General features: G+C 31.2%; 2 protein-coding genes across 4 annotated transcripts; both read left to right on the forward strand.

Annotated features, from left to right (window-relative positions):
* Positions 1 to 2,565: 2,565 nt before the first annotated feature.
* LOC127709082 (rRNA methyltransferase 2, mitochondrial-like) lies at positions 2,566 to 12,902 on the forward strand. Its single transcript, XM_052214432.1, has 2 exons — positions 2,566 to 2,873; positions 11,641 to 12,902. Exons 1-2 carry the CDS (start codon positions 2,609 to 2,611, stop codon positions 12,066 to 12,068), a joined length of 693 nt encoding a protein of 230 aa, XP_052070392.1. The 5' UTR covers positions 2,566 to 2,608; the 3' UTR covers positions 12,069 to 12,902.
* A 3,340-nt stretch (positions 12,903 to 16,242) lies between these two features.
* Positions 16,243 to 99,285, forward strand: LOC127709077 (calcium-activated potassium channel slowpoke-like). 3 transcript variants are annotated; one of them, XM_052214423.1, is made up of 27 exons: positions 16,243 to 17,242; positions 23,009 to 23,070; positions 28,056 to 28,152; positions 30,725 to 30,836; positions 44,235 to 44,386; positions 44,813 to 44,983; positions 47,048 to 47,139; positions 48,004 to 48,114; positions 53,608 to 53,713; positions 54,522 to 54,674; positions 58,093 to 58,248; positions 64,065 to 64,177; positions 64,810 to 64,968; positions 66,183 to 66,259; positions 68,197 to 68,232; positions 74,114 to 74,161; positions 75,398 to 75,473; positions 78,624 to 78,662; positions 80,454 to 80,613; positions 81,857 to 82,081; positions 82,691 to 82,898; positions 83,598 to 83,696; positions 84,574 to 84,704; positions 85,484 to 85,678; positions 86,439 to 86,609; positions 88,042 to 88,102; positions 94,505 to 99,285. In XM_052214423.1, exons 1-27 carry the CDS (start codon positions 16,895 to 16,897, stop codon positions 94,564 to 94,566), a joined length of 3,420 nt encoding a protein of 1,139 aa, XP_052070383.1. In that variant the 5' UTR covers positions 16,243 to 16,894; the 3' UTR covers positions 94,567 to 99,285. The 3 variants fall into 3 exon arrangements, with proteins under 3 accessions (XP_052070383.1, XP_052070384.1, XP_052070385.1); XM_052214424.1 differs by lacking the exon at positions 78,624 to 78,662 and adding an exon at positions 79,293 to 79,307 and having other exon boundaries at positions 16,244 to 17,242; XM_052214425.1 differs by lacking the exon at positions 74,114 to 74,161 and having other exon boundaries at positions 16,245 to 17,242.
* Positions 99,286 to 104,377: the final 5,092 nt, after the last annotated feature.

Here is a 104,377-nt window from a genome sequence, read left to right on the forward strand (position 1 = left end):
CAATGCAATGAACGAAAAACAAATACGATAAACAGCAACAAACGGCAACCACTGAGTTACCTGTAGGCTCCTGACTTGGAACAGGCACATACAGATTATGGCGGGGTTAAACTAGTTTGCTGGCGCCAAACCCTTTCCCAAACCCGTGACAGTGGCGTAACAGTACAGCTTAAGAACAAACAATAAAAATCAGTTGAAAGGGGCTTAACTCATCTTCAACTTCATTACTCGTCAAAATCCATACTGGACATCTAATAACAAGGACTTGTGTACATGTGAGTAGTTTGGTGGGCGCAAACAATCCAATAAAAATTTATCTCTGGTGATTAAAAAGATAACAAGTATGTAAACAATACAAAAGTTCAAGCTCTATAATTGATGTTGGTTCTCCTTGGTTGGTGCTCTTGGAGGGGTGATTTGAAGGCCTCTAATGATGGTGCGAGCACAGCCGATTCTGACTGTTCCAGACGGTAACTGTTCTAGGGAAAATGCATGTTGGTATCTGTTGATTCTGCAGTGGCATGGCAAGAATTTTCAACTATGGCTGTTTCTAGATCTTATTACAGTAGCTGGTATTAGAATGTATAGTACTGGTATAGCTATTACTTGGTGAACTACTTTGTACATGAGGGTGGCATCTGCCATGATTTTTCTTTGTTCCAGTGTGTCCCAATATGCCTGTAGTTTAAAGTTTTGGTTGGCTTGCTTGATTTGTTTGTGTAAATGTTTGCTCAAGCATTGTAATTAAGATTGACATCTCAGCAATCAATAGATAGGCGGGGCTTCAGCTTGTATACATTATATTTAAATGTTATTGGATGTAAAGTATAATGCAGACATGCAGAGTATAATGTATACAAGCTGAAGCCCCGCCTGTCTATTGATTGCAGATGTCAATATTAATTACAATGCTTGAGTAAACATTTAGCAAGCCAACCAAACCTTTAAACTACAAGCATTAGGAAAATAGTTCTAATGCTTTTGTTATTTTGGAAATCTTGGTATTGATGATAGATATATATTGAAATTATCATACCCTCAGAGAAGAATTTTAACCAGATTTAGAATTGGAGCTCATAAATTTGAAATAGACAAGGAACGCTTATTCAATATCAAAATAGAAAATAGAAAACGTGAACTTTGTCATGAGGAAAAAGAAGACGAGATACATTCTTTAAAACTTGTAAAACTTGTGAAAGAAAGTTCCCTTCTATTGAACTAAACAATCAGAATATTTTAAATTTTGATAAATAATCTTTTTGTTATAATGAATGACGAAGACAAAAACTTTGACAAAAAAATTGAAAAGGTTTGTTATGATTATCAATGAGACAACTATTCACTTTTAAAAGACCATAGATCAAGAATGTTAACAACTTTGTTGATATATATCCACACATTCTGCAAATGAAAATAAAAAATATAGAAGTAAGCTGTCCAGTTGGTCTGTACATTCAAATACCATTCAATAGTATTAGATAATTGGTCATTGCACAAACATAGGCTTAATATAATATGATATTATTATCGTTACTTGTTTTATTTGCTTTAGAATTAAATGTTGACCAATCGAATCAATAAATAACCGCGTCCTACAATCTATGTTATTAGGTTTAGATAATTTGTATTGAAATAGGCAAATAAAATATTTGTTGCTCAATCTAATTAAAAAATAGATCTCTGATTTCATTATGCTCATATATTCGACGAGCATACGAGTTCCGATAGAACTGATTTGTTGCTGCTGCTGTTGTTGTGTCTTTCTGTTACTGTCTATTATACATTTCCTTTTATTCATTCAAAATTTGGCAACACTATCTCAATCTGTTGATTTATTTTGGAGAAATGACGATGTTATAAGATAAAATAAGATAAGATAAGATAAGATATTTTTATTCCAATTAAAGGGCCCATGAAGAGCAAAGTAATTTATTACAATGATTTTGATAATTGACACAATAATTTTGATAATCATATATAAATATGAATATAATCATCTGAATTCTAAGATCTTAAACCGCAGCCAGACCAGAGCCATACACATATAAGTAAAAAAGCATAACAGTTATGTATAATATTAACAGGCAAATATTCTTTATGGGTTACATATAAACATATCTGTACTATATTGATAGTTTTTTTGAGGGGACATTGACAAATGAAATGTTCCTCGTCTTCAACTTTATCCAACGTGCAATTTTCACATAATCTTTGTGATTTATCTATATAGTTTGTTGTATATCTATCCGTCTTTATTTTTAGGGGGTGTGCACTTATTCTGATCTTGCATAGTGCTTGTCTGAGTCTCTCTTTAAATTCTTTTAATTCCAGATATTTTTCTGTACCAAAAAAAAAATAATTGAAAAATAAGTCAAGAGTTTACCTTTATCTGATTTAACAGTATTTTTTCTAAATCTCTCCAATAAATCAGAATACTTTTTCATATTATTCTTGACTATAGTACATAATCGGACAAAACTTGATAACGTTTTGTACCGTATCTTTTGCTTATTTATGATTGTACCGGGACCAACAGTTTTAACTTAGTAACCTTTTATTCCGAATGAAGGGGGATTTCCAATGTAAATAATAAACAAATGCACGTGTAATGCATCATTTTAGAGTTTTTGTGATAATCAAACGTTATTACGGCAAAAAACATAGCTCAAACCTTTGGTTAGAAAGGCAATCTAGAGATCCATACGTTAAAAGGGCACGTGAAGAGGATTGGCGGTGTCGAAGCGCATTCAAGTTATTGGAAATTGATGCAAAACACAAGTTACTGAAACCTGGTCAACTTGTTATTGATTGTGGGTGTGCTCCGGGATCTTGGACGCAAGTTATTGTGCAGAAGATCAATGCAAATGATAATGGTAAGTTTAAAGAATCATAGAATATTTGATAACGAATTTCCAATGAATAGACAATAGACAATATTTATGAGCGCAAACCAGCAATTATAACAATAGGTAAAGGCTGAATACAAAATACATTGTATAATAATTATATAATACATAAAATATATGATTGGCAATTATAATACAATATTGCAATAGGTTGTATTATTAACTGCATGTTATGTAATTTGTAATACATCATTTCTAACTATACAGTAGAGGATTTGTTAGATTAAATAGCTTACTATATACACGTCATATACAGTAGTAATGATCATTACAACCATCATAATATGTGGCAGTTGCAACCTGATAAGGCTCCCGAAGGTTTGTATAGGTGGACGTCTGTACTGGCTACGATTACGTTGAAATGTAACAATAATACAATATAAAAATAACACAATATAGCTGAGAGGGTGATAGAGCAGATTGTTACCCTGAGAAAACATTGTCAACTGAGGCGAAGCCAAGATTGACAATGTCTTTTCGAGGGATAACAATCTGCTCTATCACCCTCTCAGATATGAGTTATTTAATTTATTATACTGAATGTTCTGTTATTACTGTCTATTAAATTTTAAATTCAAAGTAGTAAACTATGACGTCCTGTACATAACAATCCGGCATCCGTATTTATTAAAGCGCACACTTGATCAAGCGTCTCCGTGAAGGGTAATAGAGTATTTGCCATGGGATAGAGTAAATTGTCTCCCTCTTATCAACCAATCAAAATCTGGCATCTTGACATGAAGTATAATAAAAGTTATTGTTACATTGGAATTTAATTGCCGGGATGCTAGGTTGGGTAAGGAACCGATTAATTACGAACGTAACAATAAAACTTGTGTCTACGGTTGCGTTGTGTTATTGTTACTTTAATGCACTTCAATGTATGCTGGGACTAGTAATATGTATTAAAATGCAACTTGGAAACGTTCATTCGTAAACACTGCAATGCTACAATATTGCATACAGATTTTTTATTTTATTTACACTGATGGCAGCTTCTACAATCCAGTGTGTGCTTTCAAGTTGGGAGCATGTTTTAGTCCGACGCAAACGAGTGATGCAGCAATTTGCACGTCGGTTTTGCAGACTAAATAGTTCCACTTTGCAATATACCTTTTTAAAGTTATAGCAACTTTCAATATCTGATCATATCTGCTATGCTTCAGGTGAAAAATATTTTTTTACTCTTGAAATGTTATTATTTTCGTCCTAAATTTTTGTTGGAAACATGTGAGGTTGTTTTATGTTGTCTTTTAATATTATTTCATTTCCGTCCTTTTCTGATGTTATATGCTCATCTCTGATTTCAATATCCTACTTAGCATGGATGAGATGGGGGGAAAACCCAATAAAACTTGAAAATACAAGTCGAGAAATATTTGTGAGTGCAATTGAATTTGACATTTGCCGATATGTGTCAACAGTGTTTAGCTGAAGATGAACCAATTTTCATTTTCAGAGCCCAGTTGTTCGGTGATCGAATTTTCGTTCTTATTGGCGACAGTACAAACCTGTTCTTTTGAACAGTGCATCAAGAATTAATTAATTAATAGTGCCATTACATTAAAAAATGTTCACTCTTCTTTTTTTATTTTTTTTTCAGCTTGCTTCAATATATACTGTCCCATATTTTTGTAATCAAATTATTGACCTTCTTTTTCATGTGACCGTCTTTTGAGAAACGACAAGCCGAATCTTTTTGTTCTTCTGGGCAATCCAACGACTGTCATTTCTGCACCTTTCGATCTTTTAGTTCACTGCTGTCAAACTTTGCTTTTGATGTATCTATAATAATAATAATAATAAATTCTTTATTTAAAGAGGGTAACTCAATTAGAAGTAGTCTAATTTTCATTGAGGCCCTCCAACAAAATACATGTATACAGTTAACATTCATACATTCATACATTAAAATACAATATATATTACTAGTATATACACAATTCAATCATTCAAACATATAAATGGCAATAATTGGTAAAGTTTTGATTAAATTTTCTTATTCTTACAATAAAAGAAAGAAAACAAATTACTTAGTATTGGACTTGCATAGAAATTTCAAGAAAATGATTATAACAATGTTTCTTAAATAATTCCACATTTCCAGAGTTCTCAAAATCTTATTTTCCTAGATGGTCCTTGAAGAAATTCTGCTGATCCTCGCTATCATTTCTATTACAAAATTCCGAAATTATGTCGGTCCTGAGCAGTTTTTGGTGGTCAAAACCTTAGGACCACCACTTTTCGAGAACTCTGCATTTCGACAATTTTTTATTTTGAGTGGTAAATTATTCCATACCTTTGTTGCAGAATAATGAAAAGATTTTTTATAAAAATTTGTATTTGGTCTTGGAACAAATAGATCATTATTAGAGACAGATCGTAAGTTGTGGTGTTGCACATCATTAATATTTAGCATTGTTAAGTAATCAGGTGTTAGTCCATTTACAATTTTATAAATTAGAATTGATTGTTGGTATTTTATTCTTTTTGTAAAAGATAGCATTAGATGAAAACATAAAATTAGATGGAACAGAAATAGCGCATTCAAGTATAATTCTTGCTACTCTTTTTTGAAGTTTTATGATTCTATCTGAATCTTTTTGTAATAAATTTCCCCAAACTGAACTACAATAGTCTATATATGGTAGAATATATGCATTATAAAATAGTTGTCTTGTGTGTATAGGCAAATATACTTTAATTTTATACAAAAGTGATATTTTAGATGAGATAATCTTGCATATACGATCAACATGATCCTCCCAGCCTAAATTTTCACCAATGTCAATTCCAAGTAATTTGAAAGAATTGACATGTTCAATACATGTTTCATTGGCGGTAATACATAATTCTGATAGTTGTGTAAGTTTTTGTTTTGAACCCAATTTCATACACTTTGTTTTTTGTGCATTCATTTTCATACTGTTATTGTTACACCAAGATTGTATAGCATTTAAATCATTTTGCAATATGCTGTTTATTTTTTCAATGTTTTTATTATGAAAATGCAATGTTGAATCATCAGCATATAAATCCATGTCGGATTGTTTAACATGAAGTGGTAAATCATTTATATAAATTAAAAATAACAGAGGACCTAAAATAGAACCTTGAGGTACTCCATATTTTACAAACGATTTATCAGATTTAATGTTAGCGTATTGAACTTCTTGTTGTCTCTCAGACAAATATAATTTTATCGAATCTATATGATAAAATTTTAACTTTTCTAACAGTATGGCATGGTTTATAAGGTCAAAAGCCTTACTGAAATCTAAAAACACAGTACCAACTATTTCTCCATTGTCTAAATATTTTAACCATTCATCAATTAGTTTAGTCAGTGCTGTTTGACATGAATGACCTTAAATTTTCGCGAACTGCGAATAACTGTATAAAATTTGATTCTTGATATTGTTTTATTTTTTATTCAAACGCATCTAAAGTTTATTATTATTAAAATTATTTTTATTATTAATATCAAGTATATCGAAGAATTAATAAAAAAAACCTGTAGTAGGTTAAAAGTTTAATAAATCTAACGTAACAATAACGCAACGTAACCGTGGACACAGATATTATTGTTACGTTCGTAATTAATCGGTTCTTAACCCAACCTAGCATTCTGGCAAGTAGTGTCCAATGTAACATTAACTTTTTTGTTATTGTTACATTTCAACGTAATCGTTGCAAGTGCCTTTTATTTATCATCATACTTTTCGGTAATCAGATATATACATTTGCGGGAAATCGTATATAGTCCTCAGATACAAATTTGACGGAAATCGTATGCTCCATTATGATGTTTTACACGAAAAACTCGAAAAGAAAAGAAAACCGGAAACAGTTTATTGGCCACCCATGCTGTTGAACTGAGGTGTCGCAGAACCGTAGTGATATAGTTGCGGAACCGTAGCTCTTATTGGTCCTTATGGTATTTTTATGACAAATCTTTCTGACATTTTGCGGACCGTAGATATATTATCCGCAAATTTTCAAAAAAATATCACAAGGACCTAAGAGCTTCGGTTCCGCAGCTAGTAGTGGTATAGACTATAGTCTGGACTTCTACCATTTATGTTTCTTTAATTCTGGAACATATAATACGAGGCAGGTGCTACCTGATGACAAGGATTTTTATATCAAGATATCCTTGTTGAGCATCCGAAGGTTATCGATGCATGTTTGTTTTATTTATCATCATACTTTTCGGTAGTCAGATATACAAATTTGCGGGAAATTGTATGATCCCTCTTGTTGAAGTTTATTTTAGTACCAAAAAACTCATCAAAGATACCAGAGTAAGACCCCAATCGACATTTATACTTCGTAGGGAGCATACTAAGAACATGGTGAAATATCGTATTATTTCATTGTATTTTCGTGATACTTTTTATATCCTATACAAATTTGTTGGAACTTATATGCTTTACAACATGACAGCCTCCAAACATGAATGCGCAAGTGCAATTGTTAAAAAAAGACGATTTTTGAATCACTAGTATATATCGATTTTTTTTTTATTTTCCTTTTTCATGATTGATTTTCTTGCTGTAATTGGGACTTCGTCCTCTATTATTGTTATTTATAAATCATGTGGACAAAAATTCTAGATTTATTATACCATAAAGTATTTACATAGAAGATGTTTTATTTTACATCAAAATGAAAGTAGTGTGTCGTGATACATTCCTGCATTAATTGAAAGATCCATCCTTATCAGTTCAATACGTTGTACACCACCTTATACTTATGTGATTCAATAATATATCTGATCTGTTTATTCTGGTAAAAAAATATATACAAACCATAGTCCAGTATAAACTATTACTTTTTATTATTATGTTTTACAATAAACTCATAACTATTAGCCGGCATACTTACGGACAATACAATGATATGCTTAATATTTAAGAATTCTGTATTGAAAGAATATATTTATGATCACAATAATCCCTTTCAGTGTATATTCAATTAAGTCTCCCACATGAGGTCTTTCTCAGCAGCACGAAATGGCCCGTGGCGGTTATCAGATACCGTAAGTCGGGCCGGTATTTCAAAACTAGGGTTTGTTTCCTTATTTGTGTTAAGCTTTGGAGATTGTGGGGTTTTAATGTGTATTTGGGGATACGATGGTTATAAGACGTATCTTTTATTCCTGCATTAGTTGGAACCAAAATTTCACTGGATCATACTTGGTAGAATGACGAGCTCGTTCAGTACAATTTCCCTTGCAATTCCACGTTTGGTAATTTTCCTGATGATGACTCTCAGATACAGTGACGTATGTAGTGGTAGTCGGATAAAACATGATTACAAATAAACCACCCTCTTGATAATATGATCTAAATATTTTTGTTATTTAGATACAATTTTTGAAATTTTAATTTCACTGGTAGAGTGCTACACTTTTGGACTACTAAAATCAAAAATACAAAATTGTCAGATTTGTTTAACTACATTCATGGTGTTTGATTTAGGAACAATAAAATTATCGGTTGATAAAAGTCTAGTACTGTATGATTGTTTACAGACACAACCAGATTACTAGTACCGGTATATATCTAATATTTGCTCCAATATTGATGTTTTTATGTATGCATTTAACGTTTGGTCATAATTTCTTTTATTTTCAAAACACTAGGAAAAACGTGAAAACGCGAAGTTAAAACCATTTCTCGGTTATGCGTTTTCGCCATCACGATGTCGCGTTTCGCCTTAGAAAATATCAAATTCGAAAACGCGAAATGGCAGCATATCCGTCTAGCAGAAAATGTGGAGTACACGTCAATCAGACAATTGCCCAACTACGAAAATATACAAAAGACATTAAGAGGGCATCATAGAGTCTGCAACAACAGACAGGACAGTGTCTACTATGTGTATATTTTTCTTCTTGAGCACAGATCAGAATGCTCCAAATATACCCATATAAATCCTTTTATATTCCCACATAAATCCCTTAACATTTGTCACTTGAATATAAACCATATTTTACCAAAATTTGCTGAATAGAATACTTAATTTCAGAATCCAAATCAAACACGCATATTTTGTTTGAGTGAAACATTTTTGTCAAATAGTATCAAGAATAAAGAAATAAATATTCTAGGGTACAATTATTATTTACATAGAAAAGACAGAATTGGTAAATCTGGGGGTGGGCTTTTAATTTATACTTCAAAACAAATAAATACGCTTAGACCGGATGATTTGGAAATGCAAGAAATTGAGTCAAAGTGGATAGAACTTATGTATGTTCATCAAAAGCCTATTTTACTAGGTTATATATATATATATATTTGGCCTTCCAAATACCGTTTCGATTCCTAACATCACTGAAGAGACATTAATTATCGAAATCCGGATATGGTGTACACATTTTTGCACCTCATGTTTGCGGTATACCATCTTTTCCGCAAGTTTATTGTTTCCTGTTTGGTAATAAATTATTATAAGATCCATTTTGTTACATCTGGTGATCCGTTTATTTGGCAATCGCCAATGGCAGTCAGCAGGGTTTAAGAACATCAGTTGATCGACCTGCTAGTCAAATGCGTTTTGTTAAAATATACTTTTTCACTTTTTTGGTCTTTTGGAAACTGTTGTTTGTGCTGTATTTAGACCCCTCTACCAAGAAATTTGTTTTGCATGCACACGTATAAAAATTGCGGTTTTTATCCAACGCAATCATAGGTTTGAACGTTGTTTTCAATTTAGACTTTTATATATATATATATATATATATAAGTACGTCTGAACTAGTGACAACTCTACAACAGATTTCTCGGTCGGATCACCAGCAGTGATGGTGATACATGGCTGTGTACATTCTGTATATACAACTCGTCTAAACATCAGCCCAACAACGTTAGATCTGTAAATTTGCTTTCGCAAATTTTTTTGTTCTTCCCTCGCCCCCCGGCGATTAATATTAATCTTACTTCAAACTCAAGCACCAGTTGTTCTGGAAAACTTGATAATTATATTTCAAGTCGTATACCAGAAAATGTCTTTTTTACCATACCACAAACAACCAATGAATTTGTACTCCATCAGTTAATCCAAAAGCAACAGGTCTTGATAATATCGTTGCAAAGTTTTTAAAAATGTCATCACACCTTATTTCAGTTCCATTATATCACATTTTTAATTTAAGCATCAGAAAATCAGTATACCCATCGTTATTCAAACTGGCTAAAGTTTTGACAGGTTTTTTAGAATAAAGGTTCGAAAATGATTATTTAACTACAGACCTATTGCAATTTTACTATTAATATCTAAAGTCCTTGAGTGACACGTAAAAATCATTTTCTAAACAAGTATAATCTGTTGTATGTCATGCAATCAGGTTTTTTCGTACAAACCATTCATGTCAAACTGCTATGACGTCTTTGTTGATAAATGGTTAAAAGCCATTGATGAAGGAAATTTTGTAGGGGCAGTATTTTTGGATCTGTGTAAAGCTTTTGATCTTCTAAATCATAAACTGCTCCTTCATAAATTACAGAAATATAAATGTTCTTATAATTCATTGGTTAAATTCGTATTTGGCCGATAGACATCAGGTCGTATCCATTTCAAATACTTTTTCAAATGAAACTACATTAAAAGCAGGTGTACCTCAAGGGTCAGTTTTAGGTCCCATATTATTCTTAATATTTATTAATGATTTGCCTTTATAATGTAATCCTAATCATAACACTTTGGAAAAGACAAAAGGTATATAAGTCAGGCACTAAATGCTGTATTAGAAAATATTTGTCATTAGTGTGATGAAAACAAAATGTTAGTAAATGTGTCAAAAAACGAAGACAATGTGTATAGGTTCAAAACAAAAACTGTCTGTCATGTGCAATGACACATTAAATATATTCATTAATGGCCAACATATTAATGAAAGTCACTGTGAAAAAGTCCTTGGTATTTTTTGTTGACGAAACTCTGTCTTGGTATGATCATATTAATCATATTATCAAAAAAAGTAAATTCTTCATTAGCGTTATCAAAAAAGAATCAAGAAATACTTGAATCATAATGCACGAATTCTATTTTACAATGCTTATATTCTTCCACATTTGGATTATTGTTGTTCAGTATTGGGAAACTGTAACAAGTTATTAATTGACAGTTTACTAAAATTGCAAAAAACGGCAGCTAGAATTATTTTAAACGAACACGATATTCGTAAACCATCTATTGAACTATTTAAGGAATCTGGAATTATTCCCGTTACTAAGAGAATACTTTACGACAAGTCATTATTAATGTATAAATCAAAACATGAACTGGCACCAAAATATTTATCAAATCTTATTGTACCTACAAATAGTAAACAATCGTACAATACTCGACTTTCATTATAAGATAATTTTATTGTCCCTAAATCAAATACAGAATTATATAAATCAAGTTTTTTCTTTTAGTGGTCCAAAAGTGTGGAATTCACTATCCAGTGAAATGTGTCAAGCTATAAATCGTTCAGACTATATGAGTCGTAAATAAATTGAATAGGAACAATCAAAGATCTAGCTGTCAGTAACACAACATTCTCTAAATTCTATTAGCTATAAGTCATCAATATATATAACAAAAAACAACCACTGACAAGGTTAAAACTGCTTTAAAATTAGTGGGAATATAATTCTGTTTGTGTAAGACAATAATATACAAAAGTTTATGGGTATAGTTTTATCTTGTGGAAATCCGTTAATGTGTTCATATTTTACAGATATAAAATGGCCAAAAGGGACTGCTATAGGCATTGACCTGCAACATGTGAACCCCATCACCGGTGCTATTTTACTAAGCAAGTGCGACTTTACCTCAGCTATAACACAGGCTGAAATTCTTCAGAAACTTGGTAACAAAAAGGCTGACTTGGTTCTTAGTGACATGGCACCCGCTTGTTCAGGTGACAGATCGATGGACCATGACAAAATCATTGAACTTTGTTCTTCAGTTATTAGATTTTCAACTGTGGTATTGAAAAAAGATGGAGCAGTTTTGTGTAAAATATGGATGGGTGGACAGCAGAAATTACTGGAAGATGCAATGAGAAAACTGTTTTTAAATGTGAAATATGTAAAACCGAATGCTAGTCGGGATGATTCTGCAGAAATATATTTGTTAGCTCGAAATTTTAAAGGAATGACTTGAAAAAGATAGAATCATGTCATTAAAAAAAGTCACGAGTACTTTGATGTAGCAGTCTTGACATGTGTCAACTTTACGAACATACATTCTCCATGAAATAACCAACGGTAATACAGGACAAGTTACACCACAATTTAGATATTCTTCATCTTATATTGAACCCATTAATGTATAATCTCGATATTCCATTGATGAACAGGAATTTTATAACTACATAATTAAGAAGAGCTTTCAAATCGCTATATTTTCTATATACGATCTTGCGTGTTTACTTATCATATTGGGATTTCTCAAATATATATATATGAAGGTTATTTCATGCACCACAATCGTTAAAAAGCATGTTCCCATCAAAATTCTAATTCCGTTTTATTGTTATTAATAAACCAAAATTCTTGGTAGCAACTAATTTAAAATATTATGAAGGTTTAGATATTGTCTATGTTTACTTTAATACTTAAAAAAAACTTTTAGAATCTCTAAATATTTGGAGAAAACAGGCTATTTAAAAAAACTTTACTGTAATAGAAAACTCGTTGACCCCCGACTTAGTCGTGATTTCAATAGTCATTCATTTTTGGCCCATATATGACCCTAGATATCTTTTTTTCAAAACCCCCTTAGCTGAACTGTGTTGAGAGCTGGAAGTCCAAAGTTTTATTTCATTGTCCATATACATTTTGTAATGAAGTGCTTTTTTATGAAACTGTAACAACTATTCTGTCCTTCTTGGGGGAAAACTGACAAAAAATAACCAAAATCCGGTGGGGTGGGAGTTATATGGTTGCCACTATGTCAATAGAATATAGGCGTACACAGTAATACGATTATTATAAAAAGCGTATTTTGTATACTAGTATTGCTGTTCGTGTTTCTATAACTTTTTTGTCAGATTTTTGTATGTTTGCGCAATTGATATAATAAGATCATGCCTACATGTCAGTGGCACAGCAATCAAAAAGAACAAATAATATTATAAGGCAACTAAAGGCCAACTTGAAGTGTTTACAATAGAGAAATCTAGATTTTATTTAAAGCTCTAATTTACGCAAATCGAAACAAGTTGTACTAATGGCTACAAATTCAGAGAAAAGAGATAAAACACATTTATGCTACGTGCATATAAAGAAATGACGAGAAGAACGACACAGTTGGTTCACAGTTGGTTCACAGTTGAAAAAAAACCACTTCCGCCAAATGAACAAGTATTTTATCAATATGAAATCTCGAACATTTCACCAGTTTCAAAAACTACTCGGTATATCATTTTCTAATAAAAGAAAATTGTATTGTATGTGACGAGAATAGTCCACCAGTACTTTGGTAACGAAAACAAATATTTACTGATATATAAATACCTAAGTAGCAGTATTTCTTAAATGTTCCGGGGGTATATCTTATTAAGACTTCATATTGTGCCGAGCAGCTGATATTTTACGATATTATTATTGTGTTAAAGGATGAAGATGATGAAGGCAAACTAGAATGTGTACCCTTAGAAGATATAAAAATACACAGGTACAGGACACGTAGACCTCATAATTTTGACAACACAGAAAAAAACAGCATTATTGTTGGGTGAACGCCTTGTTTAGACTCTTGGGATCTTAAAATTTTCTGTAGACGATGTCTAAATCACTGAAACGAGCTATGCCCCTTGGAAATATTAATTATATGGAAAATTGCATTGTTAGTGCTCTCGTGTGTACAATTCTTGCTAGATTTTATGAAACTTATATCATAGGTTTATACCAGCAATGTCTCGGACAAGTTCGAAAATCAGTGCCGAATAAATATTTTTAAAAGAGTTATGCATGCCCCTTGGAAATATTAATCATATCAATAATAATATATTTATTCTCATAAATATTGCAGATAGATGGTGGACTTCGGCTGTTTTCTGCTCTTTGGTCGGGTTGTTGTCTCTTTGACACATTCCCATTTCCATTCTCAATTTTACAGAGAGGGTGCAACATATGTACAGGAATATGCATCTATTTACAAACATTTATATACAATACAGTGGTTTTAGAACAATATATATTTTAGCCAGGAGGATCCACATGTTTGTTTACACACTTTATGAGCTTACATAATCTTTTTAGCTCTGACTTTTTGTATATTTGGCTCATCGATTTTTAAAACTTTAATGTATTTATTACACGAGCCAAATAGTATTATAGAAATATATATCGGAATTAGCAAATGCATTTGCTCTAAAGCCTTCATTTCTCTAAGATATTTATAAAAAGTTTTAAAGAGCAAAACAAATAAAGTTGTTTATAAGTTATTGCCAGTGGATAAATAAAATATATGCAACGCGGTGACATTGGAACTCTGTTCTTTTATTTTCCTTTAATTCTCATTTTTCTTATATTTCAATCCGTTTCGCAAGTTATACTTTTACCTTTAGATGTAGTCGTTGGTTATTGCAAAATCACTTGTTTATATCGTTGCAGGTTGCTGTCTCATGGCCCAAAGCTATATTTATATTTCCGGTTTTCGTATATATTGTCCGTTGCCGTTAGGCAGTTTGAACTATTTGTGACTGTCAAATAAAGAACGTTTACATTTAGAACAGAGTAAACAGAAATTTAAAAACAAATGTTGGATTTATCGCTCTTGAAATGTTTAAATTGCAAAATTTTCCACTTGTTAAAAAAATCACAATAGCAATATTGTATTGCCACATGATTTCTCATGTCGATATTCTGAGTTTAAATCAATATTTCAAGATTTGAAAGTTAAATTTCACTACGCCTTTGTGACTACAGGATTGAACTCTGTTATATGATACAGAGTCGATATACTGATCAATCAAATATGATTGGGATACTCATGATTCTGTTCTTTTCCTTATTGTCATCATTTGCAACTAAATGACACATATTTTACCGTAATTGAAATTCAATTTTCCAGAGGTGAATTCCTCCTTTCTTAATTATATTTTTTGTTTGTCAATTTCAGATCGGGGTTTGGGGTCATGGTAATTTATTATTGTAGGCCCACGGTCCTCCTCAAATTTAGATGTATTAGACTCCTCAAACTCTCAGATGGGTTTGAAAATCATAAAAGTCTGAAATATTGGACCATTAATTAGGAAACGGCATTTGTGAAAATATCCATGTTAATTCTTGTCGACTGGATAGGGCCCTCATCTTGTTAACGTACTCTCTTCACATTTGGATTAAGGTTTTCCCTCGTCATATAATCCTCTTATTTATTCAGCAATAAGACATATCGTTATGTAGGACAATATTATTATCTGAAATCATGAAAGAAAAAAGGAGGCGTACACTTAAAAGTAAACAATAAAAAATACAATACGCAAGTAGTATCCTATAAGTTCTTCCCCTGTATGAAAAGGGGGTGTGGATGTTTTGATCTTGCTCACTAAAAGAGCTTTCAATTGATTACTATTTAGTCCGATATAAAACTACGGGACAATCTACTTTTCTAGAAGACATGTTACAAGACAGTCTTTTTTTTTTTAGAAAGACTTCCATTTGAACCTGCCTAGTTGAAGGAATTAGAAAACTCCACTAGTAAGGGGGTTCAAATGGAAGTCTTGCCTTGATGTTTAGTGGAGATTTAAACTATCATGGCTTACATCTAAGCTCTCTGTATATTTTGTGGCTTTATTTTGTCGTAGCCAGGCTTATATATACAATTATTCTTATCAAACTGTATAGACGGGGAAAGATCCTATTTTTCAATTCCTAATTTTGACGCAAAATATCAATAAACAAGTCTCATATCGCTGATTTAGCCCTTCAATACTTTGAGGAACCACTGTGAACCTTTAATACCCGAACTCCATAGGTTTTAAATCTGTATGTACTTAGCACTGTAATAAGCTTAAATATTTATAATTTACCTCGATTAGTTAAAGATCAACCACTAGAAAATAATTGCATGCGTATTAGTAATAAGAACACAAATATGAATTAGGAATAAAACGATTTTCCAAGCTGAATTGAAATAAGAATTAAATATCAATTACAAAATTATATAAAAAAATTATTTATATTTACTAATTAATCTTGCTATGCTTACACGCTTAATTATATATGATATACTTGGACATTTTTATCAACTTTCTTATTAGGTGCAAGTTTATACTAGTAGTGGTATATTATTCAGCTGTGACATTTGATTTTCAATCATGATTTTTCCTTTAAAAATCGATCGAGCAAATCGTTATACTACAGTAACATAATATCCCAATAATGACAGAGATAATATATATCTACATGTATTTGTTGTTAAGTAGAAATATCGGATTTATATAGTACATGCTGACGACAGAACTCTTGAGCAGCAAAATGGTGAGGAAAACGTTAAGAAAATCGAAGTAGATCGATAATCAACGCTACGCCTCGGTGAAAGATAAATGATCGACTAACAAGCTTTTAATATTTATATTCCGTTATTGTGTGACAACATTACAGAAGAGAATCCGTTTCAATGAACGGAGCATATTTAATAATTGTGATTTGTCACCACACCATTTGACTGATGACATGGAAACCACAGACTGTTGATGAAGGGAGGTAGTAGACTAGTTACTATATGGAGTTCAATACGATGAATAACCACACGTGAAGAATCACTGTATATCAATTCGTTTTCTTTTCATTGACATTTGGGATTTAACAACAGTAATAGTAAATATAAACATACTACAAATTTTAGTCTTGTGTATGTAGGAATATTCAATATTCACAATGTAAGCAAATTGTTGTAACTTGTAACTTGTCACTTTAAATTTAATATGAAGAAATATCTGTGGCAGCCGTGTAGTACAGACTGAGAAGTTTTCTGTCAGGATGACAAACTCTACTGCGACAGATGACTGTCTGTCAGAAAGAAGGTGGTACATTTTCTTACTTTCCAGTCTTGTCACGTTTATTGCTGGAATTGTTGTTATTGCCGTATACCGTCTGATATTGTGGATATGTTGTCACAAAAGAAAAAAAATACCTCAAGCAAAAGTGGCAAATCATACCGGACCTTTACCTATTCCTGAAAAGAGAAAAGGCTCCCAAACAGTTGGTGGAGCTGGAGGAGGTACTATTTTCTTAAAGACCCCAGACCCAGAAATTGGATGGATGACAGAAGCAAAAGACTGGGCCGGCGAGCTTATTTCTGGCCAGACAATGACAGGAAGAATCTTGGTAAGTTGGTCTTTATTTAATTTTTAAGTTTTAGATATGCTATCATTAAATGATTCTAAAATAACTGGATTAATCATTTTTTTCATTTAAACATTGTCAAAGAAGATTTTTAAAATATTTTCTATCAAACTAATATGCTTTCATACAATTGTTTAAAGTACTTAGTATTTGCTTTCTCAAAAGATCCTTCACTTTTTAAAAGTTATATTGACAACTATAATGGTTTACTTTTATAAATTGTAACTTGGATGGAGAGTTGTCTCATTGGCACTCATACCACATCTTCCTATATCTATATACAAGTACCTAAAATGTATTTATTACTCCAACCCATGTAAAAGATGTCGTATAAACCCGAGGATAAGTAAACAAAAAAATACACGTGCAGCAATCTAAGTGTTTGGTGATTTTTATGTATTATGAATACTTGGCAACCTATCAGTCATTATTATGCAAAGAGTGATGTTTGTTACCCTAGCGATGGATGTATATGATGGAAAAGAATATATAAGTTATAACACATGTGTTCACTCAAGAATACAACAGACAATGATAGATAATTGCTCATTTGAATTCCATTCTATATATATACCACCAGCTGCTGTCACTACACAAGTCGATAGGTTCCGTTCAGCGTTGATTATAATAATAAATTCTTTATTTAACGAAGGTAACTAATTTAACATACATAGAAATTGGTACCCTAGCGATAAATGTATATGATGGAAAAGAATAATGTAATAATGTAAATAATTTAAGTTACTTGCAGTCAATATAACTTTTAAAAAGTGAAGGGTCTTTTGAGAAAATTGAATTAAAAATGTTCTTGTACAACTCATCAAAGATACCAGGCTTATAATTTGGTACGCCAAACGCGCGTTTCGTCTACATAAGACTCGTCAGTGGCGCTCGAATCTAAACAGTTTGAAGGCTAAAATCGAATACAAAGTTAAAGAGCATTTAAAATTGAAAACTCCAAGAAATTGTGCCAAATACGGTACAGGCAATCTATTCTTGGGGGTAACAAACCTTAGTATTTCGAATAATTCAATAGTTTTATAGACAATAAATCACAATATATATATATATGTGCAATAACACTTTAGTCTCTATGTTTTTATAAAGTAATACTTGTCACTTGAAGATATATGCAATTCTATGTATTTGTAAAGTAATACATGTCATTTTTATGATACTGGTAATTCAGTTTTCACATTACATATAGATTTTAGAAGTTACGTAACGGTTTCAGATGACATGCAATTGTACTTTTAAATTAATTAAGTTCGATACATAGATTCGGATTCAATATTTCATCAAAATCTTGCCATTTGAAATAATTAGATATTTGGAAGATATAGGTTTATCTACATACAAACAATGCAATTATCTATATAAAAAAAGTAAAACTGATATTTACATAAAAAATAGATACAAATGACATTTCATAATATATATATATATACAATGTATCTGTATATTTATTAAGAAACTACTACCCCTTTACAACGGGGGTACTTGCGGGCGGCGAATCCACAAATGCGTCTAACAGCATATGGAATGAATGAATATATACAAACAAGTAAGAAATATCCATATGTCATCATCAGAGTTAAAAAATTGGTACATCATAAAATAAGACAGCTTACTTGAAAGAAATAACAACATGATGTGCAACATAAAAATAGAAACTTAACTAAAAGTTACATGAATTAGGGGGATCAACCTATACACATAAAAGAATATCTTCAAATTGGACTTGAAATTTAAAAGAAAAACTGTCATATACTGTACTGGTTTAAGCCAGCCACAGTTTATGTCAATTAAAAGTCAGGCTATCTAGACTGTGTTTGTACGCATATATTTTTCGAGGAAGTCGTGTGATGGTTGTTGGGTGTAGTATGTGGTATTGTCCTGGAAATACTTTTTGTAAGTCCTCTCAATATCCCGTTCATCAGATATAAGTTTCATAGCATTAAATTATATAGTTCATAATAATGTACATATTTTCCGCTACGGCTAAGCATTGCTTAGACTTTATCTTTATACTCAAAGTCCATAAAAACTGGAACATTACCGGGCCAGTGACTGGTTAAACGCCAACATATAAAGCGTATTCAAGAAAGTAGTTAAACTCTCATCAGAAAGCTACAGAATAGCATCATAAACATATGTATCTTGTAAGATACTGGAACAGATCATCTGCGAGCACATGGTAAAACACATAGAGACTGAGTGAGCACAGAGAGCTTACATTACCGGTAACCATTGAGTTAGGTCTAGCTATCCGTGTGAAACCGAACTACTAGACACATAACATGACTTGATGAAATCATATGATGATGGTTACCAAACTGGCTTCGACGTGCTGTACTTCTCCAAGGCATTCGACACCCTATCAGACAATAAATTACTTCATAAACTAGACGAATATTGTGTAATAGGATCATTCAATAAATCATTCAGGGGCGTTTCTAGGATATTTGAAAGAGGGGGCGTAGAATCAAATGTTTCGCCGAGCGGAGCGATGCGAAAAATTTTCTGGATCTTTATTTTGCTAAAAAACATAAAATAATTGTGAAATGCACTAATGTAACAATATAAGTAGATTACGATAGTTTTTTTTTTTGAAAAGGGGGGGGGGGGGGCGTACGCCCATTACGCCCTCACCTGGACCCGCCCCTTATATGTTCCTAACTTAAGGGAAAATGAAAGTCGTTATTGATGAAGATGAATCGGAAGATGCGACAGTTGACTAATCACAAGGAAGCGTATTCGACCTCTTCTCTTCCACTATTACATGTCAACAACCTGTCAGCTCTCCGGGGAGGGGGGATTGCCGGGGACACTTCGATCCTATTGCGACAGGGTGAACAGCTGATTCATCCAGTACCTCATCCTTTCGTATTGCCAGATACAGTTTAATCAACAGTTATACTTTTGCTGATGATTATCTGCCATATAGGAACTCCCAATCACCGTGAACGTGATATACTATGATCTACTATACTACATGCAACAAGCCTTACCTGGAAAACCTAGAGAACTGGACCAAAGACTGCACGAAAAATGCAAAGAAATGGAACATTTTTACTATTAAGAACAAGAGCCTTTAAAAAAAATGACTAGTCGCTAACATCTACATCATTTAGTCCTTCAGTTAGTGGATAGTTGATAGATAAGTGATAGATCTTAGCATGTTTATATAGAAAGGAAGAGATAATTGACATAAATACAGATACACATACCTTGGTCACTTGCAGAAACATATACTACAATATATATATTGTATTAGACAAATGTCTCTGGTTGTATTATATATATGTCCTGGGACTATTATACTAATGATATATTAGCATTATTATGTCCCAGATATGTCCGAGTCTGGCCACTTGCATGCTTGTTTTCACTATTTCCGGCGCGAGTGTAACGACATTGGTTTGGAGAACAGTTTTGAGATATCCGGTTAGTTTTAGCCAAGGCAACTTGTATAGTATAATTTAATGATTTTTGTTTAAAAATCGTCTTCATCTGACCACTTTTAGTGATAACATAATTATTGAAATACAAGTTATCATAAAATTAACCATTCACATCCATTACCCTCCTCTAGGATAAGTATTACAACAGGTCCATATTTTTATAGGGGTCAACATATAAAGCGTATTCAAGAAAGTAGTTAGGGAACGACCATTTAACTTCAAAAGGGGGGGGGGGGGGGTATGGTTTTTTCCTAAAAAAATATTCTGATCCCCAATTTGATGAAAAAAATATTGTGGTCAAGCAGATGACAAAAAAAAATATTCTGAATCCAGATTTTCCCCATACTTATACCCTGTGTTAAATTTTGAAAAAAAAATAATTTGATTGATAGTGTCGAAAAACTAAATAAAAATTTTCTGACTCAGACAAAAAACCATAACCCCCCTTGAAGTTAAATGGTTGCTCCCTTAAGCTCTCATCTTCGTAAACATCATCAAGGATTGGAACAAACTGCTTCCAGATATCGTCACAGCAAAGTCTCTTGAGATATTCAAGTCTCAAGTGACCAATTCCTCTAGATCAACTCTAACCCGAATAATTCAGGTGGGGGCGGCGACGGCGGCGTAAACTATTTGTATAAAGCTTTATATTTCAGAAGGTAGAAGACCTGGATGCTTCATACTTTGTATGCAGATACCTTATGTTACGAACTTTCCGTCTGTCATATGTCCAATGTCCTTGACCTTATTTTCATGGTTCAGCGACTGCTTGAAAAAAAAGTTTAGTTTTTTTGTTATGTAAATTTCTCACTTATTATGAGTAATAGGATAACTATATTTGGTATATGGGTTCCTTGCAACGTCTACATGTCCATCAGACAGGGTTCACCTGACCTCAGCCTCATTTCATGGATCAGTGATCACGGTTAAAGTTACGTGATTAGGTCCGTTTCTCAGATACTACAAGCAGTAGGTCAGCTATATGTGGTGTATGGAATGATTATAAGGGATACATGTCAGTCTGGCAGGTTTCCTCTGACCTTGACCTCGTTTTCACGGTTCATTGGTCAATGTTAAGTTTTTGTGTTTTGGTCTGTTTTTCTAATACTATAAGCCATTGGTCAACTATATTTGGTGTATGGAATGATTGTAAGGTGTACATGTCTGTCTGGCAGGTGTCATTTGTCCTTGACCTATTTTCATGGTTCATTGGTCAATGTTAAGTTTTTGTGTTTTGGTCTGTTTTTCTAATACTATAAGCAATAGGTCAACTATATTTGGTGTATGGAATGATTGTAAGGTGTACATGTCTGACTGGCAGGTGTCATTTGTCCTTGACCTCATTTTCATGGTTCATTGGTCAATGTTAAGTTTTTGTGTTTTGGTCTGTTTTTCTAATACTATAAGCAAAAGGTCAACTATATTTGGTGTATGGAATGATTGTAAGGTGTACATGTCTGTCTGGCAGGTGTCATTTGTCCTTGACCTCATTTTCATGGTTCATTGGTCAATGTTAAGTTGCTCTTGTTCTTATACTGTATGCAATAGGTCTACTATATTTTGTGTATGGAATGATTGTAAGGTGTACATATCTAGCTGGCAGGTGTCATCTGACCTTGACCTCGTTTTCATGGTTCAGTGGTCAAAGTTAAGTTTTTGAGTTTTGGTCTTTTTTTCTAATACTATATGCAATAGGTCAACTATATTTGGTGTATGGAAATATTTTATGATCTATATGTCAGTCGCTCAGGTTTTATATGACCTTGACCTCATTTTCACGGTTCAATGCTCAGTGTTAAGTTTTTGTGTTTTGGTCTGTTTTTCTTAAACTATAAGCAATAGGTCAACTATATTTGTTATATGGAAGAATTGTCAACTGTACATGTCTGCCTGGCATGGTTCATCTGACCTTGACCTCATTTTCATGGTTCATTGGTCAATGTTTAGTTTTCTTGGTTAATGTTAAGTTTATGTGACAGTTTTAATAAAGCTTTATATATAGGACTATCAACATAATATCAATGATTAGTAAAGAAGGCGAGACATTTCAGCGTGTGCACTCTTGTTACAGTTGTGACAGTGAATAAAAGTAAAGCCATGACCATGATGACTCAAAGACCTTATCAATATTTAATCTAATCGGGATAAGTTATGAAATTTCATAACGTCACAAACCAGAAGAAGATTACTAGGTCTCTGACAATGCATTGTGCAAAAACCTTTTCAAAAGAAAAAAACATGGGAAAAAGGAACTTGACAACAATACTATTTATTTATTTTACAGGTTGGTTTGGTGTTTCTTTTGAGTATAGCATCGCTTATTATCTACTTTATAGATGCCTCAACGTAAGTAATATTTATCAATCCTCAACTTTAAGGGATCCCTAATTTATGTTTTTGTTTTGGATTTCTTAAACTATGTCCTGAAGGTATTTTATGTGAATGTTCTACTATCCAACTGAGAGTATATTTTGTCACTTCCATATATACATTCTCTAATGATCACTTTAAAAGTATAATAGAAATATTACTATTTTCGTAAGATAACATTTAGAATTGTTAATTTTTGCATTAATTGATAATGATGGAGGATATGAATAAAAGATGTCAAGGTATACATCATTTACTCACAATAAGAAACATAAAAACAAAAGGCAGCTTAAGGGCGCATACAGTCCAACAATATATATGTGTGTTTTATAATACAACATATGTCAAGCTCTAAATTGACCTGAGTAGATTGATTGATTGATTGATTGATTGTTGGTTGCTTACTGTCCAGTGGCAAGTATTTGTAGTAAAAAAAGTAGTGAATAAATTCAACAGATACAATTTTATCTGCCATCAATACCAAATCCCCCCACCCGTGCTCCAAAGGAATTTATCATATTATTATATAAACTAGCCCTGGACTCCAAATATAAATTATTGTCCATAATATATGAATTTCTTCCTAGTATTTTTGATGTAGAATTTATGGTTACTAAGGGATTACCGTACCAGTAGAAGTATAGATTACTGAATCAATGTTGAGAATAAGGTATATTCAATATAAATAGCATCAATCTTTGTATTGATATATTCATATTCTTTAATATGCTGATTTTGAATACTATTTGCTATACAGCTAGGCAAATTCTTGGACAACCATATTATTTTAAGTCCAGTTGGATTTTTTATAAGGAACCTAACTGCACGTTAAACCTTTAAAAAATCCAGTAAGTGTTGAATGCTAATACTCATATTTTTTTCTGAACATGTGAAATACTTTGCTTATTGTGATCAAATTTTTGTGAATAAGTGCTATGACTGGACCCTTTTAGAACTGTACCTGATGACTCTGATGAATCAGGCAACTATAATTGACTCTGTTTTTATAAATCTATAATTTTGAGTCAGTAGGAGCTGATTGAAACAAGCTTTTTTTCATGTTTTTCTTTTACTGTTAATGACATCTTTTCACTAAATCCATAGGATGTTGGATGTGTACTGATTGATACTTTTGTCTTAGATACATGTTTTTTCTAAAGTTGTTATTGGCTTTAAACTAGCTGTCAGTAACTGCGAGTACTCTCAGATCTGTACTTACAGACTTTTTTTGTTTTAGGGATTTATAAATACCCTGCCACGTCCTGTCTGTTTTTTTGTTACTTGTTTTTTCTGCTTTGTATCGATCTGATGAGTTAAGCCCTTTTCAACAGATTTTTATAGTTTGTTCATTTGTTGTGCTGTTACACCACTTTCCCAGGTTAGGGGTGGATTGGGTGCCCACAAACATGTTTAACCCTGCAACACTCTGTATGTGCCTGTCCCAAGTCAGGAGCCTGTAATTCAGTGGTTGTTGTTTGATGCTGTATATCATATTTGGTTTTTTTTTCATTGTTTTGTACATAAATCAGGCCGATAGTTTTCTCTAGTGAATTGTTTTACATTTGTCATTTCTGGGCCTTTTATAGCTGACTGTGGGTTTTGCTCAATGTTGAAGGTTGTACAGTTACCTATAGTTGTTAACTTCTATGTCATTTGGTCTCTGTTGGAGAGTTGCCTCATTGGCAATCATAACACCTCTTATTATTTTTTGATTGTTATGATGCAGTGTTAATTCATTATGTGTAAATGATAGATTTGAAGTTGTTTTTTTTAATTTTCGTTTAGTATACTCATTTGCTTATATTAGGAATATTCTATACTAAGCATGTTAATTTTATAGAATATATATTGTGGAAAAAAATTATAGAAAAAAAACATTTATCAGTAAATATTAAGAGGCTTTTCTTATTTGTAGTTCTGGGTAAGTTTTTGCTTTTTGAATTACATAAAGTTTTGAATGATTCATTCAATGGTGAAGTTTATAAAATATTAATTGAAAACTTAATATGTTGCTAAGGACTAGCTATTTGTGTTTGCATCACCAGTCACATATGAACACTAGATATTAAATTTCAGATTCCTGTTTCCTTCATTAATTTCCAATACTGCAAGTTATACCTATCTAATAGAATAAAAATTATTTTAAAATATTGATTGCTACTTGGAGATCAATTTCTATTGTATACAAACAATATACTGCTGTTACCTGTAGGTGAATTATAGTATTTGTATAAATGAAATGAACATAATGAATACCATTTAACATATTCAATAAAGACATCAATGGAATCAGCAAAAGCATAGACTATCATTTATCTATTACTGTTCTTAAAAAATTAAAAACAGTTGTCTTTGGAAAGGGAGGATGTATGATATACAGGGGCCATTATCTGTCCACTTAAGGTGGTACCCAACACCTTGACTAATATTAATTTGGCTTGTTTAATTTTCATAAAATTTTGACAAAATGTTTACTTTGACCCTTTGACAAAAATATAAAAAATTTTTTAAATTTCAACCAACAACTTTATCAGAAAAATTTCATTGGTTATATAGCAATTTGACAAACACTAATTTTGATCATTGAGAAGCTTAATATTTCCTTAACAATACAACGTGATTAAAACGTCTAGTTGATTTTTACAGAGTTATCTCCCTGTAGTGTTAGGTACCACCTTAAATTGTAAAAATTGTAAAATATTTTAATCCATTCAAAATCTTGATAGTTCTTTTGATAAATGAATTGGATAATATAATCTGGACACTTCAATTCAGACAGATTAGCTGTGATATCATATTGATTTCATAAACATGGTGAAATATGTGATTTCTGTTGGAGTGTCAGTCTGCGGGTTGCATCTTCCAAGTAGTCATTGCTTCTGTTCTAAGTTGATTTGAATTTTTCTTCCTGATTGCGAATTAAGTTGCAACACCCTTAGGTAAAGATGAACATGTACTGTTGATAAGGCCTATTTTTGTTTGATGTTCCTAAATGTTAAAAGTATTTGATGTTCCTAAGTATTGGTCTTCAGCATACCTGATATAACTCATACTAGATACACATGATACATGGAATATACATCAAACTAGTACCAATCATAAATATAACATAATATGAAAATAAGGAGATGTGGTATGATTGCCAATAAGACAAATATCCATCAGAGTTCAAAGGACGAAGATAAAAGCAATTATAGGTCACTATACGGCCTTCAACAATGTTGTTTCAGAAGAATCTCTACTTTCGATTGGCTGACATAAATCCAGAGGCATTCATTTCTCTCAATAAAATGCAACATTCCTGACTGCACATGCTTCCCATGACAACATCACTATGCACAGAAAAACAAACACAAAGCTTTGTATAACTCATGATTTCATGGTTGTAGCATAATGTAATTATAAGAATTGAATGCTTTTTTGGTAATTTCTAGTGTTGTCAACGGTTAATCTGTTAACCGGTTAACCGTCGAAAGGACCTAATATCGAATACTAAAAATGTTATCCGATTCACTGGACTACTTACTTTCAATTTCAATACATTTTATATAAAAGTGTCATGATATTATAAATAACAAGGGTTGATTTGAAAATTATCAACGTGATACTTAATGAAATCCATTGTCCAGTATATTGATTACTTGATTAACATGAAAACAGTCCATTTTACATAATTAATTAGCACAAAGACAAATTGTATATCAGCTTTTTGGCAAAATTTTAAGTAAACATCATTTACACGGTTATAAATATACTTTGAACAATTGCATGTAGGCTGATCAAAGATTACGATTTGGTTCATTATTTCACTTTAGTTAAATATCAAGTTGATGTAAATGTAGCATCCACATCACAGGTTTGGTCATATTTCAAACAAAGTACTGATGCAAAATATTTTAAAGACAAATTTAGTGTATACTACTCGAACCATTAACCTACCGACATGAACATTACAGAAAGATCTAGGAAAGGATGCCACAATCACCTCAATACATCTTGCCATATAAACATCTATTTGTAAAGTACTGTCAGTGAACTTTTATAGCAGTTAACCGGTTAATCGGTCAAAAGATTATCCAAGTAACCAGTTAGTTAAAGATGTTCGATTTGACAACTAGTAATTTCATAAGGGTGTTAAAGTGTTGATTGTACATACGTTTTTAGTATGAAGCACTTCACCGCTTCATACAAAATGTGCTTCGGTCAGTGCTTTTCCACACCAATATAGTTACAAAAAGAAGCATTCAATTCTTTATGGTAGATTGATTTTTTGCACCTTGTTTGGGTCATTGGGTGGGATGTTTTTTCCTTTCGTTCCTCTAGATACAAGCCTTCAGGAATATAACAGCAGGTTTTACATTTTCCAAGCTATACGTGGCTAAAGGGCAAAAATAAGTCACATTTTATTGTAGTACATAGAATCAGATACTGTGTAAATTAAGTTTTACTGTGACTGCGTTTGCTTTTGATGAACACTTGTTCTTAGTTCCTGTGTCAACATATTGTGTTTTTTTTATGAATTGTTATAATGCCTTAAGTCTTTTTATTATTCAAAACTTTTAAAATTTTTGGCCTCATTCTTCCAACTTCCAAATGTTGCCATATTTCCAGAGATAAAATATCTAGAGTAAAGATTTAGAAAATATTGGGTGGGAGTATAATTGATAACTATAAATGTATTTTGAAGTACCAGATTTCTGGCCTAATTAGATGATGATGCAAATGTTAATTATGTCAGAAAACTTTTACACAAAGTATATTTATCTGCTAATTGATGTAGTAATTTAAGTTAATCATATAGAAATTGTAGATAACCATATAAAATAATTAAATGTCTCTTATGATCATCACTGTGAAGTAACCATTGTGTGTTTCAGAGAGAAAAAATGTACGTTGTCAGATGAATATTTATATTGAATGAAAATAAAGTTAACCCTTAAAATTTTTTTTTATGTTTTCAGGGAGGAAGTAGAAAACTGTGACCCATGGGCAGACAGTCCTTCCCAGCAAGTAGACCTTGCTTTCAACGTATTTTTCATGATATATTTTTTCATCCGAGTGAGTATTTAGATTAGTTTTCCAGTTAAAGAAACAAACGGTAGTGATTTTGTCTTGGAGATTGGATTTCATTCTCAGGAGAGAGATCTTATTTCGCTTTCCTTAGAACATCAATACCACTAGAAAATTGTCTTTTCCTTTATTACAATTCTCCGGAAATTTATGTACTTGTTATGGTCTTGTTTTCAAGATCATGAGACATTTTTGGTTATATTTCCTACACAGTTTTTTTTTCAGTTTATAGGATCAGAATGATTTATAAAGTCAAACCAAGTGTAGTTGTAATTTGAGTATAAAATTTTAACAACCTAAAGCAATAACTCTTTTTAAAAAAATTCTTCACAATGGAATGAATAAGTCTCAAATTTATGTATTGATATCGTCTTGATATATAAATAAGTTGTTGCCGCAATATAGCCATTTTGTGCTGAGGAGGCGTAAAGCAACCACCAATCAATTGATATAGATATATATTATATATATATATATCTTCAGTCGTCAGATATTTAGGAATTGTTGATTTATTTGCACTACTAGAAAATACCTTTAGGATACACTTTTGATAATAAGTAATATCTATTGCCAATATTGATAATGTATTTGATTGATGAACTGTTTCAATTTTGTTGACTGTATGCCAGTGTATCTTCTAGAGCCATATCTGTTTTACTTTTGGTTTTTGTCTTGGAAAAATATTCAACTTTTCTTGTTGCTTTCATCCTTTTTATATGTAATAACTAAGAATTGTTCAATGTAATTGATATTCTACAAATGATTCAAATCTTTGACATAGATGGAAATAGATTTAATTTTTTTATAGCAAATAGTAATAGATCTGATGTATTGTTTTCAACTTGGAAATTGCTTTTCTTAGAAAATGGTGCAAAGAATTGGCAACTGTAAAATATTGAAGCAAAAATGGTTTGAAATTTTGTTCAGTTTGTATGATAATTTGATATTAAGTCAGATTTGTTACTTCTGAGAGTTGCAATAAGATGACATCTGCTTATATAGATTTTTTTTTTAATTAAATCAATTTTTGCTAATTCCACATTTCCCATTGACTATTTTTAATGATAGAATTACACAGTATGGTAGAGATTTTACATGTTGATTATTCATTTGATTACCCCTACATACAAGCTTAGGTTACTAAGATAAGGTCACAAACAATTTTATTTTTCAGATTTTATGTTGGGTCTAGCTGTCATTATGATCTCTAGTAGAGGTTCATAAAAAGTTCTGATCTTAGGCTTTGCTCCCTTTGCCTGTAGTGATTTTTGTTTAAGACTCTTTTTTTTGATGAATCACATATGTAAATATGAATGATTTGCATCCCAAATAGATGTCACATTGTTATGTGTTCTTTATATAAAAAAAAAGATATGATATTGAAGTTTTTCTTTATTGCAGCTGTTTACATTCTAACTTGTATAGTGTAAATAGAAAAAAGAAAATTTATTGTTTGTTGGTGTTCATCAATTCTTAAAATCAAATCTTTGTTTGATAAACTCATTCTTGATGTAAGATATCAATTGATCCACGATTGGTGATAGGATTGTAAACCATTGTTGTTAAAGATTATTGGAAAAAACTGTATTACAGTTTCAGTAACAATACTCCAGTTTTTATCATTGAAATAAAGTAGATTGATAACATGAATTAGATTTTCTCCTTGTCATACATAAAAGATGAGAAATGCAAATCAAGGAAAAAAGCAAAAGTATATATTGCTAAACAGCAGCCCAATTATACCCCATGTGAAATGTTAGCATCAACTTCATGTATTGTAGTATTAGCACATCCCAATTTTAAAAAATTGTTATGTTTCTAATATTCATAAATGAATATGAATTGATAACCACATTTACCACATGTTGACCTTTTAATGTCTATTTCGGTTAACTTGAGTGGTTGGGTTTCTGTCTATTTAGTGTTTAGAAAATTTCATGAAAATGAAAAAATCTTTACAATGATGAACCATCTGTAAGGATTATAATTGTATTTATATATCATATTAAATTCTGTACAGAGTAATTACGGATAACATGCAGATTTTGTCACAGTTTACCTATTTTCACCTGGTACAACCCTTAGACTTGGACAATTTACCTATTTTCACCTGGTACAACCCTTAGACTTGGACAATTTACCTATTTTCACCTGGTACAACCCTTAGACTTGGACAATTTCAAGAAAGTTATAATTTTCTTTCTTAAATATAATCAGTCTTTCTAGGAGATACAGGTCTGATCTTTGTAAATGATTAGGTAATGAGTAGTTTCACATCCAATAGTTAAGTTAATATTTATTTATTTATATTTTTGACCTTTTGCAGTTCATTTCAAGCAGGGTACAGATGTTCAATTTAATTGTTCTTGCTTGAATGCAAATAGTAATTTAAATGCATGTTACATTGAGTTTTGGTTTTCAGTAGCAACATAATGAGAATGTCTCCATCATAATTGTTACTGTACCTATTGAATTTAAAACCTATATCAAATGTGTTACAACCATCATCCATGACTTTACAATAACACATGTGTCAAAATGATATTTCTTTTTTTTTCAGTTTGTTGCAGCAAACGACAAGTTACTGTTTTGGTTAGAAATATTTTCTTTTGTGGATTATTTTACCATTCCTCCTTCATTTGTTGCCATCTATTTAGACAGAAACTGGCTAGGTAGGTACAGATGAGATCTTAAATGTATGGTCATAAAAACATTGAATAAAAGTTTCCACATTTTAATTCAATTTGTGTGGCAATGAGGTAAGCACATGTTAAGCGACCTTCAATCAATCAATCAATCAAAGCATATACTATGGCACCTTCAGTCAGTCAGTTTATCAATCAAAGCATATGTTATGGCACCTTCAATCAGTCAGTTAATCAATCAAAGCATATGTTAAGCCAATTTCCATCAATCATTCAATCAAAGCATATGTCAATAGAACTTCAACCAATCAGTCAATCAAAGCATATCTTAAGGGACCTTCAATCAATCATTCAATCAAAGCATATGTTTAGCCACCTTCGATCAATCATTCAATCAAAGCATATGTTAAGCCACCTTTGATCAATCATTCAATCAAAGCATACCTTAATAGACTTTCAACCAATCAGTCCATCAAACCATAAGCCACCTTCAATCAATCAGTCAGTCAATCAGCCAAAGCATATGAAATTTTATACATTTTCTTTAAAGCAATTTTCCAAGATCCCTGGAACGTCTAATGAAGCTAAATTTAAATGAAATGTGCATAAAAAAGTAAGAGCCTTTTATCAATAGTAATTTGTTTATCAGATCATGGTAAACCTACTGCATATGGTATTAGGCTCATACATAATAATATGAGATATGATATTTAACTCTAGACTGGCAGACTCTCTAAATTTTCAGTTAGTACACAATCTTTTCTTTTTTGAGTCTGGACAGGGATTATTTTGAATTTGAAAAGAACAATTTGGGGAATTTGGGAAAGATTGCTCACATTTAAGAAGTTGATTTCCATTAGCTCATTTTCTTTTTTAATGATTTCAAACTAAATCCAGACCCTTAACTAGAAATTTTATTGGGTTTAATGCAAACTAGACTTAATACAAAGTCTTATTTGAAGAGATAGTTTATGCATATGCATCAAGTAATTTGTTATCTTTTTTACAAAGGCTAAAGTACTGAAACAATTTTGCACTTACTGTTTTGAGACAGAACGTGACTTGTAGTAAATTGAAACAGTAAAACAAAAAATTAAAAAGTAAATTTTTCGCTTCAATATAAACTGTAACTTTTGTACTTATATCAAGTAACTTTTGTACTTATATCAAATAAAAAATTGATAGGGAGGTTCTTAACAAGTTATAATTCCCAATAAAACCTACAGCGTTCATTAGGAGAATGATGTTTGTATAGCTTGTAGTTGACTCATGGAAAAAACGCCTTGAATATTAAAATAAAATATTTCTGACTATTGTAAGTGTTGTTAGACTGTTGCTGGAATCAGAATGATACAGTATATAATGACGTTACGCACGGTGTTCAGTTTAGTAATGGTAACGTTACTTGACGTTGTTTTTCTATTATTTCAAGCGATAACTGTAAAAAACCTCAATATTATTTTTTATACAGCTGGCATTTTGATGTTTCACTATTTATAAAAAAAAAATAAATAGACAGTTAAGATGACTGATTATATATTTTTTACACATAAATCTTTATTTCATCATAATATTAACTTATTGAAAGTATATATTTCAAATATTTGTCATTGCCCAAGACTGTCAATTGTTGCAAAATATATATCCTCTAGGATGGTCAGGATTCCATCATTACAAGTATCTAAGTCTAGGTATAGATATCGCATGAAAACAGCCAGCACCAAAGCTGTTTTGTGCTTCAAGAGTTTAAATTTTATCAACCCGCCTTCAACTGTAGTTTTTAAACTACAGTTTGTGATTAATATCAGGGTCTTTCAGAATTTGGAATGAAAACTTTATTTTAGAATTGTTCATTTTATTTAAAATTAAAAAGTGATTTACAGCCTTTGAAATGAGTATTTTTCACATACGCCTGTTTATCGGATGCGTGGAAATGACTGTTAGTGTATAAAACAAACATTCGTACCAGCGGAGACATATCTGTGACTAGGTCCCAAAATCGAAAGTTTCGGTATTATTAAAGCTTGTGCTACATATACTAATCCGAAAATTTCCGATAATGTTCGCAAAATTTTACGTGAAAATTAACCCATGAATTTGAAAATTGCGTGATTATTTCAAGAGAATCATGCTTGGCAATTTTTCAACCACTCTACACGCCTTAAAACGCAAAGGTTTTGCATCAAAAATAATTAACCTTTTGCATAATATAATTATTATTTATTGGACGCCTTTAAAATCAGCACATGGTTTACAAAACTTTGATGGAAGTCAAATTTCATGTTGATTTATTACCTTAAAAGAAATTATCAAAAAATTATCTCCCAAAATAATATCATTATACAGAACGTGTCAAATGCAAATGACATGCAAGACTTTTAGTCAATGGAAAATAAAATTATATATATTAGGTTACATTGACGTTTCGTGCAAAAAACGTTCAATTTAGACGTGGTAACATATTTAGGAGACACAGACATCTTGCAGAAAATTGATGAAAAATTGACCGTTTCCTTAACATTGATGGCTTAAACAAATCTTTAAAAAAATCACGTTTCAGTAATAACATTTGTTTTCATAGTTCATTTGTCTGTCACAAATTTGAAATACCATAAATTGTCATGGTACTGAAAAATCTTGAACAATAGTTCTATGGTAACAATTAAGGGAGACACGGAAAATGCTGAAAATAATAAAATGATGTAAGTTATGTTAAAATAAAAAATGTGTTCGTAAAATCTAATAAAATCACATTTTAATGTTAAGGTGACATACCTTTTCTATAATTTATGTGAAAATATTATAATATCGAAGTGCTTGCTTTCATTTTTGTGTACTTGAATTTTCATATCTTACAGCTCTGTGGAATTTCGAAAATGGACGCTAGACTGCGAACTGACATGATATTTACCGTGACCGTTTCACGCCATGAATATGATCATATTATATCCAACCTGTACAAATTTTATTGAAATCCATTCAGCAGTTTATATTTTTTTCTTCGTTTATATTTGGATGGTTGGTTCTTGTTACGTCTTATACTGCAAAAATGGCATTATGAACACAGAATCATTGCTTAGTTATATAATAAAACATAACATTAAATTTATTAAAATCAGGTTTTATTTAATTTGATTCAAATGATGTATCCAGACAAGTTACTTTTTAATAATGCGTAGAATTGATTTGTTTTTGTCCTACTTTGCATCAAGAAATGGTCAAGTGAAAAATAGACCAAATACCGTGCGTAACGTCAACTTGTTCATCTTCAAAGTTGCCTTGTAGAAGACGTTACTAAGTTGTAAAACTTGTGTCTGATCCATTTGTCGTTTTGAACAATGCTAAAGTTGCCTTCATCCTGAATATGTATGAAATGTTAGCCATTGGATATTAAACAAACAACAATCAATCATTCATAGTTTTTACTTTCAGTCCTTTATATGATTGTCTCCCCTGACTCACTGCAATTTTGAATGATCTATGAATTATCAGAAATATATTATATACTATCAGATTATTCAATCCATCTTGTATGAGAAAGGATTTGTTGTTTAAATGTACGTTTGATATTTGAACAATAAAATACTTTGAATTAAGAATATGATTGTACAAGGAACCTTGCTTTAGTGTTGCTATGTTGTAATAGTGACCATATACCAAATATAATGCAATAGCACAGGAGTGATAGATCATCTAATAAATAGGACTGGTAACACAAGTCCATAGTTTGGAATTAAAAATTCATGAAGAAATGCTGTATACAAAGTGAAACCATAGTGTTTCTATGCAGATTGAATGCATTTGTTTGACATGCTTCATAGTAGATTTATTTTTAGTGAAAGTAAAGCAAGCCTTGGGAATATACTACTCATCTACTGTTCAGGAATTCTATAGAAAATATTGAATATGACATTTTTCAACTGACTTAAATGAGGATTTTATCATTAATTATTAACAGATGAAATTTCAATGTAACAGACAAAAATTGAACATTAGCTCATATAACATGCCATTATATTTGTTATCTGCACAGCTTTTAAAGTAAGAGATAGAATATAAAACTGAAGTAAATGGCCAAGTCTTCATTAAATAAAGACTTGGTGGGCGACTTATAAAATATAACAATAAATCTATTTTCCTCAAATGAGTAAGTGATTGGAAAACAGTAAATTGGCATCAAAATCTTCTCCATCAAAATTTTCTCCATTAAATGAGTAAGTAATGGGCAAACAGTAAAAATAGAATTTAATTGGAAAAGGGTACCTATTATGTTTTGATCATGCAGCCAATTTTTGTAGATGGTCATAGATTTTACTTATTTTCAACTTCAATTTTTGTTTCATAGAAATCAGAATCAGACACTTGGAATTAGTAATTTATGTTAAGTAAGACCTAAACACATTAAAGTTGCTTTAGAACCAACATCTATTTCTGAATAAGGCAGAAAAAGGCATTTCATCCTTTCTTTATTAGATGTCTATTATTAGATGATAATGAGCATTTTAACTGCTGAATAAACTAGTAAAATAGGTTGAACTGTACAGATTAACTTCTGACTACAGTTCATGATATATGTACTGAACTTCATACAACCTTAACTTATACAGCTCTTTTGCATTTACATTGATTAAACATTTATCCCACAGCATGTGGCTTATTTTAACATCATATCCTTTCATGTAAAATAATTCCACTTTAGGACAATAAATTACATGTTCATTTTCATAGTTATAGATTTTCTTCCTCATGAATTTTATAGACTGTGAAAAATTTATACATCTGTAAAATAATTCACTATTTGAGGAAATGAAAAGATTAAATAAGCTGCACATTTTTAGTCTCAAATATCTTCTATAAAGCCAATAAATGGAATGTTCATACTTTTTAACCTGCAGTTGTTATATTCTGCACAATATGGGAAATGTTTTCCATAGCAACATTAAAACAAAGAGGCTTTGTATCATCACACAAAGACATTTTTTTTACATCACACCTAGTAATAAAATTATTTCTACATCACACAAAACTAAAAATTTTTCTACATTACAATAAGTAATTGAATTATTTCTTCTTCACATTAAGTGATAGAATTATTTCTACTTCACACCAAGTTAGTAATACAATTATTTCTACATCACATCATGTACAATTATTTCTACAACACTTCAAGAAATAAAATAATTTCTACATCACACCAAGTAGTTAAATAATTTCTACAAACCAAGCAATAAATAATTTCTACATCACACCAAGTAGTTAAATAATTTCTACAAACCAAGCAATAAATAATTTCTACATCACACCAAGTAATAGTATAAATTCTATTGAAATAAAATGATTTCTACATCAAACCAAGTAATACAATTATATCTACATCACACCATTAGTAATTAAATAATTTCTACATTACACCAAGTAATAAAATAATTTCTCCATAACTTTTTTTTATAAAAATAAACTAGATGTTAATGAGTCATTTTAAAGCAATTATGAATGTTCAAACAAATCAGTAATAAAAAAACTTTAACCCGTCTTATTCTTTATGTGCCTGTCCCAAGTCAGGAGCCTGTAGTTCAGTGGTTGTCCTTGGTCCTATTTATTTTTTTACGAAAATTGTTTGGTTATAAATTAGGCTTTTAGTTTTCTTTTTTGAATTGTTCCACATTTTTCATGTCGCAGCCTTTTATTATCGACTATACGATTTGGGTTTATCTCATTGTTGAAGGCTGTAAGGTGGCATATAATTTTTATCACCTTCATTTGAACTCTGGTGGATAGTTGTCTCATCAGCAATCATACCACATTTCCTTATTTTAATACTGTTGATTCATTATTCATTGAATACTGCTTTAATATGTGGAGTTGGTACAGGCAGTCCACTGAAATTTGTACCAAATAGATATGAATTACTTGGTGATTAAGCAGCAGCAAATTGGAAAACTGTGAACATTTGCTTTCTGGAAACTGCTGTTATTTAATTAAAAAATATAAATCTTGAAGTTATAATACTCTTCCAATAGTAAATGTTGACTACCTTAAGCTTGCAATTGCTTTTTGTATTTTGGTAACTAAGATAGGTATTTTGGTAACTAAGATAGGTATTTTGGATTTTCATAAGCTAATTATACAAGAATTCCTTAATCAATAAAAGGCTTGTAGTTTGAAGAAAAACATCAATGTTATATAATTTGATTGCAACTCAAGAAAAAGAAATATCCTGAATAGAAAGACTTTAGCCTTATTATTTGCATATTTTTATATTGAATATATGTCAGTAAATGAAAAAGTGGTAGACAATTTCTTAGGCCATTGAGAGTACTTGAATTCATACACAATTGCATTCTTTTTAAGTTCTTTTAGTTACTATTATAATGCTAGAATTATTTAACATTCCCACCCTCTCAGTGTTATATGAAATGGTTGCTGTACTGTTGGGGTAGTGTTTTCTGTCTAATGTTTAGGTACCTGTTGTAGCACCCTAATGCTGTTATTGTATTCACAGTTTCTTTCAATTGTATTAAATATATAATGATCTTGTCATAAAAATGATTCAAGATGTATCTGATAAATGACCATCCATCCATTCTTTAAATATTATCCAGAATCGTTTTAAACATTGAAAATTAATGATAAAACCTGTAATTCAGCATTTTAAAATATAAAAAGACTCCGTAAAAAAAATAAAATTTTGTGGAGACAGAGTGCTTTCCTGCATTTACCTTCAGGAGGAACACTCATAATCAATAATTTGAAAGCCAAGGATGTTTCAATACTTGAAGAACTATATGAATAGCCAAACCCATGTTAAGGCAAATTTATGTGAGGGAGTATGAACCTTAGTTTCTTATATTGTAATATGGAGAAGACTTCATAAGTATGATTTATTTGTATCTCATCTATTTTACTCAGATTAAGCAAATAAAAAATGTTTAAACGAAACTAAGTTTCTTAATTATTTCTAAATTTATCAACAGAAAATATAAGAAATGTTTGTTATAAATGATGAGAGGTGTCAGTATATGAAGAAACTAATCTTATCCCTAAAAACTTGATTGAATGGTTACATTAGTGCTTACTTTGGATGATGTTGTACACAATATTACCAATTCTGCAGATAGTTGGGCTTGAAAGCATACCTAAAACTGAGATAAACAATTTATTTTGTATAATGTCTTCAGAGGTAAACAATTTTACATAATTAAAAAAAATCTGACCATGGGTTTGATTGTCAAATTTCTTCTTTGAGTAGGACATTTTTATCAGAACCCTCAGCTTCTTAAAAGATAATTTTGTAGGTAAGCCACCAACAGTCAATCCTTTCTGTGTTGACACGAATTAACATTTACAAAACTTTGCATTGTTCGAATGACTAAGGATTTTCTACCCTAAATACCTTAGCTGTTTTTGGTAAAACCTTTGGTAATTTTTATGCCCCCGCCGTAAAGGAGGGGGCATTAAGTTTTACCCTTGTCCGTCTGTACTTACGAACGTCCGTACGTCCCAAAATTGGTTTCCGTTCTCTAACTTTAGTTTGCCTCAACCAAATGTTATGAAACTTATACACAATGCTTATTACCACAAAACACAGATCAAGTTTGAATTTTGGTGGTGTCACTTTTACCGTTCTAGAGTTATGCCCCTTTACAGATCGAAAAATTGCTGAATTTTTCGTTTCCGTTCTCTTTACTTAAATTTGCCTCAACCAAATGTTATGAAACTTATGCACAATGCTTATTACCACAAAACACAGATCAAGTTTGAATTTTGGTGGCGTTACTTTTATCATTCTAGAGTTATGCCCCTTAACAGAAAAATTGTTTAATTTTCTCGTTTCCGTTCTCTAACTTCAGTTTGCCTCAACCAAATGTTATGAAACTTTTACACAATACTTATTACCACAAAACTCAGATCAAGTACAAATTTTGGTAGCGTCACTTTTACAGTTCTTGAGTTATGTCCCTTTATAACGTTATATGCAAAGGGGGGCATAATCTGTGTCTCATGGACACATTCCCCATTTATTTATCTTCAATTTGGTACATTTTTAGTCTTTAAGTTTTTTTATTCGAGTGGCACTGATGAGTTTTTTTAAAAATAAACTCCCCTCTGGTGTACAAAATTATAAGCCTGGTATCATTGATGAGTTTTTTCCCAGTATACCACCAGCACCCAATCCTTTTATTTGTTTAAATACACAGAATATACATATCCGTATCCAGGAAGCCAAAAATCAATATCTTGTAGATATTAAAAACCTATCCAGTCTTTACAGTAAAAAATTGATTTTTCTATCAGTGTCTTCATCTAAAATTGTCAACAGTATATTGTCACTGAGAAAAAAATGGTTAAATAGATTTTATACAAAGAATAATTCCTGAAGACTCAAGTCTCTCTGTTCCATTTGAAAACATGAAAAAAGACCAATGTTTGTAGCCTTTTTGTACATTATACATTATCAATTGCTTTGTAAATAATGAAATATTGCCTATTGAAATTTGGTAAATATTTGTTGTCCACAGAATCTCTTGTTGTCATGGAGAACCAACACTAGTAGTCATTGTAATAGAGTGTCATTTTGAAACCATTTAAAATTTGATGTAGTTAAGTTTGCTTCAAGTATCCTTTACTTTTAGCATTGATAATGATTTCACTTTTTATGTATTATTCAAATTAAATATTGTGTCTAAGTTTACAAGTTTGAAATGACAGACATAATGGTTAAGTTTTAAGTTGATGTTTGTTTTGTTCCTATTTGGTGTAACCAATATGAGCAGGAGCCATGTGATATCGTTTATTTCTTACTTCGCTGGGATTCATTATGTCTTACTTAGTTTTAGTTGGTTGGTTTTCCCATACAGGATTTCCCACCTGGGTAATACTTTGCCTACCCTGGCACTGGTATTATTGCCAATGAGACAACTCTCCACCAGAGACCAAATGACATAGAAGTTAACACGTATAGGTCACCACACGGTCTTCAACAATGAGTAAAACTGCATAGTCAGTTATAAAAGGCCCTGAAATGAAAAATGTAAAACAATTCAAACAAGAAAACTAATGGCCTGATTTATGTACAAAACAATGAACAAAAAAAAAAAATGATACACAGCAAATAAACAACAACCACTGAATTACAGGCTCCTGACTCTAGGCCAGCACACTATCACAAGACCACAGAGCCTGTTGGTATTTCCATAAGAAATATGTTAGCTATAAAATTCTAAATACAATATAATTTATCTTGGTTCTTCTGCAATTAATGCTAGACAATCAATATTAATTGGCCTGTAGATAAGTTAAATGCTATATTATCTTAAAAATCTTCAATCAATTTTCTGTACTCACTGAAAACCAATTTAGATTATAGAAATCCAGACAATAATTTGTTTAATAGAAAACAGTAAAAGTCTGCCATAACTTTATGAGATAATGTCATGTTGTCTTATCAAATCTCAACAGTATTTTATGTATATATGGGACTATTGATTTTTGCCTAAGAACAGTCATGTCCAGGTCAGCATCTAGTATAACATCATGAAAAAGATAATAGCTAATTTGTAGTCAGGTGTGACAGGGGGTTGAATAAATACTCATTGATATAAACCCCAATGCTCATGAGATAAGGATTCTGTCTTGTGAATAGAATATTTAAAGAATTGATTGCAAGGAACAAATTTGCATTGTTTGTTGTCAGTGGTATTAATCTGTGTCACTAGATAATAATAATCAAGCTAATTTTTCTGTGATGAAACATAATTTGATTTGATCTGGAAATATAGGCAAATTTATCACCAAATTATAATAAACATTTTGCTCATTAAGTATCAAGGTTGTTAAGTAGTCGAGAAAGTAGTAATTTGGTTGAATTATTATAAAATTTTAAAGTTTTAAAGCCAACTTTATTACAACTGAATTTTTATTTTTTGGGTCTGAAAAAACCCATTGAAAAAGGATTGAGATTGTTCTGAAATAAGATTAAACCTTGCTGCACAAAAGTGAAAAAATCCTGTCAAAATAATGTCAATAAGACAGCAACTCAACAACACAAATAACAGAGACATCTAGGAAAAGATTGTATATTGACCTCTCGATGTCTTTTTTTTTGCTTTTATTGTGCTGTAGGGATGTTGTCTTATTGATATTTATTCCTTATTTTTTTTCTCTAATTTTCATGCTTTTTTCACATTTCTCAATCGGTGTGAGAAAAACATTTCTTCTCTTTAGAGAAAATTTTGTTCTCGGCAAATGATTGGTCAAAATTTAATTATGACGTAAAATTTTCTTGGTTTCTTCTGAATTTCCTATTATGACGTCATGAAAAAAGACGACCATGCCTGATGACGTCACATATAAAGAACACAACTTTCTGCAAATCTTTGAAAATGAAGGCTAAACTTTGTTTAAATATCGTTAGAGAAACAGATTCCACCACCTTAACTCGTGTATTACGATATTTCTCCACTCTCAACAGTTAAATTTTAATTATTTAAAAAGCTCTGCAAGCCTCTTGCTTTAAACATTTAAATTTAACTGTCTCGAGTGGAGAAATATCGTAGCACACTTGATGCAGTGGTGGAATCTATATTTCTCTCATTTAGATACGATAATCACAAAGCACCTCAATATGATGTGTTGTATACTATCCAAGATGACCTCTTACGAATCTAACCTTGACCTTCTGACAATAAAATTAGAAAAAATATTTTTTGGGGTCCTTTTTGTTCACCTTAAATAGACTAGATATTTTGAATATGGGTACATCATCTCAAAGAGGATGTGTCAAATACTAATATGGCTGACATCTGACCTTGACCTTTGACTGCAAGTTCAAATAGAATAGATTTTGGGGGAATATTTACCTTTAAAAGAGCAACACACACAAAAACAAACATAAGGGGTAATACCAGAATGAGTGTGTTTTGCTTTTCTTTTACACAAGTAACTTCTGTAGATGACAGGGAGACAAATGATTTAGTCCACTTAAACAGTCTTCCTAGTTTAAGATACCTGTAACACTATGGAGATGGACCAATACTAACATAATATTAACTATTTCATGTACCCTTTCTCTCTTGCTCATATCTCGTGTGCGATGTCTTTTCTCTAGTTTGTTTCATTATTCCCCCACAAGCAAAGTTTTGGGGGTATATAGAAATCACCATGTCTGTCTGTCTGTCCGTCCCGCTTTGTGTCTGGCACATAACTTTTGAACTGTAAAACTTAGGTTAACAGTTGCATCATGGGCTGGGGGGTATCATATACCAAAGTCAGATCAATCTGACCTTGACTTTGACTTATGACCCCTATGAGTAAAACCTTGTCCAATTCGTGTATGGCACAAATTATCTTTTGAACCATAGAACTTGACCAAACTTTGTAAGCAGTTGCATCACGGGCTGGGGTTTATCATATAACCAAATCAGGTCCCTCTGACCTTTGTCCCCTATGTTAGTAAAACCTTGTCTTATTTGTGTCATGTGTATAACTTTTGTACCATAGAACTTTGTTGAAAAAACTTGGTATGCTGATGCATAATGGGATGGGGTATGTCATACATCAAAGTCAGGTCACTCTGACCTTGAATTTGATCTTTGACCCATATGATAGTAAAACATTGTCAGATTTGTGATTGGTGCATAACTTTTGTACTGTAGCACTTTAATAGATTGACAACACTTAGTATATAGAAGCATAATACTGAACTTGATATTGACCTTTAATTTTTAAATTTACAGTATACAAACCTCAGACTTTGTTCCTATGTCAATATAATTCTTTCATAATGACCTATCATTAACCATGTGTCAATCTAACACAGTGGCAATGATTATTTTAAATGAATGGCTGAAAGCCAGAAATCTCAATACTGAATTTCACAGCAGCAACTAAAATGCATGTACGAGGGGTATTAGTCCCACTATGCAGACAGCTCTAGTTAAGTAAGAAGTTCTAGATATCTATTCATACATTTGTATTTAAAAAATCTTTACATGATATCTGCATTATGAATTTTATTTGTAGAGATTTACACCAATTTTCATGCCCCCGACGTAGCGGTGGGGGCATCAAGTTTTACCCTTGTCTGCTGTACATACGTTTGAACGAACAAACGAATGTACGTACGTCCCAAAATTGGTTTCCGTTCTCTAACTTGAGTTTGCCTCAACCAAATGTTATGAAACTTATACACAATGCTTATTATCACAAAACACATATCAAGTTTGAATTTTGGTGACGTCACTTTAACCGTTCAAGAGTTATGCCCCTTTATAAATGGAAAAATTGCAAAATTTTTAGTTTCCGTTCTCTAACTTAAGTTTGCCCCAACCAAATGTTATGAAACTTATACACAATGCTTATTACCACAAAACACAGATCAAGTTTGAATTTTGGTGGCATCACTTTAACCGTTCTAGAGTTATGCCCCTTTTTAAATGGAATAATTGCAAAATTTTTATTTTCTTCTAAATATCAAGTAAATTTTAAAATTGGAGTTATCTTCCTTTGTCCATGATTATAGTTGAATTAACTACAACCAATGCTATATACAATGCAATGTTTAATTTTGACTTCCACTGATAAAACACAGATCAAGTTGAATTTGGGTAGTGTCACTTTAACCATTATTGAGTTATGCCCCTTTATAAATCGAAAGATTGCAAAATTTTTAGTTTTCATTCTGTAACTAAGTTTGCCCCAACCAAACATTATGAAACCTATACACAATATTAATTACCACAAAACTAAGATCAAGTACAAATTTTTTGTTTCCGTTTTGTAACTTTAGTTTGCCTCAACCAAATGTTATGAAACTTATACACAATGCTTATTACTACATAATGCAGATTAAGTATGAAATTTGATGGCGACACTTTTACCATTCTTGAGTTATGTCCCTTTATAAACGTGAAAATTACTGATTTTTTTGTTTCCGTTCTCTAACTTTAGTTTGTCTCAACCAAATGTTATAGAACTTATACACAACCGTTCTAGAGTTATGTATGTTTACAAATAGAAAAAGAAAAATTGCTGAATTTTTAGTTTCTGTTCTCTACTTAAGTTAACCTCAACCAAATGTTATGCATATTACTACAAAACTCAGATCAAGTTCAAATTTGGGTAGCTTCACTTTTACTGTTCTTCAGTTATGTCCCTTTATAACTATATGATATGCAAGTTGGGGCATCATCTGTGTCCACATGTGGATACTATCCACATTTATTTTGGTTTGTTCTGAATAACTTATTTTGCTTATATACATGATTTTTATTTCTTTAACCATATATTTTCAATTTGAGGCATGTTTTCTTGAAAATATACCAGTTTGTTTATACATTAGTAATATTTAAGAAAGTTGCTGTATTAATTTTTAGATTTAAAAACATGACTGTCAACGAGGTTTTACAATTTTTTTTGTTTTTGTAGGTTTAAGATTCTTGAGAGCTTTAAGACTAATGTCTATCCCAGATATCCTGACCTACCTGAATATGCTACAGACCAGTACAATGATCAGACTGTGTCAAATGTTAACTTACTTCATCAGTCTATGGCTCGCTTCAGGAGGGTTTTTACATTTAGTAAGTTCAAACTATTAACGAAGATATTAAAATAGTTCCAAAATTGAAGATAAAACTTGTGTTTTGAACTAAAAAAGGATGTCAATTAAAACTTAGTAATGATGCTTTGCATCAGATGAACTGTTAATATTGCAAAAGATATTTACATGACAATTGGAATTGGAGCTGATAAAAAAATATTTAAAAAGGCAAAGGATCAAATTGAATCAAGCAATTTAATTACAGCTTTCAACCTTAAAAGTGTCTAGCAAACAATATAAAGCTATCAAAATATTCTTTGAGTTACAAGTTGTTTAAAGTTTAGGGTAAATAAGAAACTATGGTAAAGCTTGAGTTATATGAAGATAAAATGTTTGAATCAGTATATCACAATGAGCAAACAATTCACAGGTTATTGACAATTCCAATAATTTTCTGTCATTTCAGGTTGAAAATTCTGGTGATCCATGGAGAAATTTTGAAAATGCTAAAAGTCTGTCTTATTGGGAATGTTTATACTTTCTATTGGTTACCATGTCAACCGTTGGATATGGTGATATTAGTGCTAAGACAGACATTGGTCGAATCTTTATTGTCATCTTCATAATGATAAGTATTGTAAGTAAAATGAAAAAAATATTGTAATACATCATGGTATTTAAACCAATGAAATATCAGATAAATTAACATTATTTTTCAATGTAAAATATTTAAGAAGTATTTGAATCTTTGAAGTATAAATTGAATAAGTACCATTATTGTCTATTTTGAATGAAGTTGGAGTATTTGTTCAATTAGTCATTTACATTATGGAGTTAATTGAAAATAGCACATTATAGATTTGATGCGCCCAAAGCACTTTTTGGCAATGCACTTTTCTGGTACCTTCATCAGGAACGCTCAAACTCAAGAAATTTTGAAAGCCAAGTGGTGTACTGGTATTTCTATAATTCTGGTAATCTTCACAGCCTATCAAATGTTTTTACTGATTCATCATCACTGAATGGAACTATTGCCTAAATAGAAACCTAGGCGTTTCTGTTATATCGATGATCCAATTCAAATATACAAACCTATTGTACCACCTCCTTCAAAGCCTACACATTACTATTCTTATTCTTCTCAAATAAATTATCTAAAAGTACAAAGTGTTCAGAAATCCATAATATCTGTACTTGAGCATGGTAATTTCTGATTTAACATTAAGGATGTATTCTTCTCATGTTTCAGTCTCGTTGAAATCTTGTTCAGGAATTATTTCCAAAACATGTGATACAAGTGAAAAATATCAGTGAATTTTAAAAATATCATAATCAAACTAAACTCTGTGAAAAAATTGTGTACTTACAACAAGTAGTTTTTGAGTAACAAAATTTTCAAAGGAGTAGGTCTAGTAAGACCCCTTTTTGGCCCCAAAATATAGCAGTTTTACAAAATTGTTAAAATGTAAACTTTTAGCTATTTATTGGAAAGTAGAATACTTCTGCTGCATAAATATGGGCTTGTTTTGACAATACAATGCACATATATCGGGTACTAGCATCATTAAGTCATGCTTAATCATGAAATCTTCACAATTTTAGCATTTGAGTTAAATTTTATACTGTTTTCGTCTTTAATGGAAGTGGCCGCATTTGTGTTCATTCTTAATATTTAAATGTAAGTTGTATTTGATGATAATACATAACATATATAAAGATTGAGAGTGAACACGGATGCGGCCACTTTCATTTTTGACAAAAACCATCTGAAAAGTGACAAATTATGGCATATTTGATAGATTTGTCATATTTAAGCTTGTATTTGAGCGTATTTAATGACTAAATCAGTTAAAATCTTTCACATAAACTAATTGAATAGACTGAAGTAGACACTTAAGTGTTTAAAAAGTGTCCAAAATCTTTCATCTGAAGAACCTGAAATTTGAGGCCAAAATCGGCCCTTACCGGACCTACTCCTTTTATAACCAATCCAGTCAGTGTCTTCAACCAAAATATTGAGAAATAGTTGAGGAGTATAAAGAAATGGTTTTACCAAAACATGTACATCCCATATCAATTTTTTTCTTTTCAAAATTCTTAGATATGTTTTTTTTCAATCATTTATAGCAAAGAAGTTGAAATAATATGCTTTTTGTTCTGAAAAAAAAAAGAGAAAAATCACAAATTTACAAAATTGACTTGACACGAAAAAGCAACAAAATTTTATAAAACTTTCTAATATTAACACCAACCTATAGTTTTTTTAAGTTAAATTTATTCAGATTGGTCCACTTCATCTTTAGTGAAAGTATTAAAAAAAAGTTTTAATTGTGTATCTGTGATTTTGTTTATGATAATAGCTCAAAAATATGTAAAAATTGATGAAAAATGGGAAAATCATTAAAAATGAGTGCTTTCAAATGGCTGTAGCAAAAAAAGAAGTGCACTACCATATGATTTTTTCTGCATCAATTACTTTCTTACAGTCATATGAACCCAAAAATCAGGTTAAGAAAAAAAGTTTAATTTTAGAAATTTTTGGCTCCTCAGAGGTGTACATCCTTAAAAGATTCATACTGCATCTTTTTTGTTCTCACTGTATATAATTTGATCATTCTGTCAACCCTATATGTTGAAACTTTTCCAAGTGGTCTCTATTTTGTTTATAAGTTGTAAAAAATATCTCATATACAATTTGTAGGGTATGTTTGCCAGTTTTGTTCCTGAATTACTTGAAATATTTGGTAGAAGACAGGTTTATGGAGGGTCATATAAAAAAGAAAGAGGCAAAAAGTAAGTGGAGTTGTATTGGAATATGATATTTTCTTTTTGCACTAACAACAAAGCATATACTGTAAATTCAGAAATTATTGCATGCATTTATTATTTTGATTTTGTCATTTTAGACTAAAATGCGATTTTAATTTTTGGGATATTGAGAAAAATCCTGTTCAATTTATATAAAAATTTCAAAATACGAGTTTAAATTATTGCGATTATAACCCTGTCTCATTTTTTGCAATAATAAAAACATTGCAATAATTTCTGAATGTACAGTATCTGACAAAGAGATAAAATTAGTCAATTATTAGCCCTCATTGGAATTCTTTGATATCAGAGTACCATCAGACATTGACAGTTTTTGTATTACAGGTAATAACAAACTTATACTTGATGAGCAATCATATTGTTTTATCTATTTTTCTACCTATTTGTAAAAAACACTACATTGAATAACCTTATTGATGTCGAGCAGTAACTGCAATGAGAAATAAAAGAATTTTAAGAAAATGTATTGAAAAAGTCATATTTTAGAACCAAATTTGGCATCATTTAATTTTTAGAGAACATTTTGTAGGGAATTTTTGTTACTCTGATGTCCAACATTTTGAAAAGTGTAAATGAAATTGTCAGTTGAAAAAGTGGTATCTGAAACTTGAAAACAAAACCAAATCTTAATAGACCAATCTTGAGTTGTTTTTCATGAATGAGTTGCACCAGTTGACCAGAGATCAATTGGTGTAAATGGCATCGTTTAACTATTGGTTCTTACTGTGAGGTAATAACAAAAGCAATGTGACATAGGAAATGTACAGGAAAATGTTCAAACTTAAAAGTCGTCTATTGGTATATTACAATTCTTCTATTTATTTTTAGGCACATAGTAGTATGTGGTCATATAACATTTGATTCAGTTTCCAACTTCCTCAATGATTTCTTACACAAAGACAGAGAAGATGTTGATGTTGAAATAGTCTTTGTTCACAAGTAAGTAGAAAACAATATCTTTGTGAAATAAAGGCAGTGTGTGATGAATATTGATGAGACTCAATAACAAAAGCAAACTAAATATGTAAGATGTCAAGCCTTTTTTTAAAAAAAGTTTATGAAAGTATAAAAATTCTAAGGTTTTCCCTCTTTTGATAAGGATTTATTGATAAATGAATAGGATGTTCAAATTTGAATTCCCCAACAGTGAATCTGTTTAAATGATATATAGTAACACCACCTTCTGTTTATGTATTCTTGAGTCCATTTGTCTGTGTCTGTTACACACTTGTTGGCATCAAAGACATCTAGTCTTCCCTCCAACTGACATGTTTTGTCCATTTCTTTGTAACAGGAATGAATTTCAAGGTCAGATGTCAGATTTCAAGTTAACGACATGACAGGAGATTGCACAGTACAGCTTTAGTCTTAGATCCTATTTTAATCAGTCATTGTCAAATGTGAGAGATTGAATCTTATTGATTGTCAAGATCAGTGGTCAAAGTCAAAGGTCACAACATGACTTACATGATGAAAGCTTATAGGCACATTTTAGCTCCATTCTTGCATTGAATCTTCCTCAAGCATTTCTGATGCTTGTTCCTCTATACTTTCAGTACATCATATCAGTGAACACAGGTATTGTTCATTATTGAGTCAAATAAATTTCCATTATTCATTATTACAGTGATAGAATTGATTCAAATAAATTTCCATAATGTACTGTTACAGATATGGCATTGATTCAAATAAATTTCCATAATGCACTGTTAAAGTTATAGCATTAATTAAATTAATTTCCATAATTCACTGTTACTGTGATAGAATTAAGGGACAATTTTCATAGGTCTTACTATAACTAAAACTATAGGTAATTTTGATTTTAATTTTTAAAATGTAATTTTGTAATTATTAAAGAAGTATTATTCCAAATTTGTGCATGAAAATAAAGTAAGCTGTTGGTAAATTGTCTAAGTTTTAACAAGGAGCTTTTATTTTGGTAAGGAAGGGTCTTTACAAGAAAATAGCATTGATTAAATATCACAGGAACTTGGTTTTTTATACGACCGCAAAAAATTTTTGTGGTCGTATATTGGTATCACGTTGTCGTCGTTGTTGTCAGAAGACACTTGGTTTCTGGACAATAACTTTAGTATTAGTAAATAGAAATCTATGAAATTTAAACACAAGGTTTATAACAACAAAAGGAAGGTTGGGATTGATTTTGGGGGTTATGGTCCTAACAGTTTAGGAATTAGGGGCCAAAAAAGGCGCCCAAATAAGCATTTTTCTAGTTTTCAGACAATAACTTGTGGAACGGTGTATGGATCTCTCTGAAATTGTACAACAAGTTTCCATACCACAAAGGGATGGTTAGGATTGGCTTTGGGGGGTAATGGCTCAAATCGTTGAGGAATTGGGTGCAAAAAAAGGGGGAAAAACAAGGGTTTCCTTGTTAATGGACAATCACTTTTATGTACAATGTTAAATTTGGATTACCTCCCTTACACTGCTTTAAAATTATGTATAAAGAAATTTTGTATTGTCTTGAGGTGATTAGCTGTCAATTTATTTTTAGAAGTTACTAATAAAAATGCTGATTAAAGATATATTATTTTAAGACATGATTATGTATGTCATTTTCTATTTTAAGACTTTTATGATGTATTTAAATGGGTAATTATGGTTGCAAATTCCATTGGAAATTTGAATTGAGACCATATCTTGAGGGGGGGAACAATTTTTTTTTCTCATTACAGATTTCAGAAAATTAAAAAGAAAGAGGGGTGGGATAAAAAAAAAAATTTGCCAAAAAAAAAGGGGGTGAAATATTTTTTTCTTAGGGGGGGGTCAATTTGCCAACAGCATAGTGTATTGCACAAAAGCAAAACAAAAAAGGGGGGTAAATTTTGTAACAGCATAGTGAAGTGCACAAAAGCAAAAAATTGAATATAAATTCAAATCATATAACCAATTCTAAGTTCTTTGACTACAATTTGGTGTCAGAAACCTATATTGTGACAAACATTTAATTTCAATCCAAATTCAGACCGGTTTCAAGCACAAATATTGTGTCCATTTTTGCCCCAACTGTTCAGGGTTGGACCTCTGCGGTCGTATCCAGCTGCGCTCAGCGAAGTAATTTATTTTTTCTGAAACTGTTCCCACATGACTAATCGTGTAGAATAAATGGCTTTAAAACTTTAAAAAGCCATATTACAATTCATGATGATTAGCATCTTTGGTGATATTCAGTATTGACAATTTGTTGTTCTGTACAAATAAATGCTCTGAAATAGTTTACAATTTGTTATAATTTGAATAATCTCAGTTGCAAAATGTCAATAAAAGTGACTGCCTATATCGAATCTATTCTAATTGCATTACACTAGGAAATTTATATTCATAATGTAAAAAAGTAAAACACTTTTCCATATTGAGTATATTATATCTAGTAATACAGCAAAACACACTTTTAACAAAAAATAAATTTGTCCATAATTTGCCCTGAAATGTAATATGAGGTTTCATTGAATAATTAATAATTACATACAAATATGTAAGTCACACACACACACACACTGCTATTAACATTTGCTATTAATGAGCTGAAGAAAATTCTGCAAATATTACAAGGAAAAAGTAGAGGAGGGTCACAATGGACTTAATATTGTCTTCACTAATATTTTATGTATTGGACACATGTTATAAATTGTTCAATTTATGTCACTTTCAAGGGAGTATATGGTGATTAAAAGATAGAAATCTGTTGCCACTATTTATTTATTTACTCATATGCCTCCCTTTTGGAGAGAAGCAGTGGTGGATTTTTCTTATAGATGAAAATTTCATTGGAATAGTAATATTCTACAAGGAGGAAAATTTATTTCATGCTTGTGGTTGTGCATTTTTGTCGCAGAAAGCTGGACATAGGGGTACTGATCCGGCCGCAGCAACGGCGGCTTTAACTAACTACTTAAAAGCTTAATATTTCAGAAGGTAGAAGACCTGGATGCTTTATACTTTGTATATAGATGCCTTATGTTATGAAGTTTCCGTCTGTCATATGTTCTTTGTCCTTGACCTCATTTTTATGGTTCAGTGATTACTTGAATAAAAAGTTAAGATTTTTTGTAATGTTAATTTCTCTCTTATTATGAGTAAAAGGATAACTATATTTGGTATGTGCATACCTTGCACAGTCCTCAAAAAAAAAGAAAAAAAATATCTTTCAAGACATAAATATGTAAAAAATAAATATATATTTCACCTGACTAACCATATGTTTGGTATTCTATTTAGTCATCATATCTTTTTTAGTTCCAAATATTATTGCTCAGCTGTTTTAAACATAAAATGCATACCACGTCAAAAAGAAGGGATATGTCCATGAACAAAGACAAAATTAAATCGTCATTTCAGGAACAAGAAAAAAACAGACCCAAGTTGCTTTTTATCAAATTTCAGGAAACATGGTGAATAATTATCTTCAAGCACGAAAACTAATAAATAAAAATTGCAAACACGTCGCACAAAAATAAGCTTTACCATCCCTGTCTACAACGAAATAGACTCGTCCACTGGAAAGACGAGGATATTGGATTCATCAGTTGTCATGCATTCTTGTTTTTGATACCCAATTGGACGAACTTATTTTCAATACTTATGAAACAAGAAAAGTCCAAATTGTTTGTGAATATCTATTATTTTAACTGACGTCTTTCACGTTTGGACAGGTCCATTTCATCTATGAGATGATACATACATCTTACGAAATTATGACAAAAAAGGAAAACGAACTTATTGTAATGGGTTTTAAACACAGGTTTCGCTCCGCAAAATTATTTGCACAAACAACATTTCAAGGTCAGTTATGATTGATTTGTCTATTTTTTAGTATGTAAACATACGGATTATTTTTTTATTTTTATTTTTTTACAACTCAATGTGTAATCAATTCTGTTAATGTTTAATGCATTTAATTTCATAAAAAAGAATATTTTTATTTATATTTCAGGGATAATGTATATTTTAGGGTCATTGGGAATAGAAAAGCATGAAATGTCAATTTTATTTTTAATATGCAAATCTGAAAAATAGGGTCGGCGGATCCATAAACCAACAAATTAAAAAAACCTGGCCTAGGTTAATGTGATACTTGTAGTAAAACTTTATATTTAGGGCTATCAACATAAAATCAATGGTAGTTTAAAGCAGGCGAGACATTTCAGCGTGTGCACTCTTGTTTAATTTAGTGTGACTTTTGAAAAGAGAGCACTGTGAAAATAGCCTTGGTCCAAGGGCGGAGTGTGTTGGTTTCCTATATAAAATTCCAATATTAAGCTTTCAAAGACAAATGCTAATTATATAAAGTCTTAATAAGATATCAGCTGCTTCTGTCTTTTGTATAACTATTTTAAGGTAATAATTGTTAGTCTGTCATTTGGTTATTGACTAAAGCCAGGAGAAATTACCTCATTATAGGATTTGTTCACATCATTATATACAGAAATCTGTCCATAAAGAATTGACTAATATCTGTTTGCCAATTTCTGGTACAAAGTTACCAGGATAATCATGAATAATGGGTGCAGTAATCAGTATGATATCAAACAATAGAAATAGTTGATAGACATTTATGAGAATGAGAAATGAACAGTTATATCTGATTGCAGTGATGAGCATTTTTCTTTAGTGTTTGTTGTTCTGCCAAACTAAGTTTTTCCCTATAACTTGTCATTTTCATACATTTCTTTTTTGAAATGTACATATTTATTTACTATACAATGATACTCTAACAATACAGAATTCTTTGGTATAAAGTTTGTTGTGAACAGAGACAATATAGTTTTCTCCAAGTAGACAACACATTTAGTAGACAGTAGATTGTTGACCATTGGACAATCTCTGAAACTATTATGTCTAGGAAGATAAAGGCTTAAGTCTTCAAGGAAACAACTCTCCCTTGGGATGACAACTTTTTGATATTCACCTCCTATGAAGACTAATTGCATCTTGTTAAAATGCTTCTAGGAGAGGGGTATATAGGAGGGGGTGTAATCCCTAATTCCCTAAAAAGAAAATGCATCCCAAATTCCTGAAGAAAATGAAGCATTCTTTCCTGGATCTTGAAAAATTAATCATTAATTCCCGAGTCCAAAAAAGTGTAAATTCCAAAATTCCCGCAAAAATAACAACCCAATCTTGATGTCTTGAAAAGGTCCATCTGCCCCTCTTCAAATGTATCAAAACCATAAGAATAAATAGCTGATGCCTTCCAATAATTTGAATTGTTTAATTTGTTCTCCTTTTCATAGCTGTTTAATTATTGCTTTAATTGTAGGTTTGTATATTCATTTTAAAATATAAAGCACTAAGTATACTTACAGTGTTTAACTTATTACATGTTTTATAAGAATTCAGTGGGTGTATGTTATCACTATAGACACTCAAGATGATTGCTTTTTAATTTTGCATATTGTTTATTTACAGAATGTTGCCAGATCTAGAATTAGAAGGTTTATTAAAGAGACACTTCACACAAGTGGAATTTTTCCAGGGAACAGTGATGGATGCCAATGATCTAGAGAGAGTAAAGGTTAATAAAACTTTAAATTGCTATCCAAAAATAAGTGTTCAAGTATACAGCAACAGTTCTATTTGCCTATCGAAATTGTATTGTATGTATTAACATTATAGTCACTGAGTGCAAGTGGTCTAGTCTGTAAGAATAACATTGTAACTGGTTCTGCAGAATAAGTGTGGGCCTCATGCCTGTAGGCTCACCTTAATTTTCAACACTTATTATAAACTTCTTAATTTGCATCAATTTCTTTTCAATAGTTAGATAGAATGAAAAATTTAATTGTTTTTTCCTTCATAAATGATAATATAGATTACCCCGTATTGATATTTCTTTAAACATGAAGGAGTTTCTCTTCTACAATCTCATCATAAGTCAACACCCTTTAGATGAGATGTAGCCAAGAGTCCTCTAGTTTCAAAATGCATTTATTTAAGGAATAACTGTAATATTTTTTCTGTCTATGAAGAAATAACATCAAAAATGTGATGCACACTGAATACACGGGTTATTTTAAAGTGTGCATCACATTTTTTATGTTATTTCGAATAGACAGATAAAATATTACAGTTATTTCTTATAATTTAATTCTAAATTCCATTTTAAACCGGAGTAAACAATGAAAAAACGTTGATGATGTCACTGTCACATGACTAAATTATGTCTATGAGCAGATAAACAAAACAACGTCAGCCAATCAGCAGACGCGTTACATCCAAAATTAAATTATTATCTGTTAATTGCTATTTGTATTCTCTCCCTAGAAAAAGGTAATTAACATTATTTCTAAGGAAAAACTGTTTTAATATTATTTATGATGCAGATCCAGTCAGCTGATGCCTGTTTAGTTCTAGCCAATAAATACTGTACTGACCCAGACCAGGAGGATGCTGCTAATATAATGAGGGTTATATCTATCAAAAACTTCCATGCTGATATCAAAGTTATTGTACAGTTGATGCAGTACCATAATAAGGTATGAAACAATCATACATAGTCTATTCACAGAATATTATATAACATTGTAATGTTTGTGAAATGTATACAGTCCTTGATCTGAGTGTAAACTTTCCCCTTACAACATACACTATTCTCCCTTCCACCATTCAAAATTTCCTGTTATGCAGTTTATTACATAGAAAGCCTACAAGTACAACTTTCAATGGTTAAAAAAAGAAACAGTGAAGAAGGTGTTAACCTAATACATTGTTCCCCATTGTATGATACACTGTTCATTATTGCACCATATCCATTGCCCATAATGATTTCAGTATACACTTTTCCATGTCATAATGTACGCACTTTTCCATGGCACAATACACCATTCCCCATTGCTATCCTACAGTATTCCACATTCCAACAAACACATTTTATTGGGAAGTTTATTTGAAAGGCTGTGTAAGACCACTTTGTCAAGACATGATACCAATATGTTTGCTTTTCTTCTAAAATCAAATAAAACAAACTATAAAGCTAGGATTTTTTTTCTCAAAAAAAACTTTTCTGTTATGTTTTTAGAATTTTTCAGGATTTTAAACTAAAAGTTAAAAACAAAATGGTCAATATTTTGATAAAAAGCAGGCTTACTGTGTAAAAGTAGAAGGAATTTGAACTGCATTTAACTCATATGCCACTTTTGCTAACATATATATTCTATTTTAAAGGATACATAATAGACTGTTATTAAATACGATTTTTAGAAAATTGCCATGCTCCCATTAAAATGTATTTCTTACAGAACAGGCTTCCTTTGGCTTTTTCATTGATAGTCTGCTCTCCATATAGCTAACACTTCTCTAGGTCAAGTGTAAATTTAAAAACAAAATTTATTTTAAACAGATTGGCTTTAAGGACAAAATTACCTGAAATACACAATATCTCCAATGGTTATCAGTAAAACATTGATTTTACTTCAGCATTCGTTTTTGTCTTAAAACGTAATTAGAAGAAGTTTTTAGATTTAATTAGATATACATGGAAAATTGCATTTTTGGTCATTGGGTGGCTAATTGTTGAGTCTGATCAATAGTACAGACTTATCACTTTCATTTGAATCAGTTACTAACCATCAGCATTCTAATATTTTATTCATAAGAATATACACTGAACTTCTCAGAATATACACTGAACTTCTCAGGGCAAATAAATAGTAATGAACTTGTGGCATGAAAACAACACCTTTGATAATTACATCTTTATTGTAGTATCAAATAAAATTGAGAATGGAAATGGGGAATATGTCAAAGAGACAACAACCCGATTAAAGAGCAGACAACAGCCGAAGGCCACCAATGGGTCTTCAATGCAGCGAGAAAATCCTGCACCCGGAGGTGGTCCTCAGCTGGCCCCTAAATAAAAATGTGTGCTAGTCAAGTGAAAATGGAAAATGAACTAAAATTAAAAAACATACAAGACTAACATAGGCCAGAGGCTCCTGACTTGGGACAGGCCCAAAAATGCGGTGGGGTTAAACATGTTTTGTGAGATCTCAACCCTCCCCCTATACCTCTAGTCAATGTAGAAAAAGAAACACATAGCAATACGCACAGTAAAACTCAGTTTAAAAGAAGTCTGAGTCCGATGTCAGAATAGGTAACAAAAGAAACTAAGCAAAATGACAATGATACATAAATGAACAAAGGACTACTAGCAGTTACTGACATGCCAGCTCCAAACCTCAATTAAACTGATTGAAAGATTATGTATTCATCAGATGAAAATCAAGTACAATCCCTCACGTTAGGGGTTTAGTATCATACCATCATAAAATATATGAAATATATAAAGAATGAATATGTATTGTACAGTGTAAAAATGATACATAGATATATCAGATTAATTGTATCAAGTGAAAAGAGAAGGGTGTCTACTCTTACAAACAAAAAAGAAAAAAATTAAAGCCCAAGTTCACATACACACAAGCAGAATTCAATAACTCTATCATGGATGTCTGAACCAAATGACATATGGTCCAACTGATAAGAGGATTGTCTGGACCATACATATTCATTGACTGGACTATTACAAATTCATTGACTGGACCATACAAATTTATTGACTGGACCAAACAAATTCATTGACTGGACCATTCAAATTCTCAGTGAGTAACACAATTATGATGATATGAAAACTCACTGCATCACTATAGTCCTCTTACATTTATAACAGTTGTAAAGTTATTGTGCTGTGCCGATATAAGTGCTGAAGAAGTAAGGTTCTCTCAACATAGTGTGTAAAAAATCTTTTAGAATTAATATTTATAGGTTTCATAACAACTCAGAATTGGATATTACTTGATATCAACTGAAGTCATTTAATTTCAATATAATAGTTAATGGGTCTTTGGATTTAATTTCAATATAATACTAAATGGGCCTTCATAAGGTTTACTATTATTTTTATGCCCGGTCTTGACGGAGGGGTCATTAAGTTTTACCATTATCTATCTGTACATCCATCAGTATGTCCCAAAATTAGTTTCTGTTCTCTAACTTAAGTTTGCCTCAATTAAATTTTATGAGACTTATACACAATGCTTATTACCACAGATCAAGTTCAAATTTGGGTGGCGACACTTTTGCCGTTCTTGCTAAATTTGCTGTTTCCACACTCTAACTTTAGTTTGCCTCAACCAAATGTTATGATGAAACTTATACACAATGCTTATAACCTCCAAACACAGATCAAGTTCGAATTTGGGTGGTGACACTTTTGTTGTTCTTGAGTGTGTTCCTTTGTAAATTGAAAAATTGCAGAATTTGACTTATATTTACAAGCGGGGGCATCTGTGTCCCATGGACACATTCTTCAATTATTTAAATTAAATAATGAGAGTTGATATCAAGCAATATTCAATTCTTACAAGTTTATAAACCTATGGTAAAAAATTTCTTTGTGTCAGACCTTTTTTGTTACAGAGAAAAAACAGTCCATTGTGAACATTGAAATACATCATTGATCTATTTTCAATAGCCAATGGAAATGTCCCAAATTTGTATTACATTGCAGGGTAGGCCAACCAAATTAATGTATTTTTCTTATCACTTATTCATATCACACCCCTTTCAGTGTGATACAAGAAAATATCAATTCATGCAATTAGCCACAACCAGAAGAGAATATATAGTTATATACTATGTAGAAAGATGAAGTATCTAAAAGGGATACATACATATCTTCTGTCTGCAGTTTTCCTTGAACATGTAAATAGATACTAATGAAATATTTAGTAATTTTTCAGCCTTATGTGCCATTGCACATCTTTTTATTCCAGAATGAGTTCTTTGGTTTCCCATAACAAAAGGAGGGACTTAGTCCGTTAAGGAACAAAAGAAGAACAGAAAAAGAAGTTTGGGTTTAAATTTGTTTCTCTACTCACAATATTTTTTTTAAAGGCTTATCTACTGAATATTCCTAGCTGGGACTGGAAAAGGGGAGATGATGCTGTATGTGTTGCTGAACTGAAGCTAGGATTTATAGCTCAAAGTTGTTTGGCTCCTGGATTCTCTACACTCATGGCGAATCTCTTTACTATGAGATCTGATAAAACTGTAAGTATAGAATGATTCATTGGACAACTGACATGTGCAATATGTTTTTATCACTTGGCAGCAAAAGGGGAATAATCATATTTTGTTACCAGTGATGAACAAATTCTGAATCCTCATGCTTTTTTAGCACTAGTTGGTTTATAAATGTCTGTGAGTGCAGACATACAGTTGTGACAAGAAATAATTATAAAATGGAAAAAGTAATGTTTTAAGTCAATGAAATGTATTAATACACTATGATCTTCGACTTAAACTTTGCTTTTAAATTTCATCTTTCAAGTTGGCATGCATTTACCATTGATATGATAAAAAAAATCTTGAATGTTTTGCATGCACAATAACTGGCTCAAACGTAGCTTAAAAGTTTTGGGAAAATGTTGTGAGATTTTCTTTGATTTTTCCTTTTGTGCATTCCTGTGCTACAATTTCATTCATTAAAACCGATGTTTTCCTTTGGTTATAATGAGATAAATATCAAGAGTAGCCTCCCATACAACATGGATTTGACTAATTCAGGACTAAAAGATATTTTTTTAGTAAATTTTAGTAGTCTCCCATTCAGAACAATTTGTGTGGTTCTCTAAATTTTTGTCAAACAACCAAAAATCAAGTTAATTCAACCCATATTACAAAATTACAAAACTGTTTATGCCAATACATTGACTGAAATAGTAAAAAAGAATGAAAATAGGTGATAAGGCTACTATGTATTTATTTCAACAGTGAACATGGATTCCATCTTTTAAGAAATATGTTTTGGAAGCCCTAGAATGAACCATAAAAAATCTCACAAGACTAAAAAATTACCTAGATATTAGTATTAACACTTCAAAAACATAATTTTCTGTGATTGGGAGAGGTGATTGGAGTTTTCAAAGAAAAAAAAACAATACATTTTACAGTCAAATGCTTTCACTAAAGTCAAATGCTCATACTGAATTATACAATATATTCATCTTCTTTTCCATCCCTTTTTAACCAGATTTTTGAAGGAAAAATTGGTTATTGATTTGGGGATGTACGGCGGGCGGGTGTGCGGCTGCCAAACAGTGTCCGTTCATTAACATGCAAACGCTTTGACGTAATTTTTTTCAAATTTAGATATGTTGTTTCCTGTGACAAAATGAAGGTCAAGTTCAATTTTCATGATTTTAGCTTTTCTTGTTGTTGAGTTATAGCTCTTTCCCAAGAATTCAATTTTTGATGAAATACTTATTAATTACTCCATTTCTGTTCAAAGGGAAATACCTAATTTTTTTAAAGATTTTTAAAAGACATTGTATTATTTTGGATTTTTTTCTTCTTTTCTTTGGTAAATTGTTTTGAAGAATTTGTGGTAGGTTTGTTTGTTATTCTGTATAAACTAATTTTTCTGAATGCTATAAATAATATTTTTTTGATGAAGTGAACTCCTTTAATTAGATAATAATCTATTTTTATTAAAGGATATATTTCATTACATTACATTGTGTAGATAAAGTTGTTGACATTGATAGATAATTTGCAGATCTATATTAGTTTGTGACAAATGAAAGAAAAAATATTTGGAACTTTTAATTATATTTGATTATAAATTGAAAATAGATATACATTGTGTAACATCATATCTAATTTTAGAGAACTATTTTTAGTGGTTAAATCATATCTAATTTTATAGAACTATGTTTGCTTTATTAGTTAAACCATTTCTGTTCAAAGGGAAATAACTCAAACTTATTCCATGAACCAGTAATGATAACATAAGTATATGAATTCTGTTCAATTAATTTTAGTCATTAGTTGTCAAAATTTCTTTATAACTATTTTTTTAAGTCATGTGTGTTATGAAGGTAGATGTCACATTTGTTATGTGGTATTTTATTTTTGTTGTGTGTGTTAATGTTTAATTTTTACATGATCCTGTTTGGGGGTTCAGATTTGCAAATATCATTTTCATTATTAATTCGATAATAATCTATTTTGAATATTACTATCCAAATTCAGAGCTGTTTTAAGCTTAAATGTTGTGTCTAAACTTGCTCAACTGTTCAGGGTTTGACCTCTGCAGGAAAATCCGGTTTGCTGTCACTCGACAGCCTCTTGTCTACATTTTTATTTTATAATCATGAAAAATTAAAAATCAATTATGTTAACACAAGTTAAAATGCATTTCTTGTAGACAATCCTTTAATAAAGTCAACTGGAGGTATACTTACTTTTGTTAGGGAATTATTGATAGAAATTTAATTTATACTTGGAAACGGGAATAAATAAAAAAACATCAATATCAGATTGAAATCCAACACCAGTTTAATGGCCATACAACTCCTGACTGGACTAGTGTGCCAGTTATTACTGGGAACAGGACTGAGGTTCATTATTTATTTTTGCTAATGTGATACTGATTTATTGAAAGTATGTTTGGCCTATTGCCATAGTGTGGCATTTGTTTTCAGATGACACAGATAGCCAACCAATTTTCTAACATTTTATATACAGTGCCCCAAGAGATTATTCTGAGATTATACAGTAGCAAAGTGTAATTGCATGTAATCTTCCAAAATGAAATAACTGAACTAGTTGAAATTATTTGGAGTTCAAAAATAAGAGATTTTATAGTAATTCTAAAATGTCAATAAATGAGATGGAATGTTATCAAGATATTTGTGTTTCCTCAACTCTGATGTCTTGATTGCAATATTATTTGATTTGAAACATTTATTAGATAAAAATGATATATTATTTTAAGGTTATCCCAGATTTTAATACATTGAGTTTTAAGGAGTTTTTGGTCATAAAATCTATTAATGGGCCACACTGCAGATTATTTAAATTTCATCAAACAAATAAAATCTAAAAACATCGATAAAATGAATGGAGTTTAACTTTATTAGATCAGTATAAGCAATAATTAAGAAATAAATGACTGTACTTCTGGTAAATGTTTTGTAATGCTATATGCCTAGTCTCAATGGCCGTTTATATGTTTTTTTTAACTACTTTGATAATTTACTTAATTCTGTCTTGTATATAGAGAATTTTGTATAAGGTATTAGGAAAAGCTTTTATGATGGGGAACTAGCAATTTTTATAATTAGGGCCCCGCCGAATGGCGGACGCCCTATAGTGATCAGTCTGTCCGTCCGTTTGTCCGTAACAAATTGTGTCCGCTCTATATCTAAAGAACATATATGATTTCAAAGTTTATACTTTACATGTATATTAACCAACACCAGAGGGTGTGTCATAATGTATGTACAACTTTCTAGGTCAAAGGTCAAGGTCTTGACAACACCATGTCCTATGGTAAAGATCGTGTCCGCTCTATATCTTGAGAACCGTTATGATTTCAAAATTTATACTTGACATGTATATAGACAACACCAGAGGGTGTGTCATAATTTATGTACAACTTCCTAGGTCAAAGGTCAAGGTCAAGAATTTTGGTTTCAGTTGACAACCCCATGTCCAATGATAAAGATACAAATTTTTTACCACACATTATTCACAGCGGAGCCCACAGAGATGGCTCCAATCTCAATGATAGGTAGTTCTTTATGAAAATATACAATACATTTTACAGTCAAACTCTTTTCAATAAAGTCAAATGGTCATACTGTATTATAAGATATGATCATTCATTCTTCATTAGTGTGAAAATAATATGGTTTTGGATTACATATGAATTAAAGAAGATGTTGGGTAAATTTTAATGAACAGCAATCAAAACAACACAACACACATAATGTTCTTCAGTGATAGACAAGGGTCCACATTTTATATCAGTCTAGATAAAATGTGAATAAATTCAACAGACCATTAAAGAAAGATCTGATTGATTGATTGATTTTTAGTGTTTAACACCCCATTTGATACAATTGGCTATTTCATGGCGGCCAATTTTTATTGGTGGACAAAGCTGGAGTGCCCTGAGAAAACCACCAACCTTCAACAGGAAAACTGACAATTCTGGTCAAAGCTGACACTCAGCATCTACAAAGATCTGACCTCAACATCAAAATCTTAATGGACTTAAAACATTTAGAAACAACAATGATTACCAACAATGATCCTAATCAGTGACATGAACCATAACATATGATGGGGTAAATCTAGTTTTGAAAGAAGTCAATCCTGCTGTATCCTTACACATCTTTTATAGGGTAACACTATGTAAAAAGAAAGTCATTTAGCAAGTTTTGGTTATCGCGTGGTCATCAAAAGTAATGAGTATTCACACACAATATAGCAAGGTCAAAATAACCTAGCATATACATGTAAAAAAAAAAGGCTGAATCAAATTCATTCATAATTTTTATGCCCCCGCTACGGTGGAGGGGGCATTAAGTGTTACCCTTGTCTGTCTGTACGTATGTATGCCCCAAAATTAGTTTCCATACTCTTACTTTAGTTTGCCTCAACCAAATGTTATGAAACTTATACACAATGCTTATTACCACAAAACACAGATTAAGTTTGAATTTGGTGGGGTCACTTTTACAGTTTCTAGTTATGTCCCTTTATAACGTTATATGCAAGTGGTGGCATCATCTGTATCCCATGGACACATTCTCCATTTATATTTTTACAGTGGTAGATTTAGAGCTTGACATTTGTATCAATACATGTCTATTGTTAAAGGCCATAAGTTTACCATTAAATGTCTTGTTTTTGTTTTTGTGTCACTTGTTTGCTATCTTATTGGTGTATATACCCCCCCCATCTCTCTTTACTCTGTAAACCCTGTATGGAAAGCAAGAAAGCTTTCATCCTTCTGGTTTGATGCATATGTTGCAGTATATTATAGAATTTCATTAAAGCATATGATATATCAGATATATATTGCTAAAAGTTAAAATAAAGAAAAAACTAACATGTTACACTGTTTCAATATGTGGAATAAATATTTTTAAAGAATACTTTCAATTTGAATAAATTCTGAGTAGATTTAGCTGATGCAAAAGCTAATTATATAAATTGATTTTTTACCGGTAGCTATTTCCATTAAAAAAACACTTCAGACCTAATAAGCAAAGTTTTTTTAAATTGCATAATGTCTAAAACCTTTCATGGATTTTCCATTAGAAGCAATATAAAATTCATACACTTTTTGTAGCAGTTAATCATTGTATTGATTTCAAACTCTTTGTATGTAATTCACATTTTCATTAAAGGATATCCGATATAGATCTAATTACTAAAATGCATTATCAATAAAATGATATGAATATAGTCCTGAATATCTGTATGTTAATTTAATATTTTTGTATTGAAAGCATAATGAAATTATAAAGACAAATCTTGACTTGAAACATTTTAATGACAAAATGATTCCTATATTTGAGAAAAGAATGAAAAGAGATATCATTAAACTTTCTATTAAAGCAGAAAATATATAACATTAACCACATTTTTAGATGGATTCTATGAATAGTTCTTTTGCATGTTTTGTTCTGTCACAGTCCGTTTGGACTTAATCACAAAAATCCCTTTGTTTGCTCATCCGTCTGTAAAACTCTGTTAAGCTTAATAGATGGTCACCAGAATGAAAAAAGAGCAACGACAGTACAATTTCTCAGCTCAAATTTGGTTGATTTTTACAAGGCATGAATCCTGTTAACTTTCAAAGTCAAAAGGAAAAGACAGGGTATCAAAATTACCAGAAAAATAACCCCAAAAACTTTAAAGATTTGCCTGTGTTCCTTATATATCCTATTTATAAAGAGTTTGATAGAATTTAAATTGATCCAGCAGGTTGCAAAGATTGTGAAATTAGAATTTTTATACATTGCATTACCCAAATAACCATAAGATCTTATCTACTTTTTTATGTGTAGAATATGGAGTTACCTGATTGGCAGAAAGATTACTTGAGAGGAACAGCTATGGAGATGTACACAGAATATTTATCTAGTTCCTTTAATGGTATGACATTCCCAGAAGCTGCAGAGTAAGTATTGCATTAAATAATGCTGTTGTAGATTTAAGTGTTTATGCAAAGCTGTAATGTCCTTGAAATTCAGAACTTGGCTTGAAAAGTCTTTAAATCATATTGCAGCATTGAAGGATTCTCAAAACCAAACGTGAAATTCTTTGATTTTAAAGCAGCCTGCTCTTGATCAAAACCTAATTTTGTGTTGAATTGATTAAAATATAAGAATTCTCCAACTTTTGTTTCAGAATTTGAAAGAAGATCACTAAAATCTTACCAGCATTTTCTATGAATTAAACCAGATGTTATCGAAACAGCAACCAAGCAACACAAGCTAACCAAAATTATAAAAGATCTAAAGCTCAACATATAAAAGTAAGAAGATGTAGTATTATTGCTAATGAGACAAATATCCACCAGAAACCGAACGAAGAAGTTAACAACTATAGGTCACTGTATGGCCTTCAGAAATGAGCAAAACCCATACCCCATAGTAAGCTATAAATGTCCCCTAAATGATTAATGTAAAACGAGAAAACTAAGGGCCTGATTTATGTACAAAATAATTAATGAAAAATAAATATATAATTGCGCTGTCTCTGTTTGCTGCACTATCTTTTGTTTTCCAGTTTACATGTCTCTATTTTCAGATTATGTTTTTCCAAATTAGAACTACTATTACTGGCTATTGAAGTACGTACAGAAGATGGCAGGGAGAGCACTCTAGCTATCAATCCTGGATCAAAGATTAAAATAGAAAATGCTACACAAGGATTTTTCATTGCTGAATCTGCTGAAGAAGTTAAAAGGTATATTATTGTAATTTAAAGCAATTGTCTTTTGAAATAGTGTTCATTCTATGTGACGTCATCAGGAATAATTTTTTCTTCGGGACGTCAAAATAGTGAATTAGAAAAAAAAGTGACATCATAATTAAGTTTGACCAAGAAAAATTGAGATCAAGGAACTACAGGTTGATTAAAAAAATGAATAACAGTCAGTTTGGGGAATTAATGAATAGACTGAAAATTAAGATACATTCATTGATTTCCATATAAGGAGTTCACCATAAGAATATACCGGTGTAAACATGAGTGGTATTACTACTAGAAGACCCTTTTAAAATATAAATAAGTGCCAGTATAATAAGTTAATGTTAGGATTTGAAAAATTCTAAACAGTTTTAGCAAATTTTCCAGTTAATTAGTAATAACCCGAGAAAGTGAAGCAGTAGATGTGGGATATGACACATGAAATGACTTTGCTATTTACATATAGATAATGGAACTGTGATGAAATGATTAAAGCTGTAAATTTTCTCCTTGACAATATCTATGTATGTTTTGGCAATAAAGTTTATCGACAAGTTGTAGGTATTCCTATGGGCACCAATTGTGTCCCTTTAATAGCAGACTTGTTCCTGTATTGTTATGAATCACAGTTTATGGACAAACTCAGTAAAGATTCGTCTAAATTATATTTAATTGATCAATTTAAAAACACTTACCGTTACTGTGATGATATTTTTTCTTTAAATAATCAAGATTTTTCTGGTTTTACTGCTGAAATTTGCCAAAAAGGGGGAGGATTGAGTGCTCACAAACATGTTTAACTCCCCCACATTCCTTATGTGCCTGTCCCAAGTCAGAGTCTGTAATACAGTGGTTGTCATTGGTTCATATCTGTCATATTTGTTTTTTGTAAATTGGTATTGTTATATATTAGGTCGTTCGTTTCACATTTTTCATGTCGGGGCCTTTTATAGCCTACTATAAGGAATAGGTTGTTGAAGGCCGTACAGTGGTCTAGAATTGCTTACTACCTCTTTATTTTAAGTCAAGTGAATAGTTGTCTCAATGGCAATCATACCACATCTCCTCATTTTTATATACAAATTTATATTCTTTTTAGATTTTTGGAAGTACATGTGTACTGGTAAATTATCTAACTAAACTAAATTGATATAGTCTTTTGTTCAATATATTTTATCATTTAATACACACTTCTATATTTGTTATTTTAGAGCCTTTTATTATTGTCAAGCCTGTCATGGAGCCCTTAAAGAAGCTAGGGCTATCAAAAAATGTCGTTGCAGACCATGTAAGTTTTATAAATAATGCATTTAATTTATTTTTTATTTGGATAAAAATACCTCAACAGAAAATAGCACAGTAGGTGACATCAGCAATAATCATTACCTTAAAAGATCTTTATTCTAGATACATGGAGACCAGTTGATATCAATGTAAATGTTGAGTAAACATAAGACAGTAACACAAAACCATAAATAAACTAAAAAAAAGACACACCCTACATCATGCTTTATATGGACTAAGTCTAAGAAGAAGTATGAAAGAAGCAGAAGTGACTTTAAAAACAAAATACTAAAACTGTCAAAAACCTTACTTAGAATAAAAACAAGTCTGATAAAATTTCTGACTTGGTGAAAGGCACATAAGCATGTTGCAGGGTTAAATTGGTTTTCTGTGGAAGCTATCCTTTTTATCTTCATCATAAGGAAAAAAACTTATACAATGAGAAATACACAAATTAATACATTGAATATACCAACTTAAAAAAAAGATTGGATTAAATTCAGCTTTATAGGTACTCCATCCTCCCCATTGTCTGTTTTCTACCCTATGATGTATATAAATGCTTTTTAGTTTGGTATAGATTGCTCCAATCATACTATTTCACACACATAGAAAATGTTACAAAATAAAACATTTCCTTGCGGAAATTTACAGTCAACATGGTAAGAAACCAGCTATTTTCGTTGAAAGCTAAAAAAACCCCTGATAAATAGAATGTTCGATGTTGTGTATAGTTACAGATTTATTTTTATAGATTCAGTGACATTGATATATGTCTTATAGATTGTTATAGCTGCAGTTAATTGATAAAAATAGATTTTTCTATTATTTCAATGCTATTTATAGATGCTTTGTGTTTGATGTTTTGCTTTGTTGGTTATTAGATCTACCAAATGACAGGGTATACATGTAAATGGAATCAATAGTTCATGATCAAGTAATAAGGAAACCAATTTTTAGTTGTAGCACAGCTATTAATGGGAGGACATAGGTGCTCTATGTCATTTGGTAATATGTGTGGCATAGCATGAATAGTTTTGGTACATCTTGGCTTATGTCCAATCATATTCGTGTTTTCACCAAACCTTTAACTTTCTATAAACAAAGGTTATAATATAACTGTCTCTGAAAGTAAGATTTGTTTGCATGGTGTTAAGATTTAAATGGTTAACCTCTGCCTAATTTAAAGCTATTTCTAATTGTAAGATAACCTGTAAAAACAATTTCTATGACCAGATTCAATAAATATAGCAAGATTAATTAACACTTTTCAGGAATCTCATCACTTGTGTCTCTCAACAAAACTAAATATATGTTTTTCTTCAAAATTATAAGTTTATGTATTTGGGAAGATAAAATTCATGCATAATAGTTTTCCTTGAAAATACTATTACAGTAATATAATGTGGGTATTTGTATGTTTCAATTTCTGTTAGCAGTATGTACTGTAGTCCATCAGACATAATTTCATATTTGGTATTTTCAAATTATAGAGAGGGAATAATCTGTTATTTTTCAATCCTGTGTGACGGGATTGCTTCCCTTCATTAGTAGATACTTAGTCAGCTGTAAGAGGTTGAGCTAAGGAAGTACTTCTTTAGCTCAGTCGGTATACACGCTGCCTTGTAACACAGAGGTCTCGGGTTCGAGTCCCGGTGGAGACATACGATTTTGCAAGTAGAATCATGCTCTCCGGTTACACCTGTTTAATTTTGTCCATGTTGAAGTTTTTGTAACAATTGATCTTTGAAGTTTTTTTAATTCATTGTTCAATTATCATTTTTGGAATTACCAAAGTGGCTTTTTAGAACACTTCTAAAAAAAATAACTGTTTTGATGCCTGCTTTTGTAAAAATAACTTAAAAGCAAAACATCAAGTTCAGGCTTTATCAAGTTCCAAGTTTCAAAGGGAGGTAATTCTTTCATTTTATTTTCTATCAGTGGCTTTATTCAAGAAAGGAGCAACAGCTGTTATAGGTTTGTTACCATTTCATGTTGTGTCTTTTGTCATCATTTTTTACTTATGTTTATCTACCTATTTGCTTTACACATTTTCATATTTATTTAAGAGAAATGACTGGTGTAGGTCCAAAGTGGCTAATGTTTTCAAATGATTAAAGATTCAGTATTGTCAACTACTTTTAATGTTGTGTAATCTTAAAATGTTTTCAGAGAATAAACTTTATTTGTTAATTTAAGAAGCTTTTTGAAAAATATATGTTGTATAAGGGAGCTACCATTTGATTTTTATGGGGGGGGGGGGGGCTAGGATAAAATTTGAAAAAAAGGCATGACAGGAGTTTTGAGTAAAAAAAAAAGGCAGGATGACAATTTATGTCAAAAAAGTCAGGATAAACTAATAAAAAAAAAGGCAGGACCGAATAGAGTGAGAAATAAAAAGGCAGGACAGAGATTACGACTAAAAAAATGCAGGACAGAGATTACAACTAAAAAAATGCAGGACAAAATTTTTCATCCTAGCCCCCCATAAAAATCAAATGGTAGCTCCCTAAGGGGGTTTTCTATTCTTAGGCTTTGGGATTTTTGCTTTTTGCATGCTTATGTCAGTTTCTGACAATTTAAAATATGCCATCTGCTAAGACAGCAACAAAAAAATGTTAACTTAATGTGAGTGTGTTTTTATGACAATTTTCAATCTTTCAACAACAACAACAAAATAAATTAAACAAAATAAAGAAAGGTTGAAGAAAATCAATTTCACAGAGATTTTTTAAATCTAAGGTTTATTTAACTAATGATTGGTAATATAATTGAAATGTTAGTATAACTTTTTTACATAAAATGAAAACAAGTTGTATCAAAGTTTGTTTTATTCCTGTAATTCTTTAAATTTTTGTGATATTTGTTACTAACAAACAGCACAGTGTGTGTGTATGTGTGTGTCTTGACAGCAGCAGCATATTATAAATATTTATCACATAAAGCATATTATTGGCTGGTACTAAGCTTGAACTTTTAATGGTTGTAATTGATTATAAGCAGCTAAGAAAATAATTCTTCACTCTTTATGTTGTACATAAATTATGCATGCTTTTTATTTAATTTAAAAAAGAAGAGAGGTTAAGATAATTTTACAAAAGGTATATGATAAAAATGCAATGGATTGAAGTTTGCTGTGTTTGCAAAACAGGCTTGGCTCTGTTTTATTTTGTCAGCTTTTCTAAATACTTTTTGCTGTATATAAACTTTGACAGTACTTTTGTTTCTCGTTTCCAGTTTTCTTGGGTTTGTCGTGTTTTTATGCCCCCGCCGTAGCGGTGGGGGCATTTAGTTTTACCCTTGTCCGTCTGTACGTACGTACGTCCTAAAATTGGTTTCCGTTCTCTAACTTGAGTTTGCCACAACCAAATGTTATGAAACTTATACACAATGCTTATTACCACAAAACACAGATCAAGTGTGAATTTTGGTGGCGTCACTTTAAACGTTCTTGAATTATGCCCCTTTATAAATGGAAAAATTGCAAAATTTTTAGTTTCCGTTCTCTAACTTAAGTTTTCCTCAACCAAATGTTATGAAACTTATACACAATACTTCTTACCACAAAACACAGATCAACTTTGAATTTTGGTGGCATCACTTTAATCGTTCTAGAGTTATGCCCCTTTATAAATGGAAAAATTGCAAAATTTTTATTTTCCGTTCTCTAACTTAAGTTTGCCTCAACCAAATGTTATGAAACTTATACACAATGCTTATTACCACAAAACACAGATCAAGTTTGAATTTTGGTGGCGTCACTTTAATCGTTCTAGAGTTATGCCCCTTTATAAATGGAAAAATTGCAAAATTTTTATTTTCTTTTAAATATCAAGTAATTTTTAAAATTGGAGTTATCTTCCTTTGTCCATGATTATAGTTGAATCAACTACAATCAAGCTTTATACAATGCAATGTTTAATTTTGACTTCCACTGATAAAACACAGATCAAGTTGAATTTGGGTAGTGTCACTTTAACCATTATTGAGTTATGCCCCTTTATAAATCGAAAGATTGCAAAATTTTTAGTTTCCATTCTGTAACTTAAGTTTGCCCCAACCAAACATTATGAAACCTATACACAATCAAGTACAATTTTTTTGGTTTCCGTTTGCCTCAACCAAATGTTATGAAACTTATACACAATGGTTATTACTACATAATACAGATTAAGTACGAAATTTGGTGGCAACACTTTTACCATTCTTGAGTTATGTCCCTTTATAAACATAAAAATTGCTGAATTTTTTAGTTTGTCTCAACCAATTGTTATAAAACTTATACACAATCTTTCTAAAGTTATGTGTGTTTACAAATAGAAAAATTTCTGAATTTTTAGTTTCTGTTCCCTTCTTAAGTTAGCCTCAACCAAATGTTATGAGACTTACACACAATGCGTATTACCACAAAACTCAGATCAAGTTCAAATTTGGGTAGCGTCACTTTTACCATTCTTCAGTTATGTCCCTTTTTAACTATATGATATGCAAGCAGGGGCATCATCTGTGTCCACATGTGGACACTATCCACATTTATTTTTTTTTTATTTGTTTCAAGCTTCATAAACAAAAGACAGTGGCCAAGGGTATATAATTTCCAATTATCATTAAACTATGAAACATCCTCGTAACTACAATACCCTTCCCTTTTCACGAATGTGACCTACCGAATTAGACTATTTACCGGGTTTGTAAAAGCATAAGCAACACGACGGGTGTCACATGTGGAGCAGGATCTGCTTACCCTTCTGGAGCACCTGAGATCACCCCCAGTTTTTGGTGGGGTTCGTGTTGCTTAGTCTTTAGTTCTATGTTGTGTCATCTGTACTATTATTTGTCTGTTTGTCTTTTTATTTTTGGCCATGGCGTTGTCAGTTTGTTTTCGATCTATGAGTTTGACTGTCCCTCTGGTATCTTTCGTCCCTCTTTTGGCACTCGTCAAATACAAGTATTACCACAATACTTCATTTAACCATGTATATATAAAATGTATAGTACATTGTAAGTTATATTTCAGATTTTTGTTTTGTAGTTGTATACTTAAATTATAAAAAAGGAAATAAAATTAATAGCCGTTATGTATCTATGTGGACTTCTTTTTATATTGGGAAGATAACTTTCAAGAAGTAAAACCTGCATCTACCTAGTAAATTCCATATTTCATAATTTGAAGTTTTGTGAGTAATTTTGGATATTCATCCAACAAAATGTCACATTTTAGATATTTGAAAATTTCAACAAATATGTATTAAAAAAAATAATTGTATAATTCTAAAATATTCCGATACAAGAAAATGTTTGATTTTACAATGAGGAATTTATATAAAAATTTATCAAACATTATATTCATTTTTTGATGAGGTGTTAAATTGAAACACTCAAAATTTTGTCAATAAAGATTTATGTTCCTTTTGATATTTTTTTAGTTTTTCTTTTAATATTTTGATAGAAGCTCCGCTGTTTCTATGAAAGAACAATGCATAATTCTACCACAATTGGAATAAGAATTTAAACAGTAACACTTTCTTTTTAAAACAGGGACACAAGCTTTGTTAAGAACTGGTGAGAGGCATGGGGACATATACATTTGTATAAGTCTACTCGAATGATTGTCACTAATTTGTTGTTACTAAGTGTCATTCACATAATGTCACTAATGGCAAAACACTATATAATGTTGTCATTAATTTTGACTTATTTAAAAGTATTTTTGTTAGTGCTAGCAAATTATTATAATTATACTACAGGGAACTTTGCAATAGCCGAAAGTGGTGAGATTTCAAGCATGTTCTGTTAGTGAATACTAATAGTCTAACAAACATACATTTTGGAATGATGATTGTTTGTAACAGTGTGTTAAATTTCTATAACAGCTTCACATTGTTTGTAAGTTTATTAATTGTATTCTGAGCTTGGGAAAAATTAAGTGTACAGTTAAGTATGCATTCATTGTGTAATAAATGAGTGGTAAGTAACTGCTTTGTTCATTTTTCTTGTAAATATGCAGTTTATGTTGATAAAAGATTTGAAGTATTCCCCTTTTAGAAGTATGTTGGGTGGTGAATGACTGAAATTCTGCCTTTGCCATAAACAGAAGGTTCCCCTAAAATTATTTTAAAATTCTGCTTACATCAATTATATGACCTGTTTCAGCTTTTGTTTGTAGGGATATAACAAGACAGTTTATTTTCAAATTGGATGAACTTTAGTAAGCATTATGGCCCCATCTTGGAACATAGTTTTTACATGGACATCAACGAATATTTGACCAAAATCACATTTTGTAATTTGTATGAGAGGGCGTCGGGGAAAATTAGTTTGTTGTAACTAACTGTGTTTACCTCTTTAAATAAAGAATTTATTATTATTTTTATTAATTTTATTATTCCAAAATCATTTTCGAAGTTAACTGAATACCAGAAGTGACTGAGAATTTTGGAACCTTTATGTTATTTCAAAATGAATATGTTTGGTTTCTTGATTAGGGTACTAGCTACAGACTTCACAGCGCCCATATTCTAAAATCACCTTTTTTTTATCAGCATTTTTTGTTTGATTTAAACAATAAATTGCACAAACAACTTCTGCACATGAGCAGATATTCACTAAATATTTTTTCTTCTGAGACATTCAAAGATGTTCGCACAATTTATTTTATGTATTAAGGTGTTCAGTCAAACATTTTCACATTCAAACAAAATTAATTTATTTATTTCAGTTCCAAATTTTGTGCCTTAATTTGTGTCTCACCTGCAGCTATTGAAGTATAATGTGAGACTTACAGATGATAATCAGGCAGCACCATAAACAATTTCTATGAGGTTTTATAGTTCAGAGTGAGAAGAATTGGTCCCATATTTTTGAAATGCGCATTATGGTTTGAAATTTCCATCTGTCCTGCCATTTCATTTTCATGGTTCAATGAATAACTCATTAGGTGTTTTGATCAAATGATCTTTTTAGTAACTATGCGTACAAGATCAACTACATTTGGTGTTATAGAATCATTGAAAGGTGTACAATTCAATCAGATGGTTCCATTCACCTTGACCACGTTACTGTAATAGTTCATTGATAAACTTTAAATATCATAATGAGACAATAGATGCTAGTTATAGCTGAATTATATTTGATTTATAGTGTCATTGCAAAGGGTACATATCCATATGACCTAGTTCACCTGCCCTCATTTTCATGGTTCAATGATGAGGTTAAAGTTTCTCATTTACTATAAGCAGTTGGTGAACAATATGTTGTTTGTAGAATCTTGTTAGGTGAACACATGCATATAACAAGGCTCACTTAATTCTGACCTTGACCTTGTTATATAGTCCATTGATCAACGTTAATTATTTTTATTAAAGACAGTTTCTCCTTAACTATCAGTTGTGAATCAACTACATTTAGTCTTCTGAATCCTGATGTTGTATACATACCCCTATGACAGGGTTCAACTGACCTTGCCCTTTATTATTACATATTATAAATATGATTACGACCTAAACACTTATTTGCAGTCAGTGTATTATAGAATGCTTTTATATAGTATGTAACTGTATAAACCATGTTCAGCTTTAAATATACATATAAAAGAATGCTTGTCAAAGTAGAACTGTAAAAGTATATTCATTAGTGGATGACAGATTCCACGAGTTGTGGAAAATACTTGCTTTGGGTGGTTTTACTTTATGGCTTCAAACTTTGCATTAAAAAGTCAACTTTAATTACTAAAAATATAAAATTTTAGGGTCAAACTCAAATAAAAAAAAATGTCCCCAATGAACAAAAATACTTGTACTTTATTTACTAGTAGTTATATTGTAGTAACAGATTGCCTGTTAATATTATTATATTATAGCTTTGAATCGACTGAAACGTTATAAACGAACCAGAGTTGGTCTAGCTTGTGAGTTAAAAAAGCAAAATATTGAACTAGTCATAGAGCTTCTACTAACCAATAACAAAATATAAAGTACATTAATGAGCCAGAATGCCACTTACTAACAAGTTAGATGATATATATAGAGGCATACTAACAAGCTAGACATAGATACATGCAGTCATATTGAGTAGTATATCTAATCACCATTTAATCACCCATCTTATACATACTTTGGGGTAGGTCAAATATATATTCACTAAAATTAGACTTATAGAACTTTAAATTTTGGATTCTCGCAAAACAAGGGTTATAGTATTCCTTCTCTTCTTCGTATTGGGTAAAATTATATTATGCTGTTTTATCTAGGGTGCTTTGTAAAATAATCAATGTTACTACTACACAAACAACTAAATTTGATTCAAGTCAAAATTTTCTCTAGTGGTTTATTGTTTTTTTCATTTGGTGCATAACTGTTTTAAAAGAAATTTCTGAAAATTTGTTAAATAAGTTGTTAATGTGATGCTTGAACAGAGATCTTAGATGTGCATTTATGGCATCTAGTTTTGCTTACTAATAAATCATTCTTTACAACTGTAAACTGGTTTTATAGACAAATTAAATATTTCTCAGAATGGCATACATGAGAAGTAGCTCTGTGAATAAATAAATCATAAAAAGTTCTAAGTTGACAAAATAGGTGTTTTTGTTATGATCTACTGGTACATTTTGATCAATAAGAGGGTCGGCACAAACAGATACTCCACCTATATTGATTGTTTAGTTGTTGGAGTTTAATGCCACTTTCAGTTTGTAATTGTTGAGGAAGCATACACTATAACTGTAATTTATATAATCCAGAAATTTATTTGAGTATCAGCAAAAGAAGAATAAATCTGCCGTTCTACATTGTTGATAGATAAATATACTAAAATACTCTCTCTGTCTACTTAACTGATTTTCATTATTGCAGTTTGAACTCTTTAGTCAAACCTATTATATCAGAATATGTTAACAACATTAATATATTTTCAGTATAAAACTTTTATTTGAACACATTTAAAGATATAAGATGAACCAACGCAAATTTCTTGAATAATTATGTTATGATATTCAGTAATTTAATAGATAAATTGATATGACCAAACATGACTTTTTTCATGAAAAGCTAAATTATTTATGTGTGTATCAAATAGTTTGTGTTTAAAAAATATGTAATATTACTTGTGACCGAACTTTTAGACATTTGTTTGTCTGTTTTAGCTGCAAATCCTATGATGAATAAAGAAAATAAAGAAAGAAGAACATCAACAAAAGTAAATGCTGCAGTGAATGCTGGGTAAGGCAATGTTTCAGGAGTTATTTCCCTTTTATCATACACTCTCTAGACATAATTATATGAAATTTAAAAAAAATTTGTAGTAAGAAACTGTCATCTTTGTTTTCTTACTGTTATATAGCAAAAACCATTTATATGTTGACCATTTTGCAAATTTGATTTCATCACTCAAAGTTTTTTAACAGCCCTTGCAACAATCTAAATATGATTGGCAACTTGCAAGAAGTTGGTTAACATGTGAATTGATGACACAGCATAATAAGATGCTTTCATTGATATTTTATGTTTATTTTATTACAAATCTTTGATATTGATCTATAAATTTGTGTTTCTTCTATGGCTGATGATGATTTTTTTTTTTAAATTTTATTGGCGGTTTTTGTAATGTTAATTTGTCTCAATTTTTGCAGTCCAGATGAGTTTGAAGAAAGTGAGGAAAAAATATCAAATGTTTTCTCCTTTCCTTTCGCTAAAGGGAAAAGTACTGCTTCCATTAAAGGTCCCAGATTAGCAATGTAAAGATCAAGTAAAAAGCATGCAAATGTTTGATTTTGTACATGCAGTAGGCTGGAATGCTTATAGATGCTTAAAATATTGTTCTATAAGTTCTCCCTGCCATTAACATTATTTCAAGTCTTATATTGGAAACATAGTTAGTTTTTAATTCTCAAAATTAAACAAAATAATAAGCTGAATGATGATAGAATAATATGGAAATGCCGGCATTAGAAGTTTTATTTTAAAATTTTGACTTTGAATTTCCAGTGTTAAAGGAAACCGTTGGTATGTTTATGTGATATTTGATCCTCTCCTGTCCAATAATAACTTTGGGACCTGCTAATATTCTTGAACACGCATGTTCTAATTTGTCCTATTATAAGCCAATTGTTAACAACACAGCACAGGAATAAAAAGAGGTTATTAAGGAAGAGCAGCTTGCTTGTACATTACAGATTAAATGTTAGTTATCTCTTGTAAGAGTTAATTACCTTGTTTAAGCTCACCTGACCAAAATAGGCAGCATGATCAAAACCATTAAGGAGTTACTGCCCTTAAATGATGATTTTTTGACAAAGTTATCTCCAAAACTATAATAGATAGGTAGAAACTGTAAACAGCAAAAATGATCATCAATTTAAGAGCTACTAAAAAGCCAACATGACTGAATCCATGATTCTTTAATGAATGCTAAGAAATTTTGAAGTTTTATATTTCTTAAAATGAAACTAGTTGAAAACCTAACATATATGAATTTCCCCAGAAGAATTGACAGCTGATTGCAGCAGCATTGTTTAACATTCAGTTAATACATATTACAAAAACACATACCGGTATATTCAGGGTTACACTCGAGGGCATAGGGAACATTTATAGCCTGGCAATGTAGACAATATCTGTTTAATGGGAATTTGTGTACAGATCACAATAAAGAAAATGAAAAAAAAAAGCAGATTAATAACAAAGTTGGAAAAAGTTCTTGTAAGTGTACAGAATCTTTTCTGTTATTGTTATACAAAACCTGTTGAAGATGTTTTCTTACTAGAAGGGTAATTAACTCTTACAAGACATGTAATATTTAAGAGCAGCAGTCTAATGTTATTGTTGCATGGTAGAATAGTATTTATGTAAAACCAAGGATTTGTATAATATTTGATTTGCTATACAAATCATTGGTAAAACTATAGGAAAATCTGTACGGTAAATGATCTTGTTTGATAATGTTTGTTTGGTGTGTAGAAGATCTTATAATAATGTACATATTTGGTTAAGTAAGAGGTGTATTGTATGCTTACAACTGAGATATGCAGTGAGTGATGCACTCAGTGTCCATTTGTAAAATGGTTTTATATTTCAAATTTTGCAAGAGTTATCTCCTTTTTCCATTGGTATTTGCAAATAGTTTGACATTTTATTTCTGCTAAACTCATATTACAAACTTAGATAAGATGTTTTTCCATGAAAATATAAAAGTTTACCATTCCATCCAAAATGCATAGAATATCTCGCCATTAACAGAGAAAATTCTTTCTATAAGTAAATCTTGTTATTATTCTTGAGGTATGAAAACATATTAAAGGGGAAAGACTACATTAGATAACAAATGTTACTTTATAAGTCTTTAATATATCTTTACAGCAAAACTCATTTTCACATTTACTTTAAATTAAAAGATGAAATTATAATCATCAACTAAATGTATATTGAGAATGTAAGGTATTACAAATCATACCCCGCGGAACAAAGTTGGGTAGGGTATAATGTTTGGACCCGTCCGTCCGTCAGCCTGTCAGTCCATCAGTCAGTCAGTCCACCTGTCAGTCCTCCCATCAGACTGTCTGCCAGTTATGTTCTTGTCATGACATCTCCTCTGAAACCACACAACAGAATTTCATGAAACTTTATAGATAATAAGTAAAAACTATGTAGATGTACATATCAACAGGAAATCATAATTCAATTTTTTTTGGTAGGAGTTATGCCCTTTTGAATATAGAATTTTGGCCTTATATTACTACTGCAATAGTTTGTCATCACAACTCCTCTGAAACCAAACAACAGAACTTCATGAAACTTTGTAGATAATTAGGACATACTATGTAGATGTGCGTATCCACCAGAAAGTTTTATCTGTTGACTTTTGTAGGAGTTATGAGTCTTTGAACTTAGGTGTCTTGTGAGATTTAGTTGGCCCAGTGACAAGTGACAATGTGGGGGCGTGGGTTATGAGAGCATGCTCACAGAAGTTCTTTAATTATTTTAGTTCTTATGTAGTTATTATACTCTACTGTCAACCAATTCATAACACGAACATTAGTTGAAAACTGTCTAGTTTCATATATTTCCAGAAATTATAACTATCTGTAATTGAAAAAGTATACAAAGTACCAAAAATATGACTAGTTGTAGCTCTGATATTATCTGATACAGTTCATGAATACTGATTAACAACAGTCACATCTGGCTTCAATTACAACTCTTGGTAGCAAATCAATGCCTAAAAAAATGTAAAATAAATTTTATTCTCATATTGTGTACAATAACCTTTGTATAAATAAGACATATTTAACTCCATTGGTGTCCACTTTGTACAGGTTTGAATGTACCTTCAATAGTATTATATATTTACATGGTTATTTTTGACATCTTCAGGGCATTGGCACAGCTTTGGTCTAAAACTGCAAATAAAGAGTAAGAAAGACAGAAATTATTATTTTTGCATATTTTTTTTTAAACATTTTAGATTTACTTATATTTAGTTATAATATTTGAAGCACATATCATACATGTTGTGAACTATAAGACATGTACTGCTAAATTGATGTTCAGGAATTGATTTAGTCTTTTTTCAAAATCACACAATTATACACAAGTATTAGCAATGAATGTTTGTTTTATTTTTAGTTGTTGTTTGCATATTTATGAAAAAAAACATAAGTGCTAAAGACAGTAGGTGTAGAATTAAATTTAATTTTGAATTTGACATTCATTAGACAAATTTTTAAAGTAGTTTTGTGACAATAAACTCATTAGTTTTATTTATTTTATATTTTTATTTAATTTGTCTCCATCTTTAGTGCAGAATTCCTTCAATTGTCTGTTTTGCTAGGAGACATTGTTTTAGAATGTAATTTTTCTATTGTTTTTCATTTTGAGGACTAAATGCAATTATGTGTTGTTTCAAACATCAGCATGAAGTAGATATATTAGTCAATTTTTCTTTCTTTCTGCAATTTTTCATATCTCCATGAAAGAATATTTCATAGTTATTTCTAAGCTTTAAATGTGTTACCATGACACTTTTTGTTTTATTGTTTACAGTTTTTATGACTTAGGGTATGTATAAGATGACTGGCATAATAGCGGCATGATTTGACACATAGATGTACTTTGCTTCAGTGCACTGGAAAAGGAGCCTGCAGCATCTAAACATAGGGAAATGATTTCATTTTATCAAAGATATAGATAAAAAAAAGGCTTCAAATCATCAATAATTGTAAAACGCCTGCCAACATATTATTGTATACCATTGTCTTCAGTCCATCTAAATAAATGTCTCAAGTTTAATATAGAGTTTGCTCAGAGCTGTTATTCTAAAGTGTTTTTACATCAATGGTCAAAATAAAGGGAGCTGGTGTATAATGTTTTCTTGGTACAGCTGTTCATAAGTTGGATAGTGATTGTAAGGAATTTATGAATCGGGTACTGTTAATTCAGAAATTATTGCATTCATTTATTATTCTGATTTTTGAAGAATGGACAAAAATGTGAGGTAAATTATTGCGATTTCTGAACCTTTCAAAAGTTTTATATAGTCAAGCTCATACTGATTTTTATTTACTTTTGCCATTTGTCATGGAACTTTTTCTTAAAAAGATAACTCAGGTTTGTTTTTGCCCATTGAACATTAAAAATGTAGATGTATGATTACTTTGGGAAAGGCACATCACAATCTCATGGTGCAGCTGTTTATTATTATATATTTGGAATGTGCAAATAGTATAAATATTTAGTATGAATTTAGATTGGCCTCTGTTATAAGAAGCATAACTATGTTAGCAGAAAACATGGGATTGATTATAGCATATGCAGACCTATATATATTTATGATAACATAGTTTTAGACTGGAGCTTTAGAAGAAGATTTTCTATAGATTTATTATAGATTAAAAAAAGCATGAGCATCCACATAAATATATCTCATTGATAACCATGATCAGATTTCTTTCAGTATAAATATCTTTAAACTTGTTCAGAAAATCAAAGACATTTTTATGGACATGAATGAACAAACTGCAGCATGTATAACCTTTTATTTTTAAGAAGGACAAAATTTGTCTTATGCTTTAAGCATTATATTTTGAAAATTTGTAAAGAGGTAAAACTATTCCACAGCATTGAAAAAATATTATTAAAGATGTATTGTCTACCATTTCAATTAACAATCTAGATAAATTGATCTATGATTACCTCTATATTTAGGCCTACTAGCCCAAGTAAACAACATTTACCTCCCTTGGAGAAGGAACCTGTAGATACTTCAAATGATCAGAGTGTAGCTCCAGGAGAAGAACCAAGGAAGTTTGATTCCACCGGCATGTTCCACTGGTGTCCTTCACGTCCTTTGGAATCGGCTGTTATGGTAAGTTGGATTCTGCCGGCATGTTCCACTAGTGTCTTTCACATCCTTTGGTATCTGCTGTAATGGTCAGTTGGATTCCACTGGTGACTTTCACATCCTTTGGAATCTGCTGTAATGGTCAGTTGGATTCTACTTGATGCCCATCACATTCATTGGAATGAGCTTTTATTGTGAATTTGATTGCATTAAAATCCATCACATTCATTGGAATCATCTGTAATAGAAACTTTGATTCTAATGGTGTTCATCTTGTCCATAGACATTATCACTATTTGAGAATCTGAGACACTTGACCTTGAAGTCTGTGATACTTGAACTATTGATGTCATACAACAATCACTTTTTCTTTGTGGCCTCAGCCATTTTCTATTATGATATCAAAATTTTACGGGAACCTTGGTGATGTCCAGTATTGGCAGACAAATAGCGAAAAGGTGTATCGGTTAGTTTGATTCTACTTGTGTCTATCATGTCCATTGGAATTTTGATTCTTTTCACAGCTGGTATACTGTTTTTGTCTTGCTTAAATGAAAGTCGCGGAAGGCGAAACATAAGTATTGCTTGGTGTCAAGTTTTCTGCTTAAGTTAGTTTGATAAGAACTACTTGTGATAGATCAATGATATTTTCTATAAAGTTGCATTTCTATCTATATATATTAGTTTGATGACAATTTCAAGGCCCTCCCCCGTAGGTCATTGTCTAGCAACTTTCAATTAATAAACAATTTTCAATTTAAAGTTTTCTGCTTAAGTTAGTTTAATTGGAACTACTTGTGATAGATTAATGATATTTTCTATAAAGTTGCATTACTATCAGTACATATCAGTTTGACAACATTGACTCCCTGCCCCCATAGGTCATGGTCCAGTGACTTTCATTAATTACCAATTTTCAATGTTAAGTTTTCTGCTTAAGGTAGTTTGATAGGAACTACTTACAATAGACAACAATATTTTCTATAAAGTTACATTACTGTCTGTACATATAAGTTTGTTCACCATTTCGAGGCGCTGCCCACTAGTTCATGGTCCAGCGACTATGAATTAATCTGAAGTGTTGCTGTCCATCAGATTGTCTTTTTCTGAATTTTATGCCAACAGGCGAGACATATCTTTGTGTCAATAGTTTATTCTGGTTAAGAGTCTTATGTATATGTATAATAATTATGTTATAGTTCATAACAGAGCATCCATAGTTATCTTTTACAAATTATTGTTTAATGATTTATTGATTTTTTTTCAGGACCGTGACAAAGCTTCAATGACAGTTCTATGTAACCATGTTGTAGTTTGTTTATTTGCTGATGACAGATCTCCACTTATTGGTTTACGTAATCTTGTGATGCCTCTCAGAGCAAGCAATTTCCATTACAAAGAGCTGAAAAATGTTGTGATAGTTGGAAATCAGGAATATTTAAAAAGAGAATGGAAAACACTTCAAAACTTTCCAAAATTATCTATTTTACCTGTAAGTTTTTCTTGTCCTTTGGTTATTGTATTGTTATTCATTATTGCATACTAATAACTATGTTATTCCTTGTAGTAATGCAATTCATAATATTAAAAATTTAAATCTTTAAAATTTCTAGAAAACTTTGTAGAATGAGATTCACAGAATTAAAGTCAGTGTTATGTATGATAAGTGATAATTTTTTCCATTAAAGTTTATAAGTGCATTCAAAATTGCAGAATGCATTTCATTTAAGCAAAAATAAATACACAAGTGTAATAGTCTGTGCCAAACTGTTTGAGGGTTTGTCTGACCGAAAAAAAAATTGGACCTTTTCTACTATATTTTTAAGTAAAAAATCTGTAAATTTCTGTCTGACCAAAAGATTTTTTGTCTGACATTTTGTCCGTCAGACAGAGTTTGGGATACACTAGTGTAAAAAATATTAAAGGAAAAGAATGTATAAAGAGTTTTATACCTAAATTGCTTTTTGCCTTGCTTATTTAATTTTTGTCAAAATAATTTTAGGGCCTTTCCCAAAAAAATAAATGATCTGAAATGAGTGTATTAGTTTTAAAGGTCTGATAACAATACTTTTTGGTTTAATCTTAATCTTTTGTATTCCAGGGTTCTCCATTGAATCGTGCCAATCTGCGGGCAGTGAATGTTAACCTCTGTGATATGTGTGTTATCATATCTGCTAAGGACAAGAATTTAGATGATCCACATTTAGTGGATAAGGAAGCCATTTTATGTTCATTAAACATTAAAGCAATGACATTTGATGATAGTATCGGTTTATTACAAGCTTCTGCACAAGGAGTAGGAGCCGGAGGTATGTTAAATAAAAAATATTAGTCAAGAAATAGGACACCAAGTTTGCTTATTGTAAAAATTTATTTCAACCTTTTAGAGATAGAAAACTATTGATTCACTACCAGTAAAATTCACTGTACTGTGGATATATTTTTGTGGAAACCAATATTTGTGGATTGAGGAAAACTTGTAGTTTCTTGGAATTTTTATTTTGTGGTTTTGCCAAAATCCGCATACAAATCTATATTAAATTTGTACTTCGTTGAACATTTAGATTTGTATAGTTAACCTGTACCCTCCAAATCCATGAAATTTGGTATCCCACGAATGATAATGAATCCGAAGTATACCCATCTTAGTGGATTTCACGGTATGGGGGAAAACCACATATTAACTACATGAAAATATACAATATTTCAGTCACTTTGATAGTACATTGTAGCTAAACATGAAACAATAAATTATAGGAACCCTCTAAATAGCAAAATTTTCTCTGACCATGGACGGTCACATCAACAACAATTAATAAATCTGATATAAATTAATTGCAATCTTTTGTTCTGAGATATTCAAGATAGTGAAAGACTTGCAACATAAAACTCAGTCATGATCAGAAAAGTAGGTGAGACATTTCCGTGCCTGCACTATTGTTTTTATATTTAAGGATATATACAACTATTTTTTGCAGTGTAGCTTATCTATGTTTATTATTTTGCAGGTTTCCTTCCACCTGGGTTTTCACCTATAGGCAGTCCAGCAAAACAGTCAAGGAGGGGTTCAGTGTGTGGTTCAAATGTTCCTTTAATTACTGAATTAGGTAAGTAGTTTTTGGTACAATATTTCTTGGAAGGCACATTGTTTTTTTTTAATTGGCTGGGGCTGAGAGAAACAGTTAAAATCGTCCCAATAAACAAAATAACGTGACGGTACCCAAATTGCACCTATTTTGGCAGTTTCACCTACATTTATTTATGATCAAGACAAAAGTTTCCATTCTGTGTTTATTTTGTAGATGTATCCTTTTTTTCTATATATTCACACCAATTTAATTTTGAATCCATATTGAATCGTAGAAAATGGGTTTGAACCGACCTCCAAACCATCCAAAAAAATTGATTCTGTAATGAGGAGTACCTAAATTGCATCCATGCTTAAATTCACATCCTTAAAAATCGAATAACAGATTCATTTTTTAAGAAATGGATGCTTGTAACATATTGTATTTGCTCATTTTTAAAAGATGACTCTTTGTGGACATTGCCATGCGATGTTTCCGTAGATTTTAATTTTTCCAATGAATATTCATCTGTTGATATATACTGTGAACGTTTTGTGTATATTTAAATATATTTACCTATGTTGAAAGACTTGTATAATGTCAAATCATAAAAATACAAATTGTTTATAGTCTCAAAGAAAACTTGTACTATTTCAGCTGCTATTTTTGTTGAATAGGTGCAATTTGGGTACTGTGACGTTACCTGTTGTCTAATAAACTGTATTTTTGTTACACAATTTCCTTGTTACAGATATCTGGCTTTTTCACCTTATATATTAATTTTAGTTATTGCAATGGTAAATTCTGCATTGTAAAAGTTTATGGACTATTTAATGTTATTCATATTTTTGTTACCTAAACTTTCAGTTAGTTCAACATTTATTTTCATAAAAAAAATATGCATTTTTTTTTTCAGCGAATGATTCCAATGTACAGTTTTTAGATCAGGATGATGAAGATGACCCTGACACACCTCTTTACATGACACAACCATTTGCATGTGGTACTGCATTTGCTGTTAGTGTACTGGATTCATTGATGAGTACTGTAAGTAGGGGAGATAACTCTCTCAGAAAAGACACACTTATAGTTTTAAATTGAAACCAGTTTACAGAATCTGTATTTTCCATTTAAAAAGAAGTATGTTCTTTCAAATATTCTGATAATTGTGAACTTTGAACAATATGTATATATGCTTTGATTACATAAATTTGGTAAAATCTGTCTAGTTTGTACAATAAACATGTAGATATTCTTTTTTCCAACTCCTTTTGATCTTTAGTAGATGATTGATTGATTGATTATTGTTTGCTTAACATCTAGTGGCAATATTTCATGCAAATTTAGGACAAGAACAAATTTACAAAAATCCAGAAGTTATATTCTGTGAAGTGGGTCAGCAAGGATGTAGGTGGGAACTTTAGGTTGCCACTGAAGAAAAAAAGGTATATTATACAGTTGACCATTTTGAGAAAGATGCAGGAGGGTTGGCCTTAATACAGGCTATCTACGGACCCCTCAAGGAGCTGTTGCAAGAATTTTTTAACATGGAAAATGTCAATCAAAAACTTTAAAATATTACGAAGAAGGAGGTGTACTAGTCTTAATTTCCTCATTAATAATGATAAGTGTATAGGAAAAGGAATTGTTTGGTAAAGATCAATGAGATAACAACCCAACAACACAAGCCGTTATAGTTATTAATGTCTCATTTACCTTGTTCTCAAATGCAGGCTCGGGGGGTATAATAATATTATCCATATATATGTGTAAATCTATATAAATGTACCACTTTACATCGTTTATACATTTTTATATATTTACAGAGTTATTTTAATGACAATGCTTTAACATTAATACGAACACTGGTGACAGGAGGAGCTACACCTGAGTTAGAACAGATTCTTGCTGAGGGGGCTGGAATGAGAGGGGGATACTGTACTCCTAGTGTGTTAGCCAATAGGGATCGATGCAGAGTTGCTCAGCTATCACTTTTTGAAGGACCACTCTCAGGGTTTGGGGTAAAATTAACATGTATAAAGACTTTGATATACATTCTTCAGCTCTCATTGAGTGTATATGATAAATAGTGAGGTTATTTTATACAACATGCCATTTTAAATCTGCTTTTGTTGGGTTTGGGGGTTTTGGGAGATTCACAAAAATACCATTCTAGAGAAGTTGAAATTTCTTGAGCTGCTAGTTGAAGGGAAATTTCTTACTCAAGACTGGGTTTTTTTTATCAAATATTCCTCATGAACTGTGTCAGAACATGCTATATTTGTTTAATTACACAGAATATCAATAGAAATGATGAAGTTAAACATTTGATTTAATTTCATTACTCTTTGGTTAGCAAAAACAGCAGCATTTCATAAAATCCATTTAAGATCAAATAACTTAGCACAGAAGTTAGCTTATGAAAACTTTATTTTTCAATAGTTAAATTGAAGTTATGAAAATTAACAAATGATATTCAATCGTAAGGTAAATTGACACAAACCATGCTTTGATGAAGATTTAATATGTAGATGGCAGATCTTTTTTTCTTGTCAATCTTGTTTATCATTGTTGTATCATTTCCCTAAAAAAGTAGATCTGCTTTTAACATTGAAAATAACTAATATAAACAATACTTCAAGCTTATGAATGTAACATTAAAGTTTCATTTTACATTTGTAACTTGTAAAACAGTACTAGTACTATATTGTATACATAGAATTTTCATATTTTAGATAAATTATAGAATTAATATTATCTATAAAAAAACATGTGTTGCAGGAAGAGGGAAGTTATGGAGACTTGTTCCTTTATGCACTAAAGAAGTTAGGAATACTTTGTATTGGTTTGTACAGATTCCGCGACACAAATGAAGTACAGACAAGTCCATCATCAAAACGATATGTCATAACAAATCCAAATGCTTCTTTTAAACTTTACTCAACAGACCAGGTTTGTCAAAGCACATTTATTGTGATGCTATACAGTAGAATCTGTCTTGATGGTTACCTTCCGCCATTTAAAATGTCACAGTTTCCCGAAGTATTTGGTTCAGTCTACTATTATTAAGTAATAGCAGTTGTAGTTCAGGAAAGGTTTTACTGGTATAGCCTTCTAATTTATTTCTTTTTCTTGTAAACTGCATAAAAAACTTTGCATGATTTCATATTTGTTATTATAAACTGTTGTACATTTTGAATTTTTTTCTTTTATGTAAATGGTAATTTGAATCAAAACAATGAAGACTTCAAAAACACAGACACAGCAAAGAGGGAGTCATATTTATATTGTATTAAATATGAACGTTTTTTCACAACATCCTTTAAATTAGTCCAACAAATATTTTTTTTTAATTCAGAATCATTCTTTAACATCATTGAAGCATCTATTATGCATTATGGTAATATTTTCAAATGGGTACACTTAAACATTTTGATTGATTTAAAAAAACCATCCTAAACAATGGAAAGTTCACCATTGGCTTGACATTATTTTTATTTTGGGATACAAACAATGAAATTACCCATAGTGCATTAGATTCTGAAATGGTGAATTGTTGAATGACTGACATACTCCAGACTTGGCACAGGCACATTAGTAATGAAATGAACCAGGTTTAAGGAATGTCAAAAGTCCCACTTTTATCATAGTCCTTTCCAGTAAAAAGTTATCACCCAATTTATCTACCAGATATGCATCACGTAAAACTCAAAAGACAAATCTTGAACTTTAATCTAAGACACTGCTGTAAAATTGAATGTAGGAGTCCATCAAAAGATACATGATTCCCAGGGAAGGCACATTGAAAATGAAGTAACCATCTATAGAAGCAATTTTAGAATTTCTCTTACCAAAAACTCCGAGCCCCAGATAAGTTTTTTTCAAAGTGCCTTTCCTGGGTTTCATGTATGTTTTTATGGAGCAGCCCTAAGGGACAAAGACTTAAGTTTTTATATTTACAGAAACAAGGAACTAAATCTATGTCCAAGTACATTATTGTAAGGACAGTTGTTACTAAGTTTCTAAGTTAATGGTTAAAACTGGCAAATTAATGGAGATCTTTTAAAAAATACTGTAATGGTCCTCCCTTAAAGAAACATGGCAATTATGAGATTTGAAAACTGGAAATTGTTTAACTTGATAAGTAGATGGCTGTAGAATAGAATTTTTTTTATAAAAATGTCATGAAATGATGTTGAAATAGCTAATTTGGGAAACTGCCTTTTTTTTTACAAGAATTGGCTGTTATAAAATACCCGGTACCTTTAAAACTACTATTTTTGATTATATGCTAACACATTTCATGGCATTGTTTTTAACTAAATACATGTATCTTGCACCATTTTTCTTGATGTATGTTATATGCTTTTCTTATTCTATGCAGGTTTTCTGCCTAGTTCCATGCAATTTTTCACAAAGTTCAAAGTCTACTCTCAACGAGAAAAGTAAGCTATGTTTTCTGTATAGTATCCCTCCCTGAGTTTGATATATGTAGATTCTGTTGATTTTTTACCTTGGTAGAAAATTGTTAGAATGAAAAATGAACAAGAACAAAAACCCATTTTAACAGAAATTTACATATTTTGTATTTTATACAATAGATGTTATATGCATGCATAAACAGATTGGTTATGGGAATTGTGTTAAGATGTATTTTCATAACTTTTATAAGACTGTGTCCCTAATAGGTATCAAATGAAGTTGATAAAAAAGTTTGTAAGCAAAAGTCCCATAACCTGATTTAAAGAATAGTCGTGTTCAGGGGTATGTATTAAGCAATGGGAAACCTGACTGAACAAAAATATGCAGATGTCAGAATATTCGTTACGTACAAAACAGTATATTTCCTGTTTTGGTAACAGGAGTTAAAAATTGTTTAAAATACATTTTAAGCTCTAAAATTGAGAGGGTTAATTTTTATAGTGAATTATCCTATTTACTAAAATTCTTCTAAAATATTTTGATATAAACATTATACAGAAATAAATGATCTTCCTTTTTCACTTTGGATGGGGGCAAGATCAAAATGGAATGCTAAGATTACCTCATTCTTGCCTTTTCATTATTCTGTGATTTGTTGGCAATGATTAATATTGGTAAGGTCAAATACTCACTAGAAATTGTTCATCACAGGTGTTAGGAATGAAAAAAGGTCAATTAAAATCAACAAATTTTGAATTTTGAAGAGGAAAACATTAATAGAATGAGCTTAAATCATATGACACCAGAGTTTTTTCTGATTTTTTATTTTTTTTACTTTTATCAATGTAAACAAAATTTTAAATATTACTTCTGTGGATTCATCATTATAGGCAGGATACAATTTTTGTCTCGCCTGCAATGAAAGTCGCAGTATGTGAGACAGCGGCGGCGTAAACTATTTGTATAAAGCTTTATATTTCAGAAGGTAGAAGACTTGGATGCTTCATACCTTGTATGCAGATACCTTATGTTACGAAGTTTCCATCTGTCATATGCCCATTGTCCTTGACCTCATTTTCATGTTTCATTGGTCATCATTAATTTTTATGTTTTGGTCTGTTTTTCAGGTACTGTAAGCAATAGGTCAACTATATTTGGTGTATGGAATGATTGTAAGGTGTACATGTCTGTCTAGCTGGTGTCATCTGACCTTGACCTCATATTCATGGTTCATTGGTCATTGTTATTATTTTGTGTTTTGGTCTGTTTTTCAAGTGCTGTAAGCAATAGGTCAACTATATTTGGTGTATGGAGTGATTGTAAGGTGTACATGTCTGTCTAGTTGGTGTCATCTGACCTTGACCTCATATTCATGGTTCATTGGTTGTTGTTGATTTTTTGTGTTTTGGTCTGTTTTTCAAGTACTGTAAGCAATAGGTCAACTATATTTGGTGTATAGAATGATTGTAAGGTGTACATGTCTGTCTAGCTGGTGTCATCTGACCTTGACCTCATATTCATGGTTCATTGGTTGTTGTTGATTTTTTGTGTTTTGGTCTGTTTTTCAAGTACTGTAAGCAATAGGTCAACTATATTTGGTGTATGGAATGATTGTAAGGTGTACATGTCTGTCTAGCTGGTGTCATCTGACCTTGACCTCATATTCATGGTTCATTGGTCGTTGTTGATTTTTTGTGTTTTGGTCTGTTTTTCAAGTACTGTAAGCAATAGGTCAACTATATTTGGTGTATGGAATGATTGTAAGGTGTACATGTCTGTCTAGCCAGTATCATCTGACCTTGACCTCATATTCATGGTTCATTGGTTAACATTAAGTTTTGGTGTTTTGGTCTGTTTTTTGATTACCATAAGCAATGGGTCAACTATGTTTGGTGTATGGAATAATTGTGAGGTGTACATGTCTGGGTGACAGTTTTTATCTGACCTTGACCTTATTGTCATGGATCTTTAAGAATGTTAAGTTTATGTGATTCTTGTAGTAAAACCTTTGTCTTTAAGACTTTCAACATAAAATCAATGGTCAGTAAAACAGGCGAGACATTTCAGCGTGTGCACTCTTGTTTATGAAATAGAGGTGAACCATAGATTAAACAGTTCAACAGAATGCAAATTTTCTAAAGGCTTGTATTCAGAATTTGTTAAAACCAAACATCTAGTACCCTGCAAAATGCAACTTTCCCTCAATCCACATAGATTGGTGCTCACAAAAATGCATAAATCCACAGTATATAGTACTATCACATTGTCAATTATATTCTTCTCTTTTATAAAACAACACTGTAATGTTGTCAATCACTCTATCCTTTTTTTTTAATCTTTTATTGCACTTTCATTATGTATTTTTCCTAGCATATTAATATAAGAACTAGACATTATTTAAACTTTATGTTGCTAGAGATAATTTTTTTTTACAGAAAGATAAATAGTCCATTCATTCAGCTGAAGTTAAATTTTTGGACTTTCATGGTACCGTTGTGTTTGGTTGAAACTATAGATATTTTCCATGGTTGTGTTTGGTTGAAACTATAGATATTTTCCATGGTTGTGTTTGGTTGAAACTATAGTTATTTTCCATGGTTGTATTTGGTTGAAACTATAGATATTTTCCATGGTTGTGTTTGGTTGAAACTATAGTTATTTTCCATGGTTGTATTTATGTTGAAACTATAGATATTTTCCATGGTTGTATTTGGTTGAAACTATAGTTATTTTCCATGGTTGTATTTGGTTGAAACTATAGTTATTTTCCATGGTTGTATTTGGTTGAAACTATAGATATTTTCCATGTTTGTATTTGGTTGAAACTATAGATATTTTCCATTTCATTCTTGCTTTATCACTAACTTGAAACTTTGATTTGCAGAAGTTTTAAAACTCCTTTTTAAGTAGACTGAAGGTAAAACATTTCTGTTTTTATTTAATAAAATATTACTAACTCACTGTCTCCTACATTGATAGTTCCAATCACTTGGGTAAAATGTGTTTATAGTTGTTGACATTGGTTGTTGATTTTACTGTCAGAATTTGAGCTTTTCTGCACAACAAAATTTTCTTACAGTTAAATAGAAGATTGAACTTAGCTAGTAATATGATATATCACCATTATTACAATTATAATGCAATTGCTGAATTGTACCTCTCAAAATGAAATTTTAGATTTAGGGAATAGTTATTTGTAATTGCTTTTCGCATTCCAATAGATAAAACCATTGATTTTACCCCCACAAAATATAAGATAATTTTCAATCGAATCTACTGTTTCAAAGAGCAATTGCAATACAATTTGTCATTTGTGTGATTACAATATTAACTTTTATGTTTTGGATTTTTAGGGATAAGAAAGATTACTAAACATATGTGTTTATTTGTACATGGTATTAAATTGTCTCAATTAACATCTTATCACTGGTTTATTGGGATGCTTACAAAATACTAAAAATAGTCAAAACTAAGCACAATATTAGTCTTTAAATCAAACAATATTCAACAAATTCTGATACAACTAGGAAAGGTAAGCAACCAATGTACTATACAAGCATTTACAGTGGTGTCAAAACTGGAAAATACACATACATGCTAGGACAGGAAAACACTTCATTAACTGATGGAACAATGAAACAATGACTATTATATTCCTGACATGGTTCAGACTCAGCTATCAGTAAAAGTTGTGAGTTAAACCTAGTTTTATGGTGCCAGATCTCATGTATGCAGTAATTTATCAAATGTTATAGCCATATTAAGATTAATGAAAATAATCTGTGACGTAAGTAATAGATTTTCCTTTTTGTAACCAGCTAGAATTTAAGCAGACTTAAGTTTGAATAGAGAAATCCACCATTTAAACACTTTTTTTTGTTTTAAAATACCCATGTAATTTGGTTTTATCCTTCTTTAGTTAAGTCTTTGAGAGGTAAAGATGTGTTGTGCTCTAAATGGAAATATATTATGCATGGTGCAATAAAGATGTAGTAAATTATATCAGCAAAACATATGATAGCATGTTAGGGATATACTTGTCAACATACATATAACCTCAAAACTAAAGGTAATTAAATCTACAAAATAGTTAATGGTAGCTGTCTCAAAGATGGTAATAATTGATTTTTAGCTGGGTAATACCTTATGAATGGGTGCCAGGTTATACAGACAAACATGGGCAGAAATTTTAACTTAACTGAATTGTAAACTGTTTTGTTATAAATTAGGCCGTTAGTTTTCTCAATTGAATTGTTTCATATTTTTCATCTCGGGGCCTTTTATCGCCGACCATACGGTATGGGTTTTTCTCATTGTTGAAGGCCATATGGTTGCCTATAATTGCTTATATCCAGTTCATTTGTACTTCGGTGGATAGTTTTCTCATTGGCAATCATACCACATCTCCTTATTTTTATTTTAACAGTAAAATACATAAAAAAAAATATAGGCGGTCAGGACCAAAAATTAGGAACAGGAAATGAACAATCCAAAATACAGCAGATGTACTCCATATAAGGAATCCCATGTTTCTATTCAAATATATAACTTGGGGGAGGCCTCGGTGGCCGAGTGGTCTTAGTAGTCTAACTACTGTATTACTAGCTAGTCAACACTGAGGTTGTGAGTTCGAATCCCTCACGGGGCAGGTGCACTCGACTCCAATCTTAATTGACTAGGATTATCAGTTTTCCTACCGAAGGTCGGTGGTACTCTCCAGGCACTCCAGCTTCCTCCACCAATAAAAAGTGACCGCCAGGAAATAGCACAATAGTGTTGAAAGTGGCGTTAAACACCAATCAATCAATCAATATAAATTGGTTACTTTGATCATAAAAAGACGTTTCTTTGTGGCAAAATTAGAAAACAACAACTTTCTAATGGACTTAATCATAAGGGGAAAAGAGTAATTCTGGGTTTTTTTTTTGTTTTGTTTTTTATCAAAAATGGCCACCTTTGCAACAGTTGGGAATTATTTGAATGAAGAATCTTTCTTTTTGAAAGAATTTGAACCTGGTGAAGCCAAATATAAAAGAAATAATTAATTTGAGACCCTCAGAAGTCAATGTTACTAATAGTTTGGTGCAATTATTATGGCCACAAACAAGAAATAGCTTTCCATTTGACAATGGGAAATACTTATAATCTAAAGAACCGCTGAATATTCTAAAAAGATATATGACAAGAATGTACCTTGCAGGTATTTACCAAGTGCAGGTATATTGTTTCTGATCCTCTTAAGGGGAATACTACCTGCAGCAGGAAAATGATTTGCCTTCATATCTTTTCAGAATTTCAAAATTGTCTTATTTTTATTTCAATTGTGTACAAGACATTAGGTTAGAAGGACATATATCTATGTTAACAGGACTGACTCAGTTTAGCTTCCTTTTTCAGTTCATAAGTTTGTTTGAGAATCATGTTGTCTGTCATTGTCATATTTTATAATCTATAAAAAAGTGATGTATTTAAGTCTGTCCAAGCAAATGTATTTCAGTAAGATCTTATGAGTAGCTATTGCAAAATGCCTTTGGCTGTTTTTGTTTGCTTGTGTAGTAAGGTTGGTATCTTAACGAAATTTATCTAACACCTTTATTTCATCAAATGATTTATAGGATTTCGAAAAGAAAAAGAGTAGATTTTGTCTTTAATCATGGGGGAGACAACGTCATTTATAATAAGTGATCCAAGTGAAGAGATTTCCCATTAACTTTCAGATATTGACACTACATAATGTCATTACACAAATCATATAAACTCTGTTTAATAGTCCCCTACTGGCTTAGTCTAAGGTCTGCCAGTCCATGTTTCCGGCACTTTTTTTAGCAATGCTTAGATATCTGACAAAAAGTCGTACCATAAGAAGTACAGTTCCTGTTGAGTGATTTTTGTAGAAGTTTAATGGCTCTTAGATATAGAAAATCTTTTAAACATTTCATTTTTCCGCATTTTTGAGTTGGGTAGTTATAGTCCTCTCATTATAAGTTATATGGTTAGCTACTGATCCCTTACCGATTCATAGAGGGTTATGCCCCTTTGAATTTAGAATTTTGGCCATAATAGACTACTGCGACAGTTTGTCAATGCAACTCCTCTGAAACCACACAATAGAATTTCATGAAATTTTGTAGATATGAATAAGGACATAATATGTAGATGTGCATATCCAAAAGAAACTTTTATCAGTTGTTGGAGTTATGAGTCTTTGAACTATGGAAGCTTATGAGATTTTGTTTTGCTCAGTAACAATGTGGGGCGTGGGGTATGTGAGCGTGCTCTCAAAGGTTCTTTAATTATTATTGTAAGGAAACTAATTTACAGTAATGTTTCTTGAATGATTAAACTGCGCATTCCATCTTTAAGTTGTACATTATAATTGCCTTAAAAAAAGTTATTGCAGACAATAATGTTTATCTGTTTTACAGGTGTTTTGTCTTCTTCCTTTCAACAAACGAGTGACAGAAAAGGAAATGAGTCCACAACCTAAGGAGATTACAGCCTGACGTCTTTCACAATAATCAACGATCATAGCAAATTGTGTCAAATTAGAAACTGATTTTTTACTAGAAGGAAAAAAGTGTTTAACAATCTTATATTTGATTGATGTCTGAAGATGAAGGACATGATGAGGGTGGTAAAGGGTTATTTTCGTGCAATGTGTTTTGCCCTTTTTATTTCACGTGCAGTCGTGAAAAAGGTTCGTTATTCACCGTGTTTCGTGAAATCGGTAAAAAGATCAACGTGCAAGTAATTTTTAATTGTTTGTTCATCGTGAAATGGCAAATTTATTTCGCGTTCTTCCGTGCAGATACCCCCCCTTTATGCCCCTCCATGATGATTCAAAATCTTTATTTTTATAGAGTGGTCTTCAGTGAAAGTGAAGTGAAATCAAGAAACTTTCAACAAGTCTGGTTTTATGTAGTTTATTGATATATATAAAGCTGTAAGACCACATTATATATCATGTATTGTTTTCATATTTTATGTAGATCAGTATGTGGCAAAAGAACCTAATGTTTCAATTTGTTTACTGTCCATCCTTTTTGTGTATTTTGATAAATTGTCTGCAGGCAAACCTTTATTGAAAATTGAGTGGTCTGATGAACAGCCAGATTCACTGTATCGACCAATGGTATTAGGAATTCCTTCTTTCCTATTTTTAAATAAGTATAACATGTTAAAAAAGAAACAGAAACAGAAGAATGAATTCACGATTTTTTATTCTATCAGTGACTCATGTATTATAGATTGAATTCAAGAGATTTTTTATTCTATCAATGACTCATGCATTATAGATTGAATTCAAGAGATTTTTTATTCTATCAATGACTCATGCATTATAGATTGAATTCAAGAGATTTTTTATTCTATCAGTGACTCATGCATTATAGATTGAATTCAAGAGATTTTTTATTCTATCAATGACTCATGCATTATAGAATGAATTCAAGAGATTTTTTATTCTATCAGTGACTCATGCATTATAGATTGAAATAGCACTATCTGTGATAAGGAATTCATGAATCAGTTTAGATAAAAAGAAGTACAGAAAATTATCATGGAAAAGATTTTTAACCTACAAATGTTATTGACAAATTGAGAAAGATTCTTTAACCTACAAATGTTATTGACAAATTGAGAAAGATTCTTTAACCTACAAATGTTATTGACAAATTGAGAAAGATTCTTTAACCTACAAATGTTATTGACAAATTGAGAAAGATTCTTTAACCTACAAATGTTATTGACAAATTGAGAAAGATTCTTTAACCTACAAATGTTATTGACAAATTGAGAAAGATTCTTTAACCTACAAATGTTATTGACAAATTGAGAAAGATTTTTAACCTACAAATGTTATTGACAAATTGAGAAAGATTCTTTAACCTACAAATGTTATTGACAAATTGAGAAAGATTCTTTAACCTGTTGTTTTACCATAGAAGTATTAATAAATGTGTGGTTGAAAGTATTGTTTGAATATGTAGATATGATAAAATGGTTACTACGATTTTTTTTTTCATTAATTTTTAATAATGTTGTTGTGTTATTTGTATGTTAATGGGAATTGTGCATTATTATTAACCTGTGATTTTATATCTAAATATGGCTATTTTTGTGTATTCATAACAGCTAAGAGTGCGAACTTTCCAAATGAATTATTTACTTTCCTGACTAAGTAAAAACTACAAGCCTATAAACACATAAATAACCATGTTTTATATATTTTACATCATAAAATCTGTGATATAAATATAAATGTTATTGTGCTATTTTTATACACGTGTTTTGATTTGATATTCTTGTCAATATTTCATATTTTTGTAAATTTTGACATTTTGATGATAAAAATTTTAAGGTAGAAAAAAATAACTAAAAAAGTTTTGCTTTTTCACAACTATCCTTTTTTTTTTAGAAGTATTCTTTTGTCCTTAAGCGCCCTTTGAGCTATAGTTATCCAAACTTTACAAAAATACTGTAAAAGGAGATACTTCTGTAATTCGAATATAATCTTTATTTCATATTGAACTATCAGGTGTAATTCTGCCAAATTTTGTGAAATGATAAATGGTAGATGCCTGTGATATGACAAACATGCTGGCGTTTGATTCCCATTTGTTCCCATTTAATCCTATAGAAACTAGATTTTTTATTTATAAGCCAGTCTGAACCAAATTTGTCAGTAAAAATGTATTGAAGGTCTTTTATGGAAAAAGATATTTTGTTTTAATGAGATGAAAAAATGTAATATATTCATAACAGTTCATTTAAGTATAAGAGATACTGAAGAATTTTTGTAGAGAAACCTCAACATTTTTTAAATGGATATATGAATATTTTCTATCCATTACTTTCAATGTATTTGTATGAAAAATGTTTTTCCTTCCAAAACATCTGTAATAAAACTTCATTATAAAACTGAATAATGTTTTTGATTTAAGTTATAAATAACTTTCTATATATTTTTCACTATTACAATACTCATGATCAAGGGAAATAACTGGCTTCCTATTATAGTTTGAGTTCCGAAATGGTTTTCTTAAAAGGGCTATTAAACTTATGCTGAAGCAAATTTTTGCAAATTGCATTTTGCAAAAATTTTGAAAATGTTTCTATCCGATATATTTTTTTATTTTTCAGTGAATTGCAGAGCTAAATAAGCTTCAAAATATAAATTCTTCTTTTTAAAACTCAACAATTTTAAATTGAATTTTATACTTTATGTAGATTTTAATTGTTTTATTTAATTTTCCTTTTGTATCACTTTAATATGTTGTAAAGTTTGTTGTAAATGTTAAAAGAGATACATGGAATTTCGTCCTCTTTTCATCTGTTGCATAAAATCTGGTATAGCAGCTTTAAGATTATTGAATCAGAAGTAGACTACAATTATCATCTTATGATGCATTTTTATGAACATGCCAATTTGTAGTTCTGAACATTGGAAATAGAAAATAGAAATTATTTATTTTTAGAAAATTACAGAATAACCACATAGTATTGTAACCAATATATCCGATATTTTCAGGTCAGTTTAGAATTTGTATATGAGGTAGTGATGTTATATTTTGACCTGAAATTTCAGCAATAAACTTAATTAAAAACAAGAAATTACTACTGTGATGTTTTAACCCACAGGCAATTGTTTCTGAAAAAAATTTACCTATATACTGTAATATAACACAAGGTACCTAACTCGTATATTTGAGAAATGCCACCCGGTCACGAACTTCCGTTATATTTCGATTTTCCAGTTATCTATCCCACTGAGACTTGTTATCCCATAAATCTCAGTAACATTGATTTATCTACAAAATGGTGTATAACAAGCTTATATCCAAAGGGCTGTGAGAAGACGAAATAATTACGGTTCACATATTTGGAAGGCCTAATATGAATGATTCCAATAATAGAAATAGACGAGTTATACACCATTTTGTAGATAATTAAATGTAGATTTATCGGATAACAAGTTTCACTGGAATAGACAACTGCAAAATTACGGGTTACATTTCTCAAATATAGGAGTTAGATACCTTGTGTTATATTAAAGTATGTAGGTAAATTTTTTTCAGAGACAAGTGCCTGTGGTTTAACCCCATTATGTACTGGTGGGGGTTACATAATATTGGAATCTGCTTAGTATTTGGCCAGTTCACATTAAACTTTGTAATATAATTGATTTATGTACCTTTAAAGTTAAGAAATTTTGTAATTGGCGGCACCTCCTCTGACATGGCTTATTGTATATTCTTGAAACTAAGTAAGCTATAAGGGTCTATTATTCAAATACCTGTACACATGTAGTTCAGATGTTTCAGTTCATATGAGATTTTTACAGATATAGATATTTTGATCTTATTAGTCAAGCCACCATGCCATACATGGTTTATCCTAGCTAAGTCATGAACATTTCAGTATAACTTACGATCATTTTTTGTCTTAAGATTTTGTGAAAAGAGCGTCTGCTTCTGGAAAATCACACCAAACCAGAACTTCATTCCAATACCTGTATATAAGTGTGAGGACTTTTAAGACATGTACAAATTTTCATGTACACAAACGTAGGTACTCATTTTGAAATAAATGTTGACTCTACTGAAGAGTCATATCTTTTTATTATTCTTTGTTAAATGAATAAATAAAGTGTGATTTTTATTTGTTAAAGTTTACAGAAGATTTAGAAATACAATTATCTAAAAACCACCAGTAAATACTCAGAAAAAAATACTATATTATGATTGATAATTTTATAAGGGAGCTACCGTTTGATTTTTATGCGGGGACTAGGATAAAAAATTGTGTCATGCCTTTTTTTTTAGTTGTAATCTCGGTCCTGCCTTTTTATTTTTCACTTTATTCGGTCCTGCCTTTTTTTTTATTAGTTTATCCTGACTTATTATACATAATTTGTCATCCTGCCTTTTTTTTTTTGCCAAGTTGCTCATCCTGCCTTTTTTTTTACTCAAAACTTCTGTCCTGCTTTTTTTTTCAAATTTCATCCTAGCCCCCCCCCCCCCCATAAAAATCAAATGGTAGCTCCCTAAGTAGCACTATTTCTTGGTGTTTATTTTCATTTGTATTTTATGTTTGTAACATTTTTGTTATGCTTATGTAGTAATTTCAATCAGAGTTTTTCATGCTTGTGTTGTTTTTTCTCAGTGCTGTCAGATTTTTTACTATTGATTAAACATAGAATAAACATGCATATCTTGTTTGTTACTCCATGAATGTATCAACTGCATAGTCTTTTATCGTCCAGTATTACTCCAAAAAATACATTAAACCTTTAATATGAAAAGGGAATTTGCCGACTTTTTCTTGATTTCACTATTGTTTATAGAATAGAGAATGGAAACAGGGATTGTGTCAAAGAGACAACAACCCGACCAAAGAGCAGAAAACAGCCCAGGCCACCATTGGGTCCTCAATGTAGCCAGAAAATCCCGCACCCAGAAGAGGGCTTTAGCTGGCACCTAAACAATAATGTATACTAGTTTAGCGAATTGGATGCCACACTAAACTCCAAGAATACACTGCAACAAAGGTATATTTACATTCACAATTCTCATAATTTAAAGTTGGTGAGTTCCAAATACAAAACATTGGCTTAACGCAAACATATCATGCGTTTTCAAAAAAGGCGATAAACATGCTGCTGAAAATTACAGACCTGTATCGTTAACATCAGTACCATGTAAGATCCTGGAACATATAATATGCAGGCACATAATGAAACATCTAGAAAAGCATGATGTTTTAACATCTTTAAACCATGGTTTTAGATCCGGTTACTCATGTGAAACCCAACTACTTGTCACTATGAACGACTTCATGAAAGCATATGATGCCGGACTACAAACCGATATTGCCATACTAGACTTCTCAAAGGCTTTCGACACAGTACCCCATAAGAAACTACTATCAAAAATGGGCGATTATGGAATCCGTGGGCCAATAAACAACTGGCTGAATATGTTCTTGACAAACAGGAAAATGAAAGTGGTAGTGGAAGGAGAACAATCAGAAGAAGTAACGGTGGACTCTGGAGTCCCACAAGGCACAGTCCTGGGACCGTTGCTATTCCTTTGCCATATAAATGACCTCCCAGACGCCGTCAAATCTTCAGTCAGACTTTTCGCTGATGACTGCCTTCTTTACAGAACAGTGAAATCTCAGAAAGACCACGACATACTTCAAGAAGACCTCAAAAACCTAGAAGTATGGGCAGATAACTGGGGAATGCGGTTCAATGCCAAAAAATGCTACATCCTAAGCATCAGAAACAAGAGCCATAAATTCTACAGTTTAAATGGACACATACTACAGCAAGTCCAGCATAACCCGTACCTAGGCTTACAAATTTCGGAGGACCTCAAATGGACCACCCACATATCAAACGTGGCAAAGAAAGCAAATTCAACACTAGGCTTTCTAAGAAGAAACTTGAAATACTGCCCACAAGATTGTAAAAAAACAGCTTACATCTCGCTCGTCAGATCAACGATGGAATATGGAGCCATAGTATGGGACCCCTACACAGTAACTAACATAAATAAGCTTGAAAGGATACAACGCCAAGCGGCAAGATTTATCACCAGAGACTACAAGTCAAGAGAGGACGGATGTGTCTCCAAAATGCTTGCCCAACTGGAACTACAAGATCTCCAGACAAGACGAACATGCCAGAAGTTAATATTTATGTACAAAGTGGTTGAGGGACTGGTTCCCGCTATTGAACCAGACGAATTCCTCAAAAAAGCACGTCCGAAGAGAACCATAACTGCCAAGAAATTCGAAGAATACCACGCAACAAATATTGTGGAAAAACAAGTAAAAAATCACTCTAAGTGTTTTGACATTCCACCAAGCAAAACACCACAATATACAAACTCATTCTTTGTAAAGACAGTGATCGCGTGGAATCAGCTAGACGACACTGTAGTGCGCGCATCAAGCGTAGAGAGCTTTAAATCTGCTCTCACGCCCCGTCAATAAATCGGCGGCGCTCTTTCAAACCGTTGTATTAAAGCCAGTATTGGTATCGACAACGTATTCATACAGATACAGATACAGAACATTAAGCAGAGGTGTTCAGCAGGAAAATTACATATTGAAAAAAACAATTTTATAATTCTTATATAGAAGCGGGTATACACTATATAATTATTTTTCAAAGGATATGAGAACTTTTCTTTTAGAAATATTATACCCCACTCTGAAAGTGGAGGCTATATTGCATTCACCTTGTCCGTCCATTGTCCAAGAAATGTTTTCGTCCCACTACTCTCCGGTACTATTGACCAGAATGACTTCAAATTTGGTCATCAGTTAGACAGTGCTGAGTTGTAATCCCTGGGCATTTTTTGGAATCTATTGGACACCTTCTTCCTGTTTGTTGATACTTCGAACTTTTTAATATGTTGAATAGATTTTAAAACTTGAATAACTAACCTTTAAAACTTTGAATTTTTCAACACGTTAAATAAACTTAAAAGGCCACACTTTTCTCCAGTACTTCAAAACAGAATCACTTGATTGGACAGCAGCTTGACAGCAATGAGTTGTAACATTTGAGCATTTTAGGGGAATCTGTCAGACACCTACTTTCTAAGTTCCTGCTTTCCATTATTTTGAATTTTTCATTATGTTAAATAAACATAAAATTTTCATCACACTTTTATCGAGTACTTTCAGTCAACACCTTATCAGTGATAACTTGTAACGTTTGAGCATTTTCAAATCTTTCAGAAACCTACTTCCTGTTATCCGATACTTTGAATTATGGGTGAGGAATTGCCTAGCATCATGATGTGTGCATTCTTGTTCAGTACTTTCTTTTATTGTTGTGACCATATTTCTCATATGGTAAAAGAAACAACAGTGCTGTTTCTTTAAGTTTCTGGCTAGTAACATGCACTATTATATTAAATTTTATTTCATGTCTTTTTTCACATAGATGTCCATGTTTGTTAGGACCAATCAGGTTATTCCGAAAGTGATATTGCTATAACCTATTTATCTGTCCATAAACCTTTCAAGCACAATGATTTGATAGATTTTAGGGATATATTATATTTTATAAATTTTATAAATTATAGGTTAAATTACATAATAAAGATATCCAGAAAGGGATATAATTCTGGTATGACAAGTTCAATTGATGTTAATAGGACTGCCATTATTAGGGCCCTGCCTAGTGGCGGGTTGCCCTATAGTGATCAGTCTGTCTGTCTGTCCGTCCGTAACAAATTGTGTCCACTCTTAGTCTATATCTAGAGAACCGTTATGATTTCATACTTTATACTTGACATGTATATTAACCAACACCAGAGGGTGTGTTATAATGTTTGTACAACTTCCTTGGTCAAAGTTCAAGGTCAAAAACTTTGGTTTCAGTTGACAACCCCATGTCCTATGGTAAAGATCGTGTCCGCTCTATATCTTGAGAACAGTTATGATTTCAAAGTTTATACTTGACATGTATATTAAGGTATAGAATCACTAATTCAGGCCCGGTCGGAAAGAACATACAAGAAAGTAGTACATATTGTAAACAAAATAGTTCCTACGCATAGCTGTATCTTTGTCAATAGTTGGAATATTTGGGTAGTTTTAGTATCAAATGAAAGCCTGGGGACTTGGGATCACTGTAGAACCCTTATTGAAAGTTTTATTTGAATAATAAAGAAGTATATGAAATTTTAATAGGAGGGCTCATTTGGCCTGTTGTTCAGATCAGAAGTTCCTGTTTTTGTACTATCAAACTTCCGGGAACCAGTACGCTCTAATATGCAATTAAAGGTATGTTGATTTTTTCAGCACAAGTCAGGATAAGGTACAGTTTTGACATGAAATAACTGCCACTTTATTTGAACTTAAGACAAAGTAGCCATTAATGCTTGAATTTGCAGAATTTAACATAGAAAGCAATGGGGCTATGAATTAGTGGTTTTATACCTATTACTGACAGGCATGTGAAATTCTATTTTTAGAAATCATACCCTTTACAGTGAAAATTGGTCACATTTGTTGTCAGAAATCATGTTACATTATTTTTTTTTATGTAACAATTATGTTAGTGTCAAGTTACAACCCTCAAATTGCTAAAATAAGGTATTTTAGCCTTTTTTGGTCATTTAGCATGCACACAGTTAAGATTTTACCCGAAATTTCAATTTTTGGATTATCTAACACTGAAACCAATGACTTGTATATCATGACTAGTTTACAGTATAAATATTGTTTTTGGTCAAATTATCTAGTGAGTGTTCATGTTTTATTGTGTTTCTAAGTGAATTACTTATTTCAAGGAAAATTGGTGTATACTTATGTAAGAAATTCAAAATCTCACTTGAAATGCATTTTATAACCATTTTAGCAAGTTGTCTAGCTTGGAGATACATAAATTGCTCTTGTTGATCCATGTTTATACATAAAAGTATGGTTTTTTACCAAATCACTCTCCTTTTCCAACATGTAGAAAAAAGGGGGGACAAAATTATCAATTATATTTTATGTTTGGACCACTGTATTTATATTGAAGGAAGAATCTCTGATAAAAATAAACATATAGGTAAGAACACTGTTATTTGAGTAGATATTAACAAATCAGAGCTGGGAAAAATTGAAAAAGTGTTATATCTGTCACTATTAGTATCCATAAGTAGTTTTCTTTGTTTAACGCATATGCTACTACCAGTCCAATTTGAGCTTGAATTCAGTGATATAGTGTTTTGACAAAAGCTTGATGTGTTTTTCTATGCTAGAAATAGATCACAGAAGGAAATTAAGTCAAGCAGAAGTCAATATAACAAGTTTGGTGCTGTTATAGGTATAGAACCACTAATTCAGGCCCGGTCGGAAAGAACATACAAGAAAGTAGTACATATTGTAAACAAAATAGTTCCTACGCATAGCTGTATCTTTGTCAATAGTTGGAATATTTGGGTAGTTTTAGTATCAAATGAAAGCTTGGGGACTTGGGATCACTGTAGAACCCTTATTGAAAGTTTTATTTGAATAATAAAGAAGTATATGAAATTTTAATAGGAGGGCTCATTTGGCCTGTTGTTCAGATCAGAAGTTCCTGTTTTTGTACTATCAAACTTCCGGGAACCAGTACGCTCTAATATGCAATTAAAGGTATGTTGATTTTTTCAGCACAAGTCAGGATAAGGTACAGTTTTGACATGAAATAACTGCCACTTTATTTGAACTTAAGACAAAGTAGCCATTAATGCTTGAATTTGCAGAATTTAACATAGAAAGCAATGGGGCTATGAATTAGTGGTTTT

The sequence above is a fragment of the Mytilus californianus genome, unplaced genomic scaffold (assembly GCF_021869535.1).
Source record: "Mytilus californianus isolate M0D057914Y unplaced genomic scaffold, xbMytCali1.0.p SCAF_7, whole genome shotgun sequence".
NCBI classification, from domain to species: domain Eukaryota; kingdom Metazoa; phylum Mollusca; class Bivalvia; order Mytilida; family Mytilidae; genus Mytilus; species Mytilus californianus.

Coding starts and splice junctions, on each gene's coding strand:
- LOC127709082 (XM_052214432.1), top strand. CDS start 2,609: ATGCATCATTTTAGAGTTTTTGTGATAATCAAACGTTATTACGGCAAA. Junction 2,874..11,640: donor GATCAATGCAAATGATAATG/GTAAGTTTAAAG, acceptor CATATTTTACAG/ATATAAAATGGCCAAAAGGG.
- LOC127709077 (XM_052214423.1), top strand. CDS start 16,895: ATGACAAACTCTACTGCGACAGATGACTGTCTGTCAGAAAGAAGGTGG. Junction 28,153..30,724: donor TGATATATTTTTTCATCCGA/GTGAGTATTTAG, acceptor TTTTTTTTTCAG/TTTGTTGCAGCAAACGACAA. Junction 80,614..81,856: donor CTTTGGAATCGGCTGTTATG/GTAAGTTGGATT, acceptor ATTTTTTTTCAG/GACCGTGACAAAGCTTCAAT.